Source organism: Eptesicus fuscus, chromosome 13, assembly GCF_027574615.1.
Source record: "Eptesicus fuscus isolate TK198812 chromosome 13, DD_ASM_mEF_20220401, whole genome shotgun sequence".
Classification (NCBI taxonomy): domain Eukaryota; kingdom Metazoa; phylum Chordata; class Mammalia; order Chiroptera; family Vespertilionidae; genus Eptesicus; species Eptesicus fuscus.
The window spans coordinates 69,462,712-69,605,006 of NC_072485.1; the positions used below are offsets into that span (position 1 = coordinate 69,462,712).

At 53.3% G+C, this 142,295-nt stretch overlaps 1 protein-coding gene and 1 pseudogene across 4 annotated transcripts; one reads left to right on the top strand and one right to left on the bottom strand.

The window, feature by feature from the left end:
- Positions 1-2,771: 2,771 nt before the first annotated feature.
- Positions 2,772-53,162, bottom strand: CD82 (CD82 molecule). Of its 4 annotated transcripts, XM_054725347.1 has the most exons (11): positions 53,046-53,162; positions 31,640-31,707; positions 26,472-26,588; positions 26,235-26,316; positions 22,081-22,153; positions 16,706-16,830; positions 16,510-16,584; positions 7,325-7,426; positions 4,544-4,765; positions 4,191-4,274; positions 2,772-3,652 (listed from the first exon to the last, which is right to left on the bottom strand). In XM_054725347.1, exons 4-11 carry the CDS (start codon positions 26,295-26,297, stop codon positions 3,575-3,577), a joined length of 822 nt encoding a protein of 273 aa, XP_054581322.1. In that variant the 5' UTR covers positions 26,298-26,316; positions 26,472-26,588; positions 31,640-31,707; positions 53,046-53,162; the 3' UTR covers positions 2,772-3,574. The 4 variants fall into 4 exon arrangements, with proteins under 4 accessions (XP_054581322.1, XP_054581324.1, XP_054581323.1 ...); XM_054725349.1 differs by lacking the exon at positions 31,640-31,707; XM_054725348.1 differs by lacking the exon at positions 26,472-26,588.
- Positions 53,163-66,009: 12,847 nt separating this feature from the next.
- LOC103291028 (40S ribosomal protein S13-like) lies at positions 66,010-73,854 on the top strand (annotated as a pseudogene).
- Positions 73,855-142,295: the final 68,441 nt, after the last annotated feature.

Here is a 142,295-nt window from a genome sequence, read left to right on the forward strand (position 1 = left end):
GGGGAAGCTGCGGGAGGGGGGGAACCCCACCATGATGACACGGCCCGGCCTCTCTCCTCCCCTCCATGCCCTGAGAGGGAGGTGGCCAAGGCCACCGAGGGGTCCTGCCATTGATCCCTCTCAGCTGGTCCCATTTAAGTTGGAGGTCAGCGGGGGGCCAGGACAGGGTTAGCTCGGGTCTCCCTTGCCCCCACCTTCTCAAGGTGCCCAGCCTAAGCCCCAGAGCCCTGGGCTCACTCTGATTTCATGCTCCATTCTTGGCTAGCTACCATCTGCTGCTGCTCTTTGGGGAGGGGGCTCTCAGCTTCCCAGACCATCCCGGCACCCCTTCTTCCCACCACCCAGGCCGGAAAGTGAAATCGGCATGGGGGGGAACAGGCCCTGATGGAACACTGAAAGATGGCCGGGCAGACCCCCTGTCTGGAAACCCCATGCCTGGTTCATACATGCCTGCTTCTCCCCAGTGTCATGCTGGGGGCTCCCACCCACAGGTGGCCTGAAGGGCAGTTAAGCTCCACCATCTGGCAGCCCAGGCTCTCCTGACACCTGCCCCGAGGGCCCTGTGCTCATCAGTCCCCGCCCCCTGCGGACCCTTGCCCTCTGTATGGCTCCCACTGCCCTCCACTGCCACGGTCTCAGGCAGAGACGGAAAATATGTCTGCTCAGCTGGGGGCACTATGAGGTGGGCCAAGGCAAGGGACCCTAATTAATTAGGGTCAGATCACTCTGGTTCAGGGCTCCTGGGGGCCAGGTGCCTCCATGTCACCTGAGCTTCACACAACCACGTCAACATCCCAGTACAGAGGAGAAGAGAGAGGGGTGTGCCAGGGGCCACGTGGCTACAAGACGCCAGAGCCTCCCTTGGAACTCAGGTCTGCCCAACCCAGGAGCCAGGCCTTCTCAGGGCAAAAGGGATGGACGGCTGCACCCCCTCCCAAAATCTACTGATGTGGAATTGCCGCATGCGCACAGAGGGACCCCTGAGTGCCCTCCCCACCGTACACAGTCCCAAGTCCAGCTGAAGCCCCAGAGTCCCCTGGTCTGCAACCAAATGGCTGGGGGGGGGGGGGTGTGAGGGGTGGCTCCCAGCTCCTCCTACCAAGGATGGGATGTTGAGGAAATTATCGAACCTGTCTTCATTGTCTTATCTCTAAAACGGGGATAACCATGAGCATGCGCCTCATAGGACGGCAGCGAGCAAGTCGGTTAACATGTGTCAGTGGGACTAGGATGGAGCGAAGTGCTACCTAAGCACCACGGTATGTGAAATCGTCGCCCACCTGTTTCACGTGCATCCACTGGGTCTTCCTGGTTCCTCCTTGGCAGAGGCACAACTCCTTTCCTCACCGACAATAACCGACACAAGGTCACACAGTAGGCTCTTTTTGCTTTGGTCATGAAGGGCTATTGAGGTTTGTGTGCTGGAGGGTGGTTTGAATTCTAGATTCCAGCCAGCCACATCCTTCCTAGGCGCTAGGCATGAGGAAGCCTTGGGGAAGGAGAGCCGTATAACTGACAATAGTTCCTTTTTTTTGCTTTGGCCGCTGGGAAGCTCAGAGGCAAAATTATACATGGGGTTTGCCCAACCCTGTATAGTTCAACTAAACAACTGGGGTTCAAGGGTGGCGGCTGCTTTCGTTTTGCAATTCAACCTGGTTGATGGCTCGTGCTGAGCTGAGCAGGATTCTGAGGCTGCAGCGAGTGATGGCCATAAGAATGGTTGGGAGCATCTGGGCTAAGAAGAGAATCAGTGATGTCTGTTGTGAGCTCTCCATCTCTCTTTGGGGTACATCTGTGGCTACATCGAATCAGGGCCTGAGAATCTAAAAGTACTGTGATTTAGTAACCACCTCCGAGGGCTGATAACAATGCAGATTCCTTGTCCCTGGCTCAGAACAGCTGCATCCGAATTCCCGGGCCCTGGAATCTGCATTTTGCCAGTGCTCCCACTGGAAGGAGAGACCGCAGGCCTGGGGCTGGTGAGGGACCTGCAGTAACAGGGACAACTCCAGGCTCCTAGGCTGGGGCAGCAGCGCCACCTGGTGGATTCTTCTGGAATACTTCCCATCCGTTGCCCTTCCTGCCCTATTATAGGGATGCAAGTCCCTCTCCCCCAAACCCTCTACCTCTTCCAGGGCCCCAAGAAGTTGGAGAGGAGGAGATGGTGGGGCAAGTGCCCTCCTATGTCAACCTTTCCCCTGACTTCCACGCCCATCTCAGCAGAGAGGGACCTCCCGTGACATGCCTTACAGCCGCTGTGCAGGCTCATGGAGCCAGGCCTGGGGCGTGCTGGGTCTCCCTCTGTGTACAAGTAAGACCTTCCTTCAAGGTCCACATTGCATTGTGAAAGCTCCTGAATTCTGCACATCTTGCGCCATCACATTTCTTTAATACAAAAATGCTTCCTTCCTTTGTCAAAACCAGATCCTCAGACAGAGGCCAGGCTTGTCCTGCGGCCTCCCTGGCCCCTCCCTCACCACCCCACTAACTGTACCTTCTGGGGCCACCTGGTCTCAGAGGCAGGAACCTAGAGGTACAATCTACATCTGTTTCGATATGCAAGTCAAATTCCAGCCACATGGGCAGCCAGGAGGATGGACCAAGGCACGGGGCTGAAGAGGGGGCCAGAGATGCCGAGAAAGGGCCCCTGCCCTGGGGACAGTAGTGGGTGCCACCCCACTTCCCGGCAGACCCAGCGACTCCACTCACACCCTCTCTCCCCCCTCTGGTCCTCCGGGACCCAGGACGCAGCATCCCCAAGTCAGACCAGATTCTTACAAATCCTCTTTAATAGTCAGTCTTCAGATCTGCAGCGTGCTTTACAGAGCGGCGCACGGAGCCCTCCTCACCCTGCAAAGCACAGCCTCCCCCACCCACTCCTGGACAGCTTAGGTCCCGGCGAACGCAGGGCCAGCTCTGTGCTGCACCCCGGGGACGCACCCCTCTGATTCCCTAAGCAGCCCCGGGGCCAGGCCAAGCCCCCTGCAGCCCGGCCCATCTCGGCCTTGCTCCCACGAGGTGGCCCAGGCAGATCAGAGCTGCCTGGGTGGGGCTGGGTCAGGCCTGGGGAGGGGGGCCGTCCCTAACGTCAGGTAAAGCCTACCCTTTCCCACAACCTTTAATGGAAATATGAAAGCCAAGGTATAAGCCTTAGAGTGGAAAAACAGTTGACCCACGCAGTGGGTAGTCCCCTGACAGCCCAGGGTGCCTTATCGACCCCCCCACCCCCATTTTTAATACACTTGCCCCCTTACAATATATACATCCCCCGAGGCAGGTAGAAACCCAGCCCACCTGCGCAGAAATGCTGCAGGGAGGGTTTTCGTTGAGTTTCTCAGAGAACCCTGGCGGGCAGCGAGCCGAGGAGCCACAGCGCAGCCGGGCTCAAGGCTGAAGGCAGAAAGGCAGGGAGGGGTCCAGGCCCCAGACAGCCCCCCCCCCCCCACTGCCAGCAGCACAGGGCGCACAGGTGCCTTGGCAGTGGGGTGGGAGGCGGGCCGGGAGGAGGGAGCCAGGGACACCCTGGGAGCCCTGAGGTTGGGGGACAGGCAGGGAGGTGGGGACAGCAGCTGCCTCAGTACTTGGGGACCTTGCTGTAGTCTTCGGAGTGCACGTTCCGGCACAAGCAGATGGACAGGAGCATCCCCAGGAGCTGTTGAGGGAGAGGGCGGGAGTCAGCGGGGGCGGGCTGCCCAGCCCCCAGAGGCCCTGGGGCGGCAGCACCCCACGGTCCAGGTCCACACACACAGGGAGTAAGAGGACCCTCGCCCGACGGCATGGCTCCGTGGGTGAGCATCAGCCTATGAAGCAGACCACGGTTCAATTCCCGGTCAGAGCACATGCCCAGGTTACAGGCTCCATCCCCAGGGTGGGCTGGGGGGGGGGGGGGCGTGCAGGAGGCAGCCTATCGATGATTCTCTCCCATCATTGATGTTTCTATCTCTCTCTCCCTCTCCCTTCCTCTCTGAAATCAATAAAAGATTGAGAGAGAGAGAGAGAGAGAGAGAGAGAGAGAGAGAGAGATTCCTCAGCCGTGGCCTCGTGACCAGCCTGAGATTCAGGTGACAGAGGGCCAGGGCGGGACAGTGCTCAGGCCAGCCTTGCCGCAGGGCCTCCCCCAGGACATCAGCACAGCAGGGACAACCCACGGGGGCAGAGCATGGGGAGGGCTGCAGGGAGGGGACACGGACCTCAATGACAGCGACGCCCACACACACGCCTAGGATGGTGCCCAGGTTGTCCTGCAGCCACGACTGCACCTTCTCCATGCAGCCCTGCGAGGGAAGAACACAGCCACGTGACCCCCGGCACGCGCCTCCCCCCATCACGCAGCACCGCCGGGGGCCACCCCAGCCCAGAGGGGTCTGTGTGTATCTTGAACAGACATGTTAGTGAATAGGTGATGAAGGTGCACATGACAGGCAGACAAAGGGATCAAAGGCAGGAACGACTAAGTGAAGGAAGAGGAGAGGATGGAGCGGGGGCCCAGGCGAGCCTGGGTGTCTCCGAGCCCAGCCCCTCGACCCCACAGCCCTCTACGTACCTCCTGGTACACGGGCCACTGCTCGGGGCTGTTGCCACCCTGGGTCTCGTTGCCACTCAGGGTCCCGTTGACGTCGGACGCCTCGCAGAAGCCCTTCTTCACGAGCGGGCTGTGGTCCTTCCCCTTCTCCTCGCAGGAGCAGGGGTAGGTGACGGTGGTGCGATTCATGAGCTCGGCATTTTCCGTCCAGTTGTAAAAGCTGACCCAGCCACAGCACTTGCCCTGGGCAGAGAGGGGACAGGATGCTCATGCCCATGCCCATCCGGCGGGCTGCCCTCCTGGCAGAGGTGGGGCCGCCTGGGAAGAGGCTCAGATCTGCTACTTGCAGGTCTCCCCGGTCCCAGCCACACCTCCAGGACCTGAGTTTTCGAATTTAAGTTTCGCTTTGGCTTCTGTGAGCCACGAAGAATGTAAAGGGGCTTTCGGGATACACATACCACAGACTGCTAAACAGCAGGAAGGAAAAAATCAGGACCAGCAAAAATATGAAGCGGAGCAAGAGGGACGTTCAGGTTGAAAGGCAGAACCCAGGTGTGGGGACAAGTAGGAGGGCAGATGGCATTCGGCTAAGAGGGTGGGGCCTGGAGTCAGGCTCCTGAGTTCAAATCCCAGCTCTGCCACCTACCAGCTGCTCAACTTTGGTCAAAGTACTGGCCTCAGTTTCCCCATCTGCAAAATGGGGTAATACGTTGTCTAACTCCCTGTTACTAGGACTAAACGGGACGAGGCAGGCGGAGAGCCCAGCACAGGTCTGGAGAGCACAGTAATTGCTCAGGAAAGGCCAGTTCCACTGCCAGGGGCTGGGCCCATGCCGGGAATACCCCAGGAAGGCCGAGCAGAGTGGGGGCAGGGCTCCTTTCAAATCCTGGCCCTGCCCTGTGCATGGGCAAGCCACTGCCTTTCTCTGGGCTCGACTCCTCCCCTGGAGAATGGGATGGCAATAACCATATTCTAGGATCCCTGGGAGGACTAAATGAGTTGCATGGGTGAGCTGGGTGCGCTGCGTGCCACCGTGCCCAGCACATGGTCAGTTCCTCACCTGCTTCCTTCCCGTCTCAGTGATGAGTCCCTGCCAAGCAGCCCGGTCGCCAGCAGGGGGCGTGCCAAGCATCTCGGGTGTTCTGGGGCTCCAGGTTGTACTTTTTATGTTGCAGTTGCCTGTCTGCCTTCTCTCTGGCAGAAAGGTTGGCACCTCGCAGATCCTCCCACAAAAGGGGGCGGCTTTCCTTGGCCTTCTACTGCACCAGGCGGATCCCCTCCTCTCCAGGACCTCGTGCCGAGGTCTGAACCAAGCCACCACCCACCCTGTGTCTCAGTGGTTGTGCATGGCGAATAAAACACCACATAAGTGCTAAGTGCTGCCCAAGTGCCACGGGCTTTAAAAGTTCATCCCACGAATGATATTATAACTATCCAAATGAGTATGGATCAATAGCCCCATTTTATAGATGAGGAAACTGAGGCTCAGAGAAGGTCTGGCCAGGAAGGGGCCAAGTTAGTATCCCAGTCGTCAGGAGCCTGACTCACAGTCTATGTTCTTAACCACCTTCCCAAGTGGGGTCTGACAGACATCAGAATCATCTAGAACCTTGCCAGCTGCAGGGAACCCCCAACCAGCCAACTACCTCCCCCGGGGGGATGCTCCTCAGCTCCCAAGGGACTCACTGCTCCCCCCAGGCTCCTGGAAAGGTGGCACTTGTTCAATCTGGGACAGCGACTCCCTCCAATCTGAGCAAAGCATCTCAGGAATTGTGGGTCAAACTAATGGTGTGATGACAACAGCCTCCTGTGTGCACCCAGCCCTCCAGGTGACCCAGGCCCTCCTACCTGGCCCCACCTGGTCCTCACCAGGAAATCCGAGAGGCACTCAGGCCAGAAAACACCACCCTCCCCTTTTCGCAGCTCAGAAGACTGTGCCCACGTCTCCGGGACAAAGTCCCTCCTCAGTCTCCAGACGCTCCTGCCAGTCGGTGCCAGCAGGTCCTACGTGATTGCTGTGCCCAGCGTCCTCAGGAGAGAGGAGGAGGCTGCAGCCCAGAGGAGGGGTCCTGGCCAAGGGCACACGAGAGAGGGGGACGCCGGGACCTGATCACTGAGCCGATGTGTATGTGATGATGGCTCACCACCAAGGCAGGCTGGGAGCCCAGTCAGATGGCCATTCATTCATTCAGTCAGTCAATCAGTCATTTATTCAGTCAGTCAGTTATTCCATCAGTCATTCAGTCAGCATGCCAGTCTGTCTGTCACGTAGTCCTTCATTCTGTTAGTCAGTCATTGGGTCTCCGCCTCTCCCACTTTAATTGAGGTGGAATACACATACACTAAAGTACACAAATTCAATCTGTGAGTTTTATCTGCATGCCGGCATAACCACCTGAATCAATGATTAGAACATCCCTTTTACCCCAGAAGTTCCCACGGGCTACTCCCTAGAGGTAGCCTCCATTCAGACTTGGCACCCCGTTTCTTAACCTCCAGGGTAGAGCTCCCAACACTGGCCAGCCTGTGGTGAGAGGGTTGAGAGATGACCCCCCGCTCTCTGGCCACAGGTGGGAGCACTCTGAGCCATTGGACAGCCTCCAAGACCCGGGGCCCCTGAGAAAGGAGCTGTGCTGGTGGCTGAGGTGCCAGGAGCCCCCACCCCCCAATCAGATGCACACTCACACACACTCGCTAGCATTTCTGCCAGGTGCATACAGGCACACAGACGACCAGACCCAGACACACAGATACCCACAGGCCCGGAACCTCACGCTGGCCACCCCTCCCCACCCAGCTTACCTGTGCCTGCACGTAGTCCCAGCCCTGCTGCAGGCTGTCCTCCTGCCCATCCTTGTAGTCCCGGATGAGCTTGGTCACGATGTTGCCCATCTCCTGCTTCACCTGCAGAGAGGAGAGCCAGGGTCAGGTCTGATTTCTGGAAACCCATGCCCACCTCTGGTCACATCGACTTAAACCGCCTCTCCCCCTCCCTCGCCCCCCGAGCCCGGGGACATGCTCACGGTGCCACAGCATTTCATTGTCCATTCCAACCACTTTCCTGGCACTTCCTGTCGGTCACCACGCTATGCCCAGTGCAGCCAGGACCAACCCCTCCTGCCCTGCAGTCTATTCGGCACTCAGCAGCCGCAGGACCCGTTAAATGTGAATCTTTCCATGTCACTGCTGAAAACCTCCCAGTCGCTCCCTGCAGCTCTCAGGACAAATGCCAGCATCCTCTCAATGCCCACAAGGCCCTGCCTCTTCTGTCCCCTGCTCTCCCCAGGCCTCGTTCCTTCTGTTCTTGCCTCCTCTGCTTCTATTCCACCGGTCTCCTAGCAGTCTCTGTGCTAGGCTCACTCCTGCCTCAGGGCCTTTGCACTCGCTGTCACTCTGCCTGGAATCCTCTTCCCCCAAACATCTACATGACTCCCTTCTTTACTTCCTTCAGGGCTCTGCCCAAACGTCACCTCCTCTGACAGGCCTTCCTGGACCACTCTGCAGGATAGCGTACCTCCCCTCCCCACACCCTCCCAGGCCCTCCTTGTCTTGTATTTTCTCCATAGCATCGTCATGACATGATCATTTGTTTCCAGGATTTATCATCCCCCACTTCTCCCCCCTGAGAACGTCAGCTCCATGGGAGCAGGGACTGTGTCTGTGAGCCCGGCCAGAGTAGGTGTGCAGTGTCCACAATAAGGAACATGTGCAGAACCGCTGCTATCTGCACGCACCCCAAAGTCCTCATGCATGCACCCCCAGGTCCTCATAACCACCTCTATCTGCAAGCACCCACAGTCCTCATATACGCACCCCACAGTCCTCATAACCACTTCTATCTGCACGCACCTCACAGTCCTCATGCACGCACCCACAGTCCTCATGCACGCACCCTGTCCACTCTCATGCCTGCCCTGGACCCCACAGAAGCCACATCCTGGCAGTGCTGGTCGCCATACTCAGGAATTTAGAGGCCCACAATGAAGAGGAGAAAAGCACACCCGCTTTTCACTAAATGCACAGAGAAGCACTGATTTACAAATAAGGCAGATGAGGGGTGCAGGATCAAAAGAATTCACCCCAAAGGCCTCTCACTGGGGTCCTGAACTGAGGCCCTCACTACAGCAGCTTTTCAGGAACGAGTCCGCTGAGCGAAGGGAAGCAAACCGAAGCCAGCCCAGGTGGCTGAGGACAGGGCTTTCCCCAGTGACTAGAACGGCCCCATGTGGACGGGGCCCTGGAGCCAGCCCTGGCCTGGCCCCACCTGGCCTCTCCCGTGGACCTTGCCAAGGCCCGGCTCAGCATGCACAGGCTGGTTGTGGTCACCCCAGGGCGAGGGGCCCGAGAGGCGCAGGGGCACCGAGGACAGCTGCACACCTGCCCCTCAGTCCCTGAGAAAAGGGGATTAGGGAGAGGGGACAGGTGCTTCCAGGCAGGGGCTTTCGCAGCCTGGCTCCGAATCCTGTGCGTGGGACTTCCGCCAGCGCCCCACAGGCAGCCGCGCCTGCTGTGTTTAGAGAAACCACATCCTCCGGATGGACCTGCGGCCCTGGCTCCTGGGCCTCCGTCACTAACCTGGGGAAACCAGCCCGAGGACTCGCTCTGCCCTCTCCCTCTTGGTAAAACTCTTTGCATGTCGCTTCTTGTTTACTCCCCAGAGCTCTCTAAGCTTACCACGCTTCCTGGTCAGTAACAACCAGCCCAGTGGCCAACATGGACCGAATGCTTGCTTTGCACCAGTGCTGAGCTAAGCACTTTTCATGCGGCATCTCACTTCAATCCCCAGAGCAGACCTATCATCTGGGTACTGACCTTGCTCCCTCATGTTAGAGATATAGAAAACGCGGCTCAGAGAGGTTCGTTAACTTCCTCAAAGTCACACAGCCAACAAGTACAACAGCGGAGGTGTGAACTGATTCCAAAAACCCAAGCTTTTACCCATTCAGCTCTACTGGCGTCTTAACCATATGGCTATACCTTGAAGTGGGTCATGGCACCTTTAAGAAGGGCCCAGAGAAGCCTAGTGGTTGGCCTCTGCCACAGAGCTGGGGCTGTCCACCTGCAGATCTTGTATCTTTCTGCCCCCACCATCTCTGCTCCCCACCTCTGCCCCAGTGAACGGATGATCTCTGAGGCGTGGAAAGGAGGGGGTTCCCCAGAGGCATTTGCTTGGAAAGCCACCTCTCCCACATCCTCTCTCGGCCTCCCCCCACTGACCCAGGCTCTATTTACACCCCAGTGTGGTTGCCACAGCAGCACGGACTTCCCTGTTTCAGGCCCTCCTGAAATGAGAAGGTGATGGAAACTGCGTGCTTTCCACTGACACGGGGTGGTTTCCATGGAAACACCATATCATCCTCCAGCCCAGAATGTGGCTGAAGGCCACAGCTGAGCCACAGGGACCACGGCTGCAGGGGCTGGTTCAGCTGGCAGCTGGTGTCGTGGGATCCCAATCCCAAGGCTGTGTTGGGAGCCCAGGGAGGTCACCCTGGCAACCAGGCGGCTCCTGAGACAAGGAGGAGCAGGGAGATAGAGTGAGAGGATGCTCACCATCTCGCTTCGCCTCCGCAGGCTGCCTCTGTGGTTCCTGACTGCCCTGCACCCATTCTCCCTTCTTCTTGAAATAACAGCTCCTTTCCTTAAGGGTCAGCACCCCTCAATCCATCCATGTATGTGCCTGGCAGGCCTCCCCCCACCCCACATCCCCGCTGCTATGGGCAGGCAAAGACCCAGGCTGCCACTTTAATGCCTTCCACATCGTTGGAACAGCGGGTGCTTAGGGATGAGTCCGTGTCCCATGGCCACACACATAGGCTCTCTCTTTCTACTAATCTGATGGGAGGAGGGCCGTCACCTTGGGCTCCACTGGGGACAGCCCGCCTGAGAAGGGAGCCGATGGAGGAGAGGAAGTGGAGGAGGGAGAGGGAGAGACCTGCTGGCAGCCTCGGGATGCCTGGGCCCAGCTGAGCCTGCGGCCAGCCGGCTACTCTCCGTGGGTCACTGCCACAGGCGATCGAGTCCTGCCCAGGAAGAACCGCATCTTTATGGCCAGTGCGAGATGGAAATGCAGGGCCCTCGCTCAAAAAGGACTAAGAATTTCGAAGCAGCAGAGCAGCAGGCCGAGCCCAGGACCCTTCTAAGTGCGGGACCCTGCGGGACTGCTCAGGTCACGCGCCTAAGAAGCCAGCTCTGGTCCTGCCCAATACCATCCTCCCATTTCCAGGAGAGCAGACGGAGGCCCCCAGGGTCAGAACCACTTCCCACGGTCACACAGCTGCAGGCAGCAAAGATATGACTGTAACCTGATGTGTGCAGCTCCAGAACCCCGAGATCTTAACCACAACAAGCCACTCTCTGTCTCCACCGTCCCCCGGATCGACACCTCCCCGCCTTACCCCACCAATGCTGTGCTTTTATGTCACCCTGTAGTGTGACTTTTCACAGAGAGGCTAAGTTAGAAGAGAACTTTGAGTCCAGCGTATCATCTACATGTAAGAATCCCTCTCGTACTTTTCCAGGTTCTACTTAAATGCTCCCTTTGACGGGGAACTCAATACCACACAAAACAGCACACTACAGGGTTGAGGGCCTCTTGACAGAAGCAATTCATTTTAAGTTGAGCCCAAATGATTTCCACCATTTGTGTTCATTCTCGTCCTCCTTTTTCCTCCCCAAGTCCCAACGGGGAACAGATCAAATCGCTCTCTCCCAGGACAATGATGTTTCAGATATTCAAGACCAGACCACGTCTCCCCTTACCCCCTTCTTTCCAGGGGAAGTTTCTAGGTTCCTCTGGTCACCCTTAGAGATGGTGTCCAGACTTCTCCCCACACTCTTTATACTAACTCAGAGGTGGGAGACATCCTGCCCACGGGCCATATAAGGCCCACGAAATCATTTGGTCTTGCCCTGCTAAGGCAACCGCAGGTGGGACTCGAAATTCAATAAATCTAGGAGCTTTTTGTCATAGAAACCTCTATATGTATAAAAGGCTAATATGCAAAGTGTCCCCTCGGGAGTTCAACCGGGAGACCAGGAGTTTGATCGCTTGCTATGATGTGCGCTGACCACCCGGGGGTGGCGCGGAATGACAGAAGGCCCAGATCAGCCCTGATCACTGGCCAGGCCTAGGGACCCTACCCGTGCCTGAATTTCGTGGACCGAGCCTCTAGTAAATTTATATAAAGTTAATTATATTAAGGGCCCTCGGCAGAAAAAAAGGTTCCCTGCTCTAACCTGTCAAATCCCCTTAGAATGGGTGCCCCAGACGCAATGTAACGGCTACATTCTCCTGTCTTCTCCCTGGGTTCCACGGGCCATGTTGCTGAATGCTTCCAGGCTTCAGCCCGGTGTCCTGAGAGAAACGAAAACCCTTGGCAGTGGCTAATGTGGAGGGATGGCATGATGACTCTTCATGACCACCGGGGTCTTTCCTGAAATTCCACGGCAATCCAAACAACCAGAGGCCTCGAGTTCAACAGGAGGCCACGCCATGTCCCCGGCCACCTCGGAAGGTGCTGAGGGCAGGCCCTGCGCTGGAGCCGCCCGTGCAGCCCGGCACCCGGCAGGTGCTACACGTCTTTGTCCCACTTTCCCTGTGATCCCTTCCCAGAGGGGCAGCCTGGATACTTCCTTCCCTAAAGCGGAGAAAAAGGGCGCCCTCTCCCTGCCCTGCTCCAGCTGCCTCCAAACAGTCCCCCGGGAAGTGTCATCTCCACGAGCAGGCATCTCTCAGACTCACATTGACCCCAAGGAACCCGCTTCACTGCCTGTGCTTAGGACGTGTGCCTGGTGCCTCTGTGGGCTTCTCTAGGGGAGAGAAGGAAGGAGCACAGCTCTCCTGACCACACTCTCTGAGGACCCCAGGGCAGTCGGCTCAGACAGTGTCCTGACCCCCCACCCCCAGCTCCCACCCAGACCATGCGAGCCCCTTCCCTGTCAAGCTCTCATCCCCCAGGCCTTCTCCTGAGCCCTTGGTATAACAACGTCATCTGTGCAGGCTGCTGGGCAGGTTAGAAGTGTGCACTGCGTGAGTGCAGTCAGCCCGGTGCCTAGCACGTCATAGGCGCAGTATCAGCCCACTTCCTTCCTCCTGACCTCCCACACTCCACTGCCTGCAGGGAGCACGTCAGAACCCCAGACTGTCAGGTCACCTGAGGCTCAGAGAGGCTGGGTAACCTGTCTAAACACACACAGCAATCGGTGGCAGAGCCCACCCTACAACACAGGGTCCCTGAATCCCAGACCTGCCCTTTGCCCACTAAATGGAGGCTGGATAAACAGTCAGGCGAGGAAGCCAGCCAGGGGAATCTCAACCTCACACTTCCGGTCCCACAGTCCTCGCTAATATCAATATTGATACCAACAAAAACAGGAACAGCTGCCATTTATTGAGCCCTTATTAGGCATCAACGAAGTTAATAATGGTGACAGCAGCAATAACACTTGCAATGATGTCAGCGAACATCTGCTCGGGGCCAGTACTACACTGAGCCCCTCCCACATGTCAGCGCCCTTCACCCTCGCCACGGCCTATAAGGTGGCTCTTGGGGCTCACGTGCTCAGGCATTGAGGTCCCCCAGTTTCACAAAGGAATCAGGCTGTGTCACAGCCCAAAGTCTCTCCCATTCACATTTCCCGGGGGACACCTGAATGGGGTACACAAAGGCCACAAAGAATCCCACTTCGGTTCGGGTCCATTTTGCCACCAAATGAGCTGCAAATTTTTTTTTTTTTTTTGGAGCGGGGGAGCGATTTCAAAATGGTTTGGGGTTTCAGAATTGCAGACAATTGCTTATTGCCATTTGACACACAAGGCAACTGAGGCCCAGAGAGGCTAAGTCACGTGCTGAGGGTCTCGGCGCAGAGGTTCCAACATGGGTGGTTTACTCTGGAGTCAGGCTGGGCCACCACTCGGTGTTTTATAAACGCGTTGCCGTCGGTGCGCCTGGGTGCGGGTGGGGGCCAGGCAGGTTTATTCCTGATTTATAATCGAGGAACCCAAGGCCGGAGAGCCCACATGCCTTGTCCAAGGACCCAGCTGCCCTCGGCTCTGCCCTGGAAACAGTGGCCGCTGGAAACGAGGGGCAGGAAAGACAGATGGCAGCCCAGGGGTTCCGTCCCTCCCACCTGCCCAGGGGGCCTGGAGAGGGGGGAGAAGCCCCCCGCCTTGGAACAGGCCTTTCCTTCAGGCTCCCAGCCCCCCCCCCCCTCCCCAGCTGGGCCTCATCTGCAGGAATAAACACCATCAAGGGCATGTTTAGTCTTTAGCTGGGATTTACAATGTGTCGGGAAAGAAAAAATAAATCATTCATTCCAACTTGGGCGATAGGGTGGCGCCAGAACTTCCCCAGAAAAGCCAGAAAATTTCCCTTGCCTTCCAGAGAGGAGGTGTGCCAAGGGGAGGGGGCTGGGACCAGGGGAGAGGGGTGTCGAGCCCGGGGGTGGTGAAGGAGGCAAAGAAGGGGACAGAGTCTAGCCTGGAGTCAGGAGGGGCGATCCTCCCCCCAAGCCCTGCTCTGGAGCTGGGGACACCTCGGAGGTGCAGCTCCGGGTCGTCAGCCAAGCACAGACTGTACCATCCTGTGGGCAGGCGGCGTGGTGCAGCGGGGAGGCGTGGGCCTCGAGGCAGAGGAAGCGGAGGGAAATCTCCACTCTGACACCTCCAACCTGTGGGTGCCGTGACCAAATCTCCACTCTGACACCTCCAACCTGTGGGTGCCGTGACCAAAAGTCACTTCGCTTTTCTGGGCCTCAGTTTCCTAAAGTGGAAAATGCTTGCAAAACTGAAACGTGTGTCAAGTTATGAAGTCAGCTCCTAGCATGTGGCTGGTGTCCACAGACGGGCACCACCTTTATTACTGTGAGATGGGGAAACACACAGGGGTGAGAAGGTGGACTGCCCGACACCCTGCAGAGCTGACTAGCTTCTGAGTCATAGGAACCACCTCCTGGGAGCCCAGTTCTGATCTAACCTGATGATAATGTGCAACTGACTGGGTCCCAGAAAAGCCCCAGGTACTGATCCCCGAACCCTGTCTCTGGAAAAGGATAGTCCCTGCCCTAAGCATTTGCTTCCTGTGTGATGGCCAAGCAAGCTTCCTTTCATCTACGGAAACTCTTTCCCCTTTTTCCTTGGCTGCCAGGAAGCTCAGTGTCCAAGTTAGCCCTCAGTTACATGAGAATCTCATCCCATGGCTTCAGGAGCAGTGGTCTTCCTCTCTCTCAGTGTGCATTCTGATCTCTCCAGTTTGGTTTTCTGTAGGAAATCAGGGCCAGTCCTCCTGGGAAACAAGGCTGGGTGTGGATTGTAAATAAGTAAAGCAGATTTAGGTAGGAACCACCACAGGGAAAATTTTTCACCGCGTAAACCCCAGAAGCCAGGTTGCTGGGGTTTGAATCTCGGCTCTGCCATTTACTAGCTGTGTGACCTTGGGCCAAGTTGCTTAACCTCTCTGTGCCTCAGCTTCCATATGTGAACAGGAGGGTTTTCATATCCACGATCTCATGGAATTTCTGTGAGGATCGGATATTAAGTGCAGCAAGTGCACAACATTCAGTTCCAGGCGTGTTCTAAGTGTTAGCTGTTGGTGGTGTCATGTTTTCTCAGCTTCCTTCTGAGAGGGATTGGAGGTAACTTGACCTTCAAATGGTAAGATGCAGGAGCCCACATGGCTGCCGGCTCTGCACCTGCTCAGTGGACCAGAACTGTAGCCGTGGAGAAAGGCAGGCCCCGGCCCAGCTGGGCCCCGGTGAACTCCTCCTGGAGTCCCGGAGCCTGAGCTCTCCCTGCTCTGGCCATTGACCTGCTGGGTGCCCTCACGCCCTCACCTGTAGGACGGGATTCTCACACTTGGGAGAGCGTGGTGGGATCAGTGAAAGAATGAATGTAAAGTGGCCAACACTGACCCAGCATTGGTTTTTGCTGACCCAATGGAGGGATGGTGGAGGCCACTGTGACTATTGCTGATGTTGCTACTGCTATTCATCTCTCTGAGCATCTGCTTCCCTGTCTGACAACGTAACACTTACTGTACAGAGCTGCTGTGAGGAGACACTGTGTGTGTAAAGCTTCTAGAAGTTACCACGTGCACATAGTAGGTGTTCCTTAAATAACTGTGACTACCACCATTGACTGGCTCACCCAGCAGCCACTCCCGGCTCCTTGTGTCCCTGTCTTTCGAGTCGGAAAGCCAGATACTTTCTCAGCCACCCTGAAAGCCAGGGGTGCCTTTGTAACACAATCGGGGGCACATTTTTAGGGGCCTCGCTCTTCTTCCCCTGATCTGGCCACAGCAGCACAAGATGGGGCTGTGGCAGCCCCCTTGGGACCACAAGGTGAGTGGCATGCCGTAGAAAAGCCGTCACAATGAGGATGCTGAAGAGACCGCCAGGACCACGGTCCCTGCGCTTCCACACTTGACTGCTGGCTACGTCCACCAGCGTGCTTAGATCTGAAGCCCAGTAAGTCTCAAGTTCTCTTCCTCAAAGCTGCGCACCTCCCCTCTGGTGCAGTACTGGTGTTTTTATTGACAGTCTCCTCCCTGGGCCTCCTCTGTGGAGGCGTGGCATGGATTTAACAGTTGCTAAGGAGCCTTAACATTAATGGAAACTTTTATTGAGTCCTTACCACGCCAAGCACTAACATAACTCACGGAACCCTCCCAACAACCCAAAGAGTTAGATTTCATTCTTGTCCCCAGTTTACAGAGGGTGAAATGGGCAGCGAGAGGCAAGCGGCTTGCACACAGAGGCTAGTTAAGGCCTAGATCGAGGTGGGTGTGGAGGGGGATCCTGGTCCAAGAGGGACTCTGCCCGAAGACCTCGCCTTCCAGGCTAAGGGTCCGCGGTGTAACCATAGGGAGGCTGCCTGCACCCACTGGGCTCGTCTGGGACAGCTGAGGCTTCTAGCCTACCCCCACCCCCGGGACGACCCCCCCCCCCACGGCCGTCCAATGCCGGTTGGGGACGGAGGGAGGGGTGCGTACCTTGTCCATGTTGAAATAGAAGAGGACGCCAGCAGCCACCTGGGCGATGAGGATCAGGAGGAGGAAGACGAAGTACTGGGGACACAGAGCAGGCAGGTTAGCTAGAAGCCCTCACCAGGTCCCCCCTCAGGTGCCCCCCACCCAGCCCGGGCCGGGCAGGGCTCAGGGCAGGGCAGGCAGAGGGGGCGCTACTCACCATCCCCAGCAGGCAGCGCACCTCGTTCACCGCGCCGACGCAGCCCAGGAAGCCCATGAGCATGGTGACGGACCCCACGCCGATGAAGATGTAGGCGCCCACGTTGAGCGAGGGGGAGGCGGCCTCTGGGGGATGGAAAGGAGGGTGTTCCATCCAGCCTGGCTGTCTCGCTCTCAGGAAGTATAGAATCAGGGGCAGGGCCCGAAGGTCCGGGACCTTCCTTGGAGTCGGGGTGCTGGGTCAGCCTCCCAGCAAGGAACCTGTTCCTCGCCCCCTTTGGAAGCTGCCTGGATGTGCCTCCCCCAATCTATCCTAACCCCCATCCCTGCTTTACTTGATCTCCTCAGCACTGACCAGGAGTGAGAAGATGACCTTTGACGAATCTCTCTTGCTCCTGTCTGCCGCCCCACAAGAATGGGAGCTGCAGGAGGGCAGGGACTCGGGTTTGCTCCTGCTGAACCCCCAGATCCCCAGCCGTGTCTGGCACAGCAAAAGGATGAGTGAACAGCTGCTGAATTAACGAACCACCGACTGGCTGGTCCTGTTGGGGCCACAGACACTACTGCCTGCCTTCCTCCTCATCCATATATAGTAATCCTACCTAATAAAATAGTAATATGCAAATTGACTGCACCTTCGCTACACCAAGCCACGCCCACCAGCCAAAGCCATGCCCACCAGCCAATCAGGGTGAGTATGTAAATTACCCAACAAAGATGGCAGTTAAAAAAAAAAGATGGCAGTTAATTTGCATATGCTGAGGGAGGAAGGAGTGAAGACTGAAGACAACTTAGAAGGAAGAGGGAGGAAAAGCGGAAAGCAAGGTGGCTGCCAGAGGGAAAGCCGGGCGGGGCGGGGCGGGGCAGAGTGGGGCGGGCGGCAGCGGCACGCGGGTGCAGGCGCGGTGGCCAAAACGGTGGTGGCAGCAGCCGCAAGGGCGGCGGCAGCGGCCGCTTGCAGGATTCTTCCTGCAAATGGGCTACTAGTATAGTAATAAACACCAGCCTCTCTTGCCCACTCCCTGTGCCTTTTGGGGCTTCACGCAGGCCACCTCCATCTCTGACATAACTCGGCACAGCCACTTCCAGCTGAGGAAATGGAGGCTCAGAGAGCTGCACCAGCACAGACCAGAGCTGGGATTTGGAAATGTGCGGACTTCCAAGGCCGCTCTTTCCACCAGTGCATGGGGCACATGTCCTGGCATGGGGGTGGCGCTTGTTCATTCATTCAGCCAACCAATGTTGACCAGGTGCTCACCACCTGCCAGACACTGTGCTGGCTGCTGGAGATGCAGAGTCAGACGGCAGAGGTTCCCACACCCAGGAGCTGACAGTATGTGGGGCGGGGGGTGGGGGTGGGGGACAACAAGAAAACAATACAATCTTCTGGCTGCATAAAGGGCCATGGAGGTGCTAAGCCGGCTAACGTAGAGAACTACAGAGCAGGGAGTGGGTTGCGGTGTGGGGAAGGCTGGTCTGAGCAGGTGACATTGGAGCTGAGACGAGAAAGGAGAGGTCAGTCAAGTGAAGACCTCAAGTGAAGGGAAAAGCATTCCAGGCAGAGGGAACAGCAGGTGCAAAGGCCTGAGGAAAGAGTAAGCTTGACGTATTTGAAGAATGGAAAGAAGGGGAGAAAGAACGGACCAGCGTGAGTGAGAGAGGAGTGTGACAGGCGATGGCAAGAGTCCCTCCCCAGGGCCATGGGCAGACAGAGCCCGCCCCTGTGGGTGGGGATGGGCAGTTCTGTGCAGGCATTTGACTGGCATTTCCCAAGAAGCCCAACAGATCACACAGGGCAGAGCGCATGTCCACCTCTGGCCTGTAGGCGTGGGGTACCCACTAGCCTGAGGCTGGGACACACCAGGCGGCCAGGGTAAATGTGCCCCCACAGGCAGGGGCTGAGGGCGCACTCCCAGGAGGCCGCTGGGAGCAGAGGCTGGAGACCACGCTAGCGATCGGAGGAACTTCCTAGGGATACGGATTCGGATTCCTGGGTGCAGCACGAGACTGCCTGGATCTGCATGTTCGATGTGCTTCCACAGGACTGGGGCACAGTCGGAGCTGGCCCAGGGAGAACACAGGCCTGCCCCTGGGGGGCCTGGGAGGCCACCGAGGGGGTTAGCGCTCTTAAGGAATAACCACACAGCTGGAGTGTGGGTGGGAGGAGGGCCTGATCCAGCTCCACTTCCTGGTGGCAGACAGAATGTTCTGGAACTCAGGAAGAGCCTGGCCCGCCCACCCCACTCTCAGGGTGCCAGGGCAGGGCTGCCTCTGTCTGGCTCCTCACAGGCCCCCAGGAATCCGGGCAGAACCCTGCTGGGGGAGGGTGGGGCTTCCTTTGGTTCCAGGCCCTCGCCACCCTGGCTCTGGGCAATCTCCATGGGCAGCAGGAGCCCACAAATTTCACTTTCCCTGCACTTCCTGGGCTTGGGTTCCGGACAGATCCTCCCAGCGGCGACTCCTAGAACAAAGGAACTGGCACTGCCGGGTGTGTGGCAGCCCCAGCCAGGCCCTTTATCCATCATCCTGCCTCACCCCCTTCACAGCCCTGCGGGGGTGGGCTCTCATCCTGATTGGCCTCTAAGGGCCCGGGGCCCAGAGAGCCTGAGAGGCGGCCGGCCGAGGTGGCCAGCAGGCCAGGCCCAGGGCTGAGACCCCAACTCAGGCTCCGCCCCTGGGAGGCAGCTGAGCCTCGGGGTCCTGGTTTCTCAGAACATTTCGTCAAGACCAGTCCCCGTCCTCACCCAGGGCTCAGGCCGGCCCCTATCTGAGCAACTGGCTGAGGAGGGGACCCGTGACTATTCCAGGGAGACCCATCCGCTGGGTGTGGCAGAAACACCCTGATCTTTCTGGGCCAAGCAGGTACCAGCGAGGGCGAGGGAAGTGGCCACACCGAAAGGGACTGGGGACCACGAGGAGGGAGCTCTAATCCCAGCTCTGCTGCCCACAGCCTCTGGGCACTTGACCGGCACGTCCCTGACGGTGCGAGTCCTTATGGAGCGCATCGGAAATACAGACTCCGGGCGGTCTTGTGCTGCACCCATTTCCCTGGCCTCTATTTCTTTCTCTGCAACAAGGAACCAAGTCCTGCTTCCTGAAGATGTTATAAGGATTAGGTGGTATTATTAATGCTATTCTTTACCAATTATAATTATTACAAATAATACAACCATCGTTATAAATATTAACCTTTAACAACCACTTCGTTTTCTAAGCTGTTTTTGAACATTAACTCATTTAATTTCTCGCCATAACCTCATGAGGTACATTCTATTGCTTCTATTTTACAGAGAAAGAGGCGCAGAGAGGAGAAGTAATGTCCCCAGGACCTCAGAGCTCACAGGCAGCAGAGCCGGGCTGGGAACCAGAGGAGCCTGCATCCAGAACCTGCACTCTTACCCCGGTGCTTGCTCCCGCTCACTGTGTGAACCCTGTGAACCCGCGGTGTCCGCAGAACTGCAGGGGTTCGGGAAGTGGGGGGGGTCAGGAGCCGTGCCACCTGGCTCACGCCCCGGCTCTCCACCTTCTGGCCGTGTGCCCTCAGATAAGTTACTCCCCTCCCTGTGCTCAGTTTCCTCCATGTGAAACGTGGATAGTAATGCGGGGAGGATTCCATGAGGTGAGAGAAGCGCTGTGTCACACAGCCTGCACACAGTGGGTCAGGAGCCCTGGGTGCCCAGCTCACATCCTTACTTGCGAAGTGACTTAGCAAGTCGCTTTCCCCTTGCCAGGCTTCAGTTTACCCCAGGGTAGGGTGACTGGGCTGGCAGATCAGCTGGGTGTTTCTGAACCCTGGCTGCCTGGGGAACCACCTGGGGAGCTTTGTAAAAAGCACGGTGCTCCAGGCCCCACCCACACCCTTGGGGTGGGTCCCAGGCCTGGTTTTGGTAAAACACACAGTGTGCATCCAGGAGCCTCTAAAGTCTGGCCAGCTTGAGATTCTCAGACTTGAACAGGGAGGAAGCAGGAGGAGGCGGGAGGAGCCACGGGCAGTCCCCGGAGCCCTGGGGCGGGGTGCAGAGGGCAGAAATGCGGTGGGTGGGCTGGGCCTCAAGACTTTGCCCTGTGGCACCGTGCCTACTGGGTGTGAGCCATGGCCCAGGAAGTAGTGAGCCTGGGCTTAGTTAAGGCCAAGGAGGATAGGTTCCCCCCCCCTTGGGAGGGCACGGGAGTGTGAGCACCCGGCTGAGACAGGAAACCCGGACCCTAGCCCCAGAATAGGGGAGCAATCGGCTGCCCCCCCAAGTAGGAGGAAAGACTGACAGCCCCAGGTCGAATCTGATGTGGCTGGAGGGTAGATCATCCTCGCTCCCCTCACCCTCTGAGGGGAGAAGGCCTAGCCCCCTGGGGCCACGGTGACAGGTGTGCCCCTCCATCACCCGTCCCAGCCCGGTTCTGTTTTATTCAAACCAAGCAGCTGTCGTGGGCCTGAGTCCAAACCTGCTACCTCCACAGCTGCTGGGAGGGGAAGTGAGCCAAGGACGACACACTCAGTGATGGGAGTGGCATCGCTGTGCTACTTGGGGCCACATGCCCGGCTTCTCTCCCACCATAGGCATCTAGGAGAGGTCCGTGCAGCAAGCCTGGTGGGCTTCCTGGAGGAGACTACAAGTAGACTGGGAATGCCCTTATCATCTTGGGTGTCTTTCTTCCTGCTTCTGAATAGTGAGAGAAGGGCCTTCTGTGTTGTGGCTCTCTCACCCTGTGCAGCGTTTAGGACCAAAGCTGTCCGAGCTCACGCCCCACACCTCTCTCTCATGAGCTGTGTGAACCTGAGCAAGGGACGGGAGTCCTTTGGACCTCACTTCTTCATTTGTGAGGCAGGAATAGCACAGTTCCTGCCTCGCAGAGCTGTTGTGGGGTTCAGACAACTGATGTATGCAACATGCTTAGGCCTGTTGAGCACCAACAACAGAAGTGGTATCTGGTGCCTTCCTCCTCAGTGCACGTGCCCGGCCCACCGAGGCAGTGCCAGGCACACAGCAGGCACCTCATCAACACCCGACAACCTGCCATTCCTGGCTTTCCTCCGTCTCTCTGAGCTGGGAAGGGGCGGGACGGCTGCCCACACGTTGCTGAACGGCCAACGGAGGATGTAAGAGGCTTTCTCAAGGTCAAGGCGGAGGGAAGGGGCCGGGATGGGAGAACAAGCCTCCCCAACCCCCCAGTGTTCTCCAGACAACAGCGCTTTGTTTGGGGAGGGAGAGAAATTCCGTCCGGAACCCCCGCAGCCGTCAGCGGCAGGACTGGGCAGGGCCAGAGGTCAGCCGGGAAAGTGACCAGCAGCTCTGGAGCTGAGGTCCTTGAGGGCCAGCCCTGCCTGCGCCTGGCCCTCCCCTCCAGGGCCGGCAGGGCGGGGGAAGCAGGGATCCTTACGCAGCACAGAGATGAAGCTGCTCTTGTCGGCCAGGATCCACACCCCGAAGCCCAGGATCACTCCGCCCAGGATCTGGAAGAAGAAGCGGGGAGGGTTAATGCGGGGACTGAGAGCAGGTGGGGGAGAGAACCCTGCCCAGCTGTCCCTGTAGCCCAGGCCAGGGGGATACAGGGGAGCCACCGCCATCCTTGCCCAACCCAGGATGTCAAAGTGGCCTCAGGCCCCGAACCCCAAGTCTCAGTGAACCCCAGCAATCCAGACGGCAGGACCATTGTGTCACTCAAGACCAGAGCTGGGACCCTGAGGAAGGCGAATGGGGCATTTGCTTCAGGTGTTAAAAATTAAGGAGACACCAAAAGACTCACCAAGATAAGAGTTTACAGCAATTATTTAAAAAACCAAAACAAAATTAATGCAAAAAAAATCCATGATGAATAAAATAACTTCTAAATAAAAACTGTCTCAGTATTACTGATTTTTCCCTTTAAAAAAATACTTCTATTGATTTTTAGAAAGAGAAAGGGAGAGAGACATTGATGTGAGAGAGAAATATCCATCAGCTTCCTCCTTCTGCAATGCCCTACCAGGGATTGAGCCTGCAACCCGGGCATGTGCCCTGACCTGCTGGAATCGAACCAGCAATCTTTCGGCGCATGGGACGACACCCAACAAACTGAGCCACACCAGCCAGGGCCGATTTTCCCTTTTGACAAGGAGTGGGGGTGCCTCAGACTGCACAGCTTACTGGGAGGAAGGAGGGGGGTCTTTACAGACCCTGGCAGTTAGGTTCCCAAAGACTCCTGAATCCCTGCCCTCCCCACCCCAAACCTCACAGCACAGCTGGGCAAGCACCCCAGTTAGGCCCAAGAAACCCACGAGGGCGAGGGAGTCCCTGTCTCACCCACCCCCTGTGCTCGGAGGGCAGGGCAGGGTGGGGAGAGGCACCCTTCCAAAGAGGGATGAGAGGCAGGGCAGAAAATGCAATCCCAAGCAGAGTAAATCCCGGGCTGCCTGGCTAAGCTCCTCGGCTCTCCCGGAGAAACCCGAGGGAAGTCCCTGGTGCGGCCCTGTCCGTTTCTCTGCCGGTCCCATGACTGCAGCCTGACCCGCAGGTATGGCAGGTCAGCTACCAGGTCACGCTGCAGCCAGAAAGGAGGGTGACCAGAATGGGGGAGGCACCACGGTACCCCCTTTCTCTGAGAACCAAGATTGGGGCCCTGGGACACATCCCACATTAACGGCCCCCCACCCCAGCCCTGCCAGAATCCCCCCCGCACCCCTTAGGCCTCTCCAGGAACTGGGGTCCTGACAGTCAGCGTTCTTCCCCCAGAAGCCCGCACCAGCAGCCTCAGGGTTCTCTGATGTCAGAAAAGCTGATGGGGCACTTCATGAGGAGTCTGGGGTCAGGAGGGTGTAGGCAAAAATGTACACGTGTACACGTGTGCATGTGTGAGCATACATGGCAGCCAGAGCAATATTTCCAAACCACAAGTCCAATCACGTAACTGCTTCCCGTTGCGCATAAAGCAAAGATTAGGATGGCTCTGGGAAGCCTGCGGGTGTGCCCTGGAGAGACAGCCTCTGTCCCATTCCCCGCTGGGCCTCAGTTCCCGCCGCAGCCACCCTCTCTCCCCAGCCACACGGAACTCCGGGAAGCTTTGCTGGCAGCCCAGCTGAGGTCACGCGCCTTATCCGCTCTCCTAGGGCGGCATCCTTCCTTCCCAGAACCTGCAACTTCGAGTTCCTCACCCGTTTGAGTAAGTCTTTGGAGCCCACCACCGCCCGGACATAAGCCCCATGACCGGCTCTTCTGCTGGTCAGTGTGTACCTGGCACCCCCACGGGGTGTGGATACACAGAGGTGTCAAATACACATCTGGTGGGTGAGTGGACTGCAAACACAAACACACACTGTTGCCCCCAGCTCTCTCCTTTCCTTCTCGCCCTCTGTGATAAAAGCTTCCCTCCCCACCACACCCCCACATCCTGAGGGGCCATTCTGGCCCCAGCACACAGGGAGTTAACAGCTGACTCCCGCCAGCCCCCCTGGAGGAGCTGGGAGGGAGCCAAGCCCCAAGAGCAGCCCCAGGCTCTGGCCAGAGAGAATTTTCCAGTCGCTGGCTGCACTGGGCTGCCTCGCAGAACAGGAAAGGACAGTCGGCCAAAACCATCAAGCCGAGGCCTCTCTCCACAAAGTCTCTACCCTCCCTCCCAGGGCATGGGGAGAGGGGGTCTACCATCCTGAACCCCAAGCCGCGTCACCGTCTAGGACAGTGATGGGCAACCTTTTGAGCTTGGTGTGTCACACTTCGCCAAAAAAACTGAGCATAACTCGGGTAGTGTGTCACTTTGAGGAAAAAACATTATTTCGCAAATGTTTCATCCTCGGCATGCAGCTGCCTCAGCGGCCGCGTGTCATCAGAAATGGCTACGCGTGTCAGCACTGACACGCGTGTCATAGGTTCGCCATCACTGATCTAGGAGATAGTCTAGACCCTTCTCTCCTGTGCCTAGAGTCCCCAGGAATGGAGCCACAGCACTCCCACCCTGTCCCCCACAGGCCCTAGAAACCAGGGAGCCTCCTGCCTGCCAGGGAAGGCTTGGCTCCGGCTGCTTGGGCAGCTGCTTTCCACTGACCTGGGCCAGCCAGGAGGGCCGGACTGCCAAGCTGGGGAAGCCCAGGTGCCCAGCCCTGCCCGGGTGGCTTCCCGGCCTGGCTGCCATCGGTGGAGGGCCTCAGCGTGGTCCTCAGGAGGGAGGGGGCGCTGGAGCCAGGGTGGTCCATGTGCATGTGCATGTACATGTGTGACACGTGTGAGCTTACATATGCCAGGAATGATTCTTTACTTTCTAAACTTTCCATAATCCTAGGTAACTTGTAATATAAAGCAATTCCTCCCCTCCCCCACAAGTAATTCATATCTATTGTAGAAAATTTGAAAAATGCAGAGGCACAAAGAATAAACCCCAAATTCCCAGGAATCCAACGTTAACACTCAGAGGTATTTTTTCTCCTCTTAAAAATGTTCATGCATGTGTACAATTTTTAAAAATAAAATTCGTTCAAAAGGAACATCCTATTGCAGAACCTGGTTTTAACAGCACGGGGTGAACCAGCACGGAGAGGCCGCAGCCTCCAGCACCAGTCTGGGCTGTGACGGCCCCTCTAGGTCACCCTCACCCCCACCCCATCACACACACACTCATACATACGTTCTTGTGCACACATTCTCTCTCCCTCACACACTCACTCCTACTCATACACTCTCAACACACACACCTACTCATACACTCTCACACACCTACTCATACACTCTCTCTCACACCTATTCATACACTCTCACACACACACTCATATACTCTCTCTCACACACACCTACTCATACACTCTCTCACACACACACTCATACACTCTCTCACACATACTCATACACTCTTTCACACACACACTCATACACTCTCTCTCTCACACACACACACACCATCATCCTGGCAACTCCAAGGCAGAGGATTCAGTCGGTGCCAGGCCAGTGAAGAGAACCAAGGCCCCAGAAAAACCAGGTCCAGATGTGCATGGAGCTCACATCTGGGCGTCCCCTGGCTCAGGGACCTGCTGATGCCTGCCAGGATGGGTCTGGGGGAAGGGAACTGTGCCTCCCCTGGCCCAGAGCCCAGCCTCCTCACACCCTCTGGGACTCAGGACACATCCTCCGCAATGCGGTGGGAGTGTGGTGAGGGCAGCAGAGACCCAGCACTGTAACAGGCAAGTTCTCAGAACGGCAGAGGAAGGTGGTGGTCAGGGTGGGACAAGAAGGATTCCAGAGACACCCCCTCACACACAGTTCCCTGATGACAAGAATTTAGGGGATGCCCAGAGGGCTTCCTTCCCCGAAACCAGGCTCCAGACCTGGCAGCCTGGCCTGGCCTCAGTGCTCCAGGAGAGGGGACGCTGGGCCAGGAGTCCAGGGCTCTGCATGGAGCCAGCTGGGCATGCCAGGAATCTCCTCCTCACCCTGAGCCGGTTCCATTTGGAATGGTCTGCCCTCAGCCCGCACCAACCACGCCCCACCACCGTCTCTAGGCCTGGCAGCTCTGAAGGGTCTCAGGCTGGGATGCACCAGGGACAAGAGTCAAGCAGCGCTGGCCATACTTACAAAGAAGAGCAAGTTGAAGAGGAAGAGGAAGTATTTGGTGACTTTGACACAGGCTGACCCCATCCTGCGGCCCTGGAGCTCCCTGTGGAGAGAGGAGGCAGGTAGGTCAGCGTAGGGTGGGACTGGGTGGGGCAGGAGGGAGAGAGAACCAATGCTAGTGGGCGCCGACCATCTGCTGGCCCCAAAACCTCACAACCCCAGGAGGTAGTACTAACAGGAAGTCCCGTTTTATGGCACCTTGAGGCCTGGAGAAGTTAGATGACTGGTCCAAAGCCACACAGCTGGGAGGTATGGTCCTGAGTAGTTTCAGCTGTTAGTTGCTTGGCAGGGTCTGAGTCAGCCACTCTACTGGGTCTGGAGGAAAATTATATGGAGAACCTCATGGTCTGAGACTTGCCCAGATGGGCTCATGGAAGTCCAGGGAGTGAGTGACTGCTGGACACCCAGAGGATGAGACCTGTGGCTTGTCCCACGCAATTTCAGATCCCCTCCGACACCGTTCATGCTTCTGAACAACACACACCACGCTTGAGCATGCTGTGACCCTTTACTCAGGACCCCAGGCCAGGGCAGGACTGGGGCAGAAGGGGGAAGCTGCAAGCTGGCTGCCCCTGTGCCCTCCCCCAGGCCAGACAACTCAGGAATGACGGAACCAGAGCCAGGCAGCTAGGGCTGGGACAGCTGGCCAGGGCAGCTGCACGGCGAGAGCCAGGCTGGGGGTGGGGGAAGCAGGCACCAGACCCAGCCATGTTCCCACCACCCTATGAAAGCGGGGGCGGGGGGGAGGGGAGGGCACAGAGCAGAGAGAATAGGGGCCCGGAGGCCCTTGCAGGGTGAAGGGCATCCTAAGTCATGGGAATCTCCCCTGTCCATGTGGAGGTCCCTCATGTGCTCTGGACATAATAACAATGTTCCATCATCCCTGCCAAGTGGAAGCTCGGCTTCAACTTTATACACTTCCAGCCAGGGACGGGGGAGGGGGACAGGGGGAGGGCTCACCGCGCCAAGGGGCCCAGTTCAGTTTTCTGACATCCCTGTCTTTAGCTAGCTGCCTTTCTAGGGGTCAGATTTGGGCCCATGAAGCAAAGCCCCCGAAAGAAGGGAAAAGGCTGCCTGGTTGGTGGTGAGCGCCCCATCACAAGTCTCATGGAAACACAGTCTGAGTCAAGACATGGGGGGTTCAAGTGCTCCATGGGGAAATTAGACGAAATGGCTCTTCCAAGCCACGGGGGCCCACGGTCTGGGTCTGAGAAATCAAAGAGGGCAGTGACGTAGGAACCGTGAAAGTCCAGCCTTAGCAACTCTGCCTGGGACCACCCCCCCCAGACCCCGAGGGGAGAAAACAGGCCGGCCACCCCCATGTCAGGAGACACAGAGATCTGAGAATAGGCCTGCGGGGGGCCGGGGGCGGGGGTTCGGTCTGCATACAGGAGAGCTACTGTTTTCCTCCGTCCCCTCCCAGCACAGCGCCTGACACCCCACAGGCAGGGAACAAACAGCCAGCGAGGCAAGGTCCTCCCTCCATGGTTCTTCCCTCCCGGGACCGGCTGGCCTGCCTGGGTTTTCTCCCAGTAAATGACACGTGATGCCCGCCCCACGGGCTGACACAGGCTCAGCCAAACGGCCAGTAGATAAAACAGTCGGAATTTCACCAGGAGAGCTTTTCAGTAACCACGTCCCAGGGTGGAGGGGCCCAGAGGCACGAGCGGCGGTGCCAGTCGGTTCTTGTGAAACCGGAGAAGTGTGGAAACAGCCCTTCGGCAACTGCAGCGGCCTCGGAGCCTGGGAAGGGAGTCTGTACACTTTCCGGCTCCCACATCCTCCTCTCGGGCCAGGTGTTCCCGGCAGCTTTTAAACATTTTTTTTAAATGTTTTTTCTTTTCCATTGATTTCAGAGAGCGAAAAGGGGGCGGAGCGGGGGGGGGGGGGCGGCTAGAAACATCAATGATTTGAGAGAATCATTGATCAGCGGCCTCCTGCACACCCCACACTGGGGATCAAGCCCGCAATCCAGGCATGTGCCCTGATGGGAATCAAACCGGGACCTTCTGGTTCATGGGTTGACACTCAACCACTGAGCCACACCGGCCGGGCTGGGATGGGGCAGCTTTTAGACAAGAGTGACTAGCAGGCCTGCCCAGTAAGCAGGAGGGGCTGCCCGTGAACAGCCATTGGCCTCGGTCATCCTTTTAAGCCTCACAACCTGCCCGGAGGGTGGGAAGGTGAGGAGGGTATTCCTATCCTGGGGAGGGGGTGGGACAGGCTCAGGCAGGTGCAGTCACACGTGCCCAAGTCACACAGCTGCTTAAGCAGCTCGAGATCTTTCCGCCATGAACTGCGGTCTGCAGGGAGTGGTTGCCGCTGTATCTGGGGATGCTGGGATTCCGCTGACCACGCAGGTGGTGAGGACCAAGGCGACTGACTGCTCCAAGGCGCTCTGGTTTGGAGGGCAAGAAGGAGGCAGAGGCTGCTGGGCTGGCATCCCCAATACTCCAGCCCCCGGGTCACTTCACCGGTCTCTTGGTCACTCACACAAATTGTACCACGCGTTGGGCAAAGGCTTTCAACATCCTACGATCAAGCTAAGGCACAGATCACAGCGGGTAAAGGAGCTTGTCCAGTTACCAGCATGTGAACCGGCCAAGGCAGGGCCCAGGCCGCTGAGCCCTTGGGCCGCCCCCTCCTCTCCAGGAGGCAGCTGGTTGGGTTTAGACGCTGGAGCTGGAGCCAGGCAGCCCCTTGACTGGCGGGCAGCTTGGCCAACCGGGGTAGGTGCAGAGTCTACCTGGGCATCGCCTGAGAGAGGAGAAGGTGCTGAGAACCAGAGTCTGGGGTGGGTGGCTCCTGGGCTCGTGGGCCAGGATCCAGGATGCAGAGTCTTTCTGCCGAGACACTTCCCTTTAAGCCACAGGGAGCAGGGCTCTCCACGCCCGACAGGAGATGCGTGGTTCCACGAAGGGCAGGGGGTCAGCGCAGGCTGGGAACACACCCATGTCGCCCCACGATGGCGTGTGGCATCAACTTTAGGGAGCCCACCACCACCACCAGGCCCCAAGGAGACTCCAAAGTTGGAATCAGAGGGCTTGGGGTTCCATTCTAGCTCCACCTGCTCATGCTGAGGGGTCTGAGCCTCAGTCTCCTCATTCACAGATATGAATAAGGGCTAGGGTAGGACAGGGGGTGGCCTGCCAGGCCGGCGGATCAAATCCAGCCCCCACCCCTATGTTTGTATGGCTTACAAAGTAAGAACAGATTTTTACATATTTAAATGGTTGGGAAAACATAAAAAGTAGAGTATTTGTAACACATGGAACTGAAATGTCAATGTCCATAAATAAAGTGGGTTGGCACACAGCCACACCCTCTCGTGTGTCTAGTCGGAGGCTGCTATGGCGCTGTGAGGGCAGAGCAGGGCAGCTGCGGCAGACCCTCGGCCCACAGAGCCCGACACACTTACTGCCCGGCCCCTTATGGAAAAAGTTTGCCGGTCCCTGGTGCAGGGGAGCAAATGGTGGTGACACAGGATCCCCGGACAAGGTGCAAACCCTGGCTCTGCCAGTCCATGGCCACAGGGAAGGACTCCCGGGCCCTCATTCTCTTCACCTGTAGAGTAGGGCTCTACAGGTGAAGCCCCTGTTATGAAGACAGTGAGGTCACAGCTGGCAGTCAGGACTCGGTGAGCGGAGCTGGCTAAGCATCTATACTGGGACTTCTGGAAGGAGTGAGGGTGAGCGTCTCATTTGCAGATGAAATTAAACAGAGAGCCTCTCCCGGCGTTATGCTTCCTTGTATACACTTTCTGTAAACCCTGGAGGGTCTGCCCATGCTTTCCTATGAGAATGTCTTAACAAAACAAGCACATTTTATTGGGGAAATTCCAGAACAGTCACTGACAGCTGTGGGAGCGGTAGGAGGAAGAAGGTACTGATTTTGTGTTAGGCTTTATAGCAGGTAAATTGACCATTTCTAAGCATCTATCATTTAAACCAGGGGTCCTCAAACTTTTTAAACAGGGGGCCAGTTCACTGTCCCTCAGACTGTTGGAGGGCCGGACTATAGTTTTAAAAAAAACCACTATGAACAAATTCCTATGCACACTGCACATATCTTATTTTGAAGTAAAAAAACAAAACGGCAAAAACACCCGCATGTGGCCCGCGGGCCGTAGTTTGAGGACGCCTGATTTAAATTGACCATATATATCATTTTATGCCAAACCAGTTTGTACAGTGAAATTATTATGCTAATATATTATTAATTCCTACTCATCCTGCAGTCTCACCTCAGACATCCACCTCCTCCAGGAGCCCCCCTACTCCAGCCAGTCCTATCACCACTGCCACGGCCACCCCTCCCCGGGTGCCAGCACACGTTGGTTAGGGGCGCTCCCTCTCTGCTCCCTTTCAGCAGCACTGGATGCTGGAGCGGTTCCCAGAACAGGCTCTGGCATCAGACTGCCTGGGTTTGAATGGGATCCTATCACCTCCTAGCTGTGTGACTTTGACAAAGACATTCACCTCTCTGAGCCTCACCTGACTCATCTGTGAAAAGAGGAAAATGAAATCTATTTGGCAGATTTGCTCAGACGGTGTGGGTAAAGTATCTGGTAGGCTTTCAATAAATGGAGGTTACTATTCCAACTCAGAATGCTGTCCAGTAATTTTCTACTCGCTTATCGATCTCCCCTATGGGTGGTGGTACCTTGAGGGGAAAGACTATGTATTATTTATGAGAACAAAGTAGGCTCCCAGAAAATATTGCCAACTGGAGCATGGGTGGATCGAGGGCTAGGAGGATGGAGGGAGGGAGGGAGGGATGGATGGATGGATGGATGGATGGATGGATGGAAGATGGATGGAGGGATGGATGAAGGGATGGATGAATGGAGAGGTGAAGGGGAGAGGGAAGAACTTCCACATCAAATACCAGGACTTTCAAGTACTCAGCCACCTGAAGGGGGTTGAAACCCACTGCCCCTGGGTCAGCTGAGACTCTATTGTCAGGCCTCTTTTGTCCTCACCCAAGGGATGAGTGGGGGTTGTGTAGGGTGAGCACCCAGGGCCAGGTCTGAAAGTCAGACCCATTCCCAAGGCTCCCTTGCCTTCCCCAGAGCCCCTGCACCTGTAGAGGAGGAGGTTTGGTTTGGCCCTCAGCTGAGGAGGAGGTTTGGTTTGGCCCTCAGCTGAGGAGGTCGTCTCCCATGACCACCCTGACCCTAGAACCTGGATGTCCCCACCTAGCCTTGGGGACATGGGGTGGGGCCTGCAGCATTGTACCTCAAGGCCCAGAGTCAGGAGGTGCGGGCGGAGGCCTGCTCTGATGGGTCACTCAGTAGGAAACCTAGCACAGGTGACTGTCCCCGCTCCCACCCTCCTACCCTCCCACGCCCACCCCACCCTCCTCACCTGTCAAATGACAGGACCAGAGCAGTGTTTCTGGAGTAGTTCCTCCAAATACGAGTCCTAGGAGAGCCCTGTTAAGAACAAAAAGTTTTGCTGTCACCAAGTTTGGGAAGGAACAGTTCTCTCCAAGAGTCACCATATATTAGGCTGTTAAGGACTCCACACTGGCTATAAACACCACTGATTTAAAACCATTGTTCACTTAATAGCCCTTAACACCATGTGTAACACATCCTAGTAAGCTCTTGAGATCCCTGGGGGGAGGAGGGGCAGTACTCCAGGATTCTAAGTACGGCAGGATTCAGAGGAGGGGACAAGATGGCCCTTCTATCCTCCAGCTGAACACCTGAGAGCCTCAGGCAGGTCTCTGCTTCCTCCCCTCCTCCCACAGCCCAATCCAGGGCCCCTCCTGGCCCCACGCCTCACCTCCCCGTGGACCTGTACAGTTCCCTGGCTGGTCACGGGTTCCACTCCTACCCTTCCCAATCCGTTATCCACACCCCAGGAAGGGCTTTGCAAAATGTAGGCCAGATCTTGTCGCTCCCTAAACCTGCAGCCCTGCAACGGTGATACAGCCGAGAGGTTTGCTATAACATCCATGCTCTATGTGGCCTCCGGAGCCCTGCCTGGTGTCCCCTGCCCACCTCTGTCCTCAGCACCTCCCCCTTCCCCCCCACACACGTTCATTCCTCAGGCCATAAAGACACACTTTCCTGTTGTTCCAGGAGAGCAGGCCCTTGTCCACCGCAGGCCCTTGACCGGCCTCGTCTCCCAAGACCACTCCTCCCCCAAAACCCCAGGCTGGCTCCTAACCTCTTTGTAGGCTGAGCTCCCTCCTCCCAGAGGCCTTCCCTGAACACCTGATCTACTCACTGGGCCTCACCCCCAGCTGCACATTAGAACCAAAATATGGCAATGCCTGCCCCCCATCCCTAGCCCACCAAGTCATCAAAATCTTGGGGGAACTCCCCCAGTGACTATACAGAGCGGCAGCTTTGACACGTGGCCCTGTCACACGCCCTGTTCGCTGCATTTGTCCTCTTAGTTCACTACTGTGTCTGCAGCCCCCATTAGAGTATGGCTCCTTACAGGGAGGGGCTGGGTCTGTCTTATTCACCCGATACCCCAGAGCCTAGGACAGTGCCAAGTACATAGCAAGTACTTGCTATGTATTTGCAGGAAAGGAAACGGGGGGCAGGGGCAGGCTGGAGAGGCCAGGAAAGGTTTCTTAGAGAAGATAAGACAAACCGACGTTGATCCTGCAACTGGAGGCTTCTGGTCCTTAGAAATGGCGTGGCTGGCTCGTGGGGAGGGGGTTGCTTCCCATAAGAGTGGGATTTTCATCTCCTTTGGGTCAGAAAAGCCAATGGAAGCTGTGAACTGTCCCCCAAGAAAGACGCACACAGTGGGGCAGGCAGATGCTGTCATCTGGCCAGGGGGCCATAAGCAGGGAGAGCCAGGAGGTGCTTACTTTCCCTTTGTCTCCCTTTCGTGTGGAGCAGCGCCCTCAATCATGGCTGCACACAGGAATTACCCTGGGAGCGCTGAGGCTGGCCGGTGCCCGGGACCCCTCCCAGAGATGCTGATATAACTGGTCCGGGGAACAGCCCCGGCATCAGGATTTTTTAAAGCTTTCCTGGGGACGAACGTGTGAGACCCACTGCCGTAGGCCCCATCCCCAGCACGGCCCGGTGCCTCTGCTGCGAGTGGGATGCAGGCAGGCCTGGGATCCCGGTGCAGCAGGGCCTGGCCAGGGAGAGTTCCCACAAAGCTCCCGGCACCTCTGCTCCATCCTCGACTTCCTCAGGAGGCACATCCCCCCTGAGTCACCAACTCCAGAGCAATGTCCGCTCTGCGGGCCAAGACCTTTGAGATCAGTGCATTTTTCAGAGGGGCCCGGAGGGAGCAAAAGCCTGCAGGTCACACAGGAAAATCAGGGCTGAGCACGTGATGGAGGCCTGGGCGAGTCTGGGTCCAGAGCTCTTCTCCCTCCACCTGCGGCCCTGTCCCAGCTCACCAGGCCTTCGGCACAGGAAGGTATCCGAACTGAACTCAGTCACGCAGTGACCCTTGGTTCCTTCCCGGGACCTGCCACATATCAGCCACATAGCCCTGGGAGACACTGCAGAGCTACCTCCTTATCAGTGAATGGGGACACCAAACCCGCCCACCCACACGGCTGTGACGGTGACCTGCTGTCAGGCTAGCACCCAGGAGGGCTCAGACGGTGCCGGCACCCTAACCCACTCCTTCTCTCCCTCCCTGAAATGCCAAACCGGCTGCATCTTACCAGCTGTGTGGCCGTGGGCAACCACTTCGCCATTGTGCCTCAGCTTTCCCACCTATAAAATGGACTTAATAATGGGTTATGATGAGACTTACATGAATTAGTATCTGTAAAGTGCCTGGCACCCAGGAAATGTCAAATAAATGCTACCAATTACGACGATGATGATGAGTCTCCGGAAGTTGTTAGTTTCCACCAACAGTCTGAAAGCCCGCGGAGGGGCTTGACCAGCCTCCAGATGTGTGCCCGGCCTGGAGGGCTCCGGGCCAGAGGGTGACTGCCGCTGCTCGGAGGCAAGGGGGTGGGGGTGAAGCTAAACAGGGCCTCTGCCCTCGAAGGGGAGGGGCCTCTGTCTCCGAGCCTCTGGCTGTGCCTAGGGGCCTGTCTCAGGCCTGGAGGTCCAGCCAGTCTGGTGAGTTGGACAACTGATCCCGTGGGAGCTCAGGCTGCTTCCTTGGGCAGAAAGTGCAGCGAGAGAGCCTGGCCGCTCTGCTTGGAAGCCCTATCCGCGGGCACTCCACCTGCAAGCCCGTTCCTGCCAACCCAGCTCTCCGGTGCCTGGACTTTGTCTCGATCACCCCCCTGCAGAGGCTGGCCACAGGTGGCTGTATTTGTTTTCACATGTGACAGGTGATGTGTTTCCTGAAAACACGGCTGACTCCAGGGACTGGCTTTTTGAACTCTTCACTCTCTTATTTTTCAGCCTCTGATCTTGGTTTGTTTGGGTGGTTTTTGTTCTTGTTAAAACAAAAACAAAAAAAGAAAAACAAAAGTAAAAGGCTGTTACTCTGGGAAACAGAAAAATCGTGAGGCCACCGGTGTGATTAGGATCTCAAGTTTCCTCCAAGACCTGGGTTTGAATCCCAGCTCTTGCTTCCTACTAGCTGGGTTGTGACCTTGAGCAAGGGAGTTATGAAACCTCCCAGAGCCCAACATCTCATCTCTGACACAGGGACACTAGCAGGACCCTCTCGTAGGATGGTTGGGGGACTGAGATAAGGTGTGTAAAGAGCTTTGGGGAAACTGTCAGTTGCTCAATACAAGTGAGCAAATCCCACCACCGCTGCCATCATGGCTTGGAAGAAACATATGCAGACCAGATCCTCCCAGGAATCATGGGATTTCTGAGCCCCAAGGCCTCCTTTCTTCTTCCTGATGCAGAACTCGAGGCTCCATGAGGAGCGGCTCCTGCCACATGATTCCATCCACGTGTGAAATAGGCTCCCATTCTCCTGAGGGCTTAACACCCTGGAGCTGGAACTGACCCCGGCATTTGGGGGAAGGCCAAGGGTACCAGAGGAATGTAGGCAGCAGCCACCCCTGGCCAGACTGTGGCAACGGAGGGACAGCACTTTATAGTTTTCATCATGCCATTCCCACTGTCCCCCATTTAATCTAATACCCTACCCTTGAGATATTATTGCCCCCATTTAACAGAGGAAAAAACTGAGACTCAGAGGTTCAGTGGCTTGCCTAAGGTCACACAAGTAAAAGGCCAAACACTGATTAAAAATCAGGTCTGGCCCTAGCTGGTGTGGCTCAGTTGATTGCGCATTGTCCCATGCACCGAGAGGTTGCTGGTTCAATTCCTGGTCAGAGCACATACCTGGATTGTGGGCTTGAGCCCCAGTGGGGGGCATGCAAGAGGCAGCTGATAGATGGTTCTCACTCATCGATGTTACCCTCTCTCTCCCTCTCCCTCTAAAGACGTCTCAGTGGACGTCCTCTGCTCAGAGTTTCCGACCTGCTGCCTATGGGAATGAGGTAGATGGTGGGGTCTGCCTACCCTACCCTTCCATACCTCTGTTTGCCCACCTGCCCTCCTGCCCTCCCCCAGCTCTGAGGCCTGACTCTTAGCTTCCTGTCAGGAAGGAAAAGATCAGCCCCACCAAACCTGGCCAGGGTGTTCCTTCGGTGTGCCTGATGAGGCTGACAGATGTGGCCCTTCCCAGCATGCTTTGCTCTGAAACCCAAGCAATGAGACTGGAGAGCCTTCAGCATCAAGAAGGGGTCCCCTCTGGCAGCGTGGGGAAGAGCACACACGTGGAGCCTTTCAGCCTCCCCATCTGTCCCTCATGCATTAAAGACTCAAGATGAGGCAGAGTCATCATTGCCTTTGGCCTCTCCTCCGTGGCTCCCTTTCTTGATGTTTTTGATCTTCTTAGCAGGCTGCTTGGGCCCCATGCAGACCCTGCTCCCTCCCAGCACTGGGTTCTAAGGCTCACACACTCAGATCACAGTGCCAGAAAGGCCTTTGACGTCACCTACATCGGTCCCCATTTCTCAGATGAAGAGACTGTGGCCCAGAGAGGACCACAAATCCCTACTCTGATGGGGAAAGTGTGTGTTCAGGGTGTAGGGTGGGGCAGGGAGGGCATTGGTTAGAGCCGTCAGTACTTCCCAACCAGCTTCACATCGTGATACACAGAGAGAAGTACACATATTTGTTCAGTGCACTGGGGTGGAGAGGCAGAACGATGCCTGGTCTTAGGTGACCGGCCAAGGGCTAAGGGGAATCTCAACACATCTGTAACCCATTTGGGCATATCGGTTGGGAGGCCCTAACTTGAAGGGAAATTTAGATAAGATTAAAGACTTTCCAGGAGTCCCAGATGCCAGGGGCCCTCCAACCCAGATTCCCAGGGAGGCTCTACAGGCCACAGAGGGAGGCAAAACAGTGAGCCAGGTCATACTATGGACTTGGAATTGAGAGAGACCTAATTCCACTACCATCTCATAGAGCTGTGTGACCTTTAACTAGCTGCCTACCTACTCTGAGCCTCATCTATAAAATGGGGATATCAAGGCTTGTCCAGGAAGATGGCATGATCAGCTGCTAACCCCCAGAATGTGAGTGTGACCGAGACAGAGGACTCTGGGGAGAGCTCATGTTAGACAGAGCCCCCTCCTCACACGTCAGGGGGAGAATATGCTGCCCCTTGAGATGTGTGACACACTCAGGTTCCTATAAACGGCCCCAAAAGGTTGCCATCGCCCGAGAACTTGAAACAGAGGGAGAACTGATGAGTGAAACAAAGACAGAGGACAGCACCCCCATGGGAGCCTGTGTCCCACATCTTATCTCATTTAACCCCACTCCCTGCCGCCAGGTGAAGAGCGTGGCTTCATCATCCCCGTTTTATTAGCAGGACCTCTGGGCTCCGGCAGGTGGCACTTGTCCTGGTCACGTGGAGACAGTGGCCTGGCTGAGCTTTGCAAGGGCCTCTGTTTTGTAATACTGCTTCCCACGGACGGTCTGAGGGGCTGCCCTCCCAGGGGGGGTCCCGAGTGGACGTCCTCTGCTCAGAGTTTCCATTCACTGAATCCCCACTCTGGGTGGTCCCCAAGCTGGACACAGGGAATGGATGAATGAGACCTATCTCTGTCCCCGGGAGTGCCCAGCGGAGGAGCACAGACACGAAAACAAGCAATTATACACCAACGTCATCATAAAGTAGCATGGCCATCCCACCCAGCCTCCAGCTCTCCCTTTAATGACCCTATGAGGTAAGCATTTTACAGTTGAAGATACCGAGACTCAGGGACTGAGGCCCAAGGCCAAGGTTACAGCCGGTGGCGCTGGGGGTTGAAGCCCAACATCTGACGCAGAGCCCCTGTGCTTTCCCGTCATGCTGTGCTGCCGGCAGAAAGTTATAAATGATAGGAACTAAAATAACCCGACCAAGGCCCAGCCTACGTTCACTGGCTTTCACAGCTCAGCCTCTAAGCCTAACCAACTGAAGACATCCTGTGGCTGCACTAGGCACCAGGGGCCAGCTTGCACACCCACCCACGAGCCTGGCTGGCTAACAAAGGGTTAACATCTGGGCCAGAACTGGGGTTCCTCAGAGACGGAGGCTGGGTGTTGGGTGCGGGCTCTCAGCAGGGTAGTTAGGAAGAAGGAGGAGGACACTAATCAGGGACCCCACATAGCAGCAGGCTGGTAATTCAGTCACAATTCCCCAGGCACTGGGCTCAGGAAGGAAAAGACAGGGCTGCTGAGATGCCCCCTCCTTCAAGCAGCCTTCCCAGAATATTCTCCGGCGCAGACCCTCACAGAGCTCTATCGGGCAGCCCTAACCCTCTCAGCATGAGTACTTAAGGTGGGCATCAGACGGATGTGGGTTCAAACACTGGCTCTGTCCTCCTCTAATTGTCACATAGCTTTTCTAAGCCTCGGTTCCTTTATCTACAAAATGGGCTAATACTTCCTACCTCCCAAGGCTGCAGTTCTCCACACCCCACTTTGGCTTTAGGGGTACCTGATGGAGGGAGAGAGAGGGAGGTGGAGAGGGAGAGCGTGAGTGAGACACGGTAAACATACTGTATGTGCTGCTTACCTGTGGGTCCTTGGGTAAAAACAGAAAATATGGGGACAACTCTAATTCCAAGAACCTGAAGGTGGGTGGGCATAGTCTTCCTGGCTGAGACCCAGATAAGGAGAGGGCAGGGCGGGGCTCTCCAGAGGCTCACCCATCTGTCCTTCGGTCTTCCCTCTCACCTGTCCCTTCCCTTCTGTATATGTCCCTGTCTCTGTGAGTGGCTTCCTCTGAGTCTTCCCCTCTGCCCTGACTCCCCTTGTTTCCGAGACCATCTCTCAAGTCTCTCCCTCTCACATCCCGAGAGCCTCTCTGAACATGCAGCGTCCAGGGCAACCTCACCCAGCACACAGGCGCGGCTCCAGCCTAGCCACCCTCCCATGGCGGGCAGCCACTCCAGGGAGGAGTGGCCCAGAGGAATCCACTTGCAGTCAACTGCAGGGTCCCAGGCCCTCTGAGCATAGGATGAAAGGCCACAGCATCCACACGGCACAGAAAGCCCAAACCCCAAGTCCCAGGCAGGGTGATGGCCATTTAACCAGACACCTGGCAGTTGGGGCAGGAAAGGGATAACAGACCAGCACAGCCTGCCGGGGCTCCCTGTCCCAGGAGAGACAGCCCTGGGCTCTCAGGTCCTCTGGGATTCTGGGGAGCTGGGCCTGGCCTCGGGCCTCAGCCTGCTAGACCCTCCTGAGATGCTCTAGATCCAGAGGGAAACTGAGGGGGGTGGGAGGGCATTGGTGGGAGGTAAAAAGAGAGGGGAAGATGGGAAGGAGTGAGTGAGTGAGGCAGAGACAAAGAGATAAGAGAATATGACAAAGAGACAAAGACAAACAGAGAATGACAGGAAGAAGGGCAGGGAGAGACGGATCCCAGGTGCAGGAACCTCCTGCATCCAGGCCCTTCGGTCTCCATGGAAAGCCCCCAGGGAAGCCCGAGGCAAAAACCTTCTCAGGAATGCAGCTCTGCTGACCCAGGCAAAGCCCCACCCTGGGAACCAGCCCAGCCCAGGTCCGCCTCCCAGACCACCCCAAATGCCCTCTCTCATCCTCTTCTGTAGCCAAGAGAAGTGGCCTCCTTGAGGGATCAGGACCCTCTGGTCTTACCCACAACACCCTTCCCCCACCAGCCATCAATAGTGGCCCAGCCCCTCCCCAGCCCATTCTTCTCAGCCCTGGCCTCGCCCAGATCCTGTGAGCACTGGGCAGTGCCTTGGAAGGAGACCCCCTCCCCCACGGAGATTCCAGAGAAGGCTGGGTCTTTCCCACGGGCTACTGGAGTCATTCACAGGCACCAAGGGAGCTGAAGCAGGGAGAGGGACTTGCCCTCAGCCAGCAGCAGCCACGCCAAAATGAGCACCGAGGTCCCAAGCGCCCCATGAAATCCCCCGAAATGGAGCCCTCAGGGCCCTGGGGAGGAAAGAAGAAAGGGGCCATGCCCAGCCAGGTCTACCTCGTCATCACGCCCCTTCCCTAAACCTCAGCTTCCCTATCTATGCAATGGGGGTGGTCCCTGTGCCAGCCCCAAAGCAGAGTGAGCATCTAGGACCCTCCACCCTGGAGATCTAGGTCTCTCTCACTTCCTCTCAATCCATTTCCTACTCTTCAAGGGCATTCCCCCCCTCCCCCCAGACATTTAGCCAAGAATGTGAGCACCTGCTGAGAGTTGGGGTGGGGGTGGGGGGTGGAGAGGTCATGAGGCACAGCTGTGGGCCTTGGATGCCTCCCCCACATCCCAGCTCCTTTGGTCCAAGACCCCCACTGCCACTCCGGACCAGGGGACTCTGCCTTGGAGTTTGGGGTGGAAAGCCCCTTTCAGCTGTGACCCTGGGCAAACAGGTCAGCTCCAGGACCTTCCCTCTCTGGGATAACAACAGTTCATTCTTCCCTTACAGGGAGGTGTGAGGTTTGAGGAGCAAAAATGCTCTAGCTCAAAATAGGGAAGCGAGGTGATTATTATCACCGTGAGAGGTTCTGGGCCATAGTCAGTTGGGAGGAGGGGGTGTACAGACAGACAGACAGAAATGGAGCCTGCCGGTGTGGCTCAGTGGTTGAGCGTCGACCTATGAACCAGGAGGTCACAGTTCAATTCCCAGTCAGGGCACACACCTGGGTTGCTGGCTCGATCCACAGTGGGAGGCGTGCAGGAGGCAGCCGATCAATGATTTCTCTCTCATCATTAATGTTTCTCTCTCCCCTTCTCCCTTCCTCTCTGAAGTCAATAAAAATATATATTTTTTTAAATGCAAAGAAAATGTGCTTGTCTAGGATGTGGTCTGGCATAGGGTTCCAGGGGTTAGCACAGGGACCTGTGGTGACAACACCTTGGTCTCAGAGAGTCAGGCAGGGCCTCAGGCCTGGGTCCCCAGGCTGCACAGGATAAAGATCAGACAAGCTGTTTTCCCAGGGGGAGGGCCCAGCACGCAGGGTCCAAAGCCAAGAGCACAACAGCCTGGTGAGCCTCCGGGTGTCCAGAGGGAAAGTAGACTGTTTGCTTTGCAGCAGGAAGATGGATATGCAAATGAACCACCACTGCCAGCCTCCAGGCTCCTGGGAGGGGCACTCAGAGCCCACTCTACTCCTGGATGCCCCCTCGTACTCATGCAAGTCTACCAGGGAGCCCCGTGTGATCCTGAGAACACAGGACATATATGACCCCGTCCCACAGATCTGGCAACTGGGGCTCAGGGAGGTACTGTGCCCAAGGTCACAGCTTGGAACTCGCACAGCCTGCTTGGAGCTGATTCTGTGCCTCTGCCCAATCCTTCCCCCATTATTGGACGAGAACCCTCCTAGCTAGAGCAGATAGAGTTCAGGCCTTAGACCAGGCCCAAGCAGTCGCCCCTCTCAAGGGGGTTAGGTGGGTGGCGGTGGAATGAAGCTGACTGCAGGGAAGAGGAGGGGTGGCCATTTCCTGAGCTCCTGGAATCCACCCATCTCAGCCGTAGTATTTTGCATGCTTTGTCTTACGCAAACCTTCCAAGAGGTCAGTGAGGCACATAACTTCATTTTCAGGAGAAGGAAAACAAGAGTCAGAGAAGATAAGTGACTCGCTCAGGGTCACAAAATATGGGAGTCACAGGTCTGAGGCTGACCCTGAAGTCATCAGCTGTCCACAGACCATGCAGACCCAGTGCTCCGAGTTCTGCCAGCCTGGGAGACCCCACAGGGGTCTTGAAGCCACAGCAGCCACAGCAGCCACAGCAGCCACAGCCCTTGCTCTCACAGCCTCATTGGGGAGTTACTAACCCAGTGAGCCAATTCACCCGTGGGACAGACCAGAGAGAGTTGAGTTGGCTTGGCCCGAGTACCAAGGCTCTCTCGGGGGAAGAAGATGGCTGAACCTGGGCCTGGAAGAATGAGGAAGAATCAGTCTGGTCAGGAGATGGGGAGGAGGTGAGGGCATTCAGGCAGAACCACAAGGCCTGGGCACCGATGTCTGAGTCTGGAAAATTCTGCATTTGGAGGGCAGGTACAGGTTCCAGGGGAAGCCAGGGGCTGAGGTGGGAGCGGGGAGAGGGGCTGAACCCCACTTCCCCCCACCACCAGGGGTCTCAAATGCCCAGGTCTGGGCAGGAGCTGGGAACAGGGACAGCCTGGACCACCCGATCTTGCCTCCCCAGGTTCCTGGTCCAGAGCAAGAATCTCAGGATACCCTTTCCTGGAAATCTGGGCCCCTTGCACCCAACATTTCCCCCCATTCTCCAGCTCAAATAAGAGCCCTGGGATCCCTAATCCTGTGGTTGAGAATAGAGAGGAGCCCAGATTTCTCCCTCCTCAGTTAGGGGGCAGGGTGGGGTGAGGGACCAAGCTCAGGATGGAGAGCAAAGAAAACATGGTTTAAATCCTGGCTCCAGCACCTCCTTAGCTGTAGGATCCTGGGCATCTCACTCACAGCCTCTGTCATCATCTATAAAATGGGCTCAGTAATAACACCCTCCCTGCCTATTTCACAAGGTGCTGGGAGGCTTTTAGGACTAAGAATGTGAGAAAATGTCCACTGCTAAAAGCTATAAAGCATAAGGTATCATTATGAGAAATAAGGATTTGGGTGCCTCAAGCATGGGAGTGACTGCTCACGGTCACACAGTCAGGTGGCAGCAGAGCTTGGTTTTACTGGGTCTCCTGATGGCTGGGCCAGGGCTCTCCCACTGTAAGACCCCAAATCCCAGGGAGCCCTGCCCCTGGGGCTGACCCTCTTTGCATGGGTGGTGGCCTCCCCCACATCCCAGCTCCTTCGGTCCAAGATTGGCTGCCACTCTGGACCAGGGACCCTGCCTTGGAGTTTGGGATTGAAAGCCCACTTCTGCCCCTTTTATAAGTAGTTTCAGCTCCAGGACCCTCAGTTCCCTCATCAGTAAATGGAGACTGATAATAACCTCTACTTGGGGGTCTGGTGGGAGGCTGACCTGACATCGTGGCTGCAAAGTGCCCAGTGCAGGCTCTGGCGCACATTAGATGCTCCACAGATGAGGGTTCTCTCCTCGCCCTCGGCTCTGCCTGCCAGGCGCTCCCAGGCTTGGCAGGAGCAACTTTCCGTCCTCCGGGAAAACTTGGCCAGAACTATAACTGGGAACATAAACTGGCAGGAGGACACCAGATCTTGGAAGAAGATCACATTACTGAATGGCTAGCAGCGGGGGAAGGGAGGTAAAAAGTAGAGCAAGACCCAGGCTCGGAGACAGTGTAGGGGAACCTGCCTTCCCAGCCCCCTCACTTGGGGTCCCCTGGGGAAGCACAGTGTTCAAGGAAGGTACCCCTGCTCCTCCACTGGACCCGCGCAGAGTAAGCCCAGAGTTGGGGAGAGGAGGGGAGGGCGCAGGGAGGAGACAAGGCCAGGGGTCCTGTATCAGTGCTCCTGCTGGCTTTGAGGGCACATCCTTGGACACATCAGGTCCCCTGCCAGAGCCTCAGTTTTCCTTTCTGCAAAATAGGGATAGTGATCATCATCTTATCCTCCTGCCCACAAATATATACAGAGCGCACACTGGTGGAGGGTGATGAGGTGGGGGCAGGGGAAGGTGAGTTCCGGCCTCACATGAGGCTTTACCAAATAGGGCAAGGTTCCTGCTGTCAGCAGCACCAGGAGCTGAAACTCACCCCACTGCCCCCACGCGCCCCATTCCACTACTCCATCGGTTCTCAAAGTGTGGTGCCCAGACCAGCAGCAGCTCCTGGGAGCATGTTAGCGATGCACACTCTCAGGTTGCCTGCTGGCGCGCCCCCCCCCCCGGCCCCGCCCAAGACCAACCCAATCAGAAAACCTGAGGGTACAACCTGTGCTTTAACAAATGCTCCAGGAGACTGGCATCTGTCAGTTTGAGAGGCACTGCACCCCCATGATCCATGACCCACTCCTACTCCAGAGAAACTTCCTCCCACAGCCTCATCTCCCCATTCCCTGGCTCCCGGAAGGCTGCCGGGGAAGGAGTCACCATGGAGAGAGGTCATTAAACAGTAAAGAGAGCCCATAATTAGTTAATGATACCACTGGCTCTTGAAGAGGGGGTCAAAAGTCAGATTATAGTTGAGGCGAAAAAGCTCCCCCATATCTGTCTGTCTTTCACACACACACACACACACACACACACACACACACACACACACACGGCTAGAGCGTGTCTCCTTGTTTCTGTGGGCCTGCTAACTAGCAATGAGGGGCACTGTCTGTCTGTCCCTCCCCCCAGGGGGATGGAGCTAAATTTGGGGGTACATTCTGGTGGGTGTCAGGGAAAGGGCTTTTCCCTGAGAATCTGGCCCTCAGACCTTGAGTTTAAAAAGGTCTGAGGGCCAGACCTTTTTAAGGGCAGTTTCTAGTCACCTGACTAGAAAGCCACTTGGAGGAATTCACTCCACGGTTGTTGAGCACAGAGTGTATGTTTGGACTAGGTGATCGCTGTAGCAATGTGGACAGTAATAAAAAATGCAAACTGGCCTACATGTGCAACAGCAGGGGAGCACTAAACTGGGTCACAGTAGGTCCATGTGGCACAATGCTGTGGACAGAGAACCATGCCGTGGGAGAGGATTAAATAATGTGGAAAAATCCTCCCTTACAATGTTAACTGATATGCCACAGCACAGGAAGCAGTTCATGTGGTATGCTCCCAATCGTGTGTGTGTGTGTGTGTGTGTGTGTGTGTGTGTGTGTGTGTTCACACTACTTATCTCTGAACGGTTATTTCCTTCTTTGCATCTGTTCTTCACCCAGCAAATTTTTCCACAGAAACCATTTCTTCAATAATTAGAAAGTTATTCTTTAAGTGCCCATTTGGTTCCTATGGAGATGACTTTCTTTTTTTTTTAACAGAAACATCTCTTTTGTACATCAGATTCACTGGCCTAGGTTGGCCTTGATTACAAGAGAGACTTAGTCCTCTCAGAGAGTATCCCACATCCCATATGATCCCAACAAGAATGATCAGGATCAACGAGTGGAAGCGAAGGGAGGGTGGGTTTGCTTAAATCCTATACCATATTTTTAAAGAGTTAGATCTGTCCAGAGAGAAAAGGTAGTGAACTCTCCAAGCCTTGAGGCATGTAAGCAAAAACTGGATGTTTTCCATGGGATCAGACTTGGTAGGTGGGTTCACTCAATGAACCATAGAGCTACCCACAAAACCACAATCCTGTGAGTCTAGTCACAAGCACTCAACTTGGCCTTCAACTCTAAGCCAAGAGCACCCAGGTTGAGGCTGGGGCTCGCACATTCTGATCAAGGACCAAGCCGGCAGAGACCCAAGGCCCCCCGGACCCCCAGAGCTCCCAACAGCCTGGGGAATCTCCACTCCAGATCAGGGCCTCACTCTTTGCCATTTCCCCAAAGGAGTGGCAGGAACAGCCTTTTCTCATCATTATCAATCTCATTAACTTTGGGCTTGGAGGGAGGATGCATTCAGAGCTGTGTCCCGCACTAAGCGATTTACCCACACTAATTGTCTCATTTAATCCTCATGCAAGCCCACAAGAGAGGTACCACTATCATTCTCCATGGACCAAAGCTCTGAGAGACTGCAAAACCTGCCCCAAGGTGAGCAGATAGTGGGAGGAAGAGGTGGGCCATACCGAGGCCTGGCCAATGGCAAGTCCTCAGAAGCCAGGAAGAAGCCCAAGGTATAAGTACAACCCCAGCGGTTCCCTACGTGCAGCTTGCACCCCTCTGCCCCTTGTGGGGATTTCTGATATGCACAAAGTTTGATAAACATGATACCATGTTATACAGTCTCCTGGCAAAACAAAACAAAACAAAACAAAACAAAACAAAAAAAACAAAACAAAAATCCTCTGCTGGACCCTGCCATATCTGGAGCATTTGTTAAAGCCACTCCTTCCATTCCATGACAAGGTGTGGGACAGAGAAAAAGGGAACCTGAGAAGCTTTGGGGGGGAAAAAAAAAAGTAGACGACACATCCTTCCTGCCCCAGTTACATTTCTGCTGCATATTCAGAGAGGCCAGAGGTCAGGGAGGTCAGCTGCCTATATGACCAAGTGACCTAAGGCCTACCCACTCATTCCCTTGCCACAGAACCTCCTACAGACCAAGGCGCCTCACTCCCCATGAGTTTCTATTTCCTCTATTCAGGATGTCTCATCAGGTCCCATTGCAACAACATTCTAATATTCCATCTCCTAAGACAGTGAGTGGGAGAGTGATTTTTGCAACCGCAGTAGTAGAATTACTCTTTGTTATCATTATCAGCAGCGACAAATGAACACTTACCGAGTGCCCATTGCCTACCCAGCCTCGTTCAAAGTGCCTTCTATTTATGAGGGGGAGCACGTATTTTTTCCTTGACCAGGAACCTCTATGGGGAGAACACCTCTGGCCTCGCCCCGCCCCCTTCATGCCAGGACCAACAGTGGCTCATCTGATTGGTTCGTCTGGAAGGCACACTGGGCATGCTCAGTGGGCCCGCCTCCGGCAGAGCGGAGCTGCCTGCTGGAGCGTTCCAGCACCTGAGCTCCTCTCTGCTGCTGCCACCTGCTTCTGCAGCGAGGCTGGCACCTGTCCAGCGCCGCCTGGGACCGGACGGACGGGTAACCCTGCCAGTGCCAGGGAAGACGGCTAGCAAGCCCTCTGGGTCCCGGATCTACGGCCACGTTCTCCGGCTGGCCTTCTCAGTGATGACGCTGACGTTTGGCACTCCATCTTTGTCAACTGTTTTCCTTTTGCTTGCTTCCAAATTCCGGAGGAAAAAGGGGGTTCCTTCGAAAACCGCAGCACGTTTAAGCTCCTTTAACCCTCCTAGCACCTCCCTGAATTAAGTATTATTATTGCCCCCAGTTTTGACGTGAGGAAATTAAGTCTGTTGGTGTCAAGGACGGTTGAAAAGCTTGTTGAAAAGTTGTCTAAACACCAAGCAGCACTCGGGGCGTGTCCACCACAATGGAAACTGGTGAAACTCCCGTCCATATCAGACTCTTATCTCCCAGGATCTGAGGCCCGTGGCCAAGGCCACTCCTTCCATAGACATTCCCTCTGTCTTTTGCAGATTGACAAACTGATACTCATTTTGAAAAAAAAAATATGTTTTACTAACAACAAAAAGCTCAATGTGAGCCCAAGTTCATATAAGACATTTTTGTTTAACTATGTATAATAAGATTTTTGATAGCTTTATTGTGTCTTCTTTCTTAAGCATAAAAATAATATGGGCTCACTACAGAAGATTCAGAAAATAGGGGAAAGTAAAAAAAAAAAAAAGGTCTGATCTATATAATCTCACAGTTATGTGCATATTTAAGTGGATTCATCTACTTGTGGAGTACAGTCGTGGGGGTTGGGACAGCTCTGCCATTCTGTGCCTGTGGTGTCTCCACGGTAGTGCCAGGACCTGCCCACCTACAGAATGACTGCAGAATGGGCCAAGCACCCAGAAGTCCCTTCGAGAATAAAACCCTGCAGATGGCCACTGTGACATCACATGGGCCTCGCTTACAAACACCAAGTGCAGCATAATCGTTATAATTTTGTATCCCAAGAAGGGCTGTAACTTGTCCAAGGTCACATGGCAAGTGAAGGAAGAGCTGGGATGAGAACCCAGGTCTCCTGATCTCCAGACGCAAGCTATTCACCAAGTGTTTCTGCCCCCCAGAGACTTAAATCCTGCTTCCTATTAATAATAGCCAGCCTACCAAAACCAGCTTGTACCCATATAGCACTTACTCTGTGCCAGGCACACTTCATAAATGATTCACGTACATGAATTCACACCGTTCTCAAGCAGCGCTCTGAGGCCAGTATATTACCATCTCCATTCTAGATGCCGAGACTGATGCACAGAAAGGTTAAAACATGTGCCGAAAGTCACACCCCTATTTAGCAGAGGTGGGGATCATTTATAGGCCGCTTGGTTCCAGAGTCCGTGACATTGCCATGGTTCCTTCCCCACTCTCCTGGGCCAAGGCCAGCTGGACCCCAGGCCAGATCTGAAGCCAGACTTCCTCCAGCCCGGCCTCCAGCACTCCGTCTACTTCTCTGCATTGGCTCTGTGAGCCCAGGTCTAGATCCTCAACAACTTCCACCCCGGATCACCCTTCACACAGGAGGGAAAGCCAGGGGTGGTGCCCAAAGAAGGGGCAGGAGCCCCCACTACCGGGAAAGAAGACAGGGGGAGAGTGGAGGTGCTTCCCAGAGCGTCCCACTTGGTGGTCTGGAGGGATAATATCAGGGGTGGACTTCTTGGAGGAATGGGCCTCCCATTCCCCCAACCCTGAGCCCGTGCCCTCACAGGGCAGTAGCGCCTTCCGCAAATGACTGCTGAGTTGAAGGTGCCTTCTCTGGCTGAGTCAGGGTTCACTAAGGACCAGAGTGACCCCTCAACAGGCTGAGGCTGGAGGAAGTCTGGTTGTTCCCCTCTCAGGAGGCCAAAGGCCAGGCCTCACAAGGGAAACGGAAATGCCAACTGAGCAATCCCAGGCCAGCAGACCATTCCCGCCTCCCTGGACCCAGGTTCCAGGAACGGAGAGGGCAGGCCTGAAGGGCAAGGCAGGGGCACTCAGACCCTGCTTCCAGGCTTCGCCTTTGCCAAGGACGCGCCAAGGATCTGGCACCGAGCTGGGTCCTGCTGGGCTGCCCCAAGGAGAATCACTTATTCATCCAACCATCATTTCCCGACTGCCTGCTGTGTGCCAGGCCTTGAGCCAGAAGTCAAGGATACAGAGACGGGCAGGGCAGTCCCGGCCTGGGGGCTTCACTCAGTATGCCAAAACACAGCAGCAAAGCGCAGAGTACTGGGTGTACATAGCACAGAGTACTGGGTGTACATAGCACAGAGGAAGTGGGTTGGGGAAAGTCGGCCACTGACGTTCAGACCTACTTCCCCTCAGGAAGCGTAGAGTCATGTTGGGGAGGCCCAGACACCACCAGGCAGCACCACATAGCCAGGCAGTACCACACAGCGGGACATGACTAGTGCCGTGTGGCACAGACACGTGTTGGAGAGCACAGAGGGCCCGTGCCATAGGTGGGTGCTCCAGGCGATGATCCTGGAGACTCCAGAAGCAGCCTGGCCCGAGCTTTGAAAGACGGGCCAGGGGCAGGAAAGAACAACAGCTCTCCCTGATGGAGTTCTCGCTGAGTGCTAGGTATAAAGCTGCTAAGCTTCATGGACACGTTTTTGTTTTGTTTTTTCTCGTGTTCCCCTGTGAGGGAGTTACCATTATTATCCCCAATTCTCAGACTCAGAAACTGAGGCTCAGACAGAGTCACATAGCAAGGAACGAGCAGGGTCACGATTGTGGCTCCAAGTCCAATTCTTCACCACCAGGCTACCCCATGAACCTACGCGGCAGCCAGGCGGGAGGTAGGTGAGGGTGCTTCCAGTGGAGGAATAAGCAACGGTGAGGAGCGGGGACTGATTATTGTACGTCTGAAAGGAGCCACCCACTTCCACTCTGTATTGAGAACCTGTGCTGTGCACGTGTGCGTCTGTACCCTATTTTACAAAGGACAGATCCTGGCTATAGAACCCCCTGGGAGCCAAGTAGAGAACAGGCCATTAGCAGAGCAGAAGGGAAGCCTAGAGAGGAGAAGGTACTTATAGGTCACACAGCCTGTAAACTGAGGACTTGGAATGAACTTCATGACCCAGAGCACAGGCCTCTTCCCGCCCCTCAGCTGCTTCTCCATGTCAGCACAGAGTGAATCAGCTGCGGACAGGAAAACCACGGTGCAGGGGGAACCCCAGGGGTGAGGCAGGAACCAGCCAGAAACCCAGACACCAACTGGGTCTGTGGCTGGCCTCCTCCTCACAGGCAGCATCGGGTAGAAGGGAAGAGGGAAGCGACACGTCCCATACACTTATGTTTACCTCTGGGCTTCCCTCCTGGCTCCTTGGATTGAGGCTTGGAGGAGGGGAAGTGGTGGGCAGGGCAGTTCCTACAGAGATGAAACCAGCCCTTCACCCCTGACCCCTGCCTTGTTCCAAGAAGGGGCCCAGGCTCTTCGCTCCCTCCTGCCTCCCCCAGAGTCAACTCCTGAGGGTTTGATGCACTTGATGACATCATAACCGCCCCCTCTGACCTTCCCCCCGGGGGTGGAGGGAGTGGGTAGAACCGTTTGGAGCAGGGGGTCAAGGCCAAGCCAAAACCAGGGGGTGCCAGCTGACCCCAGAAGCTCCAAATCCAAAGGAGCGCTCAAGGCTGGGGTCTGCTTGGCTCCGTGCCAGGAGGGCCTGTCCGGTCCTCAGGGAAAACGGGTTGGGCCCAGGGTTGGGGGTGGAGGGTAAATGGGGTGGAGAAGCTTCCATTCCGTGGCTTAAAAGTCTGAGGCCTCAAGAGAGAGGGGACTGCCTCACATGGCCGAAACTTCTGAGGGGCCTGGAGGAACCCAAATCCACCCCCCCACACACAGGAAACTGGTGCCCCCACTGGCTAACCTCTGGTCCGGGCCCTCCCTGGGCTAGGGCTATGAGGGGGAGAGCCTCAGGCATTTCTCCCCGTCTACCCTGACTGCTGACGGGCTGAAGCTCTGCCACTTGGCCCAGGTGCCTCCCATCATGGCACACACGGGGCCTCCTTGGGTGGCTCCTCCCTATCACTCTGTAGCACCCATCACCCTCCCAGCACCTCCCCCGCCCACCCCGTCCAGCACCTTCTGAGCCCCTGCTATGCACCGTGGTCTAGCCTGGGCGGAGAACAGAAAGAAGCACAGGGACACTCTCACTTCTCCCATGTCACCCGGGTCCCTCCCACTCCTCTGATGGTGCCTCTTCTAACCCCCAGCTGCAGATAACCCCACACCTCCCCAGACCCCTCCTTCCCCGTCACCACAGCCATCAGTTCGTTATCCCTTAACCGCTGGGTCACCCGCTCCAGCACGTCTGGCAGCCCGCCTTTCCTGAAGTGCCACTCTGACGGTGTCACTCCCGTGCTCACAAGCCTCCAGTGGCTCCCACTTTCTACAAACCCAATCCAAATGTCTCACCTTGGCATTCAAGGCTCTCCACGAGCTGACCCAACCTACCGTTCCCCCTTCACATCCCTGTACAGTCCCAACTCTTCAGCTGGACTGATCAGCCCAGAAGTTTCTTTAAATCTTCCTGAACACTCTGACCTCCGTGCCTCTGACTAGACATTTTCCGCTGCCCCAAACACTGTCTTCCTTGTGGCTGCTGAACCTCCCCTCCTCCCCCGCCCAATCCGTCAGGCCCACCCAAACTCCACCTCTTCCATGGAGCTTTCCTAACGATCCCTCTAGACCTTTTTTCATTTATCTCCTGCTGAAGCCCTGGGATCCTTGTCTAAGTTCCTCCCCAGACTGTAAGCACCTGAGGATGGGATCAGTGTGTCACCGTTGGTCATTCATCATGTGGGGAAGAGAGTGGTGCATACAACTTTCCAGGCGATGCTTACTAAGCATCTCCCCCCACAGGCACCACCTACTGACCTCTCCCTCCCCACCAACCAAACTCCAATCTTATGTCCAATGCTTGGAGAGGGGAGTCTGGAGCCCCAAGTTGATTCAAGCTCAATCTGGACTTGGGAGCCCAGGTAGAAAGTCCTGCTCAAGTCTCACCAACGCTAAGAAGTGCCCTCATTTCCTGCTTTCTCCAGTGTCTCACCTCTAAGCACCACATCTACTCCATACTTTCTCTTTCCCTCTCTCTCTCTCTCTCTCTCTCTCCTCCATGTGATGCAGCCTTCAATCAGACTCTGTCCCATTGTATTTCCCAGCTGGTTCTAAAGTGTAGGACTCATCTCCCCAGGAGATGCTGGCAGCCGGTGCCCATCTCTGATCAGACAGATAACAGGTGCCCACACTGGCCCATACCTCCGCCCAAGCCCAGTGTGCAGTAGAAGAGCTGGATTCCAGCCACCAGAGCAGTACAGACCCATGAAATCTCATCTGGCCTGGAGCCCTGGATCCGAGTTACCCTCTCCCGAAGGACCGTGGTGGGGATGGGGAGTCCTCACTGTCAGCAGCTCAAAGTGAGGGCAGAGATCAGGTGGGGCTAGTTCACCTCCGAAACAACACCTCCTAGATAGTAGGTGTTCAGAACACATTTCTGTGCTTATTTAACTGGACACCCAACCAACCTCAAGCAATATTACAGAAAACTCAGCCGCTCTTTGGTTCAGATGACAATCTGAACCTCAATCCTGAAATGGACAACGTGATGTGGTGACAGGTGGCAATTTCTGGCTCACACAGGGTCAGAAGGGGATGCAGCCAGTCTCTGACCCTCCAAATCCTAGCTCATTCCCAGGCAGGAAGCCAGTCCACCACCTGCCCATCCACATCAGAGCAGCTGATGGCATGTAGCGTGGCCTCACCGAGAGCCTGGCGCCTTGCTAAGCACTGTTTTCACATTATTCCATTAAGTCCTCGCTACTAACATTGGGTACTGTCATCACCCCCATTTTACAGATGAGGAAACCGAAGCTCACAGGGAAGAGCAATCCAGGTCAGTTTGGTCCCAAAGCCCAAGCCCCTGACCACTGACTTAGGCTGCCCAACTACCACGGCCCTGGCACAGGGGACCCGCAACCACCAAGGACAGAAACCTCCAGAACCAGGAACTAACCTAACCCTGGGCATGCAGCAAGAACCCCAGGCCCTGGGGCTTAATCTGGATCCAAAGTGTGGCCGGGTTTCCCCTTATCTTTCCCATTCACCGGATGAGAACTTGTCCCCTGCTTTTTGCCCTGGGCCCCCCCAGGCCAACTCACCTGGGAAATAAGCCCTTGGAGGTGGACAAAAACCCCCTTGAGTTTCTGGCCCAAAGTCATACTGGGCTCTCATAATGGGGCGGGGGGTGGGGGGGTGGGGGGGAGACTGAAAGCGCCCTGACTTGGGCTCCACTCCCTCTGGGCTTGTGGGTTCAAGCCCCATCTGAGTAACTAGTGTGGCCTCTGAAGCAATTCGCTTCACGCTCCCAAAGACGTTGCTTTGCTCAGTGCCGCTCGGCAGGCAGAAAACTGCGGTCTGAGCAACGCGATTTGAATGTCTGCGGCTGAACTGCACTTGGCTCTCACCTGCCAGCCCTCACCTTCCGGGGTTTTAGTGAGAAAGGGCAACGGGACCATGAAGTTCAGCTGGTTCAACCTCCTTTTCCTGGAACCCGAGAGGTCTAGAGCCCAGGGGAGGCATGTGCCGAAGGACACACAGCTGGTGCATGGCGGAGCTGGAGAACTGGGGTTCAGGACTCCGGAACTTCAGCTTCTTCTCACCCACCAGCTGCCTTCGTGGCCCGACCTGTCACTTGTTCCGAGAAAGCTGCCCAAGCGCGCTCTGGAAGGGGCGGCGAAAAACTAACTTTGCTACCGGCCAGCACCCCCGGACCCCCTTGCCCCTTCTCACCTGCTGGTTCTGCTTTCTGTTCGGCGCAGCAAGCCTGGAGTCGCGCGATCGCAACCCTGTCAGCGTCCGACTGTGCAGAGGACTCACCCACTCCCCGCGGTCCTCGGAGAAAGCAGAAGCCTCGGCCAAGCCCCGCCCCCGCCGAGGACACGCCCCGGACACGCCCCCTGCCTTCCAGACGCCAGTTCGCCGGCCCCGCCCCCGGGCGCTGCTGGGTTGTAGCCGGGCTGCGAGCCAGATCAGGCTCCGCCCACCATGTCCTCCCCGACTCCGAACCGGCCAGCTCCGCCCTGGACCCTGCTGGGGGCGGGGCCCCGCCCCTTGCCCCGCCCCTTGCCCCGCCCCTCTGCGGCCGCCCAACCTATACCGCCAAGCCCCGCCCCCAGCACGCAGAGGCTGAGGTCCGCCCCCGGGCCCGCCCCCGCAGCTCCGTCCTCCGTGCCCCTCCAGCTTCCAGGCCCGCCGGGATGAAGCCTGACTCCCCGCCTGGCGGGGCTCCGCGCTCGAGCCCTGCAGGGTGGGAAGCCCCACTCACAGAGCTACCTAAGGGCCTGTCCCTCCTCGGCCTTCCCAGTCTCACCCTGGCCCCCGCCCGCTAGGACGAGGCCCCGCCCCTCCCTTCCGCAGCGCCTACCAAATTCTGTCCTGCCCTGCCAACCCAAACCCGGCGGGCGGGCGAGCCTCCGGCCCCCACGCTGGCCTCCCAGGGCGGGTGTATCCGGGTGTGACCGGTGAACGGTGTGGGAGCGGTTTGCGTTCCAAGTCCGAACCTCTATCTGGAGGCGGCTTGGGGCCCAAGCACTTTTTGAAAATACTAACAGCTACCACTGACAACTCCCGCCAGGGGCCGGGCTCTATGCCAAGCGCTGTAAAAACTACTGGCTCTTGAATTTGCACAACTCTATGCCGATATTGCGCCCATTTTACCCAAGAGCAACCTGAAGCCGAGGGAAGAGAAGTCGTGGAGGTGTGAGAGGGATCCGGCCCCAAGCCCTGAATCATAAGCTTGATGCTGCCCCAGCTTGCCTGGACTGGCTGGCCCCTGGGGAAGTGGCCTGGCCCAGCCAGATGTTGGGGCAATGCCCAACAGGCTGACTGAGGTGAGGGAGGAGGCGTGGGTTGATGAGGGGGGCGGGGGGATGGCAGGAGGGGTTGTCCACCAGAGCCCTCAGAAGGTGACTTTCTCCCTTGAGAAGAAATGGCCCAGAATTAAGATGGGCTGCAAAAGATCTCCAGATGGCTGTGGTGCCCCCACCTGCAATCCAGCCCTCTGCATTCTCAGACCCCAGGGACCAGCCTCAGGAAGGTTCCCCCCCCCCCCCCCCGCCCCCGGCAGGTTACTGACCAGGGCCATTTACTTGCGCAGTTGACAAAGCTCTTTCATTCCCATTATCTCATTGGAATCTCCTGTGGACGTCATTCTGCATGGGTGGAGGAGGAAACTGGATCTCAGCCAGCATGGTCCTTCCCAAAGAATGGTCCTTGCCTTGCACCGCAGCAGCACCTGGGAACTTGCTAGGTATGTGTGTTTTGGGGCCCCATCCCAGCCCTACTGAATGAGAAATTCTGGCGGAGGAGCCTCGCAATTTGTTTTAACAAGGTCTCGAGGAGATTTTGAATCCCGCTCAAGTTTGAGAAGAAGTTAGGGTGGTCGGACAATACAGACCAGAAAGCCTCCTGGGAACCTTGTAGCCAAGGCAGGTCCAAACCTGTAGAGAATTTTTCTGAGTTGATATGAGCCAAAACTGACGACAATTTGGGGAAGCAAGTTCTTAAATGCTTCAGAGGACAGGTTAGCAGTTTCCATTATGCACTTGAAATTACGTGGGAAGTAAGAAAGGTTACAGGAAGGTGAGATGAGAGCAAGGTGGGGATTGGATTACAGGGTAGTTAACAAGATTATGTGCCCTCTTGAAGATGGTTGTGATTATTTCAAAGATGTGTATATTTAGAAGCACAAGAACATTGGACAGAGCTTGCTTAAGGCAAAAATAAACCTTTTACTAAAAAAAGTTATATGCCTGGCAGGTGACTACCCACCATGACCTGCCAGTTAGGAATTTATGATCAGATCACCCTGTGAGGTTACTTTCTGTAGAGTCCCTTTTCATCCACAGTACTTCACTTTTCTGTGATAAGCCCTTAAAGGGGTAATCATACCAATGTTGAGAGTGTCTGTTGAGGATCAACTCCGATAGTGTTCATGAAGCGTTAGCCCACACTTGGACACTGTACATGCCCAACAAATGTTCTTTTCCCAGTAAAAAGTCTTCTTCATAGAATCTCCATACCAAATTGTTCTTCCCACGGAGGGACACCATCTACCCTGCCAGAGGCCAAGAGCCTGACCCGCTCCCAGATGATGTCGATGCTCCTGGTTCAGGGACAGACTGCGAGAACCACTGTGCTGTTCTGTCTTGGGCTGGGTTCACAGCCAACCCATGCAAAATGGGCATAAAATGCCCTCCTCTTTTACTGTGCTCATGTCCCCGCCCCTCAAACTGGGTGTGTCGGTGATGGTGATTGGCCGTTGGCAAAACAGCTGGATCCCATTGGCCCCTCCCTCCTCCATACAGACATCTGATCACATTAGTCCCAGCTGCTACCCATTCCTGCTTCTGTCACTCCAGATTAGAGATGGGAGCAGCTGTGGCAACATGAAGGGCAGTCTACAGGCAGCTTCTGGAATTTCTGCCATACTCCTGCCACCCGCCCCCACTGGGGCACTGGTCCCATTCCCTACCATGAACTACCCTAACATGTTAATAGTGCAAATTAAGGCCCACATACCTTACATATAAACCTTTAACAGACTGGAAAATAAAACATGTTTATTATCCTGTCTTGAGAAATATTCTTTACTAGAGGCCTGGTGCATGGATTCATGCACCGGTGGGGTCCCTCTGCCTGGCCTGTGGGGATCAGGCTGAAACCAGCTCTCCAACATCCCCTGAAGGGTCCCAGATTTTGAGAGGGTGCAGGCCAGGCTGAGGGACCCCACCAATGCACGATCAGGGCCGGGGAGGGATGGCAGGAGGGCCCATCTCACCCAGTCCCAATCAGCCGGACCCCAGCAGCAAGCTAACTTACCCATTGGAGCATCTGCCCCCTGGTGGTCAGTGTGCATCATAGTGACTGGCCGAATGAATGGTCAGACACTTAGCATATTAGGCTTTTATTATATAGGATAATGACCAAGAAGGCCATGTTCAAATTTAGAATTCTTGGACTCTTGGAATTCTCTGCAGGAACTGACAGTGTGAGATGGGTTGGTCAGTCCTAAACCCAGCTCTCAACCCACCCACCTTGATTCTCCTCCATGTCTGTCCTATGTTACAAGTAGCCTAGGACCCAAGCATATAAACATCCCAGCCCATGTGGCCAAACTGTCCACCTGTCTTGCCTATAGTTTGTACTTGGTCAACTTTCTCGGGGTGCACACAGGGCCACATTGTACCCTCAGAAGGATGATCCTGGGGAAAGTGCTTGTGTAAGCCCTAAGACTGGTGTTGGGTCCTCTAGGCAGAGATTTCCAGGGTTTTATATACCTAAAGCATGATTGAGGAGAGGGATGGGGTGGGGTGCAGACTCTGAGTGGACACAGGTCTATGGGTGGCACTGCCATTTGTCCTTGTCTCCCCAGCACCTAGCACAATGCTCTCACACATTGGAAGCTTAAGGGACAGTCACTGAGTAGATGTGTGAGTTCTTTACTGACATCCAATCGGGCTGGTTGTCCCAGCATTTCCTCTTTCCAGCAGCAGTCATGCTTTGTCATGGCTCACCTGGGCATTTTTTGCCGGCAGAGAGCAGAGCCCCCTCTAGTGAGAGACTACTGGCATCGCTTGTGAAATTCTCCAGTCCATCCAGGAGTGAAGCTGGGAGTCCTGGAGGTGGGGAAAGGGGCAAGAAGAACCACACTAAAAGCCTTGAGAGAAGATATCAAATGGCCAACTTGGAGGCAGAGGAGATGGTAGGATGGCAAGACCTCAGAAGGATATGTCCATGGAGTTCCCAGCTTCTCAGAGAATTCCCCACACCAAGTGTGGCGCAGGAGCTGCGGAGCAGGGGACCTGAGGTTCTTGTGGGCAAGAACATGGCTGTCAGGGTCTCATGGCGTCCGCAGGGAGGGAGGAAGGAAGGCAGGAAGAGTGCTGCATCTGTTTCCTATTGCTCGGTAACAAACTACCCAATCGTTTAGCCCATAAATCTGCAATTTAGGGTGATTCGGTGGGAAGGGCTTATCTCTGCTCTGTGCAATGTCAGCTGGTGCAGCCGGAGCTTGAGAATCCATTTCTAAGATGGCTAGCAAGTTGGTGCCGAGCCAGAGCTGGGGACCAAGGCCTCAGTTCCTCTCCGTGAGGCCTCTCTGCATGCGACGTGGGCTTCCTCATTGCAAGACAGCTGGGTTTCAAGAGCAAGCAGAGAACAAGGTAGAAGCTCATAGCCTTTTCTGACCTAGACTTTAATCATGTAGCATTGCTTCTTTCACATTCTGTTCGTGGAGGCAGTCACCGAGGCCCACCCAGTTCAAGGGGAGAGGACATACTCCCTCTCTGGATGGGGGGGTGATGTGGCAAAGTTTAAGAGGACCTTGTAGGATGGACGCTATTGTTGCACCTTTTCTTGCTGGCCGGGGCCTCAGTCAAGAAAATACACCCTCTCCCAAGTAGGTTGTTAGCAGGACTGGAGTAGAAATTCCTCTGATGGGAACCGAGAGTCCAAAGTAAGCTGATTCCACTTCTGGGGATTTATCCGAAGGAACTCAAAACACTAATTCAAAAGAATGGTATGCACCACTCTGTTCATTGCAGCATTATTTACAATAGCCAAGATGTGGAAGGAGCCCCAGGGTCCACTGATGGGTGAGTGGATAGAAAAGGCTGTGGTACATATGAATGAAGCTGATTTAAAGAAGGGAAGTAGGCAATATTTCTCACATAACCATTCGTGCATGAATGCCTGAGTCCCACGGCAGACAACGAGTCTTCAGTACTTGGGTTACTTAGGATCTTCCTTCTTCAGAGTCCTTCCTCGGAGTAGAGTTAGCACCTTCTTCCCCTCATCCTGCACTGTTTCCTTAAAAGTTATAAGTTTATTTATTTATTTAAAGTTATCAATTTAAATAGCACTCATTTGGTCCTTATAACAAGGACCCTATGAGGTGGTGAATTTCCCAGATGTGGAAATAGAGGCACCGAGATGGTACGCAACTTGCCCAAGGTCACAAATAGTAAGTGATGGAGGGAAGAGAAATGAAAGTTGATGGCCAACCCAGTTTTGTTGCAGAAACCGAGCCCCAGGAGAAAGGCCCGAGCTGGGCAGGACACGGGTACCCAGATTCTGAGCACCCCACAGTGAGCCACATGGTCCATCCCCAAAGGCTCTCATTGATCAACGAGCCCCCTACGCCACCCCCTCCCTTAGGGCCTAGAAGGGACCCTGCTCCTTCAGGGGAGGAAAAAAGAATGTTGGCCCCCAGGGCAAAAGTCTGCCCCACATTTTGTCCTCTTGCTGAGTCTCTGGCCAGGAAGTGGTTAATAGCAGTTCCTCAAGCTTGAGTCTGTTTCTAAGGAGTCTTTTTCTGCATTGGAACGGGCTCAGCAGGACCATGACTTTTACTGTCTTCTCCCAAGGACTGAAGGAGGATCTGAACTCTGAACCCATTATAGCTGGGTTGCAGCTGGGATGTGACCCAAGTTCACACCAGAGAGACTGAGCCATTGATTCCTTCAGTCTCAGTCACTGAAGGAAGATCATCATTCCCACCTGGCCCTGCTACATCTGAAGGTCCAGGGGTTAATCCCACCCACCCTGGCCTCAGGGGGCTTTTGGTGCAGTGGGGACGCTGACCCATAAGCCTGTGCAGTGTTGCCCTGCCATGTCACAATAGCAGTAGTGATGACAACAATAACAATAGGAGTTACCATTTTTTAAAAAATATATTTTATTGATTTTTTTACAGAGAGGAAGGGAGAGGGATAGAGAGTCAGAAACACCGATGAGAGAGTAACATCGATCAGCTTTCTCCTGCACATCCCTGGAACCAAGGTACATGCCCTTGACCGGAATCGAACCTGGGACCTTTCAGTCTGCAGGCCGACGCTCTATCCACTGAGCCAAACTGGCCAGGGCAGGAGTTATCATTTTTAAAATAAGCTGTTCCCATGCACCAGATGTTTTAAAAATGTCTTTGTGTATTTTTAACTATCTGGATAATTAGCATTTTGTTGCGCTTTACATATTAAGAAGCTTTTAAAAACAACAACTGTGGCACTAGGGTAATATTTGAAACTATTAAATGATGTCTCCCCATCCATAATTTCTGGTAATACCTGTTGTTTTCCACTTTTGGATATCAGCTTAACTCTAGCAGGGGTTGGACACCCCGAACAGTGATGATCCCACACCCCAATATATGTTAGTTTATTTACTTATAATTGAGATGTGCTAGAATGTTCCAACTTGCTAGCCATTTTGCATATTCTGAACCATACATAAAAACAAAATGGAAAGAGACAAATTTTTAAAAATTACTTAAAATATTCAATATATTTTAAAAATAAAGAAATTCTATTATTTTCTCATTGACCTACCATGACTCTCATTCCCACAGGGAAGAATTGTTGGGACAGAAAGCAGAGATGCCTCCTCTGGACCCACCTTTCTCATGTCTCAAAATACTCCTCAGTCCCTGAGATGGACGGGGAGATGCAGCAGGAAGGGGATTAGGCGCCCTAGCCAGTTTGGCTCAGTGGATAGAGGGTCGGCCTGCGGACTCCCAAGTTCAATTCCGGTCAGTTCAATCCCAAGGTACAGGCTTCTTCCCAGCCCGGGTCCTGGTCAGGGCTCGTGCAGGAGGCAACCAATCGATGTGTTTCTCTCACATCGATGTTTCTCTCTGTCTTTCCCTCTCCCTTCCACTTTCCCTAAAATCAATGTAAAAATAGATTTGGGTGAGGATTAACAACAACAAAAATAAAAGAAGAAAACAACAAAAAAGAAAAAGAAAGAAGGGGGACCAGGCATGGGAGCCCTCGCACCTGCCACTGGGTGTAGCTGCACAAAACCAGGCTGAAATCCTTCCCTAATTAGGCCAGGGCTATCGAGTGCACGCCTGTGGCCCAACACACGTGGTGTGGGCATTCTCCCCACTGGACAGGTGAGAACTCAGAGAACTGAGTTGAAAAGTTTTGAATTTGTCACCAGCGTTTCAAAATTGGGAAATTTCAAATGAACATTGAGATGTAGAACTTATTTTGAAAAACAGACAAATCCAGACAGCCTGATGTGTATTCTCACGGAGCAGCAGCTGGCTGGAGCTGGGTGTGGGTGCCCCCTTCAGTCGTAATATACACCCTCCAGCTGGCCACAGTCCCCAACACTCCCTGGTGCCCACCCAACCTGCTTTTCTCATTTTGGTGACCTGCCTGGTCCCTGCAGGCAATGAGTTTGCAGTCCTGGTGTCAGCAGATGCTGGTTGAATTGGCGAGCTTTCTAAGTAGGGGCAATGCCAAACAGACCTTTGCAGGAAAACAGGGACCCCACATTCTTTTGGTTCCTACTCTCCACCACGCTCCCCTGGAAAGCTGCAGTGTTAGCACAGCCTTCTTCTGAGAGATGGTTTAGGCTCAAGTCCTTGCTGGGCTAACTTCCTGGTCATGTGACCTTAGTCACCTCTATGGGTCTGTTTCCCCACCTGTAAGCTGCAGGCAATGCACACACAACATTTGCTACGTTAGGGCTCTAAGACAGACCAGTTTGTTGTCTCCAAGTCATTACTTTCACCAACAGAAATAAAGTGGAAAAAAGAAATGTAACTTGCCATACTCTTCTCTTCAAAGTGGGTATTTATCGCCCTCTGGTGTCCACAGCACTCAGTGCAGCCAATCAAGAGAAGCCTAGAGAGACTAGGAGAGAAGGAAGGCTGGAGGGAGGGGGAAGGTCCCCACCCGGTTCTGGTAGCAGGAGGGCCAGGCGAAGATAGACATGAAATTAGGTCTCCTTAGCAGGTTCCAACTGCAGATTCCCCACCCAAGGAAACTCAGGGTATGGGATTTACAAGCCAATGCTAGCCAGCCGACAGTCCCCCTGGGTGTCTGGAGGCCTCAAGGACCCAATGACTCTTATTTAACAACTAGAAGCCCGGTGCACGAAATTCGTGCACGGAGGGGGGTTGTCCCTCAGTCCAGCCTGTACCCTCTCCAATCTGGGACCCCTGGAGGGATGTCCGACTGCCCGTTTAGGCCCGGTCAGGCCTAAACGGACAGTCGGACATCCCTCTCACAATCCAGGACTGCTGGCTCCCAACTGCTTGCCTGCCTGCCTTCCTGATTGCCCCTAACCACTTCTGCCTGCCAGCCTGATCACCCCCTAACCACTCCGCTGACAGCCTGGTTGATGCTTAACAGCTCCCCTGGCAGCCAGTTTGCCCCCAACTTCCCTCCTCTGCCGGCCTGGTCACCCCTAACTGCCCTCTCCTGCAGGGTTGATCACCTCCAACTGCCCTCCCTTGCAAGCCTGATCCCTCTCAACTGCCCTCCCTTGCAGGCCGGGTGCCTCCCAACTGCCCTCTCCTGCTGGCCATCTTGTAGTGGCCATCTTGTGTCCACATGGGGGCAGGATCTTTGACCACATGGGGGCAGACATATTGTGTGTTGGAGTGATGGTCAATCTGCATATTACTCTTTTATTAGATAGGATAGAGGCCTGGTGCAGGAGTGGGGGCCAGCTGGTTTGCCCTGAAGGGTGTCCCGATCAGGGTGGGGGTTCCCTTGGGGCATGGGGCGGCCTGAGCGAGGGGCCTGTGGTGGTTTGCAGGCCAGCCACGCCACCTGGCAACCCAAGCGGAGGCCCTGGTATCTGGAATTTATTTTCCTTCTACAACTGAAACTTTGTAGCCTGGCGCAGAGCCAAGCCTGCTGCTCCCTCCGAGTCCGGCAGCCATTTCTGTGGCAGTTAATTCACCTTCTATAATTGAAACTTTGTAGCCTTAAGTGGAGGCTGGGCCCAGACAGGGTGTGCGGAAAGCTTTGCTTCCCCTGTTGCCGCCGGCAACCCTGGCTTACTCTCTCAAGCTCCATTCTGCCGCCATTTCTGTTTGAATTTGTTTACCTTCTATAATTGAAACTTTGTAGCTTGAGTGGAGGCTTAGGCCTGCAACAGCTCGAGGAAAGCTTGGCTTGCTCTGTTATCTGGGAAACCTTGCTCTCTGTGGCTGTAGCCATCTTGGTTGGGTTAATTTGCATACTTGCTCTGATTGGCTTGTGGGCATGGCTTGTGGGCTTGGCTTGTGGGTGTGTCGAGGGTACGGTCAATTTGCATATTACCTTTTTATTAGGTAGGATGGTGATGAGATAATATTAAGTCTAGTTGGCATTATAAGCATAGGAAGTGCAATCTGGTGGCTAATGCAGAAAAATGAACTAAAAGGCATTTGCAAAGCCCCCTGAGCTATTGGGAGGTGGAGGCAGGGAGGAAGGTTGGGAGTGGGTGGAGAGTCAGGATGAAGCTCAGTTTCCAAGAATAAGGTCTCAAATTACTGCAGAACTGGCCTAATGAGACAACTGTCTTCACCCTCCTCCATCTGACACCCATTTTCCCCAGGAACCCCTGGCAGGCCACACCACAAAACACGGAGCTCCTGGCAGGGCTGTTCCCTCCGATACAAGCCTTGCACAGAGGGTCTGACTGGAGGAGCCTAGGCCACTTGCCTGAAGGGCTGGCTGCCGGGAGGCTGGGATTTGGAGTTCCCATGTGCACTTTGGGTGGTAGAACTTGTAACGTAGGAATTTCGTCAAATCTGGAAAGACTATTACTATTTAAAAGACGCAAGGCAGCTTGAATATGACAGGTGTCTACAATAGCTCCTACTGCTGGAGGGTGTGCTACATGCGTGCTGGGCACTGTCTCATCTGATCCTCACACTGACCCCTTGCCATGGGAACAATTACCCTCCCCATTTTATGGAGTGGGAAACTAAGGCTCAGTGAGTTTAAAAATAATTTGAATAAGATCTCATGGCTGGTAAGTGGCTAAGGTTGGAGCAAGCCAGGACTGTCTGACTCAAAACCCAATAAATAGGCTCTACTGTCTCCCCAAAATGCCTCCTTTTTCAGGACTCGTGTCCCATTTACTGAGGATGAGCCATAGAGTCTAGGATAAGGGCCTAGAAGGGACTTCAGAGGTCACCTATTTTAACTACTTCTCCAGTGCTTCCATTTATCCCTGTATTAGTCAGTTTTTGTGAGGTTATGCTGTAGTAACAAAGAACCCTGACAATCTCATTGACTTAGAACAAAGTTATTTCTCATTTATGTTAAATGACCACTAAAGATTGCTATGAGTCAGATGAGAGTCTTCTCCTTCCTTATGTCTTTCTTATTCCTAGATTCAAGATGAAAAATTGGCCCCCATTTGGGATATGCTTTTCTTATGGGAGAAGGAAAAAGAATGGCCAAGCCCCATGATGGCTCTCAAAGCTTCTGCTCAGCTGTGGAATCTGTCCCTTTTGCCCACATTCTATTGGTTAAGGCAAGTTACAGAGCTGAGCTCCACATCAGTGGACAGAGAAGTGTCCTCTCTCATGTTAATCAATCACATGACAATGGGCAGGACTATCTAATCTTCTTACAGGGAGCGGGAGGGGATCATTGGGAACAAAAGGACATTCTACCACCAGCCGCTCCAGCACTGCTAGCTACATTCCAGGTAGCAGAATTACCACCTACGCCAGTTACAAAACAACATAATGCAAGAAATCATGCTTAATACTCTCATCTGACTAGAATTCATTCCTTCATCCCACAATTATTTGTTGAGTGCCTTCTGTGTACTGGGCAATATTCTCACACTGAGGAGACAGCTGTAAGCAAAACAGTCAAGGGCCCTGCCCTCTTGAAGCTTCTTACCTTCCAGTGAAGGACAGACAATCCTATATAATAAAAGGCTAATATGCAAATTGACTGAATGACCACAACAACCAGTTGTTATGATGTGCACTGACCACCAGGGGGAAGACACTCAATGCAGGGGGAGCACTGCTTAGCCAGAAGCTGGACTCAGGGCTGGTGAGTACAGCGGTGGTGGTGGGAGCCTCTCCTACTTCTGTGGCAGCGCTAAGGACCCCTCAGGGGATGTCTGACTGCCGGCTTGTGGGGAGCGGGCCTAAGCCAGCAGTTGGACATCCCCCAAGGGGTCCCGAACTGTGAGAGGGTGCAGGCTGGGCTGAGAGAGCCCCTTCTCCCCCATGCATGAATGTTGTACACTGGGTCTCTAGTAATAATATATAAATGGTGGGTGGCAGTAAGTGGATTGGAAGAGTGAAGCGGAGTAAAGGGTAGGGAGTTTCTGGGAGAGGAAAGCTGTTTCATGTAACAGGTCAGGGAAGCCTGAGATGACATGTGAGCAGAGACCTGAATGAGGTGAGGGCGAGCCCTCGAGGATACCTGGGCACAGGGCATCCCAGGCAGAGGGGTTGCATGTGCAAAGGCCCTGAGGCTGAGCTAGGTCGGAACAGGTTGCCTGCAGGGAAAGTAATAGGAAAGGAGGCCAGAGAGGTGTCACAGGCCCCATGAGGGAGGGCCTGACGGGCTTGGGCTTTAGTCAGAGGGAAGGATTTGAGCAGGGAAACGGGATGATCTGACTGTGTTTTAACAGGTTCCTCGGGCTGCTGCTGAGAACAGGCCTGAGAGAGGCAAGCCTAGAGGACGGGAGGCCAGGGAGGAGGCCACTGCACGCATCCCAGGTGGTGCAGTGAGCATCCAGGGCACCTCTGTCGATGGCGACCCTTGTCAGCAGTCACAGTGAGAGGAAACGTGGGGGCCGTGAGGTAAAGGGAAAGGGAAGCCGTGCCCATAAAAGGCCCAGCTGAGGAAAGCTCCGACACGTGAGCATAAAACGGAGTCCGGGGCCTTTGGCCGCCGGTGCGATGCTGGAAACATGGAAACAACCCGGCTCGGCGCACTTCCCAGGAAGCGTGATGGCCATGGACACCTTGACACCGCGGGGGACGTGCCCGGAGTCCAGCGTGGGGGTCCCATGGGGAGGGCCTGCGGGCTCCGGCCCTCTTCCTGCAGCTCGGCTCCCAGCTGTTCTGTTTACATGGGAACGAGATTTCTTCTGAAGAAAGGGTACACACCGTGACTTTAGCCATCTTTACCCCAAACTCACTCTAAGGGACACAAAGCCTGCTCGGTGAGTCAGCAGAAGAATGGCAGGAGCGCGGCCGAGCTGTGGGTGGACCTGGCGTCGCTGCGCCTCAGTGGGTCTTCCCGGGGATCCATGCCCATCATCTGTGCTGCGTGATGGGCCCTGTGCCGCCTCTCCCGCCTCCCTCACATTATTCATTGGGAACGTTTTCCACAAAAGAGGAAAAGCCTGTGGAGAAAGAGGGTGAGCCAAGAGACCCAGAAAACCGAATCCTATCTAATAAAAGAGTAATATGCAGATTGATCATCACTGCAACACACAATATAGCTGCCCCCATGTGGTCAAAGATCCTGCCCCCATGTGCACACAAGATGGCCACCACAAGATGGCCAGCAGGGGAGGGCAGTTGGGAGGCACCCGGCCTGCAAGGGAGGGCAGTTGAGAAGGACCAGGCCTGCAAGGGAGGGCAGTTGGAGGTGATCAACCCTGCAGGAGAGGGCAGTTAGGGGTGACCAGGCCGGCAGAGGAGGGAAGTTGGGGGCAAACAGGCTGGCAGCAGAGTGGTTAGGGGGTGATCAGGCTGGCAGGCAGAAGTGGTTAGGGGCTATCAGGAAGGCAGGCAGGCAAGCAGTTGGGAGCCAGCAGTCCTGGATTGTGAGAGGGATCCCAGATTGGAGATGGTACAGGCTGGGCTGAGGGACAACCCCCTCTCCATGCATGAATTTCGTGCACCGGGCCTCTAGTCTATGAATAGAAACGTTTGGTGATGAAAGACATGAATGGAGCTCATTTCTGGAGCCTGCCTGCTGCCACCATGGGGCGCGGGTGTGCTCCCAGGAAGGGCCTGTCCCGGGGGGCCCTGCCTCCCCGCTGCAGCGCCCCCACCTGGCTGAAGTGGACATCTGATGAGGAGAAGGAGCAGGCCTACAAACTGGCCAAGAAGGGTCCGACTCGCTCACAAAATTACTGTGATCCCGGGAGACTCACAGGGCATCGAACAAGGACGTTTTGTAACACGCAGTAAGATCTTGAGAATTCTTAAGTCCAAAGGACTTGCGCGTGATCTTCCTGAGGATCTCTGCCATTTATTTAAGAAGGCGGCCCTAGCTGGTTAGGCTCAGTGAATAGAGCGTCGGCTTGCAGATTGAAGGGTCCCAGGTTCGATTCTGGTCAAGGGCACATGCCCGGGGTTGCAGGCTCAATCCCCAGTGTGGGGCGTGCAGGAGGCAGCCTATCAATGACTCTCTCATCATTGATGTTTCTATCTGTCTCTCTCCCTTCCTCTCTGAAATCAGTAAAAAATATATTTTAAAAAAAAAAGTGGTTGCTGTTCGAAAGCATCTTGAGATGACCAGAAAGGATAGGAATGCTAATTCCATCTGATTCTGATTGAGGGCTATATTACTAACTAGTTGTATTTACCAGTTGGCTCAATATTATAAGACCAAACGAGTCCTCCCCGCTCATTGGAAACACAAGTCCATCCACAACCTCTGTCTTGGTTGCATAAAATGTCTACGCACTCAAGCAATAAAGTCGTTGTTTAACTAGAAAAAAAGAAAAGAAAAAAAAAAGTATGGATAAAGCTGTTCACTGCGCCACGCATGTGCCTCCATCTCTGGCACACACACACACACACACACACACACACACACACACACACACACACATATCTTTTTATGAATAAAAAAGTAAAGGACACTTATAAATGTGCTGTTGGTTCTTGAGTGCATTACCACATTTCCTGAGCATGACATGTTTTTTTAAAAACCTAGAGAAATGGTGAGTGGTGGATTGACAACCTTCACCCGCCAAGGAGCCCCTGATCCATCGTGTCCACACAGTGTGGGCCCAGCGGACAAGCAGGCACACCAATGAGTCCACTCGGGGTTGAGTAATTGGGCAATTGGTGTTTTAGCCACTTTATGTTTAAATAATAATTGGGGACTTGGTTGGGAATTTGGGGTGGGTTAGGAACGCGTTATTTTTGCCATGTAGACACAGAAGAATGTAGTCTCTCATTATGCAAAATTCACTGTGTAACACTTCAGGCATAGATTCGATTTTTAGGCTGAGACATACTTCTATATATAAAATGAAAGACCTGGTCATAGTGATACCTGATATTAACGGGTTCTTCCCATGCCCTGAGACTGTGCTAAACCTTTAACATGCTGTAATTTATTTGATATTTGAAATAGGCCTGAGGTTCAATATGCTTGTGATGATTAATGCTAGTTTAAAAATGAGGAAAAAGAAGAAAGAGGCTGAGTAACTATCCCAAGGTCACAATTCCTGGCTTGGGTAGACAGACATTTGTTTTTAATATTGTCCTTATGGTGGACATACACGTTTTCATATACATGTGTATGTGTGTTCTAAATTTCATCATAAATAAAAGTAAAAGGGGGTAGAAGTAGAGGGAATCATTCCTAACTCATTTTAGGAGGCCAGCATTACTGTGACACCAAAACCAAAGACATTACAAAAAAAAGAAAAGGAAGCTACAGACCAATAGCCTCCATGAACCTAGATGTAAAAATCCTTAATAAAATATTTGCAAATCAAATCCAGCAATGTATAAAAAGAATTATACAGTGTGACCAAGTGGGATTTATCCTAGGTCTGTAAGTCTGGTTCAACTTTCAAAAGTCAATTAATGTAATCCATCACATTAATAAGCTGAAGAAGGAAAAATCACATGATCATATCGACAGATGCAGAAAAGCAATTGACAGAAAAAGTAAGCACCAGCCTGGATTTCTGGGGAAGAAGAACCAACACTCATGCATGACAAAAACTCTCCGTAAACTAGGTATAGAGAGGAACTTCCCCAACCTCATAAAGAATACCTACCCAACACACACTCACACACGCACGCACACGCACACACACACATGCACACGCATGCACACGCACACACACACGCATGCACATGCACACAAACTACAGCTAGCATTGTACTCAATGGTAAGAAAGTTGAAACGTTCTTACTAAGGTCAGGTACAAGGCAAGGATGTCCCCTCTCACCACTCCTTTTCAACACCATCTTGGAATTCCTAGCTAATGCAATAAGACAAGAAAAGGAAATAAAATGTATGCAAATTGATAAGGAAGACATAAAACTGTCCTTGTTCATAGATGACGCGATCATTTATGTAGAAAATGAGGGGTAATAATGAAAATACCTCCTAGAACTGTTAGGTAATTATAGGTTGTAGGATACAAGATTACTATACAAAAGTCAGTTTGCTTTTCTATATACCAGCAATGAACAAGTGGAATTTGAAATTAAAAACACAATACCATTTCCATTAGCATCCCCCCAAAATGAAATATGTAGGTATAAATCTAAAAAACACGTATAAAATCTATATTGAGGAAAACGACAAACCCCTGATTAATGACGTTAAAGAAGAACTACATAAATGGATGTTGTTAATAGTGACACTGATGGTGGTGGCAGTAATAAAGATGATGATGATAAGGCAATGGGTATGGTAGTGGTCGTATGAGGAGGGTGATAGCAGATGGTAACAGTAATGGTGAGAATGGTGATGAGTTGTGGTGACATGGATGACATCACTGGTGACATTGATGATAGTGGCTGATAATGGTGATTGCAATGATTGTTACATAATATAACAATATTGTATGCTGCAAGGTTCTTGAGGGAAATGCCTCTCCTATGCTGAAAGTTTCTTTAGGGAAAGGATCACATTTAGTTCTGTGTTTATAACGCCTTAGACTGTGCCTGGCACATGGTAGGCCTTCAATAAATATTCACTGAGAGGAAGGAAGCGAGGGAGTGAATGTGTCCAGGCACCTTCCAGGAAAACGCCCATAACATTTAACAGGATGCCATGCTCATACGTTTCCACAAGGTGTCGCACTTGTCCCTAAAAGTGGGTACGTCCAGGCCTGCACACTGCGCCAAGCCGCCAAGCCTATGGAGGGGCAGGTGATACCTGAGGATGCTGCTGACCCAGCAGATGGGGGGGGGGGTGGGGGGGTAGGGGTAGGGTTGGGGCTGTATTCTTCAGGAGGCACTGGGAGAGGTGTGCAAAGCCTCACCATAGCAGACCACATGGGCAGTGGAGTCTTAGGTGTGGGAACACCGAAGAGTCCATTCCCCCCTCTGGGCCTCAGTTTCCTCATCTGCCAAGTGGGGGCCATAATGCTATGACAGGACCCTATCTGATCGTTGAAAAGCGTTTGACTTGCTTTCTTGTTTCTCTGTTTGTGTTTAAGTTGGCCTTTCCCCTGCCTTTGCTGGAGAAGGCCAGGGCATTCGCAGACCTCCCCACCTCACCGATTCTGCCTCTCTGAGTGGAACTGAAACGAAAAATTCCCCAGCCTGGGATTCATCCCTAACAGAGGCAATAATAGTTGTTGATAACAACAGGTTCGTTTGGAATATTAAATGAGAGACTATGTACAACATATGCAATTGTTAAATCATTTTATTATTTTTTTCCCAGGGGCTCTGAGTGAGAGAGATCACAGCTTCTCTTCTCAGCATTCAAGGCTCTTCAGTCTGCCCAGCCTCTCCCCTCCCACACCACCTCACCACACCCTCACTTCCGGGCGCCAGCTCCTTCCATCCGCCCACAAACACCCACCTTTGCCGCCGCTGCTGCTCCTCCCTGACCCTGCCTCCATGCAAATCAAGAGTCCACTCCTTCCCTCTCCTCTGCCTGTCCGGTGTCTGCTCAGCCATCACCATCTGCTCCAGGCCTCCCGGGTCATGGGGACCTTCTCGACCCACTCGCTGAACCCTTTCTCAGCTCACTTGCCAAAGAAAGGAGTTCTCACTACACGGAAAAGCTCGCATGCGGTGAGAGCTAACAATGACCTAGGCCCTATCCCAAGCACTTTTGGCATATTAGCTGATGTAATCTGCCCAGCAACACTATGAGGGGGGTGGGGGGGTGGGGGTGGGGCTATTACCGGCCCCATTTGACAGGTGAAGAAGCTGAAGCACAGAGAGAGTAAGCAGCATGTCCAGGTCGCACAGTTGGTATGTAGCAGAGACAGGCTTCAGCCCCGGCCAGGCCAGCTTGAGTCTGGGCTTTTCAGAGGTGCTGGTTGCTGTGGACAGGGGGCCACGTTAGGCCTGCCTCAGTCCCACTTACTGGTTAGCACCACCAGGCAAAGCAGAATTCAGACTCCAGGCCAGACCGTGCACTGTGCACCCCCAGTAGGCGCCGTTCACGTGGAATGCAGCATGAGGGGTGCCCCCTGGAACTGTACCGCCCATTGGTCCCACAGGCCGCCCTGCCTGACCCGGTGTCTGGCTTCCCCTGTACTCGCTGGAACTCTGCCATCTTGTGGACACAGCAGGAATTACCTGTGCTCTGCATAGCTAGCAGGCAGAGTGGTATTTAGTTACCTCCAGCTCAGCCACCAGACCGTCTCAGTTGAACATCTGGGGCTGCCTCCCTGATTCTACTGTGCCTTCCAGTTTGTTCTCAGCCAGTAGCAGAGTCACCTGTTGAAGAAGATCCCATCCTGCTACAACGTGCTGAACACTGTGTCCAGGTTCACCCTGCACGCCCTGCCTCCTGTTCTTCTCTATCCCTGTCACCTCCTCCTCTTCCCTACTCACCCTGTTCCTGCTGCACCGGCCTTCTATCTATTGCTCACATGCACCAGGTTTGCTCCTGCCCCAGGACCCTTGCACTGGCTGTTCGCACTGCCTGGAGCACCTTTTCCTTGAGGATGTCATCCAGGTGCCAGCTCAAATGTCTCTTCTCAAGGGGGCATCCTTATAGGACCCTAAGGTAGCCCTGCCCCTCCTCCAGTCTCATTCCCCAGTGTCTTTTCCTCACAGCTCTTGTCATGTAAACCATCCTGCCCTGTTTCCTATGTCTCACTCCCCCCCTCCCCCCACCACCAGTGTGTGCGCTTTGTGAGTACAGGATTGTGAACCTAGAATACGTCCTGGCCCTCCGTCACCGCTCAAGAAATATGCGTTGCTTGCTTGGAAGGATACATGAATGAATGAACCCACCAATGGCATTTTTCTCCAAATTGGGCTATATAAACCCAAAGACAGTCAGAGCTGGAAGGCTCTAAGTAGCTCACAGAGCAAATGGTCCATGAACTTGAAATAGATTTCTGGGCCCCTCCCCCTGAGATTCTGATTTGTAGGTTTGGAGTGGAGACCTGAAATAAGTAGGGCTCCCCCCACCCGATCCCTGCATGAGTCCCAAGTGATCCTGATGCTGTGGCAGTTTAATGTAGTTTCACTTTCACAGATGGGGAAACTGAGGCTCCGAGAGGGGAGGAGCTGGCCTCAGATCACACAGAGGGTAGGAGGCAGCACACTGTTCATGAGCCGTGTCAGCTCTGCCAGCCTGAGGCATTGAGCTTCGGGGAAGGGTGAGGGGTGGGTAGGTTCCTCCTGCCTTAGGTGAAGCTAGACGGTGGGATACCAGATCAGGGCCAGGACTGGGGGGGGAGGCAAGCCAGACACCCGGAAGCAAAATGTAAGGAGGTGCTTCTCTCCCAGGAGTGCCTCCTCCATTCAGTTCTGTGCCCTGGACACCAACTTGCCTCACCCTGGTCCCAGCTCTGAGCCTCTCCCTCAATCTCTCCCCCAGCCTGGATTCTTCTGGAAAGAGGAGTTTGGGGTCTGCCTCCTTACTTTGAGGGCAGCCCCAGGGGGTGAGCTCAAAGCTTTGATTTCTTTAGCCCTGGAGGCCCCGCTGAGCAACAATCCCCCAGTTCACTGCACCTTGGGCTCCTCGAGATTTCTCAGACACATGAACACACTCCTCCTGCCCCAGGGCCTTTGCACGTGCTTTTTTCCTCTGACCCAATGCTCTTTTCTTAGCTATTCACGTAGCTCATGCCTTTGCTTCCTTCAGAATTTTGCTCAAACTCACATCAACACCTTCCCTGGCCATTTTGGGTCAGGTCATGGCCCCTTCTCCATTTGCTTTTCTTTTCCTCCATAGCATGTGCCTCTCCCATACTGTGCTTATTTTACTTCTTTTCTGTCCCTCTCCACCAGGGCATGAGCTCCAACAGGTAGGAACGTTGTCTGTTTCTTTTCAGTTTCCTTATCTCCAGAACCAGAACCATGCCTGGCCCAGGGAAGGAGCTCGGGGAACGTTGAGTAGATGAATGAGTGGAAGGAGAGCAGGGCGCTGGGACGGCAGCCTTTGGCAGGGAACAGTTTCCAACTGAAGCTATTACATGATTTTGTCTTCCTTGTATTTATTTTTCTGGTTACCTTTTATTTCTGATGGCAAGTGATACTGGGTTTTTCATTTGTGGAAGCGATTTAAAATTTCCTTTTAAAACAAATTTATTTAACTGGGGGAAGTACATTTATTTAAAGAATAATATTCAGTTAATAAAGTTAGGGGAGTAGGTGAACAGGACAAAAATTAGGAAGGAGGGGCCCGAGTGACCGAGGCTGCCTGCTGGCTGGAGTCCGGGCCCCCCAGGTGACAGCTGGGCAAGCTGACCCCCAGAAGTCCAGTGACTCGTTCAAGGTCACACAAGTTAATGGCAAGGTGAGCGCCTACACCTTGGTCTTCTGATTCCAGGCGCGGTTTTTTCCATCTTTGTTCTACATTTCTATTTCACCCAGGAGTGGACACTGAAGCGGGGTGGGCAGGGGCAACCTGGGCTGGAGAGGATACGCCTGAGGCATTTTTAAAGTGACTTCATCTCCCTCATCAGAACAGTGCCTGGCGTGAGGCGCTTGTTAGAGGGATGAGTAGAAGAGAGAAGACCTGGAACCCCATGTCCCGCCCGGCCGAGCACCGGGTGCTGCTGGGGAGAGACCGGCCTATGGCACACAGCCAGGCTATGGAGGAGTCACCTGTTGGTAGATCTCTACGGTGAGTAGTAGATACCTCCGGACAGAGGACAGAGGAGGCGGTGGGTGTGAAAATTGGGAGTGGGCACGCCCTTTGGGATGGGGAGAGGTCAGGCCACACGTGGACTGAGCTGCAGGAGCCCCTAAAGCAGAAAGCGAGAGGATTCCTTCCTTCCTGGGATGCCCAGGGCCGTGGGCTCTCCAGCGTGGCGTGGAGGCTCAGGCCCCGAATCCGACAGCTCTGGCTGGAGCACAGCCTCTACTGCTCACCGACCGTCTTCAGCATCTTCATCGTCTTCCTCCCTCTCCGAAGGGCTAGGTCAGGGTGCTCACTGAGCGGCCGGTCCTTACACGGAGGGAGCTCAGAACAGCGAATGGCTGGCATGTCAGCGTAGAGATCAGGTTCAAGGACGGCTTAAGGGCACCAGGACGTCTGCTGTGCATGTTTCTTGGTAGCAGCGTTCTAAGGCTGTCCATTTGCATTGCATTGAAGAGAGTCAGGGACAGTGAAGGCTGCCTCTGTGGGGCTGGGGCAGGGAAGGCGGAGGCTGGGGGCTGAATCAGGAGGCTGGAGAGGGCCCAGGAGCGAGGGGGGATGGAACCTGTGTCAGAGGGTCAAGCCCAGGACCGTGGCCACACCACTGGATGGGCAGAGCTGGGATTGGAGGCCATGTGTGGGCTCCGCACGCTATGACCCGCCCATAGTTTCCAGCTGCTTCCAGACTCGAGGGCTAGCACTGCACTTGCCTTGGCCAGGCCTTCGAGACCCGGCAGCCTCGCCTGGCTTTGCCGCTGAGTGGGCCCTGAATGACGGGGGGCTGACCTGAGCCTCAGGTGACCCCTCTGCACGACGGGGAGAAAGGTGCTGCCCAGGTCACCTCACGGAGCGTCCTGCAGGTCAAAGGAAATTGTTCTTATTCCCTTGTATTTCTCCCCCGATTATTTTATTACTCTGACTTCTAAGCTGTCTGGCTCAGCCCCTGGAAGCCGGGGGACACCTGAGGACAGAGCCGACACCCCTGCCCGCCGGGAGGCTTGGGGAGCGGGCTCTCAGAAGCCAGGCCTCGGGGTGCTGCAGGGCGTGGGGAGCTCTTTCCCGGCCCCCGGAGGAGGAGGAGGAGGATTTATGGTTTGGCCTGCAATGTGGTGAACTGCTAAATATGCAGATTATGGGTACAAATCCGGGGGTGGCAGGGAAGGCAGCCAGCGGGGTGGGGGCGTGCTGGAGGTCTGGCTGCAGGACCATGTGTGCGGGTGGGGCCCGGCTCTTCCAGATGGGGCTGCACACGTGCCTGCAGGGGGCGGGGCTGCCCCATGGCCTCCTCCCCACCTCCTCACCCTTCTCGGGCCTCCAAGCCAGGCCGGCTGACTATTCTCCTCCCCACCCCCTCAGCTCACCCCCCACCCCCCCCCCCCTGCCCAGGCAACAGCCATTGAAACCCTCTCCTGCAGGCTCCTTGGAGTGTCTGGGCAATGAGAGGGATGGGTGGGGTGGAGGGGAGGGACACTGTCATTGCTCAGCTGGGGAAATCAAGTCACAAAGAGGTAGAGTTGTGTCCCCCGGGGCCACCCAGAGACTCAGCGACTGGGTCTGAAACCAAAGGCTGGTCTTTTGGCGCTTGCTCAGCCCTGGGCATGGCTGGGCATGAGGAGGGGTGGCTCGGGCCATGGCAGCTCAGGTTATGTCCCCAGCAGCCCCATGGACCAGGCTGGTCATCGCTGCGCGCACCAGGACATGTGCCCGAGGCTGCTGGCTGGTGCAGTGGAGGCGGTTTGTCCCCAGGGCTGGCCGTTGCCCAGAGGCCCAGGCCGCCTCCTTAATGGAGCTGGGAGGATGGCTCAGGAGGAAGGGAGCGCACGCAGCACGCAGGACCTGCCCTCCTTGGGGTAGCTGGCGTCTCACTGCAGAGGAGCGGGGCTGCCTGAGGGGAGAGCATCAGGAGGTAGTCCTATTTCAGCGGAAAGATTTGGACGATGAAACTAGAGAAAGGGTGGGGAGGGAAGGAGGCTCACATAGGAAGAACAAGGCGCAGGGAGGGGCAGCCATTCATTCAGAGAGCACAGCAGTGGGAGGGACTCGTAGCAAAGGGATTTGATACCTTGGCTTCTTCCCAGGCTGCCTGCGGTGAGAGAAGGTGCTGCAGAGCCTGAGATCTGAGCCTCCCTTGTCCTCCCGAGGGTCTCCTCCCTGCGCCCAGACCCTGTGACCAGACAGGGGTGACTGCGGCTTTCCTCCCCATCCAGCCAACCCCCTCCTTGCTCCCTCCCTCCCGGGAGTCCCAAATCATGGAAGTCCCTCCCAGTGTCCCTGATGACAGTGCAGGGGAAGTGGGCCAGGGAACTCGGCTGTCCCCAGCTTCCTGTTCTGGGGTCCTCGTGGGGGCCGAGGCGGCAGAGAGAAATGGAACACAGAAGCTCAGAGTGGCAGCGGGTTGGGATGTACAGTCAAATCCACGCATAGGAGGTAAGAAATGGAGTCAGAAACACCGGGACCCTGGGAGGCGGATCTCCACCCTCACCTCGGCCTCAGAACCGTCTGGTTTCAGCTCTGCCTGAAACCAGGACACTTGGGGCGTCCCTCGGGGAAAGCAGGACCGCCCAGAACATGACTGACAGGGGCGCAGATCCCCCATCACACACGCAGCAGCTGCCGGAGGGAGGGCCGCTGCTGTGGGAGTCTCTGCCTCGATCCCACCCTCCCTCCCTCCTGCACCCACTCTTGGAGCCCCCACCAGTGCAGACTCACTCTGTGACAGCTCTGGGGGAGGAATTCTCAAGGGTGGAGTCAACTCAGCGTGAGCTGGGAACCTGAGGGGCCCAGGTATGGATCTGAATCTCTTTTGTTAGCTGTGTGACCTGGGGCAAGTAATTTGACCTCTCTGAGTCTGTAAAACTGTATGCTTGACACATAGTAGGTGTCACCATCCCCTTCGTTTGTTTCCTTCTGCTGCCAATATCCCATAGGCTTCTCCCCGCAACTTGCTTCTTCCCCCGTGATAACAAGACCAGGGAAGTGACTCAGTAGCAGCAGAAGCTACCAGGCCCTGTGTCGGTGTTTCTGTCGCCGCTGAGGGAACTCACTGAAGCTCAGAGAGGTAAAGTCGCTTACTCAAGGTCACACAGCAGCCACGAGACTACAGCGACTCAAGTCCAGACGTTTCCAGTCCACCCTGCCATCTGCCTCTTCCAATGAATCATAGACGGACTTCAGACTCAAAAAGATCAACAAGATGGGGGTGGGGTGGGGGGTACTGGGACCATGAAGCTGAGGGTACAGGCTGGCAGGGCCTGGAGAAGGGAAGTGGCACTCTGAGGGGGGGTGGGGGGGGGTAGGGCGGGGGAGAAGGGCTGAGTTTGTCTCCTCCCAGTTCACAGAACAGGGCAGGGTGGAGTAGGCAAGGGCCAGAGGTGGGCACACCGTGGGCATCCAGGGGCCTAGCTTTTTGCTTCCCGGAGGGCAGGGATTTCTCTTTTCCCTTCAGGAAGCTGGGCTCCTGAGTGTTCAGAGGAATCTTCTGAGCTTCAGAACGTTTGGCCCCACCCCCTCCCAGCGAGCCACCAAAGCAGGGCTTTTATCCCGGGAAAGGAACCGTCCCGCCCCATGTCACTGTATTGACTTCAGCAGAGCCTTTTATTTCTAATTCAGGAAGTGTCCTGACAATAAAGACATCATCGATCTGTTAACTCACTTCTTCAAAATTTCAGGCACCTCGTGGAGAGAGAGCTTTTCCAAATGGAAAACAACCCTGCCATGAAGTGAACAGGGTTGGGCTTTGAGCAGGGCGGGAGTGCTGGGGAGAACCAGCCAACCAGGAAGGGCAGACTCCCACCGGCAAGGTCCGCCTTGACCTTCTGGCTCATTCCCCAGCTCCCCAAGGTCATTGCCTGCGGGGCCTCCTTCAGCCACTGTGGAGGGGGCTGGTCTCCCGTACCACAGGTGGGAAAGCGAGGCTTGCCGGTGTCACCCAGCCAGAAGGTACAGAGTCGGGATGCTGTCCCAAACCCCATTGCTGAGAGAGAGAGTGGGAGGGAGTGGACAGAGGAAAGAGGCGGCCTGGGCTCTGGTTCTTGTCGGGAGTCCCCTCCAGCCCTATCCCCCGCTTTTACCTTCAGTGTCAAAGTTAGGCCAGCTTCTCCTTGGTGGGAATTCACTTCTCATTTATTCAACAGATGCTTTGGAGAATCTTCTAGAAGCCGAGGCTTGTGCTAGTGCAGGGACAGAGTGATAAAAAGACCCTCAGCCCCTTTGACTTTGAGGGGTCAGGCCCCTTTCCCTGCCACCCCCAGGACCCCTCCTCACTGGAGAAGGGACAGCTGTGGCCCTGATCTGACCCAGATTCCTCCTCCACCCCCAGGAGCAGTCCCCGGAGAGGCACGGGACCCAGTGAACATTGGCTGGTACCTCTCCCTCCCTCCCTCTCCACAGCCATCCCCTACCCCTACCCCTCCACCCTCACCTCGGCCTCAGAACCGTCTGGTTTCAGCTCTGCCTGGGACAGGCCAGGGCAGCGGAGCCCCCAGGGAGCCTGGAGCAGAGGCCACGAGGGGGTGGGAGGGAAGCAGCGAGCAGAGGTGTGTTTTGAAATCTGCTTCCTTTTGGCCACGCTTGAACTTCCAAGCGCTGGGTTTGATTGACAGGCAGGGAAAGGCCGCAGGGCTCCCCGTGGAGCTGGGGCTGAGATGCTGAGATGCGGGAGGGGCGGGGTCCACAGGGGCTCCGACTCCAGGGCCAGCACCCCTTGCCCTTCCTCTCTGCCCAGGAGAGCCTGGGGCGTGGGTCCCGGGAGGCCAGGGCCCGGGTGGAGGTCCTGGAGTGTTCACAGGAAAATTCCAGAATCTCAGCAAGTCTGACAACAGCAGCACCATCAACAAGGATGGGCAGCATTTATTGAGTGCCTGCTGTTTATTCTTTAAACACATGCTTATTCACTAAGTTTGTCTCAGTGAAAATCTTAGAACAGTGCCCAGTGCCTAGTGAATACTAGGTGTATATGCACTTGTGAATGGATAATAAATTGAGGCTTGGGCCTCCCATGTGTCTGTTCAACTCAGATCTGTCCCCTGTTCTTCCTTTGTCCTACTCTGCGTCCTAGGGCTGACACCTGCCAAACTGCATCTCCCAGGACCCTTTGCCAACCAGCCTCCTGTCAGCCTTGGCCAATGGGAGGGGCCAGGGTAGTTATCCACCCCCTCTTTTGGTGGGATCTGGGCAATGACTAGGCCACCGCCTTGGGTCCAGGTCCTGGGGACAGGCCCTCAGCCCAGGTCCCCGCCTGACTCTGGTTCCAGGGTCCCCACTGACCTTGGCCCCTGGGCTCTGATGTCATCACGCCCTCCCTGTTCCCTCTGGTCCTGGAGATGTGGAAGCTTCCTGCTGCTGCTGGTCTCTGAGTTGGCCCCATACCATTCAGGCCAGTCAGCAATTCCAACCCCCACAGAAAGAGTTCCCTGCACTAAGTCCCCTCTGTTGAAATACCTGCCTGAGTTCTGGTTTCCTGACTGGATTAAATAGAAGCCCCTACTATGTGCCACATCTAGGTCCCTGCCTTCAAAAGGTTTCTAATCTTAGCGGGGAAGAAGGGCACTCACCGAACCATCACATAAATACATAGGCAAGAACAGGGGCTCAGTGCTATGAGGGACAGATCCGTGAGCAATGGCCCTACCGAGGGGCCTGGCTCCCTGGGAAGGGGTGTGTTTCCCAGGCACTGCGGCACATGCCCTCCATACACGTTTCTCTGCCTCGTGGCAGTTCTGCAAGGTAAGGTCATCATCCCCATTTCCAGGATGAGGAGATGAAGGCCCAGCAAGGTGTAGCTTCAGTCCCAAGGGGACTGCTCTGTGCATGGCTCCACGCTACCTGCCACCGGGAACCACCGTTTCGCAGAGGCGGGAATAGGCCGAGAGAAGGGCAGTGACTTCCCCAGAGCCCCCAAAGTAGGAGACCCAGGTCACCTCGCCCTGGTGTAGGTCCCAGGACCGCCTCTGCCCTGGGAAATGTTTCTTCATGGCTCAGCTGCAGACTCAGCGCTTCCTCTTCTCCCTCCTCCCTCCCCAGCTTCCCTCCAGCCCCAAGGCTGAGGCAGCATCTGAAACCACAGTTCTGGGCCCACTGCCAGAGCCTGCCCCCTCAGTGACCCCCTTCCCACTGTCCTGGGTTTCTGAAACTCCTCCCTGTCTCCAGGGAAAGCTTCACAGTGTGTGTGTGTGTGTGTGTGTGTGTGTGTGTGTGTGTGTGTGTGTATGTGCGCGCACGCCCTTACCTGGGGCATGTCTCCCCTGCAGTAGGAGGTGGGGGCATTCTCTTAGGAATAGAGTCCTTTCTAAGATTAGAGAAGCCCCCCTCAGATTAATTACTGAAAGTTTGGGGGTGACCTCCTGCTGCCAAGGGCATGGATGGGTGAGAGCTGGGAATGTGGGGGCTTTTTAGGGCCGACCAGTCCCTGCAACAGGTGCTGGGGGCATGGAAAGGGGTCCTCAGTTTCTGGCTAGGAGCCGGTGGGGACAGAGAGCAGGCCCAGAGAGAGCCAGAGAGGCAAGACTCCAGGACATCTGGGCTGGGGGAAGGTGCAAAGTATTTGTGCAGGAGGTGAAGGCCTGGCTGTGCGTGGCCCTGAGGTCTCTGATGGGGAGTGAAGGCCTCGGAGAGCCGGGAGCTTGGCTTGGGATGGGCTGGGGGAGGGACCCTCAGCTGTTGAGAGAAGCTGGCGGACGCCTCCTTGAACAGATGGGGACACTGAGGCTGGGAGGCGGATGATTTGTTTGAGGCAGAGGCTGAGAATGAACTAGTTCTTTCCACTTTGTACCCCATCATTCCCAGATCAAAGCTAACGAGGAACCACTTCTTTAAAATCCTAAACGCCTTAGCCTAATTTTCCATGGCTAATTTCCCAATAGCCAGCATGTATTAAGCCTCCACCACCTAAAGAACTCACAGCTGGCATTCCTTGTGTCCTCAAAGTAACCCCACGAGGTAGATGCTCTACTCATGTCCACTTTACCGATGAAGAAACTGCAGGTAAGTGAGGTTAAGTCTTTGTCCAAGATCACTCAGATAGGAGGTGGCAGATCCAGGATTTAACTCAGAGGTCCAGAGCCCTCTGTGGTGCCACCCAAGACTCCCTGGAAAATGGTCACCTTCATGTGCCCTTGAGGCAGCCACGGGGGCCTTATCAGTTCTCATTGGCATCCTGCGCTCTGCACGTGCTATTATCCCTCTTCCTTCCTTCCTTCCTTCCTTCCTTCCTTCCTTCCTTCCTTCCTTCCTTCCTTCCTTCCTCATTCTACAGGTATTTACTAAGCATTTACTGCCTGCCAGGGGCTGGAGATTGAGCACAAAACAGTCATCATCTCCACTTTCATGGTGCTTACATTCTGGTGGGAGGGATAGAAAATAAACCGAGAAATGCACAATTCAATACCAAATACTCATACTGCTATCCAGTATCAAGAAAGGGGATGGAGCCTGGCTGGCGTGGCTCCGTGGTTGAGCATTGCCAGGAGGTCACCATTTGATTCCTGGTCAGGGCACATGCCCAGGTGGGGGGCGTGCAGGAGGCAGCTAATCAATGATTCTCTCATCATTGATATTTCTATCTCTCTCTCCCTGACCCTTCCTCTCTGAAATCAATGAAGTATTAAAAAAAAAAAGAAAAGAAAAGAAAGGGGTGGAAATGAAATGGGTGGCATTTTAGATTTGGGGGGCCAAGGAAAGTCTCTGAGAAGGTGACACTTGAGCAGAGCTGTGAGGGAAGTAATTCATCCCAGCATGCATTCATTATTCTCTTGTGATCTCTTTGATGTCTGTCTTTCCCACTGGACTGTTGCGCCATGAAAACAAAACATTTGCCTGTCTTGTTCGCGAGGGTGTCTCCGTGCTTAGAACAGTGCCTCGCATGTAGTATGTGCTCAACAAACAGTGCCTTGCACTCAGTAGGTGAATGGGTGAATGAATGAATGAATGAATGAATGAATGAATGAATGACAGAGGCAGAAAATCTTTGCAGGATCAAGTTCTAATCTCACTCCAGGCCTGAAGAGGTTGCAGAAATATCGGTTTCCTCCTCAAAGCCTCCCCCCCCCCCACCTTCCAAATGGTGAGTGAAGGGGGGGGGGGCGGGGGGGCTTGACTGATCTTTTGAGTCAGGTGTTGAGAATCCCAACTCATTAAATGTCTGGACCCGAAATAGGCAGTTAAGAGAGCCAGCAAGCAGCAAGCCTGGGGAGCTGGAGGAGAGGGGACCAGCTGGCCTTGCTCCAGCTTCTCCCAGACTGCCTCGATGGGCCGTCATCCACACCCCCGCTTGCAGCGCTCGGAGCCCCCACAGGGACGCCGAGGTGGTGGGAGAAGGCTGCTTCCTAACAGCTGTGCTGACTCTGGAGCTGCAGGCCTGGACAGGATGGGGAATGTGGTGGGTACCTCCAACCCCAGCACAGAGGGCTGTAGGTGGGCAGGAGGTCAGGGTCCCTTGGGACCATCCTGGGCTCGGGAGAGGCTGGCTGGCTGCCAGGGGCTTTATTCTACCAAAGGGACAGACGCCTCCCAGAGTGGGGGTTGTGAGTGAGGGCCTGGGCTTTGGGGAGCTCCTCTGGTCCCCCAGTGGAAAGGCCAAGATTCCACCTGCAGAGACTTGGCATCCGCCAGGTGTGGCCCTCCTGAGCTGGGACTGGCCTGAGAGGGAGGAGGTGTGGGACTCGCCGAGGGGTGGTGGGGAGAGGGCAGAACGCGTATATCCCTGGCTCAGCCGCCCACTGGCTGGGACCCTGCGAGGCATGTCCCCTCTCCGGACCTCACTTTTTTTCAGCGTGTGAAATGAGATGATCACAGTACCACTGACCTCACAGGATTGCTATGTGGGTCAAATGGGAGAATATGTGTGAAGCCACATTACGGTTCAAACGCAGAGGGTGGGCATTGGGTGGCAGACTCAGAGCAAAAAGAGGAAACTTGCCTCGCGTTTGCTGATTCTTTCCCCCTGGGCGCCGCTTAGCTGAACAGCCGAGCACTTGTGTTCTGGAACCAGGTGATTCCATTTGCCTCCTGACTAACGAGGCTCTGAGCCGCGTTCCCATGCCTGTAACACAGATGAAAACAGTAAATAGTGAAACACATCGCTCAGCTGCTGGCATGCAGGAAAACCCAACCAATGGCAGTTTGGTTAACATCGTGGAGTAAATTCTGGGAGTTGTCAAGATGGAGAAAAATGGGCTGCCTGCCCTCAAGCGCATGGTGATGGGGACAGACCAAATGACTGTGGAACGAGGTTGGTAAGGCTAGGAGTGGGGCAGGATCCTGAGGAGAAAGCCCCATACAGCGGGTGGCACAGATGCCAAGGCTGCAAAGATGGGTGGCACTTTTACAGGCTCCCGCACTCCAGGCAGAGGAACCTGCGTGGGTAAAGGCAAGGAGGCTGGAAGAAGCCCGGGACGTGCGTTGGCTGAGGATGGGCAACTGAGGGAGTCGCCTGGAGGCACTCTACCCAGAAGTCTTCAGGGGCCAGACAACAGAGGAAGGAGGCCAGGCCTGACGCCCCCTCTGTGCGTGACCCTGAGCCACCGCAGCCCCGTGGGGCCTGGCCCGGCTTCCCCTCTATTGCGCAGGGCGGAAATCCAGCGGGGCAGCCAGCTGACATCAAACTCTCCCACCGCAGGCCTGGCCTCAGCCCCTCTCCGGGCCTTAACGAAGCCATAAATCCTCGGGCAGGGTGGCGGGAGGGGCAGGCCCCCGCATATGTCCTGGCGGCCGGACAGAGGCCGGCATCTCTGGCTGGCGGTGACTGAGCGCCCCGGCACCCCATCACTCATCCCCCACGCCCAGCTGCCCCCGCCTCGGCAGCAGCCCATCCATCTCGGCCACGGGCTTTCAAGTCCAGCCCCAGGCCTCTCTGCTTAGTGTTAAGATGAGCCCCGGCTCACGCGGACTGTTCTTATTTATCTTCAGGTTTGTCCCCCTGTGGCCATCACTCTGCGGGGCGGCCCCAGTTCTCAGGACAGGCCCCCAGAATGCGATCCTCCTCCGGCTTCCTCTCCCGTCCCCACCTGGCAGCGCAGAGAAGGCCTGCAGCTGAGGGCGATGCATCTTAGTCACAGGCCACGCCCGCCGGGCGCCTGGGCCTCTCCCATCCCTTGGCAGCCTGACAGCAGCCCTTTGAAACATTAGTGCCTGCGTTCTGCAGCGGGGGAAACTGAGGCAACGGAGAGGGGAGCCCTTCAGCTCAGGGCTTCCCTGGCTGCCTGGCTCTGCGGCGGGTACCAGTGGCCAGCCTTTGGCCAAGCACACGAGGCCTGGGGGAGCCTTTGCGTTGCTGCCCTGCGGGTCTGGGCGGATGAGGTCATGTCCATGCCCACTGCGGGACTGGGAAGTCCTGCAGGCAGGCACACGCTGCCTCAGGCCCCCTGCCCAATCTCTCAGGCCTGGGAAGGGGACTTACTAGTCGTACTGGGTTCAGAGGGGTCATTTTGGAATCACACAGGGCTTCAGCCCAGTCTCTCCACATCCCAGCTCGTGACCTTGGGGAGCTGTTGATGTCTCCAGTCTCAGCTCCTCCCGTGCAGAGTGAGGACAAGCAAAGAGCCTGGGGAGTAGCCCATGGAAACTTCCTGGGATTGTGCGGGCCCAGAAGGCGTGTGACTGCGTTTATTCTCACAGTCAACCTCACAGAGGCTCTCTACCCGGGTTCCAGAGAGAGGTGATAGTGGTGGGTGTCATCCCACAGTCCCCACAGTTCTGAGGCCCGTACAGCCCCTCTCAGGGAATCCCGGCCGGACAGACAGAGCCGGTCTGAAGGCGACTGGAATTCCCACAGCCCAGTGCGGACATGACTGCCACCTCAGAGGACGCCACAGGCACACTCGAGGCAGAAGAACAGGGAGGCAGGTTCATTATTACTTTCAAAACAGAGTTTGTTCAAGAGACAAGATCTGTCAAAGCACAGGATAGTAAAAGCCACCTTCCTTGGGGAAAAGGCTAGGAAGCCCTCATTCAGTACAGCGCCGAGCCCTGTGCACTGGCCCAGCTCTGTGTCCGCGCTGCCCTGACGCCCCTCCTGTCGGCCTCTGAGTGTGGTCACATCCAGCTGAGGAAGGCGAGAGTTATGGAAGTGACGTGACTTGCCCGCGGTCACAATGGCGGAGTCGAGGCCAGGCCTCTACTGAGCAGAGGTAGAGGCCTTACGGAGGGGGACCCGCGCGTGGGCTTTGGAGCCAGGCAGACCTGGATCTCGGCCCAGCTCTGTCACCTGCTGCTGGGAGAGTTTGAGCAAACCACATCTCCTCGTCTGGAAAGAGGGTGTGAAACCACTTCAGTGAGTCCAGGAGCAAGTCTCCAGGTGATCTGGCTCCTGGGCACATTTTCAGAGAGGGGGCCTGGCATTTCTGACACCCGAGGGTTCTGCGGTCCAGCTCCCACACCCTCCATCGCAGTCGCGATGCCTGCTCCTGGAGCCGAGAGCCACGGCCTGGCTGCCGGGGGAGGTGAAGCTTCCCAGGACAGGGGCCTTGTCTGCTGCTGCTGCCCAGATGTGGGGATTTTGTCTGTCGCAGACGATGGGCTGAAGATATTCACGTCTTTGACTCTCTGGTTAGAATCCCCTTTGACCTTGGGGCGAGGAGGAGGAAGGAAAGGACGTGAAGGAGACCTGGCGAGTTCATCGTTAGGCAGCACAGACCCCCAGGCCTCGATTTCCACACCTGTAAAATGGGTGAGAAGGAAGGTGATTAGATGACCTCTTAGGCCCTGTCCAGCTGAGGGCTGGGTGCAGACCTTCCTGAGGCTGGGGCAGGAGATAGGCGTCTCTGGGCCCCTTATCACCCTGAGACTAGCAGCCCCCACAAAATCAGAGCGAGGAGAGACTTGAGTGAACACTTCTTTTTGCAAATGAGACACAGAGAAGGAAAGGGACTCACCCAAGGCCACACAGGATGCGCATGGCCAAGACTAGGGAGCAACCCGGGTGTCCTGACCCTAGCCTGGGGCTTACCTGCTACACCATGCTTTGTGCCAAAGAGATGCCAGTTGTTGAATGAATGAATGAGCATTGAGAACCTTCAGGCTCCTCCTCCCCTCCCTCACTCCCTTCCTCCTTCCTTCCCTTAATTTTTCCTTTCTTTCTCCTTCCTCCTGTCCCCACTTGGTCCGCCTAACCTTTACCCACACCCCCATCAAATGGAGCTGACCACAACCCTATCCTCTGGTGGTGCTCAGACAAGTGGGCAAGATCCTCTTGAGGATGCCCAGGCCCTGACGGGTCTCCGGGCGTCCCTCTCTCCCTGCCTGACCCACCCAGGATGGGAAGGGGTTAAATAGCAGGGGGCAAAGCAGGCCTACTCCCAGGTCCACTTTCCTGCCCAGCCAGCAGGCAGCTTCTGGGGGCTTGCTGTGCTTCTTTTTCTCCTCCTCCTCCTCCTCTCTCTTATTTTAAGGAACATATGTCACTCGCCATAACTCATGCGCTTATTATAATCATGACCATATGCTTAATGGGATGTAATAAAACCACTGCTAACCTGGCCCTGCTCACAAATCTCTCCCCCTTGCTCCACTCTGTGGCCAGTCCGCCTGCCCCTGAACAACGTCAACATTTCTCCATGGCAGGACTGACCTGAGGAAAAGGGGGAGTAAACTCAGTCATTCACTTTTTGTTCATTCATCACTCATCATTCATCACGCACCCATTCACTAATTACTGAGTGCCTACTATGCACCAAGCATTGAAGATGCAACAGTGAATGAGGCCAGTCATGGTTTCTGTCCTCACGACCTCTGTCCTCACAGCCTGTGTCTTCTGGTAGGAAAGGCAGATGTCTTGTAAACAGGTAATTAAACACTTAATTAATTACAGCGAATTACAGAGGAAAGTACATTACAGGAAGGCCTGCCAAGACTGGATTGTTGCCTTCATGAACAGAACCATGTCTACTTATACTTGGTCCCTGGTAGGTCCTTTATGAATATTTGTTCAGTAAATGCATGAATGAATGAATGAATGAATGAGTTGTAGATCAGAGGAGGCCTTCCTGAAGAACAGAGATTGAGTTCTAAAACAATGTCTCCAAAGTAGAGTGGGCAAGAAGAGCCCGTGTGGAACACAGAGAAAATGTGGCTAAACAACAGACATGTATTTCTCACACTTCTAGAGGCTCAGAAGTCCAAGATCAAGGTGTTGGCCACTTGGTTCCTGGTGAGAGCTCTCTTCCTGGCTTGCAGACAGCCACCTTCTCCCTGTGACCTCACATGGCTTATGTGCACATGAGTGGGGAGACAGAGTTTTCTCCTTTCCTAAAAGGCCACTTATCCTACCAGATTAGGAAACCATCCTTATGGCTTCATTTAACCTTAATTACTTCCTAAAAACCCTATCAATACATATAAAAGCCTAAGTGTCCGTCCGACCATCCAACCGGTAGCTATGATGGTCAATGCGGGAGCTGCCATAATGCGCACTGGCCATTTAAAAAGAAACAGCACCATGGACCTGGCACCAACAAACCAATATTTGACTTCCCCCAAATGGGACACAGGCCCCACCACCAGCCCACCAAATCTCAGCCAACACTGCCAAGACCCCATGGTGCAAAATGTGGTCCACAGCCCAGCCCAGCAGGGAAACGGTCACTGTGGGCACCAGGTAATGATGTCATGTAGCAATGCCCGGCTTCCTCTGCCTATTGGCTAGCCTTGGATTTTCTTCAGCCCAGGAACACAACTTGCTTTATAGCCAGGTGCAAACATTTTACACTTCAACCAAATGTTTGTGAAGCGTTTTCCCATGCCTCATCTCATTTGACCCTCACAGAAGTCCTGGAGTAGGTACATAGGAGACTCAGTAGAATCCTATTTTCTTTTCATTAACAAGACAACAGAGATTTAGAAAGTTTAGAAACTTGACCCGACTGAAAACAAGTAAGAAATGGTGGACCTTGAAAATGACTTCAGGTTTTCTCACTGCACAGAATATAGTCAAACACTGCTACAGTTAAATATTTTACCCTTTGTTCTCCCTGCATGATCTACAATAATAATCTCCTTCATGTTGATATTTACTGCTATGTTGCTGACAATTACTTGAAAGAGAAGTTGGGGTGCTTCACTGGGCTGGAAAACGTTTAGCTAAATCAGAAAGCAGGTCTAATTAAGCAAGTTTATTATATATAATGTGCTAAGTTGACTTGCACATGCGTAATACATATAAAGCTCTCGCTGGCGCCAATTGCATGTGTGTGTTTTGATCTGTCATTATTGATCGTGAATTTGGTTGACCCTTCTATTATAGCGAAAGGGAGATTAGCGATATTAAAATATTTCTTCTAATTAATTTCCTTTCAATGTGCATGAATCTGTGCACTGGGACACTAGTCTTCAAATAAATGACATTGGGGGTTAGGGCTTCAACATATGAATTTGGGGAGGGAGCACACCCCTACTCTAAAGGAGGATGGGGCTGAGGCTCTGGGTGAAGGTGCTAGGGCAGTGGTCGGCAAACTCATTAGTCAACAAAGCCAAATATCAACAGTACAACAATTGAAATTTCTTTTGAGAGCCAAATTTTTTAAACTTAAATTTCTTCTAATGCCACTTCTTCAAAATAGACTCGCCCAGGCCGTGGTATTTTGTGGAAGAGCCACACTCAAGAGGCCAAAGAGCCACATGTGGCTCGCGAGCCGCAGTTTGCCGACCACTGTGCTAGGGGGAGGGAGGCCCACGTTCTAAAGCAGTAGCTGCTTCAAAAGCCCTGACATGGGAATGAATTTGGGACTATAAGGAACAAAAGTTCTTCTCTTTCATCCTCTATTCTTAGAAAGGCATTTCTTCCATCTAGTCCAGTGATGGGCAACCTTTTGAGCTCGGTATTTCAAACTTGGCCAAATAACTGAGCATAACTCGGGTAGTGTGTCCCCTTGAGGAAAAAACATTATTTCACGATATTTATAGTTTAAATAACATAAATGTTTCATCCTCGGCATGCGGCTGCCTCAGCGGCCGCATGTCATCAGAAATGGCACTGACACGCATGTCAGAGGTTCACCATCACTGATTCTAGTCCAACTTCATGCTGGTGTGGACCGAATACCCTTTCAGATGCACAAAACTATGCGGGAGGTAGAGACAGAGTGTGAGATGAGGTTCCAGGCCCATGGGGGTTTCTGGAGAGTGGAATGGCTCAATGGAGGTGACAATACTATAAAAATGTAGCAGAGGTGTGATGTGAGTGCCCCAAACAAACACCCAAGGCATGAAGCTGGAGTCTTCAGTCTCCTGCTGCCGCAAACCTCCACCCACACCTCCCTCTCCAGCCTCCCCTGCCCCAGCTCAGGCTCCACCTGCATAGCTCCAGGACCCACTCGGGCACTGTCATGGTCTATCCCACGGGAGAATAGCACAGAGAGTGATCCTTTGAAAACATACAGATGAGCATGTCACTTCCCCATGAAATACCCAGAGCTTCTCCCACACACAGATATATCCAGAGTCCCTGTCATGGCCCAGGGGCCCTGAATGAGTTGGCTTCTGGCCACCTCTTCCAACTTCACTCGAATCCCAGCCTTTGCCTGACACAGGAGCCTTCTTGCCCTTGCTTGAACACACCTTGCACGCTCCCACCACAGAGCCTTGGCACTCGCTGTTATCTCTCCCTCCCTTTACCCCAGTGATTCACTCCCTCATTTCACTCTGGTCTCTCCCCAAAAGACAAGGCTTCAAAGAGATCTCCTTGGGCCACCCCATCTGAAACAGCTCCCTTTCCCTCTCTAGCCCTTATCTCTGCTTTCTTTTCATATACTTGTCACAACTTGACATGTATGTTTATTTGTAATATTGCCTTTCCTGCACTAAAATGTAAGCTCTGTAAAGGCAGGAAATTTCTCTGTTTTCTACTGCACATTTAGGGCTTCTCAAAGTAGCTGGCACCAGCAAGTGCTCATTAAACATTTGGCTAACGAATGAATGAATAAGTGAACGAGAGAAAAGCATTTTTGCAATGTATACAGCAAAGATTGTGTAAGGTGAGGTGAGAGAGAAGGAAGGGACCAGACCACAGGGGGTCTGCAAGACCCTGGTAGGGAGTTTGGATTTCGAAATTATTGCAGTGGGGAGCTACTGACGGTTTAATGTGATAGTTCTGTTAAATTTTAAAGATAACTCTCCTTAGTCACGCTAGGGCAGAATAAAAGGGGATAGTTTTCAGATATTTTAAAATTCAATATAAGAAAATCAAGTGTATACTCATCTTGTCCAAATTGTCTGTCAGCAGCTGAGAAATTTAATCTTTACTAAATCAATCTTCAAGCACACCCTAAAAGGAAAGAATTTTTGAATATGGCATTGGGGGAAAATAGGGGCAATCTGGTAGGATTATGGGGAAAGCAACAATTTCAGCCTCAGTTTCCCCATTCATCCTCCCCTCCTCCACCCCGACCCTCTAAAGGATCTCCCTGAGATATATTTTTGGTTATAAAACAAAGGAATTAATATAGGGGGGTAAAGTCACCGTGTGCCGCATCGAGCCCTCTGTGCGTTTTCTATCTGTTCCTGGTGTCTTCCCATCCGCGCGTGTGTGAGAAGAGGGTCCAGCCCTGATTTATGCTGCTGACAGAAAATCTAATGAACTGAAGACATAAAAGCATAACAAGGTCCCCCTGGGATAAATCCGTTCTGGATCCAGGCCTTTGAGGGGGGCGCGTGGCCGTGCTGACAGCCCAGTGTCCGTGATGGATGCGGCTCTGGACGCCCAGCTCAGGGGCACCGGGGGCCTTGTTGGGGGTGGTAATGGGAAGAGCCCGTGTAGACTTAGGAGGCTCTAAAACATCCCAACCTTGTAGCAAAAGGAGCTTAAGGCAAATCCAAAACGGAGATTCCAAGCATGTGTGGGGTGTGCGCAGGGCCGATTCCATGTACCGGGAAGGATGCGTGGAGAACGTGAGGCAGATGGTGGAGCCAAGCGAGCACCCAGGGGCCGTGGCTCCTGCCGCAGCTTTGCCACTAAATGCAGCGGCGCACCCGCCCCTCGCAGGGCATCTATGTCCACCAGTGAAATAAGGTCTCAAACTGATCGGGGGCTGAAAATGTTGGTGCCTACAGGGGCCCAGGACAGATTTTGCATAAATGAAGGGAGTGGGCTTGGTAGGAGTTGTAAAAAAAAAAAAGAAAAGAAAAAGAAAAGAAAAAGAAAATAGAGAGCATTCAGTGTTTGTAAGAAGTGGCCACCACTCAGCTCCAGCCAACCGGATGATGGTCAGAATTGGTCCCGGGAAGGGGGCGAGGGCTGCTCTTCTGCTGGTTAAAGAGAAGTCAGAAAGTGGGATTCATTTCTACATGGAATTCCCCCTTTTAAAAATGCTGGCAGCTAGTTCACTAAAATGTTAAACCATGCTGATTGCATCCAGCCCATGGCCACCTGCTTGAGACCTCTGAATGAGATGACACTCCAGGGCCCATCTAATTTTAGTTCAGTCCCTTCAATATCCATTTGCAGGGAGCTTGATATCTACCAGACACTGTGGATGCTGTAAGACCAGCACCGGGCTCAGCATTCAACAACTGCTTGCTGGGTAGGACAGTGTGAATACAGGCTCTGAGGCTGGGGGTCGATGGTACAGTCCAGAGGTGGCCAAGAGAAGGCAGGGACTGGGGCTGAGGCCACAGGCAAGTCGTGGCGGATCCGAGGGGCCTGGAAGGCCTGGTGGAGGAGGGGTCCTTTGTCCTTAGTGGCCACATGTCCACTTTGAGGGCGAGGGTGGGTCAGTGTCCATGTTAGATTGCACCTTCTGGTGGCTGTGTGCAGGATGTGAGGAGCCGCCAAGGAGACCACGTGGGTGGCCGTCTTAATAATCCCGGGGGAGATGGTGCGGCTTTGGACCCAGGCAGAGGCAGAGGGGAAAGAAAAGATGGCACCTTTGAAGACTGTTGGATTCCTCCCCATATGTGCTGGGGCATTTCCCTGCTGGTTGACACCAACTACACAGAGCTCCTGGTGGCAAGCAACAGAAACCACATGTGGCTCATTCAAGCAGATAAGTGCTGGAACCAGGCTTGGAGGTGATGCCACGAGGAACAATGCCTCAGTCACATGGGAGGACTGGTTCATGCCACCACCATCCCTGAGCACTCCTTACAGTGCCCCAGTGCCTGGCACACAACCACTCAGGAAATGGCAGCTACCGCTGTGGTCTCCACATCTCATCCTCGTTACGGTTACTTTCTTGTTATGAGTCTCAGCGAGCCAGTTAGCTTTGTTCCCGAAGAAAAGTCCTCTCTACTGTGCTCCTATGCCCTCAGTGGTACTTGGCATATTTTAGGGACACTACCCTCCAAAGTGTCATCCAGTGTCTGGTGTGAAATGGCTCTTGAGTAACTGACTGGATGGGTGGATGGGCTGTGTGGTGGAAGAATGAATGACAGGCATAGCAAGTTAAATATTTCAAATGTTTCTCTCCAGTTGAACAACCACTCTCCTTTTTCACTCACTTGGACCATGCTCCAGACAAAGGGAGAACAGATGTCCCCTTAGTCATACCAAGGATGCCCCAGAATTGGCGAGGCACCATCTGTGGCCAGCTCCAGGTCTCCCACTGGGATTCCAGATGTTTCTGAGGAGCTGGATGCTCAGTTGAGGAGTGGCAGGTATGGATGAGAGGTCAGGGTCTCTGAGTGTCAGCTGGCATGAGAATGGGGGCAAAGCACAGTGCAGGGGATGAAGCCCAGCTTCGGGGAGCGTTGGGAAGGTGCTCAATGCCTACGTGTTGTAACAAAGGCTCATCATCCCACCATGACGTCATGGAATGTCAGAGGCAGTTGGGCCCACCAAATATTCCAAGTGCTCCTCCCATCTCCCAGACTCCCTTGCAGCTGGGGTGGGGCCATAGGGCTCCTTCAGCCAGTGGACTATGAATGGAAATTTTGGGTGTCCCTTCCAGGCAGAGGAAGTGAGAGCCAGCAGCGCCCCTTCCTAGACTTTTTCTCCCTTGCCCCAGGTCCTTGCTGGCCACGTGTTACAGATGATGCAGCTAACACACAGCAGACTCTATGTGCTAGGCTGCTGAGGCGTCAGGGTTTATCAGTCATCACAGCACAGCCTAGCCTAACCTGACTAATAGATTTCACACCTAAATATATCTTGTACGGTTTTTTCAGAGATAGTCAAGAGCTCATAGTTTTGTCAACATGAGAGCTAATTGCAAGGATAGTCATTCAATCACCCCCTTTTCACAGATGGAGAAACGGAGGCAGGCCCAGAGAGTGGAAGCAACATGCCCACTGTTGCAATCAGGTGGTGCATGGGTGAGTCCACAGCTGGGCCCCTGATCTGAAGCCCATCTTCACCACGCTGATCACATATACATTTCAGTGAAAAATACTCTAAGAGCTCAAGAGACTTGCTCCTTAAAAGAGGCCTAAAAAGACATCTTGTTTGCGGTCGGGCTTCTGGTCTCCCAGATGCTGCCTGCCTCTGGGAGCTCACTGTAGACCACCCTGGCTTCCCACAAACCCTGCTGAGACCCCTGCTCCCCCTCCCAGGCCCTTGACCACCCCTCCTTCCCTTGCCTTCTGAAATTCTCTGTTGGAGGTCTCAAGTGAGGTCTAATCCTGTGGCTGACCCAGCACTTCATGAAACTATTAAGGCCCCTTTAAGGAGACATAAGGTTTATTACGCAGTGAGCAGCCCATACAAACGGAGCCCCACCATTAACACATAGTTTCTCAACTCCCAGATGTTGGCGTGTGTCCCTTTTCAGGATTGAGCAGCATCCGCTGGTGCAGGGCTGGGCTCAGGGATTGACAGAGAAGTTGAATGCACTCATTGAACCAATGTTTATTGGAATCCCCCCCCCCCCACCACACACACACACACTGTAAATGTGCTACATTCCCTGCCCCAGGAGTGGATGTTCTGGCAGGAGAGCAGACATGAAACAACTGATTAATTGTGATAAATATGTTATGTGTGAGACATACAGGTGCATGGGAGAAAATAATGACATTGAGGGTAGGGTGGTAAGAGGGCCCTCTTACGCAGGATTTAACCATGAGAGAAGCACTCCTGCAGAGGAGACTGCATGTGCAAAGGCCCTGCGACAGGAAGGAACTTGGAGTGTTTGGTGACTTTGAAAGTAGTCCAATGTGGCAGGAGAAGAGAGAGAGAGAGAGAGAGAGAGAGAGAGAGAGAGAGAGAGAGAATAGTGCCAGTTCCTGAGATGGGGAAGACTAGGTTTATGGGGAGAGGGATTCAGGATTCGTTTATCACTGGATGTGGGTATGAGTTATGGAACCAGCAGGGGGGATCTGGATGAGATCGCCCTACCTTGTAGGCAGGTGGTAGAATTGTCACTTGTTTACCTCAATACCTATTCTCTTCTTCCTCCTGAGTAATATAAACTCCGGCTCTTAGGGAGGCATGTAACCACCTGAAATACAGAACACACTTCCCAGCATTCCTGCTAACAAGACGTAAGCAGAAGTGCTGTGTTCGACTAGTGCCCAGTGCCCAGAACAGGAAATGGTCTGCTCTCTTTTGTTTTTCTCCCTCTTTCTGTGTAACTGGAAGGTGGACTTGATGTCTGGAGCTCAAGCAGCCACATGGACAATGAGGAGTGCGTCACACGCTGAGAATGTAGAGTAGCAGCAACGTGGACGAGCTGGGGACGTGACAGTGTAGAGCCACACCAGCCCCGAACTACATACCTCTAGATTTCTCTGCCACGGACCTGGCCAGGCCCTAATCACTATTAGGAACTTGGACCCCTGACTATGGGACTGTCCTCACCTCCTGCCCTCTCCCTCTCACTCCATGCCGGCAGCACTGTCTTTTCTGTTCTGAGGCTCCAAACTTGTTCCCACTCGGAGACTTGGCATTCCCTGTCTCTTCTGCCTGGAATGCTCTTCCTCTACATCTTCCCACCGGGCTCCACTCAAGCATCCCCTCTTCAGAGACGGTGTCCTGACCACCTTTCCCACCAAGACCCTTCCCCGAGGTGTCCGTCCTCTGCCATATCGTCCTACTTCCTTTCTTGCACAGCCTTTCTCAAAGTCTGGGTTTGTTGCTCCTTTATGTCTTTATCTGGGATTTACTGCTGCTTCCCCCCAGGATGGGTATGTTACAAGAGTAGAGAGCCCGGCTCTTTGTCCATCTGTATCTCCAAGACTAGACAGGAGTCAGCTGCACTGTGGGCTTACTGCGTGGGCACTAAGGAACAAAGGAACTGGAGCAAGCTTCATTTTACCAAGACTATTGAGGCCCAACAAGGAAACTGCCTATCCCAAGGTCACGGTTCAGATCAAGGACAGCCCTGGGGTCCAGGCCTCCCAGTCCAGGGTGTGTCTGCACCCACATCTCAGTGGGGACAGACAGACTCTTGAGGCACCAGCAGCTCACGGGGCAGGAATCTCTGCATCAGGACATTCCACCACTGGCCAGGCTCCTGGGACCCCAGGACACAGTCCCTCAAGGCCTTTTGTCCCTCTCCTTCACCCGGCCCAGCATCGCCCTGAGCTGGGGATGGGCCTCGGGCCACATCTGGAATTAAGAGCTGAAAACCCAGCTCAGCGCTGATAACACTTTATTGACGGGAGATGAAAGTGCCGGGGGCAGTCCCTCTCTGCACTCGGTGCCATGGTTTTACGAGGTGTGACACACTCTGCTCCCTTCAGGAGGCCCCTGCCCGGCCCCTTTCCTGCCCAGCCCACATCTGAGCCATTACAGTCAGGGCGCTCCCACTCTGGCCCAGGGCTCGGGCAACTGGTCCTGCCTCAGAGAACACGAAGAAGGCCCTGCCCGGTGGGGACTGGAATTTGGGAGGTGCCCATTGCCAGACGAGCCTTAATTCTCCCATCTTGCCACATATCACAGGTCCTGGAAATTAGGACAGGGGCCTATTTGGGGAGCCATGTCCTGCCTACCACACAGAGTCAGGGAGACACTCCTGAGAGGGCACGTGCATGTGAGCACAGGGAACTGGACATTCTAGCAGGAACCAACTCACCGTGTGAGGGGAACAATAGCACAGGTATACATGTTACAGGTGATAGACTCAGGTGTGCACATACGTGTAAACTCTCTATTTTTCTGCCATGAACCTTCACTTGTGTCCAGAAGCCTCATTCTGCTGATGCAATAAAACGTCGTCACATCCAGGCAGACACTCACAGCAACGCGATTCCCAGGCTTTTGCTGAGGCAGGATGACCCCGCTGGGGGCCACTGCCCCGTCCTTCCATCCCTTCAATGTGGCCCTCAGAGGTCAGTTCCTGAGGCTGGTGCCTGAGGAGGCAGCTGGGCCTCCGAGGGCCTCTCCTTGCAGCTCTTTATACTTGGAGTTCACAACACTTCCCAACGGGACCCACTTGGGGCCACCGTCTGTCTGTGTTCTGTCATTTAGCCAACTTGAGTCCCACAGAGGCAGTGGGGTGGTGTCTCTAGACACCCACCTAGAGGCTGTCCACCCCACTCTGGGGCCATGGGAGACCCCGCACATCTAGCTCAGGGGATGTTGGCACAGGTCCTCATGGGGCCATTGTCATACCTGGGGACAAAGGGCTGCGCTCCAGGCCTGCCTCCGTTTCCCTGGGCAGGTTTCCCTGCTCCTTCTGCCCGTCCATCTCCCAATGTATAGGGGACTGTTATTCTCACCTCCAGATTCCGCCCAATGCTGGCAGAGCCCCGATTCTGAGTCAAAGCCTCCTGCTACCTCCCCCAAACTCTGCCTTTCCCGAAACAAACCCTCTTCCCAAATTGCTTAACTAATCACCTAAATCTCAGCGAATTATGAAATCTCAGAATTTCTGTTCTTTCGAGGTTGATTGTGCCACATCCCTGGGGACAATAGCTAGCGACTATTTAAAGGCACAAGTGAGAGGTGGGGAGTGTCAAAGGGTTGAGAAAGTTGTAGAAAAATCTATTAACTAAGGTGTCACTTATCAGCCTGCCATGGTCCTGGCGTGATGGACAGTGTGGGCTCCCTGATCCGGGTGCCGCAGCTCAGTTTCCCTTCCTGTAGAATGAGTACAGGAATGTTGCGTCTACCTCAGAAGGTTGTCTGAGGGTCAACCAGAAGCAGGTGTGTGAGTGTCAGCCCAGAGCCTGGCACCCTACACAGGCTGGCCAGGGCGTCACAGCTGCCATTCTCAGGTGACAGGTCAGCTGTATCAGGGGACTCCCACTTATAATATGCAGTGCTGGCAAGCAGTTGATGTACAGAAGACTAAAACTTTGCTCCAAGCACTTGGATTGTGTGATCTTGCTTAGACTAATTTTTTAAAAACACAGAGCTGCTATAAAGTTGAAAACATGAAGTCCTCATGGGATCAGTGCTGTCTCCCTCTCCTCTAAAGCAGTGGCCACTGGCTTTGGGGAGAGCCCACAGGGCGTGGCTTGTGTAGCTTTGGGGTTTCTTCCTGCTTGAGCTGCACAGCAGAGGGTGCATGGTATGTTTAACGTGCACGTTACCTGTGGTGTGTGCGCTTGGTGGGTGCTCTCCCACCTCGCACTAAATCTAGATGGACTTCACCTTTTGGAAAGGCTCATGGAATTACACCAGATGGATGCATTGGACCCCTCAGAACAGTGCGTGCACCGACACCTGCCCATTTTACAGATGTGGATACTCAGGGCCCAGCTCTTAGAGGCACTGTGGCACCAAGACCAAAGATGTGCATTCTGGAGCCGGGGAGACTCCGGTTTAAATCCCCCAGCTCTGCCATTCCTCGTGGTGGGTGATCTTGGGCAAGTTGTTTCATCGGCTTCAGCCTCAGTTTCCCCCTCTATCAAATGAGGATACCAATAGCGCCTATTGTCAAGATAACACGTCCCTTACACTGCTGTCAGGATCATTAAATGAGGTCATGTACAGATCCATTTCACAGATGGGTAAACTGAGGCCCACAACATGATACCAGAGACCCATTGAAGGCTACACAAGTCCCTAGAGAAAAATCAGGATGAGAGTCTGGGTCTTCACATCAAAACTTGAACATCCCTGGAGAACAAACCAAATCCCTGGAGAACTAACCTCCACTCCCAGAGCTGGGCTCAGACCCCTGAGCCTTCCATCAGTTTCCTTGCCTGCCCCTCCCCTTTCTCTATGGGTGTCTTCCTTCCCATCATAGTGATGTCATTGGTGTCTATGTCTCCATAGCTCTTTGGACAAGGTGACCATGCAAAGGCTTGGGGGAGGGGTGAGAAGCATAGCATGTGCAAAGGCCCTCAGCTGGAAGGACTCGGCATGACTGACACCAAGGCTGGTGTGAGTGACGTGTAGTGGTCTGGGGAGAGAGCAGAGGAGAGGAAGTCAGAGAACTCAACAGGGCCGGGTCTTCCAGGGCCTTGCAGGGCATGGCAAGCTATTGCGTAGTTCAACGCAGGAAAATTACACGGTCCAGACTTGACTTCTAAAATGCCCTTTTTCTGTGGAGTGTAATGTGCATGGGAGGGGAGAGAGGCAAGAGAGAAAGCAGAGAATCAGGGTCAGAGGTATATTCATTTGCTGGAGCTGCAGCAGCAATGAACCACAGGCTGGGTGGATTGGACAATAGAAATTCATAATCTCACAGTTCTGGAGGCTGGGGAATGCAGATCCTGTGAGGGACGATCTACTTGGTGCCTTTTCCCGAGCTTCCGGTGCTTTGCAGGCATCTTTGGCATTCCTGGCTTATGGACGCTTCACCCTGACCTTCACATGGCCTTCTCCCCGTGTGCATGTCTGTGTCCGAATTTTCCCTTTCTATAGGGACACCAGCCCTCTTGGATTGGGGCTCACCCTACTCCACAATGGCCTCATCATAATGAATTACATCTGCAATGGCCCTATTTCCAAATAAGATCCCACTTCGAACTCCAACGTATAAATTCAAAATTTATGAAAATTTCAAAGCAAAACAGGAGGCTACTGCAATTGTCCAGGAGCGATAGCCTGTCCCTGGGGATGTCAGCGCAGATGGAGAGAGTGGTTAGACAGAAGACATATCTTGAAAGCAGAGCTGATGGGCTTTGCTGATGGATTGGATGTGTGATGGAAAGTGGTTGTAGCAGGGAGAGGAGACCCATCCAGACTTCAGACTCTCACTTGAAGAACCAAGGGAAGGTTGGGTGAGATGGGGGCACGGGGCAGGGGGGGGGGGGCAGGGAAGTAGGTCTGGGGGCGAGAAGTCAAGAGCAAGGTTTTGCAGCCAGCTGTGGCGGACACATCTGGCGTTTGCCCCGGCTTACCTCGCGGGTCCACCTTGTCCTGGGCTGGAGGAAGCAGGCTCTAATGAGAGGCAGCTGTGGCCGGGCGGCCGGCTCACATTTGTTCTGCTTTCAGCATCAAAGGCCTGAGAAGAGGTTGTTCAGCCCTGAAGGCCACGGCCATCCATCTTGGAGTCTACACTGCCAGGAAGCCGGGTCCCTGTAGCCAGCGTCTGCTCACTGCGCGTGCAGAAACACCCTACCCCGCCCGCCCTCTCAGCACAATTTCGGGGGCTGCAGCTTTGGAGACTCCCCCTCCGCCCAGGCCCTCACCCCTTCCCCAGGCAGATCAACCACCTGAGATGAAGAGGGGCGCTGCAAAAGCGGAGAGGGAGAGGCTCCGGGGGCCAAGGCTCACTGTCCCCAAAGTGAGCCCCAAGCACGTTCAATTCTACTTAATAACAGAGGAAGGGAGCCATTCAGCAAGATGGTTAGAAGCGTAAGTTCTGACATCACTCACTTGTGTTGGAGCCCGGATCTGCCTCTCCTCGCTGCTCTGTAAAAAGTAGGGAGAAATAATACCTGTATATAAGGTAATTGTGGGGCCTAAATGAGGTGTAATATATGGAAAGTTCTTAGTGCAGTGTTTGTCACGTAATACGTTCTTGCTAAGTTATTTATTACTGTTACTGTTATTCTTGTTATTGGAGGGTAATCATCTCATATTGAAATTTTATATTTGCACTAACAAACCAACAAAGGCTCCAACTCCTACACTGATGCTCTGCTTAAGTTAGAAATTTAAGCAGTTGTGGTCTGATCATCCTAAAAAAATAGTATTAAAGTATTTACACTGAGTGGCCAGATTATTATGATCTCTGAACACATAATAATCTGGCCACTCAGTGTGTGTGTGTGTGTGTGTGTGTGTGTGTGTGTGTGTGTGTGTGTATTAGAGGCCCGGTGCATGAATTCGTGCATGGGTGGGGTCCGGCCAGCCTGGCCAGGGGGAGGGGACATGGGCGGTTGGCCGGCCTGCCTGCTGGTCGAACTCCTGGTCAAGGGGACAATTTGCATATTAGCCTTTTATTATATAGGATATACACTGAGTGGCCAGATTATTATGTGTTCAGAGATTATAATAATCTGGCCACTCAGTGTATATCCAAACCATGGGCTGGTGTGGACAGATCACTTACCGCTGTCCGCAGGCCTGGAATTCTAATCTCATCTCTGCAGTTTACTAGCTGTGGGACTCTGGGCAAGTTGCCGCACCTCTCTGAGGCCTTAAATCAGGGTCAGGATGATAGGACTACAGAGCCTGGCCCAAGATGAGGCTCGTGGTGAACGCACAGTAGTGATAGGTGTTGTGGTAGATGGGTGGCAGTGATGCTTCCTCTTCCTCCCCCCACTTCCTCCCCCCACTTTCTCCCCCCACTGCCAAATTCTTGACCCTCCCTACATGCTCGCCCTCTACCTTTTGTGCCCTTCCTCTCTGACTGTGACTTGCTTTGACCAATGTCATATCTGTTAGCAGACATGACGCCAGCACCTGCTTCCAAAAGCACTTGCATGTTCCCACTTCCTGTCTCTTGCTCCTCTGCACCTGCCAGAAGACGAGGACCCCCTGTGAGAGGATGCAACCTGTGCCACAGAGCTGAGTCAGCCCGGGCAGCTCAGACGAAGCCATCCCGAATCAGTGGAGAGCCAGCCAGCTCCAGACATGTATGCAGATCCACCGGCATGGAGCTGCCCAGACACCCCATGACTGGCTGCAGATGCAGGAGCGGGTCCAGCCCAGGACAGCCAAGCCCCGCCCAGGTCAGCAGAACCCTACAGACCCTTGAGCCAAACACACATTTCTCATTGTATGCATCCAAGCCTCTGTGGCTATAACCCAGCATTATTGTGACAATAGATAATGGATACAGATAGGAATATGCCACATTATTGACACTTGCTTATGAAACACAGACTCTTTTAGATGGATCTTGGGGCCTCTGGGACCCAAAGATATTGACATTTGTAATGAGAGTTCACTCTTGTCCTAATCTCCGTAAGATTTTTTGACAGTGAACCCATAAATCTCTAAATCTGAAATATAGTAAATAAGCCTCCTTGTTTTGTTTGAGATAAAGAGCCAAGAATAAAAAATGCCAGAAACATGATGATGTTGGCCAGACAGAAGAAGTGAGAGGGGGAAACAGGCCAGGCCACTGCTCTTTCTGTCTCCTAACCCAATTTTTTGAAGACTTCTTGGCCCCGGAATAATAAATTAGAGCCCTCTCCTGAGGACCTTCCTTGCTGATATAAAAATCTGATTATAAGCATCTTAATATGATGGCTTTATCCACCTCCTGGGCAATTGTTCATCATTGAAACTAAGAATCTCCTGAGTCTGCAATCCACTTAGCTCCCACCAGCCTATCGTGGAGGGAGGCTGGCACAGGGCTGAGAGCATGGTTTGGCATCAGGTACCCTGGACTCGAATCCCAGCCCTCCTGCTCTCCGGCTGTGCAAGTGTAAGCAAACCACAGAACATCTCTGTGAGGATTTTACAGAGGCTCCTCTGTAAAAATGGATGGAAACTTCGTGCCTGTCTCCTAGGAATCAGTGATAAAAACCAAGGGAAGTGAATGATTTGGAGCTGCCGTGTTGAATGAGTCCATTTGTCCCAGGTACAGCACCCAGCCTACATGCCCCCAAACTGTGCCCCCAGGGTCAGTCCTGGCACCTGAGGGTTATTATAAATGCACGGTCCCATCCTTCTATTTTCAGATTTGTTGATTTTCTTCTCTGAACTTCATGACAGTTTTGTTCCTTGGGTTGCATTTTCAGCATAACCAGAGTAACCATTGACAACTGGATCAGGGAAGGTCAGGTTGGTTGATTTTACAGACAGATTTAAGTCCTGAGATCTTAGTGGTTGGTTTAACAAGTAGATGTTCATTTTTCATCTATGTAAAGTCTACATGGCAGCAGGCCCCAGGGAGATGCTCACTGTATATTATTATGGACCCAAGGCGGATGGAGTCTCTGCCAGCTTCACCCTCTATAATCAAAGGTCATTAACATTTCAGTCAGCAGACTAAGAGACAAGGAAGAGAGAGTGTAGAGGCCCGCGGGGAGGGATTGTATGGGCCCAGTGTGGGAGGAACAATCACTTTTGCCCATATTCCATCTACTAAACCAAGTAACATGACCACACTCAGATGCAAGGGGGTCTGGGAAATGTAGTCCCTGGATTGACTGCTGTTTGCCAGAAATGACTGCATTCTGGAAGTGGACAGATGGCTGCCACTGCCTCAGTGGCTAGCATTCCCTGAGCACCTACTATGTGCCTGCACCAGGTGATGATGCCCTTTATGCCCATCATTCATGGATGCTCCTGAGGGAGAATTCATATTATCACCTCATCTTCCAGCTATGGAATGAGGCCCTGAGAGATGACCTAGGCCAGTGGTCGGCAAACTCATTAGTCAACAGAGCCAAATATCAACAGTATAAAGATTGAGATTTCTTTTGAGAGCCAAATTTTTTAAACTTAAACTTCTTCTAATGTCACTTCTTCAAAATAGACTCGCCCAGGCCGTGGTATTTTGTGGAAGAGTCACACTCAAGGAGCCAAAGAGCTGCATGTGGCTCGCGAGCCGCAGTTTGCCGACCACGGAGCTAGGCTCTGCAGTTCTGACTCTCAGAAGCAGCAGTTTCTCCTGCATTCTCACTGTGCTGGCAAGGTGGCTGGGTCCACTATGGACCCCGCTTGAAGGCTGACCATTGGTGCTGTCTTACCAACACAACAGTGCTATCCTGTCAGCTTCTGCATTGCACCCTCTCCACCACCCACCTGTGCAGCGACCCAGGGCTAATATCCCTGCCCAGCGTGACCACCATTGTCAAACCTCAGCTCTCACCAAACTATTAGCCTTTTGATGGCTCTAAATTAACATGGCTTTGCTCTGCTCTCTGTCCTAGCCAAGACTGGCAGACAAGCATACCAGGTTTCAAAGCATAGTGTGTGAAAGAACTATAAGACCCTACAGTTCATGAGTTGCTGTCTTGATCACTGTGGCTGCCAGAGTTACCACTGTGGAAGACAGAATGATGCTCTCCCCCTCAAAGTTGTCGTCCACATTTCAGTCCCCCAGAGCCTGTGAATAGGTTACCTTACTTGGCAAAGGGGAAATTGAAGAAGTGGTTAACTTAAGGATTTTAAGATGGGGAGATGTCCCTGGATTGTTGGGGTGGGCTCTTATAAGAAGAAGGCAGGAGGGATCAAAGTCAGAGGGAGTTTCTTGGAATGCTCTAGATCAGTGGTTCTCAACCTTCCTAATGCCGCGACCCTTTAATACAGCTCCTCATGTTGTGGTGACCCCCCAACCATAAAATTATTTTTGTTGCTACTTCATAACTGTAATTTTGCTACTGTTAGGAATTGTAATGTAAATATCTGTGTTTTCCGATGGTCTTAGGCGACCCTGCTAGCGGTTCTCAACCTGTGGGTCATGAGCCACAGGTTGAAAACCGCTGCTGTAGAGCCTAAGACCATCGGACCCCCAAAATTTATTAATGTGGTTCGTGAACCTTCGACAACTACCTCCCACCTCTTGAGCACATGTTGCCCCAAGGCTTCCAGTATATTTGCTACTTCTTGTTCATCTAGTCTGATTACAATGATGTCATCAGCACAGTAGACTAATGCAATGTTCTGTAGAATGTCTGCATGGTCCGTTACCTTCAGATGATGTTGTGACAGAGGGTGGAAGAATGAACATAGCCCTGGGGCATGACAGCAAATGTGCACTGTTGTTCCTTCCAAGTGAATGCAAACTGTTTCTGACCCTCCTGTCTGCTAGATGTGGGGAAAAACACATTCAGTGTTCAGTTACCCAAGTAAATGGCTGCAGGTCTCTCTGGTGAAAGGGCTGGTCTTATATACTATACCTGGAGACCATATTAATCTGCTCCAACAAAGAAACCACATCAGACACAGTAGCTACAAGAGAGGCGACTACTTAAGTGTGAAGGGGTCTCTTGTCCTCCTCCAGATTCTGCCTGGCTTTTATAGGGGCCAGACTGATGAATTAAATGGAAACATGACGGCGACCACCTTTTATGCATCCTTTGGAACTTGAAGAGTGGCACTGATTGCTGCCATTCTCCATCCCTCACCCCAACTCTGGGATACAATACTGTTTTTTATTTACTGCTTTTGCTGGGGCAAGGGAAGCAGTTTCCAAAGTTTACACTTGGATCGCACTCCACATGCTAAGCAACCAATGCGTTTTGCCAACTTCTAAGTAAAGACATTCCAGTGATAAATTTGGGGTTTTGGGCAAATGATCTGAATAAGTCCATAGACCAAATAGACCCACTGGGCTGGCCTGGCTCCCACATGTCTCCATTCTAACAGAAAGCCCATGATAATGCTTTCGGTATCGATGTGAACGCACGCCCTGGGTCTAATGGCCCTCAAAATGTTTAGGACTATCCTTTCCCCAGTGTCCAGTTATCCAAGTAGACCAGGCTGGAGAAATCCTTATTAAGTTCACCTGCCACAGTGCTGCAGGCTCCTTCCTCCTAGAGACCCAGCCTCTTCTCCAGCCAGGGGGGTCTAGGTCTAAAAACTGACTCAGGATCAGAAACTGGTCAAAGAATTGCGGCTTTTTATTAGGGTGGCGACTCTCAGACTCCTGATCATTCATTCCTAATTTAAGAAATACCCTGGTTGGTTGGATGTCATTTTCTCTTAACCAACTCTGGTTGGCTATAACTTCCGAGTAGAGTACCTTTCCTCCATTACCTGCCATGTACCTCTCCGCCTAAGTTATGCTGTGAATGAATCCGTTATTGGTCTGACAGGCAGGAGAGAAGGTAGGGGCACATCCTAAGGGAGATATACAGTATATTGCCTTGTAAGTCAGACGCCTCTGCATTGCCTTCAAGCAGCGCCCAAAGATCCAAGGTCATCTGGGGACAGACGATTTTCAAGTGTATCGATCCAGATAGCCCCTTGTCATAGCCCCTACTCCTTTACAAAACTCTGCCCTTTCATAGAAGCTGCTTTCCTGGAGCTAGTCAGTCCTGCACCTGATCTTCAGTTGTTCTTGCCTCCTGGCCTCCAGAGATTAGAGTCTCTTTTCAAACTAGAAAAGAGACCTTCTGGCTTTCACAATTAGCCTTTCATTGATGGTTAAACACCCTTAGCCTTTCCTTGTCTATCTCCAAAGCATCTATTGCAACAGTCTTTTGATTCCATTGTTCCTAGAATGACTACTTTCCCCATACTTACCAAACTCTTGTTACATGGTCCAAACCATCTGTTCTCTTCTACGCACAAGCCCTCCCAGTTCACCACCAGTCAAAGACTAGTAACTTCACGGCTACAGTGTTCTCATGATGATCAGTGCTCCACATACCAACAGTGAGGGGGCCCTCAGTGTCAGTCTGGCAGCAGATAATCCAGCTCCAAAACCCCACTTTGAAGTCGGTCTTCTTGGATCACTCATAGCACCAAATATCACAGGTCCGATTCCCTGGGAACCAGACTCTGAAACAGACACTTGCTTGTGGAAGGTTTACTGGAAGATGTTCTCAGCATCAACATCTGCCAGGGAGAGAAGGGAGCATGTTTGGGCACAGATAGAAGTTGGGCTGCACTGCAGACACAACAAGAGCCTCGGCCAATCCCACAGGGAGTTCTGGAACCTGTGGTTACCCCAAAGTGGGGCAAGAGGCTTAGGTGTTTATAGACCTCCATTAACCATTCATTGGATTCAGGCTGCCCTTTGGGCAAGATGTTTCTTTTCTGCCAAGAAACAGTCCCGGGGGTGCAATCCTTGACATGGCGTGGTACTCAGCTCTGAGCTCTCAGCTGTCAACCCTCTTAGTAGCTGAAGGAGGATCTGGGTCATACAGCACAGCATCCATTACACCACAATTTTGTTCACATGAAGAGATGTATAAAAGACCCCCGAAAGAATAGAAATGTATTCTACACATTTTGCACATTTAAAATGTTGATTGATGTTGTCAAATTTCTTTCCAAAAAGCTTGAACCATTTATACTTCTATCAGCAGTGTATGAAAATGCCTATTTTCCGACCTCTTCGCCAGCTTTGAGTATCTGATCTTTGAAAACTGTCAATATGATGGGGGGGGGGGGGACGGGGCGCGGCGCGGGGGGGAGGAATACATTTCATTGTAGTTTTCAATTCTTTTATTACTAGAGAAGTTCACCATCTTTTTGAATGCTGTTCATATTCCTTGCTTCCCCCCCCCCACTGATGTGTAGCAGCTATTTCTATCTCATGAATAGTAAATGTATCTCTGTCATATTTTCCCCCAGTGAAGCTTGTCTTTCAACTTTATCTGCAATGTATTTTACTATAAAATCTGTAAAACCTCAAACTGCCTATCTTTTCCATTATGGCTTCTGGGTCTCATTTGCCACTTAGAAAGGCTTTATCCTTATAAAATATTCTTCCATAGTTTTTCTCTAATATTTTTATGGTTTGGGTTTTTACATTTGGATTTTATTCCATCTGGAGTTTATTCTGGTGAGAGAAACTTGAATCCATCTCTTCACCCTCCCCCCGCCCCCAAATGGCCAGCCAGTTGCCCACATCATCTATTAAATAATACATGACTAGAAGTGTGTCTTCTAGTTACTAGGTTGCCGTATTAAGTTGAACTTTCTTCTCTATTATATTGATCTGCCTATTTTTGATCCCATATCAAAGCACCTATATTATTCTATCTTTAGGTTTCAATAATCTGTTAGTAGAACTTCTCCCTCTTTTCTCATTTTTTTTCCCCCAGATTTTTATTCTCTCCTATACATTCTTCCAGATAAAACTTAGAAAACTCTGGCAATCTTCAAAAATAATCACACTGGAATTTTGATTGAGATTGGGTTGAAATTTTCAATGCATTTTAGGAGAATTGACAATTGAATAATTTTGAATCCTTCTAGATAAGAACAAGATACATATCTATTTATTCGAGTCTTCCTCTCTATGCTATATGTAGAAATACATTTTTTCATGTGAACCTGCACATTTCTTGTCAAATTTACTCCCAATATTTTATTCGTTGTCATTGTTATTATTGTTGCCATGGTAAACAGGCTCTTTGTCTCCATTGTACTGGTTATTGTTGCTATATAAGAAAGCTACTGATTTTTGTATACTTTTTGTAACTAGGCACTATAGCAAGCTGTCTTATTGTTTATAACAGTTTTTTCATTAGTTATCTTCTCTTTCCAGCCTCCCAGATCTATGCTTCAGAAAGGTGATTCTCTAAAAACAAAAATGGGGTGAGAGAGGTTGGAGGCACAGCATGGCTTAGCCCTGGCTGGCCTATCATATCAAGTACTAGAGGCCCAGCGCCCAAAATTCGTGCTTGGGTACGGTCCCTAGGCCTAGCCTGCGATCAGGGCCATCTTTCCCGGCTGCCCGCAGCCAGCCACGCCCCACCCCCTGCCACCACCCACCCCAGTTACCCGTTCCCCATCGGGTGATCAGAGCCTACTGGCGGGGGGGGGGGGGGAGAGCAGGGGTGTAGGAACCAAGAGGTTGGCCATTCTGCCTGCTCACTGGCCCCGCCTCCGCCACAGGTTGCCCTCTGTGTGTGGGGTGACTGGTGGGGCAGGGGCCTTGGACTGGAGCCACCCGCATCTCCCACCCACCCCCGGTTTTCCATTCACCATTGGGCGATCAGAGCCTGCCGGCCGGGGAAAGAGACCAAGAGGTGGTCAGTGTGCCTCATAGTAACTGGTCGAGCGGTTGTTCTGGTCATTCCACCTTTAAGGTCAATTTGCATATTACCCTTTTATTATATAGGATGTTTTCTTTCTCACAATCTACATTAGGACAGAAAACTTTCAGGTTAGTTGACAAGAATCCAACAGTACTGACTTTTGAATTGACAATGAGGTAAAATGAATCTTCAATTCCTTGAAGTGCAACTTGGTTATGATGAACTCTGATGTTGTACTGCAGAAAATCAATCAGTGTGGATAAAGTATAATAATAAAAGCAGACACTGACAGAGTACTGTGTGCTAGACACTGTCCTAAACACACACACACACACACACACACACACACACACACGCACACACATGCACACACATTCTCTCATTTAATCTTCAAGGCATTCCTTTGAGGTGGGTATTATTAGCCCCATTTTACATGTAGAGAAACCGAGGCCCAGAAAAGTTAAGTGAGTTGCCCATGGTCATACAGCTTATAGTTGATAGAATCCGAATTTGAATCCAATGACTCCAGAGTCCATTGCCCATAGTGAATAGAGCATTATGGGTTAACTCAGTACAAATCTGCTCTTTAGACTAAGCTGCAGAATAACCTCTGATTCCCAAGTTCAGATTCACCACAGGGTTTGCCTTCTCTTTTTTGCTTTTCCTTCGACCCGGCCCCCAGCCCAGGAGGTCATGGACTCCCAGCTTTCTAGGCAGCCTGAGGACACTGGACCGGCCGAGCAGAGCCATGTGGGCAGCTTCCAAGGACAGGGTGCGGAGATGAGTAACGGGGCAGCAAGCTGACACTGACATGTTATGACCAAGCCCTGGAAGATCTCATTTTTCCAAATGAAAATAGTCTCTGGGTGGCTTTCTCATCTCATTACATTGTGGTTGATGGTCCAAGTTTTCTTCCTCTTTTGAAAATTGTCGCTGGTTTTTGATCCTGACCTCTTGCTCCCTGACCCAGGGACCAGCCTGTTCCTGGGCGGGGTTTCCATTTCTCTAAGGCAACAGGGCTGAGCTATTCTCTCAGAAAAACCCTACAGCTCCTCTCAGCAGCTCTGGGCCAACTCACCTAAAACCAGTTCAACCACCGGTCAGCTGGCCAGTGTCTGTATGTCTATCTGTCACCAGGCACAAAGTGCCCTGGGAAATCAGAGACGGCTTCAGAGAGGAGGTGACATTTGAGGCATTTCCAAATTAATTTTGTACGAACAGTATTGATATTAATTCCTTCACTGGACAAATAAATATTTATCAAGCCCTTACTAGGTGCTGAGGATATAGTGATAAATGAGATAGAAGGGTCCTTACCCTAAAAAAAAATCTTACATTCTAGACACTAACAAGTAAACAAACGAATGAATAAAATAATTTCAAATAGTGAGAAATGCTATATAAAGGAATAGAAAGTGAGAGGTGGGGAGGAGTGACTTAGGACAGTCAGGATTCTTTTCTGAGGAGCTGAAATTAAATTATACCTGAATGTTAAGAGCCAGAGCTGTGAGGATCTGGGGGTCACTAGGCCATTGTGTGGAGAATGAACTGGGGGGTTGGGGGACAGGGGCAAGTGGGAGACCACTTAGGAAGCAGTGCAGTGAGCCAAGGGTGTGATGATGGAGAATCGGAAGGAGAGGAAGTGGGGGAAATGCAGAGACACGGCCCTTAAGGGACAGATTTAGGATGTGGTATCATCTGGACATGGGTCAGCCCTTGGGAGAAAAGAAAGTGAAGTGTCAAAGGCGACTCCTGGGGTTTTAGCTTGAACAATACTAGACAAATGGCGAGGCTGTGGTCTAAGAGGAGAAACACAGAGGACAGAGCAGGTTTTTGGTGAGAGGAAATGAAAAGTTCATGAATATAATGACAACAAGGATTACTATCGTTAATGGGACATTTGCTCATATCATTAGCTTCATTAATTCATCAGTGACACTGTGAAATAGATACTTTCCCATTTTCCAGACGAGAAAAGAGTTTCGGAGAGGAAAGTGACACTCAGATTATGAAGGACAGACCTGAGATTCGAACCCGAGTCTGCCTGCTCTTATCTGTTAGACCCAATGGTAGCTTTGTAAGTAAACTTTTATAAATTACTAGCGTTCCCGTTGCAGGAAAAATCCTGCAATAGGATTTCCTGCTGCACTCTGCCCCGCCTCCGCTCCGCCCTTGTCACCCGCCCCGCCTGCGTTTCCCTTCGCCCCCGGCCCTGACTTCGCTCCTCCCTTGTCCTTCCCTCCCCCCCCCCCCCGCCCCCCGGCTTGCTTGCTTCTTCGAAGCTTTATTCCCTTCTGCAGCTCTTGGCTTCTTTAAACGCTGTCTTGATATGCAAATTAGCTGCCATCTTTGTTGGGGTAATTTGCATACTTGTCCTGATTGGTTGGTGGGCGTGGCTTGTCTGGTGGGCGTGGCTTAGGTGTAGCGAAGGTGCGGTCAATTTGCATATTTGTCTATTATTAGATTAGATAGGATTTTAAAACCTGTTGTGGAAACATTTTACTCTTTTTCAGCAAATTTTGTTACCCGGTAAGTTAACATTACTTTAAAAAAAATACCAAAAGAATAGACAAAGAGGAGTAAAAGAAATACTGTATTTTCGGGTGTATAAGATTTTCCTGGGTTAAAAAGTCGTTTTATACGCCAGAAAATACGGTAGTCCAATATATCTAATCCATTATATCTAATCCCATCAATATAGTCCAATATACCATCTTTTCCGGCATATAAAACGACTTTTTAACCCAGGAAAATCTTATACACCCAGTCGTCTTATACGCCGGAAAGTACGGTAATAAAAAGTCTATATGCATGCCAACGACTCCAGTGAGGGACGGGCATTAGACACTCTGGCCATTAGGCAAGTGGCCCATAGGCACACGGAAGACACGGGTTGACCCTCAGTGGCCAGGACCCAGACCTTTAACATGCTTTTCAGACCCGGCCTGATCTGCCTGTCCTCCAGGATTTCCAGCCCATCCCCCATGACCTGCCCCCTCATCTCTGTCCTCCCACTGACTGGGACTTCGTTCCTTTCCTCCCAAACTCCCTGCTCATCCAAACCTGGGATCTTTACTCCTCTGCCCCCTCCCTTGGTGAACTCCTACTCGTATGACAGAACACAGTCGAGCATCACCTCCTCCAGGGAATCCTCCCAGGACTCCCATCTGATTTTTCGTTTCAAGCCTCATAGAATCCAGCTCTTCTTCTCAACACTTCCCTTAGTTTTTAATTCCTAGCCATCAGTGTGATTTCCCTCCATTTTCCCACTAGGGAGGGAGGCCCTAGGAGGAGGAATTGAGGGACCCCAGGTCTTAGCTCAGAGCTGGCACTGAGTTGGAACTCAGTAATTGGCAAGTGAATGAATCATGTCTCTTGGCAACGTCGAACTGCTCTGCCTCGTCTGTGGGTCCTCAGAGGAGACTTCTTGTCTGGGATTCCTGCCCTCGCAATACCTGGCACTTCCCCCTGGAAGAACCATCCTGGTCTCCGTACAGCCAGAGCCTTGTTCCCAGGTCACTTGCTTTCCAGGCCACAGCGCTCCAGAAAGACTAGCACGGCTGCCAGGACTGGAGGGCGCGGGGGGGTAGGGGGGGTGGGGAGAGGGGAGTACAGGGGAAACCTAGGAGGGGAGTTATAGGAAAGAGGAGTCAAAGGTTACTGTTGAGGTGTCACAGGCAGGGCCCGAGGTCTCAGCATGGCGTGCTGTCACTTTAGCCCTGTTATCTGGACACACTGCCCGCCTCAGGGCTCCAGGCCACTGGCAGCCCTGCTCCGGGGGAGCTTGGGAGTGCAGTGTCCGTGAAGGAAAATGATGACTTAAACAGAGGCCTCCCCTTTCCCGGCTTGGAGCCTCCTCTCAATCAGGTCCCTTACAGGAAGGCTTCATCTTGAGGCCCAAGTGAGGCTGAGTGGGGAGAGACGCTCCACAGTCCAAACATTTGTAAACGGAGCTGTTTTCCCAGGCAAAGCAGAACCAGATGCCACCGCCCTCCAGGGAGGCCAGGCCTTGGCACTGGGCAGCAGCCTGGAGGCTGGGAGGCCAGACTACGGAGTGGGAAGGTGAAGGCCGGCCAGGGATTGCAACGTGGGGTCCGGAGAGCGGGGTGCTTGTCAGGAAAGATATTTTTTTGCTGCCTGGACAGACAGTGAGCCAGAGGAGGGCAGGGCCTGCATCTCACCCGTATCTGGGTTCCCAGCACGTGCTGAGGCCAGGTTCCTCGTGGGACCTCAGTCGATGTCTCCTAAAATACTGACCGGCTAGCTCCCGGACCAGCTCCAGCTGTCAAGCCAGCCAGACCTGAAGTGGGCCACACTTGGTAGATGCACAGCCTTGACCACATCACCTGATGGCTCTGTGCCTCAGTCGCCTCATCTGTGTAATGGGAATGATACGGTGCCTGCCTCACAGCACTGCTGGGGCTCCAGAAGTCCATGCACGTAAACCTAACCCCATACTTGGCCCAGCTTTGGCTCTCAAAACATGGTTACTCTTAGTCACCTTTAATTGTCTGGGGGAAATGGGCAGAGTGGGAGACACTGTTCCATGAGGGGGCAGCAATGTAGACTCTGAGGACAGGGAACCGACGGGGGACAACAGGCAGATCCCCACGGAGCTGGTGCCGCAGTGACCAACATGCACACGTTTCAGAGACTCGGGCTCAGAGTTCAGGGGGATGCAGAGAGCTGGAGCTTAATCATTTCTGGATTCTTCTTTTCCATGAAATTTCTTTCCACAATGCAATGTACAGATCATGTACCATAGACATGTACACTTGAAATCTATGATCTTATTAGCCCATGTTGCCCCAATAAATTTAATAAAAAATGATATTCACCAATTATATATATTTTTAATTCTTTGTTTAAAATATATTTTTATTGATTTCAGAGAGGAAGGGAGAGGGAGAGAGAGAGAGATAGAGACATCAAGGGTGAGAGAGAATCATTGATTGGCTGCCTCCTGCACACCCCCTAATGGAGATCGAGCCCGCAACCCAGGCATGTGCCCTTGACTGGAAAAAATACCCGTGACTCTTCAGTCCACAGGCCAACACTTTATCTACTGAGCCAAACCAGCTAGGGCTAAAAAGTTCTTTAGGAAGAAAAAGTCTATGTGGGATGGAGGACAGAGGGGTACCACAGAGAGGCAGGATGAGGCAGGCAGAGGTCAGCTGTGGGCCCTGGGGTCAGACTGCCGGGATCAGACCTCAGCACTCTGCAGTGCCTGCTGCCCCACCTCACTGTGCTCCATTTTTCTCCTTTGATAAATGGGGTGCTAGAGGTACTGATGTCATAGGGCTACTGTAGGAATTTAGTGAGTTAATACCTATTAATGCCCAGAGCAGTGCCATGCCTTGTTGGAAATGATTTTTGTGTTTGCTTGAAGAGAGACAGGTTGGCATAATGGAAAGTACATGGATTTAAGTTTCATATCTGAGTTCAAATCCAGCTTCCTCTCGTTCCCAGCTATGTAATCGTGCATGAGTCTCTAAGCTTCTCTAAACTTTGGGCACTTGCTCTGTAAAGTGGGGAGGATGGTGATGATGGTGGTGGTGGTGGCAATGATTATGCGGATGCTGTGAGGATTAAATTGTAGTGCTCAGCAGGTGGCTGCTTCATATGGTTACCATGGCCTGAGCTCTCCTGGGGTATGAGGGCTTATTGTCAAGAAAAACTAACCTAAAGGCTGGGCTTTCAAGGATCTTGTGATAGTTACTAGTATGTGTCAACTTGATTGGCCATGGTGCCCAGATATTTGGTCAAATATTATTCCTGATGTTTCTGTAAAGGTGCTTTTGGATGACATTAACACTTAAATCAGTGGACTTTGGGTAAAGCAGATAGCCCTCTAAATATGGGTGGGCCTCATCCAATCAGTTAAAGGCCTGAATAAACAAAAGACTAACCCCACCCAAACGAGAGGAAATTCTGCTAGCAGATGGCCTTCGGACTTGGCTAGTCCCTAGGTCTCGCTTGCTGACCAACCCTGCAGATTTTGAATTTCTCAACCCCCATAATCTTGAGTCAATTTCCTCTCTCTCTCTCTCTCTCTCCTCTCTCTCTCTCTCTCTCTCCCTTCCCCCTCTCCACACACACACTTTACTGGTTCTGTTTCTCTGGAGAACCTTAACTAATACAGATCCTGTGTTTGTTGATAATAAAAAGTATATCTAGGACAAGCCACCTCATAGATGAAAAATGGGAAACAGGGGTCCTTAGCAAGGTGTCTTTAGAAGTGACCTGAAAATGTATCCCCAGGAAATAGACCTTCAGGGGCCCAGGCCCTGGAGAAGTCCTGCTTGGTTGTAGGGGTGGAGGGTGGGAACTGGCCCCAGACATGGGTCTGGCTACTCTTTGAAACCACAGCAGATTCAGCAGAAGACAAGGAAGCACCCTCATGGTGAAAATGTCAAGGCAACGAGGTTGGTGAGAAGGCCAATGGAGCTCAGACTGTTGTCTACACCCAAGGACTCACCTTGGGTGAAACACTGTGGAAGAAGAGAAACCTGGGTCCTAGCCTAGTTCCCTTCTGGATCCCTGGGCCTCAGTCTAACCACATACAATGTATGATGGAGGCTAAGGCTTTATAATCTCTAAGGCACCTGCCAGCGGTGTTGCTGGGCAGGACAGTGACCCGAGCAGAGAACACTGGGTAGGAGTAGAAGTAGCTTTAGGGAATGCCACTCAAGTAGCAGGCTGGGAACAGATCCCTTGGAGGAGCATGTCCTTAACCCTGGCAAGGATCAATGAGAAAAGCTACTTCAAGGCTTGCTGGTGGGTCTTTGGGAGAAGGAGGAACCCTTTGGATTTCAGGGATCCAGAAGAACAAAGATTTTTCCTGTGCTATCAAATGTTTCTATTAAAATTTTCTTCAAAAGAATTTTTAAATTATTCAGGCACCCTCCTCTCTAACCATCTAATTTAATTTTTTTGTATGTTGTCATTAAAAAGAATAACTTTGATGTTTGCTTTCTTTTTATAAAAATAATAAGTATTTATTATAGAATGTTAAGAAAATTAACATAAGGGGGGAAAGAAAATTGCCAATGCACTCATTAGGACAGACCACCTGTTGTTAATAAACAACCTCCAAATTTCAGTGGCTTTAATATACTAGATTATTTCTGCTCATGCAATAGTTATTTCTGCTCATTGCTCTAGTGACAATATTTGTTGCATAGCCTTTCTTTTGATGATTCAGGGACTCAGAATCCTTGTATCTTGTGGCTCCATCATCCTCTAGGGCTCTGGGGGCTTTGTCTCTAACCAGTGGTTGGGGAAACAAGAGAGTCAAGATTGTGAAGTGGGTTTTATGGGTTAGGGCTTGGAAATGGCAAGCATTATTTCTGCTCACATTTCATTGGCCAGAATTTTGTCACACGGCCACATCGGACTGCAAGGGAGGCTGGGAAATGTAGTCTAACTGTGTCAGGAAAAGAGAGGTGGGTTCTGGTGAACCTGTCACATGATGTCTGCCACAACCTGAACTTCAGCATTCTGAGAGAACCCCTATTCAAATTTTGAGGGCTTTCCTTCCATTCCTTTTTCTATGTCATATACATTTTGTGTAAGAAAGCATGAGGCCGGCCTAAGTCACCAGTTCCTGGGAGGCAATCTCTAAGTCCTTGGAATTTTCGGAATAATAAAAGTTCCCTTAATATTCCTGGTGTCTCCTGGGACCACACCTGATAGGTTATGCTAACAGGATGGCTCAGGATGGCGGCTGGCCACATCTGAAAAACCAGTCATGGGATTAGAAGGTTGGGGCTTTGAGCCCCATGATATTAGTCCCACCTCTGGGAAGGGGAGGTGCATGAAGACTGAGTTCAATCATGTCTATGTAATGAAGCCTCATTAAAAACGTTGGACACCGAGGCTCTGTTGAAATTCCTGGTTGGTAGTACTCTTTGCCACATGTCAAAGGGGAATGTAGTCCTGGGAACTGGGTGCTTTGTGTCTGGAACTCTCCCAGGCTTAGCCCCATGTCTCTCCTAATTTGTGTCCTTTTGCCGTAATAAAACAGTAATTATCATTACAGAGCTTTCCTATGTTCTGTTACTGTTTCTAGTGAATTATCAAACCTGAGGGAATCCACTGGGGCCTCTGAGTTTGTAACTGGCTGGTCTGAAGTGAAGGGAGCCCTGAAGACTCCCGGTGTCTGAAGTTAGGAAAGGCTTGTGGAAGACCATGCCCGTACGGCCAATTTGGGCCCAACTCTGGGTCCATATGAATATCTAGATTCAGGCATATACTGCTGATTGAAATGCACATATATAAAATATGGGATCACTCTATAAATCCTCTTTTATGAAGTGTGGGGTGTTTTTTTTTTCCTCACTTCACTTGTTGCTGATGTCTTTCCAAGAATTTGATTTGAATTCTAGGTTACTCCAGTAATCCAGCCAGAACTCTAGATTTCACTTGTTTTCCCAGGTTTAAGACAGATGGATTGGCCCAGCCTTAGCCTCTCACCCTTATCTGGCTCCTAGTCCCATACCTGGCCCTTGTCCCCAACATCATTCAGAAGCACCTCTGAAGGAGGACACGGGGTTGGCTTAGCAGCGCTAAGTGTGGGCAAGAGAGACCCAGGCCTATGGCAAGCTCTGCAGAGCAGGGATGGCAGGCGCCCCTGGTCAGAGCTGTGGTGCAGGGAAGGGTGTGGAGCAGACCAGGAGGACAATGTGGGCTGAAGCAATGGCTCCACCCAGGCTGCAGCCCACATGGCCTTCTGGACTTGGGGCCGGGCCCAGCCAGCCCTGGAGCAGAGATCCAGCCTGGAGGCCCAGCACAGAGCTCCTGCTCCACCCAGGCGCCTGCTGTCACCCACCACTGTCCTGCTGCTAAAGTGGGGTAGAGGTCGGGAGGCAGACAGAGAGACACAATGCTTACCCACCTTAGGGTCACATGCAGAGCCTGAAACTGACCTCGGACATCCTCTATGTCAGTGATTGTCAAACCCCAGTGGCTGTTAGAATCCCTTGAGGAACCTGTTTTGTTCTAAAGGCAGATTTCCAGCGGCCACCCTCCAGACAGGCTCGTCCATTAGGGCTGGGTGGGGCACAGGCACCTGCAATTGTCACATCCCTCGTGGGTGATTCTGGAACAGATGAACTCTGGGCCACTTTCTCGTACACCTTCCTTGGTTTCCGGACGCTCAGAGATGGTAGGTGATATCCAATGTCTCACTGCTAGTGGGAGTCAGATCTCAGGGAAGAATCCAGGTTTCCCGATCCAGCTCAAGGCAGGCCAGTGTGGGGAGGGCTGGATAGACACATGGTAGAGGACAATCTGAAGAACCCCAGGAAGGACCCCACAATTACAGGCCTGCCACCGTGTCCGAAATTCCACTCTTAGGCAGTTATTCCTTCGGGCCTTGAAGATTTGGGGTTCCCCAGAGTCCACTCTGAAAATGCTAATCTTTCTGGGATGGAAACTTCCTAAATTATTACAATGGGCACATTGACGACTGGCTTCCCGGCACCTGACAACAGGGCTGGAGGCTAGGAAGAAGCACCGGCTACATGCCAGGTGTTAGAGCCCCTGGATGGGCCCAGGGTGTCTGGATGGGGATGTGGGTGCAAACCAGAATGAGACTTACCGGCTTGACTGTCTTCAGACACACAGCATCCTGTCTGAGAGAGGGACATCTCCGAGTCAGCCTGGCCTACCACTCCCCAGCTCTGTGGCCTTGGGCAATCCAACCACTGCCTTGCTCTGAGCCTCAGGTTCCTCACCTGCAAAAAACAGAGTTGGTGCGAACTCTGAAAGAGTCTTAATTCTCAGATCTGTGCTCTGTCTGTCATGATGTGCCCGACCTTGAGGAGGCCCCAAGAGGCCAGCAGTCACTCAAGGTCACCCTGCCCTCCGTTCTGAGGCCAGAATGAGTGGCAACTTTGTTTGCCGAGGTCCCCCTGGCCCTCAGGCATCCTTGGGGCCTGGGTACTAAGGGAAGCGAAGGCCTTGTCATCCAAGCAGCGGTTTACATTCTTCCGGATCCTTGGCGTCTGGAAACTCATCGCTGCCCTTTCTTCTCTTTAGGAAACAACAACAACAAAGCCACATTCCTGTCTTAGGGGACGGCACTGCCTATACCCGGCAGGAGTGGTGGGGAGAGAGCTTTTCCCACCCTCCTCACCCACCCCCCCCCCCTCCACGCTAACCACAACTGTGCTGCCCCTGCCTTCCTTCCCTCCTCCAGGGCTGGCAGCCAGCAGGGTGGAGGTCCCTGGGAAAACTCCCCGGAGGAGCCGGAGCTGAGGAGCCGGCAGACGGTGCCTGGGGCCTTGGCAGGGGCCTGAATTCAGGATGCCTCCTCCACGGCTCAGCCTCCGGTGGGGATGCGCTGACGTGATGTCTGGTGTGTTGGCGCTGGCCTGGCAGCGGGGTGCTGTGCAGGTGATGCACACGCATGCTGCTCTGTGTTTCCCAGCGTGAGGCCTGCCTGGCCAGGGAAAGGATGGCCAGAGAGTTCAGTGCCCAGAGAAGGAGGAGTGTTGGGGACAATAGGGATGGGGGCCGGGGACGATGCTCTAGACTCCGAAGACAACCAAAGCCTTCTGCCTCTGCCGGCTCTGCCTCCTGCAGAAAACTGCTGACCCACCGGTGTCTCCTCCTACACAGGCAGCCGCCATGGCCATCTGCTCCCAGCTTCCCACCCGGCGCCAGAACAGCCTGTACAACCTCCTTATGCACTGCTCATCCAGCCCCACCTCGGACACTTGCAGCTCTATCTTATTGCTCAAGAATGCAGTCATCGTATTGCATGCGATGCTGAAGTACAGATAAGGAAAAAAAAATGAATTATTACCCCTAACTCAGTATTTAGAGAACAACACTCTTGACCTAGTGTTGCATTTCTCCCCAGGCTTTTGTATAAGATACAAAGCAAGGCAATTCCAAGTGTGGTCTGGGTACTGTGTGCTCCTGGGGCAGGAAGAGATAAGTATGGAAAAGGAGAGTAAGCCTTTAGAGACATGTACAGCAATCTGACCTGGCCACCACATTTTTATTCACTGTGTTTCACAAAAGCACCGACTTAGAACCGATTGGAAACCAACCGAAAAGTGGTCCTTCAGCGTAGCTAGTTGAAGAAGCACTAATACAGATATTCTAATAAAAGTGGGTTCATATTCTGTTTTGTAGCCTGCTCCCCACCATGTCTTCCTATGTGTTTTCCTTACCATGTCACGCGTTCAGTGGCTGGTAGGGGATGTGCTGCAATTTTGTTGACCAGTCCTGAATCCTGGCAATTCAGATAGTTTTCCGTTTCGAGATAACAAGCAACAGCTGATGAATGTCTGTGTTCTCTCTTTGTGCGTTTGTGCCATTATTTCCTTCAGATAAAATTTCGGAAGTGGAATTGCTGGAGCAAAGGATGCACACCTTTTTAAGATTTGAGGCACCTGTTGCTAAAATGGTGGAAAGAAATAAGCTGACCCAACTCATAGTTTCACCAGTAAGTTAGAAGGGCTCGGGGTTTAAGGCAGGCATTGTTGGGGACAGGCGGGCATCGTATAAAACAGCCTCCTCCGCCAGTGACAGCTGTTCAGAGATATGGAGACCATGACCATGGGTCCTCTTTTACAGGCTCCCTGCCCCCAGGTCCTTCAGCGACTTCCCAAGAATGAGAGGGCCAAAAGCAGCTTTAAAGATCCCAGCCCAGGAGTCCCTAATGTGGGTTTCATGGGACACTGGTTCTTCAGGGTATTTACTAGACTAAAGAATTTTGTGATGAATTTTTCTTGGGAATCAGTGAGTTAAACAAATCCAAGATGCTCTCTGCTGCAGGACTTCTTAGAGCATTTAATATACTCATGTACATTATTTATCTTTAAGAGGGGGCCACCAGTGCAACAGAGAAGTAAGGAGATGCTGATTTGGGATCAGGAGGACATATTGAGTTAGGCCACACTGAGGTTGAGGCCTGCTATGTATTGAATTGTGTCTCCCAGCCCCTAAATTCATATGTGGGAGCCCCCAAATCCCAGTGTGGCTGTATTTAGAGTAAGGAAGCAATTGAGGTTAAATAAGGTCATAAGGGTGGAGCCCTGGTTCGATAGGATCAGTGTTTTTGTAAGAGGAGACACCAGAGAGCCCTGTGAGGACAAAGCGAGGTCTGCAAGCCAGGGAGAGCGCTCTCACCAGGAACAGAATTGATCAGCACCTGATCTTGGACTTCCAGTCTCCAGAACTATAAGAAAAAATGTCTACTGTTTCAGTCACCCAGCCTATGGTATTCTGTTATGGCAGCTCGAGCTGACTCAGACAAGACCCTTCTAGGTGGAAGTGAACTTGGGTGAGACTCCACCTGGGAACACTCTTAGGGATACAGACCTGCCTGCACTTGGGGCCAAGTACCCAGAGGATCAGGTGTAACCATCACCACTGTCCACATTCAAACGTTTATCATCCCAAACAAAATGTCTAGACCCATTAAATAACTCCCCTTCTCCTTCCCCCAGTCCCTGATAACATCAATTCTCCTGTCTGTCTTTATGAGTTTGCCTATTTTAGGAACCTCATATAAACGGAATCATACTATTTCTCCTTCTGGGGACAGATAGTTGGCTGGTTTCATTTAGCTTCATGGTCCATCTGTGTTGTAGCGTAGAATTTCACTCCTCTTTGTGGGGGACTGGTACTTCCTTTCGTTTACCCATTCATCTGTTGGTGGGCATCTCGGTTGTTTCCCCCTTTGGCTACTGTGAATCACGTTGCTATGAGCATGGGTGTCAGCGGCTACAGCCTTAACCACCAGGCTAAACTGTTGTTCTGTTTTTCCGATTCAGTGAAAAACATTTTTGTCTACAAAGCAGTAGGTAAAAAAGGAGTCGTTGTGTTTGAATTGAGATCTGATTCCTCCCACAATCTCCCCACCACCTTGCAGCAGCTCCGTGACCCCGGGACACCTTCCTGAACTCTGTGAGAACGTGAGTCCAGCCCAACCCCCTGACATCCGCTTCCTGTTGAAGGTGGCACTCTCTGACCCCAACCCCTGCAGCAAGTGGACATCATCATTCGTCCAGCTGCTCAGGCCTCAGATCTTCATCCTCTACTTTCCATCACATCGTACATCAGCAGCTCCCGGCAGCACAACTTTCCAGAATACAGCCTGATTCTGCACACTGCGCTCCCTCCTGTCCAAGCCACCATCCTCTCTGGCTGGAACTGAAACACACCTGCCAGATCTCCCTGCTTCTTCCCACTGCCACCCTGCAACCCACTTGCTTCCCACTGCTCGAGTGGGCGCTTGAAAACAAAAGCCAGGCTCTAGCTGGCTTGGCTCAGTGGATAGAGCGTCGGCCTGTGGACTGAAGGGTTCCAGGTTCAATTCTGGTCAAGAGCACATGCCTGGGTTGCGGGCTCAATCCCCAGTAGGGAGCGTGCGGGAGGCAGACAATCTTTTGAACATCAATTATGAGAGAGGCAGATTCTCTCTCATAATTGATGTTTCTATCTCTCTCTCTCTCTCTCCTTCCTCTCTGAAATCAATAAAAATAAAAATATTTTTTAAAAAAAACCCAGATCACATCATGCCTCTTTACAGCTTGCTAGTGGCTTCCTAGTCCATTTAGAATCTACTCCAGGTCCCCCTACCCCACCTGACTTATAATGCTCCACATCTAGGCAACCCAGCCATTGCTATCCCACCAAGTCCATCTGGTGCCTTTCCCCTGCTCACACTCCGTTCCGGCCACTCTGCCCTTCCCTGCTTGCTCAGTTTGATGAGTTTTGTGCTCGAAACACTGTTCACCCAGATGTTTGCATGGCTGCCTGTTTATCACCTCTGAGGACTCCACGCCACTGTCACCTCCTCCAAGCAGCTTCCCAGACCACCAGACTGAAGCACCTGCCCCATGCGCCCAGACCCAGGTATCTCCACCCCATAACCACGTTTATGGACTTTGTAAACACGTTTACGGTCTTTGTACCACTTACCAGTACCCGAAAGCATCTGCTATCTTCCTTCATTTCCTGGTTCATTTTCTCTTCTCCCGCCTAGATGTAAACCCCGTGAGAGCAAGGGCCTGTCCTGTCTGTCATCCCACGCCCTCCAGACACAAAGGCGCTCGCTTGGTGTTTAACACGGAACAATGAAACGCACGAGGATGTGGGACAGAGCTGTGTCTGTGTCTGTGTCTGTGGTTCACAGTGGGATCCAGGCTCTGTCAACACTTACTTGTGGCCCAGGGTCTCACATACAAGAAAAGTGTGGACTTTGTTCGGATGGGTGGTCACATGAATGGCACTTTCTTGTCACCTACATCAGCTGCAGGGGAGGGTGTCTCTAACGGAACCGGAGCAAGCACAGACCTGGGCCCCTTCATGGATGCGCCCACCTGTGAACAGGGCATCGGGACTCTGCAAGGGAAACTGGTCTACCTGGGGTACGGCCTCTGCTCCTAGCAGTTCCAGGAAACCTCGGGGCCTCCCAACATGTGGTCTTTTCTGCTCCTGGGAGGAGGGCCGTGCTTCAGAGACAGCGCCTCCCTGTCTTGTGGTCGGGCTATTCTTGTGCCTCGGAATGCTCTGCTCCTCGCGCTGACAGCCGCCACCTCTGGCGGTGGGGCCGGGACTCCTGGGGCCTTGCTCACTGGGTGGCGAGGGCTTCCAAGTCCCCCACGCCCGCCCGTCTGGGCTCTGGCGGGCGCAGTGGGGGAAACGGCATTGGGGGGCTCCTCTCTGGAGTCGCCTGGCTCTTCCTCCTCCTGTCACACAAAAGCTCCCTGCTCAGGCAGGGACAAGAGCCCGTTTCTAATTGTGGAACAAAAAACAGACCAAGCCCTTCTAGCAGGAGGAGAGGCAGGGTTGCCCAGGGCCGCTGCCTGATTTGCTCGGTTTTTCCCAGGCTCAGAGCAGCGCCAGAGGCCGCAGGTGGGAACGTCCACCTTCTGGAAGAAGAGGAAGGGTCTCTGTCTGTGTCTGTGTCTGGTCTCTGCATGGGGTCATTTTCTCTACCCCACTCTCCGCTGGCCCTTGCAACTGGGCTCCTCTCTCCCATTTTCCTCTCTGGCCTCTGGACTGATGGTCCCTTGCCTGATGCTGCCATTTACTCTTCCTCTAACACCCAGGTTATCATGTCTGGATTCTTCCAGAAACTGGTAATAGTTCCCTTTTCCTCCTGCATTGTTCACCCAGGCAGCACGCACTAAATCATCATCACCATCATCATCATCATCATTCTCATCATATGTATCATCACATAGTTACCATTCACCGCCTTTATCATCGTCCCCAGGGTTACCATTGACCATCATCACCATGGTTGCTGTGTGTACGGCACCGTGTTAAGTGCTTTACATGTCTCATTTACTCCTTGGGAAGTAGTTTCTATTCTCTTCATTTCACAAATGAGGGAAGTGAGCTCAGAGAGGGTGAGTAACCTGCCCAGGGTCACACAGCTGGCATGTGCCAGAGCTGGGATGCTAACCTGATGCCAAAGATATGCCCAGCCCTCAGGGCATATGCCAGAGGGTTTCAGACGTAAATTCTGAAGCCAGACTGCTGGAACTCTTCAGGGTTGCTGTGAAGATGAAAGGAGTTACTATATGGAAAGCATATAAAGTGTTTAACACAGTGACTGGTGCATTGTACATGCTCTGTGATGAGTACAGAATTCAATAAGGCCCATGAGCTTCTAGTCCAAAGGGAAAGGTTACGGTAGTGGGGGAAAAGAACGCAGCACTTTCACAGTAGGGACACCTACTCACTTCGGGGGCTTCCACTCATGATAATTGTCTTATTTTAAATAAACTTAATTTTGAAATAGTTTTACAATTATAGAAAAACTAGTAGCCCTGCGCACAAATCCGTGCACCAGTAGCTCGCCAGTAGCTCGCTACCGCCCTCCAGTAGCTCTCTGCCCACTGCCCTGCCCTCCTGTAGCTCCCCCTCCCCCCACCATAGCTTGCTGCCCTGCCCCCTCCTGTAGCTCTCTGCTGCCCACTTGTAGCTCGCTGCCCCACCCTCCTGCTGATCCGAGATCCTGTAGTTATATGGTCGGTCGTTACACTTCACAGTGTAACGATAATTTGCATATTCCATCTTTATTAGATAGGATTGCAAAGGTAGTACAGAGAGTTTCTATATACCATACTCTTCTTCCAGCTTCTCCTGTTAACCTTACATAACCATGCTCCACTTGCTACCACTGAGAAATTAACATTGGTACAATCCCATGAACTAAACTATAGTCTTTGTGTGGATTGCATCTGTTTTCTCAACCCAGCATGCAGTTCTGGATACCATGCTGCAGTTAGCCAGCTTTGTTTTGAAGGATGAAGAAGAGTTGGCCAGGCCTTGGTGCTTCTGTGCATGGCAGAGCAGATGGGAGTGCCACCTGACAAATAGGCTATTTTCACAGATGTGAGAACAAGGCAATGGGATCACAGAAGATGTCCATCATGTTAAGTATTCCTCGGCACACCTCCTCCAACCATGATCCCATGGAAGGTTGTAGGAAGAGATAAGTATCATGGATTCAAGCCAAGGCCACTTCCTAGAGCCCATCTCTGGCATAGAGAGCCTGAGCTGTTAGTTAATGCTGTTACTCTCCTCTGGTGCCTAATTTATAAATTAAACTTTATCATAGGTATGTATGTATAAGAAAAAAACAGTATATATAGGGTTCGCTATTATCTTCGGTTTCAGGCATTCTCTGGGATTCTTGGAAATTATCTCCCCTCGAAGAAGAGCAGGGGCGGGGGAGGAGGGGAGGCTACTATAAATCTTTTTGTGGCTCCATAGGGTTTCCTACTGCTGCCATAACAAATGCCCACAAACTTGGTGCCTTAAAACAACATAAATCTACTTATTTTCTTACATTTCTGGAGATCAGAAGTCCAAAGTCAGCCTCACTGGGCTAACAAGGTGTCGGAGGGCTGCTGCCTTTTGGGGAGAATCTGTTTCCTTGCCTTCACCAGCTTCCAGCGGCTCCCTCCTTCCTCCATCCTCTAAGCCAGGGGTGTAGCACCTTCTCCTCTGTCTGACCTCTGCCTCTGTCCGAACATCCTTCTCTCTTAGACTCTTGTAACAAGGCCCACCCCGATAATCCAGAATAACCTCCCCATCTCCAGATCCTTATTTAATGATTCTGCAAGCTCCCCTTTGCCATGGAAGGCAGCATATTCACAGGTTCTGGGGATTAGGCCATGGACAACTTCAGGGGGTCCTCAGTCAGCCTACCACAAGCTCTTTTTAAAAAAATAATATATTTTTATTGATTTCAGAGAGGAAGGGAGAGGTAGAGAGAGAGAGAAAAATCAATGTTAAGAGAGAATCATTGATCAGATGCCTCCTGCACACCTCCTACTGGGGATGGAGCCTGCAACCCAGGCATGTGTCCTGACTGAGAATCGAACTGTGACCTCCTGGTTCATAGGTTGATGCTCAGCCACTGAGCCACACTGGCCAGGCCACAATCTCTTTCTTGAAGTGGTTGAGAGCCCAGGCTCTGATGTCCACAGACCTGGGTTTGAATCCACACACTCTGCCATTTCTTAGTGTATGACCTCCTGTTACCGAATCACTCTGTGCCTCAGTTTCCTCATCCATAGCATGGGACTAATATGAAGCACACTCAGGGGTTCTTATGAGACTTAAACAAGCTTTTGTATGAGTTCTAGCCAGAGAGCCTGAGTTATAAACAACACAAGTTGTCCTGGTGCCGCTTTAAGCAGAAAAGTAGCAGCTCATAAAGTCTTCAGAAAGGCTGGAAATGTAGGGTCAGAAACTGCCAGAACACGGGAGGACTGGCAGCTGGAACCACAGTCCCGGCCATGCTACGTAACCTGCCCAGTGAGGCTTTCCATGTACCACGCACAGCCCTGTGCACCCAATGCCTGCTGCTGCCACCTGGGGCTCCTCCACCCCAGGACTCTGGCAGCTGTGGGGCCAGACCCTCCGTTGCTCCTGGGCTGAATCAACACTAGGTGGGAGCTTCAGATTGGCTGGCTCTGGTCACATGACCACTTCCTGATTGCAAGGGTCCCTGGGAAAGCTGGGATCTGGCCTTCTCAGCTTCTTGGGAGACGGCTGGCTCTCCTTTCCCTCTGGACTCATGGGATGGGGAATTAGCACTCTTCAATGCCAGCCATGAGTATTACTAGTCCAGGCTTTCGACTGAAGGACGCGGAAAACTGTACCCATTCCCCAGAATCGGAGCGGGAGGGGGAGCTCCTGGTCCCTATTAAACTTGCCATGGACGTGGCCCAGTGTCACAGGCGCTCACGCCCAGATGCCAGCCAAACGACGAGGATGTCAGCCATTCCTGGGTGGCCAACCAGGCAGCGGGACCCTGCTCGGGCTGGAGAGCATGCACGCCTGGCTAAGTTCGTCAGCTTTTGTTGGATGGAGAAAAAGAGAAACCGGCGGAGTGAGAATGAGCGTGCAGCCAGGCAAAGGCGTCCGAAAGATGTTTTTAATGTGCATCAGATTATGCAGCCAAGCCAGGGGCCTCTGCCCGGCTTCTCGGCACGTTCCTGCCTGAAGACAGCTTGATGATTTGAAGGGAGCCGCGGTCAGATTGTATACCTGTCAACTGCCTCTCCGCGCTCGCTGGGGTGCGGGCTCTAATGAGGCCTGACACCTTAGGAATCCAGCAGGATGTGAAACAGCCGCAGAGGGCAGGAGGGGAGGCAGGAGGGGAGCCAGGCGGGGAAGCCAGGCGGGGAGCCCGGGGGGGGGGGGGGGGGGGGGGGCCCTGCTCCGGCCACTGGGCCTGCCTGGAATGTGCCAGAGGAGCAGGGGAGGAAGCCCAGTGGGCCTGACTCCAAGTTCTGCCTTGGCCGCTTGCTGGTAGGTTAATGAGAAAGTCACGTCACCTCTCTCAACCTCAGTCTCCTCATCTGTAAAATGGGTTTTAATATTCCCTCAAAGGCTTTTTGGAAGAATTCAAGATAGTGCATACAAAGTGCCTAGCATGCAGCAAGACCTAATAAATGACCAGGATAAATCTTAACGGCATTGTCAACACCCTCATCAACCTGATTTACTCTCGTCTGCTTCAATTGGCTGTCGAGGTGCTTAGAATACACCATTCAAGTGTTTGTCCACCATTATTTCTTTTCTAGTTATCTTGAGATAAAATTGACATATAACATTGTGTAAGCTTAAGGTGTACAACGTGTTGATACACTTACACGTTGCAAAATGATTATCACCATAGGGTTAGCTAACGCCATCACATAATTATTGTTTCTTTTTTGTGGTGAGGACACTTAGGATACAGTATTATTAACTACAGATCCACCATTTCTATCGGTTCACCTCCATGAGAGCCTGCTAGGGGAATTTTTAGGCTGAAGGAGATTGTGGAGATGATCTTGGCCAACTTCCTCATCTGACTGTTGAGGAAATCAAGTTTTCAAGAAGGGAGGTAATTACCCAAGGTTAACTGCTTGGTGGCAGAGGCATTTAAGACAGCCAGGAGGGAGACAGACATGAAGGGCCCTGGCTGCCTGGGGCAGAGTGGGGGGGGGGGGAACGACTCGATCCTATTCTTGTGGCTCTACCCCAGGCACATTAGGTCAATGTAGAGAAGAGGACTAGCAGGTGTTCGGGGCCATCCACCATCATCCTGGAAAACATGGGCTGAGCCTGTCCGAGTGCCCTCTGCACAGAGATGTGTAGGTAAGGTCCAGGTGTCTCAGTCCTCGTGCCCTGGGAGAGAAAGTGGGCACCTAACTCATCCTGGGCACACCCCGAGAACAGCACATTGCAGGCCTCAAGTGGGAGATGAATTCTTCCTGGAGGAAGGTGTTTTCACAGGAGGTGGTGATGAAGCTGGGCTTCAACAAGGTGAGATTCGGGGGAAAGAGTCACATCGGTGAAGGAATAAAGGGGACTTCATGAAGGAGATGGGACTCGCCCTAGGCTCTGCAGGAGGAATAGGATTTGCACAGACACAGAGGGCAAAGCTGGCAGTGGGCACAGCCTGTGAGCAGAGGCATGGAGGTGGCAAAGCACAGGGTGTGCTTGGAAAAGAATAGTTCGATGTGGCTAGAGAATTAGGAGCAAGAAGCAGGGTAGGAGGAAATAAGGCTAGAAAGTGGCTGGGATCAGATGGTGGGTAGCATGAAATGCCATGTTAAAGCAACCGTCCTTAATTCCAAGTGAACAGGGAGCCATTGAAGGCTGCAGAGCAGGGGCGTGGCATGCCTGGGGCTGAGGTCTGTGAGAGGAAATGGAGCAGGAGAAACAGGGCAAGATGGGCAAGGAGTGTAGGCTCTCACCGCCTCCAAGATTTACCAGTGCACAGCCTGCCGATGCTAGAAATAATGGACATCTGTTAGCCCAAACTCAGCGAGCCCATCTTACTTTCTTCAAAGTGCCAAGTCTTATGCCCTTTCGGCACGTCTGGCTTTCCCAAGAGGAAGTCTGCCTGGAATGCTGGTGGGAAGGTGTGGGAGCCTCTTGCTTAGCCAGCTCCGGCTGAATACTGAGGATGGACGGTGCCTTGCCCTAACAACACCGGAAATGGTTCTTATTACTCAAGGGCTTAGCATGAGCAATGTTATATGTCTTAGGCCTCAGCCAGTAAGGGGAGAGGAGAGTTTTGGGGAGTGCCTACACTGTGCCAGGCAAATGTCCTTTACTTAATTGCTTTATTTAATTCACACGACATCTGTGATCTCATTTAATCCTACAGCAACCTCACGGGGCAGATGTTATTGTTTCCATTTCATTGATGAGAAAACCAAGGCTCAGAGGGATTCGGTAACTTGCTCAGGGTCTATGAGCTACAAAGGGGCAGATCCAGGACCCAAATTCAAACCTGTGCCTCTCTAAACTCTGATCCTCCCCCCATATTCTCATGCTCCCTCAGCAGAACCGAACCTGCCCTGCATGACCTGGAGGAGACGCCTCAGCCTCCTTCTAAAGAGCTGCACCGCGGAGGTCAGTCCCACTCCGTCCTCTCCGGGGGTTTGAGAACCACGGGCCATGGCAGCCAGAAACCAGTGTGGTCCTGGTCAGACCCTGCCGGTCCTGGTCGGATCCTGCCGGTCCTGGTCAGACCCTGCCGGTCCTGGTCGGATCCTGCCGGCCCATGTCTTCTATCCACACTGTTCATTATCCCTGAGAACTGGAGCCCCACCTGCCAGGAGGTCTCCGCCTACAGTTCCTTAGCATGCAGGTCCTCAAGGTTCTGCCCCAGGACACGGTCTCCATCAGGGGAGTTCCCACACTCAGGCTGCTTCCGGTTTGCTCCCGCTTGATCCTGGGTCAGGCGGCAGTGATGTTGGTGCTGTTCTCTGCAATGTTCTCAACCCCTCCCATCCTCCCCAGCAGCATCCCCGTGGCCACTCTCAGCTGCGTATTGCCTGGCAGCTCTCCTCCTCTCCTCGCTCCACCGCCCCCCCCCCCCCCGTCCCGGCAACATCCCACTGATGCCCTTCCCTCCTGGGGTTTCTCTCTTACAGTTAAGCATCCCCTCAGTGGCTGCAGCTGGACAAAAAAGGTCCATTTCCTTCTGTATTGAGGTTTTGCTGTTTAATTCCTTTTTGCCTGCTTACTCGTTGGCAAATACCTCCCATGCCATCCCACCCCTGCCAAGCCCCTCCCAGCCAGGAGGTGACCACCATCCTCTCTGGCACTGGTCCTCCCTTGGTCCTGCCAACTTAGCCATCAGCACCACCTCCCAGGACACCCAAGCTCCAGATCCTTGGCAGCTGCCGTAATCAGGTCTCTTTTATTGCAAGTGACAGAAACCCAGCTGAATGCACCAAAAGCAAAATGGAATGGAATAGGATAGAGTAGAATAGAATAGAATAGAATAGAATAGAATAGAATAGAATAGAATAGAATCATTGCCTAAATAACAGGAGCTGTGGGTATGGGGACAGGACTAAAAGCAGAGTTCAAAAATGCTAACGATAATTGTGTTCTTTTCTCACTGCCTCCCCAACGCTCTCCACGTGCCTCATTCTTGCCTCCTGTGCATGGGCTTCTCCACATTTAAAGAGAGGGCCTCTAGGATCCCGAGCCTGCAGCTTCCCAGCCTATTGAGTCCAGTGGGAACAGAGCCAGCTTCCTGCTCCCGGTGTCCTCACCAAAGAACAACTCACATGTTCACTCAACCGCTGGCGCCAAGAGGATGTGGGGTGATGGGTCCAGCCTGGGCCAGCCTGAGCTCACCTGAGGCGCGGGCAGGGCTCCTGCCTCAGAAGAATGGAGGTGGGGCGTAAACTCTGTGCCCAGAGGAAAGCAGAGCGTCCATACTCCAGGGGAGGGGCAAGCAACGGGGGGGGGGGGGGGGGGGGGGGAGCAGTGGGCATCAGGCTGCCCTTGAGTTAGCCCAGGAGGGTGTGAACAAGGAGGGGCTGCCCCACGCTCTGGGCCAGCCCAGAGCTGAAGGGACAGACATGAGAAGGGGCCCAATGTGGAGTGACAGAGAAGAGGTCTCCACAGCAAAGGAGGGGCTCGAGGCCCCCCACCCCCCACAGGGAGCTTCCCAGCTTCCCTCGCAGGTTGGTGCCAAGGGGCAGAAACCAAAGTGAGAAGATGAGAGAGAGGAATCTGAGGAATGCAGGGGCTGCCGTCAGAGGGGCTGGGCAGAGGGCAAGGGCACCCTGCTGCTCACCAGGTCAGCCCCTTGCCTGCCCCCTCATCCTCGCCCCCCCCCCCCTTTCCTCTAGGGCGGGAAGAGCCCTAGCTGGTCAGGAGGTAGAGGGTGGCATCCTGCCTAAACCATTAACTCACTTGTGACCTTGGTGGCGTCAACAGCCTTGGTTTCCCTGCCATGAAATGAGGAAGTTGGAATGGAAGCGGCCTCAGCCTCCCTTCTCTTCCCTCAGAGCCAGCCCCAGCTCATCCCAGCCCATCACCCTGGGAGTGAGGACACCCCAGAAAGCCCTCAGAACCCAGGAATGTGCCCCAGGCCTCAGCCTGCCCTCAGCTCCTCCCCGAGGAAGCCGGGGGAGCAGTTGGCAGGGTAGCTAAAGGTCCCCTCACCTCCCCCTCAATTCCCTGAGCCATCGCTGCTTCCCCTTTCTTTCCTCTTCTGGCTGCAAAGCACATGCAGATGTGGGGCTGTCGGCCACAATCAGGGGGCTCAGGTGAGGAATGGGGCCTGGCAGCCCTTGGCTTGTACTCGTTTGCCGGAGTGCAATTTCCCCGTAATTACACTTCCTAACTTTTCAGCATCTGTGAAAGATCATCTCCTGACACAGTGGAGTCAGGCTCGCGCGGCCAGGAGGCGCGGCCCTTCGCTCGGAATCATTTTCAACAGGCAGAGAAAACACATTCGCTCCTTCCTTTCCGGCATGTGCAGGGTCCCCGAGAGACAAGCCCAGGGCCCCGCAGTGGCTCCCACCAGCCCGGAGCCGGAGCCGGAGCCGGAGCCGCGGCGCCCGCCACCCCATCGCGCTCTCACACACTCCGACGCTCCCCGCCCGCTACCGGCCTCAAGTCCACGCTTCTCCCTTGAGATCGTGGTGTCAGGGACATTCTCACCCCCACTCACAAGGTCATCCACTTAAATTCTCACCAGTCGGGTCTGTCCGTCACTCACGGGACATTTCCAGGGTCACCTCCACTGCCACCTGTCCTGCCTCACAACCACTGCAGTTCCACCTCCTCAAACCGTTACCCCCTCGCGTGCTGCACTGGTCACCTCGTCACCCACCCCCACCCACAGCCACGCCAGCATCCACCGTGGCACGCACTCACAGACGCCTTTTTAACTGCTCTTTCCTGCCACCCCGAGCAGAGCTGAGGCCCGGCTGAGCCCTCCCACACTGGGCCCATGCCACATGCATCCCCATCACCCCACAGCGGGCAGGACCCTCTCCTCTTCCGCTCTGTGGCCCCAGGGTCAGCAGAGGTTGGGTTCAGGGCCTCTAAGCTGAGGGCTCACGACAGCTCTCCCAGGATCTCACAGGAAGACTTGCTTTGACAAAGTGGGGCTCCAGCGGGAGAGGCAAGAGAACCGAGGGCCTCGGAAACTCTGGGGAGGAAGGAGCCATGAAGGACCTTGTCAACACATCAGAGATGTGGCCAGGCCCTGGGCAATGAGCGACTGCTCAAGGCCCGGTCGTGGATGCAGGGTGTGCAGAGGACCGAGGGGGGCAGGCTCCCAACCCCCTGCTGGGTAAGTAGACCGTGAGCCAGGGAAGGAGCTCCCACTCTGGTGGAAACCAAGTCCCCCTGGAGCCAGTCGTGCCCCGTCCTCGGGGGCTGCTCCGGCAGTTCTGTAGGAAACATCAGTGCTTCCAAGACCAAGGAGCTGGAAGAAGCCTGGGTGTGGGGAGTGGTTTCAGGCAAGCTTTTCCTTTTGTCCAGGGAAGCAGATCTGAGGCACTTGTACCCTTTCCCACGGCAGACATCACTAATCAATCATGGCACAGAGAAGTTAAGTAAATTGGCAAAGGTCACATAGCTGATAAATGAGAGGAACCAACTTTTTAAAAAATATATTTTTATTGATTTCAGAGAGGAAGGGAGAGGGAGAGGTAGAAACATCAATGATGAGAGAAAACCTAAGATTGGCTGCCTCCTGCATGCCCCCTACTGGGGATTGAACCAGTAACCCGGGTATGTACCTTTGACCGGAATTGAACCCAGGATCCTTCAGTCCGCAGGCCGACACTCTATCCACTGAGCCAAACCAGCTATGGCAGGAACCAACTTTTTTTTAATATATATTTTATTGATTTTTTACAGAGAAGAAGGGAGAGGGATAGAGAGTTAGAAACATGGATGAGAGAGAAACATCAATCAGCTGCCTCCTGCACACACACCCACTGGGGACATGCCCGTAACCAAGGCACATGCCCCTGACTGGAATCGAACCTGGGACCCCTCAATCCACAGGCCGACGCTCTATCCACTGAGCCAAACCGGCTATGGCAGGAACCAACTTTTTTAAAAATTAGTTTTTTAGAGAAAGGAAGGGAGAGGGAGAAAGAGAAACATCAATGTGAGAGATAAAGATCAATCTGATGCATCCCGGCTGGAAATCGACCCTGAAACCTTTCAGAGTGGGGGCGATGCTCCAACCGAGGCACGCCAGGCAGGGCAAAAGGAGCTAATCTTTCAACTTGGGCAGTCTGCCGGGCCTGTGTGGCTCAGTGGTTGAGTGTCAACCCATGAACCAGGAGGTCATGAGTCGATTTCTGGTCAGGGATCAATCCCCAGTAGGGGGCGTGCAGGAGCCAGCTGATCAATGATTCTCTCTCATTCTTTTTTTTTTTTCCATTTTTTTATTAAGGTATTATACGTGTACATATCTTACCATTGCCCCCCCCCCCCACCTCACTCCCATACATGCCCTCACCCCCTCAGTGTTTTGCGTCCATTGGTTATGCTTATATGCATGCATACAAGTCCTCCGGTTGATCTCTCATTCTTGATGCCTCTATCCCTCTCTCCCTCTCCCTTCCTCTCTCTGAAATCAATGAGGTTGGCAGTCTGGACTCAGTTCTTTATCTTAATGACTATGCTAATACTGTCCCGTGCAAGCAGCGGCCCCTAGCCTGAAAGGCCGGTCAAACTCCCCAGGAGACATAACCTTTTGGAGCCCTTGTTTCCTCCATGGAAACATGGAGACAATAGTAGTGTTTTATAAAAGAGTGTAAGACACCTGATTATAAATGAATGCATGGCGCAGTCCCTTTTATCTAAAAAGCAACGTTCTAGCAGCATTGTTCACAAAAGTCAAAAGGTGGAAGTGTCCGTCAGTGGGTGAATGGATAATCACAATGTGGTATATCCACACAATGGAATATTATTCAGCTTTAAAAAGGGAAGGGAATTCTGACTTGAACTGCCACATGGGTAAACCTTGAAAACATTATGCTAAGTGAAATGTCAGTCACAAAAAGACAAATACTGTGTGATTCCACTTATATGAGGTACCGAGAGTAGTCAAGTTCATAGGATGGTGGTTGCCAGGGGCTGGGGGAGGGGGAAACGGAGAGTTGTTGTTTAATGGGTATAGAGGTTCAGATTTGCAAGATGAGAAAGTTCTGGAGGTCTTTTCACAACAGTATGAATGTACGTGGCACTACTAAACTATACATTAAAAAATGGTATAAAACGTCAGTTCTATGTTCCGCCACAATTAAAACAAACAAACACACAAAACACAAGGACTCTGTGGCCCAGTAAAGTGTGTGTTGGGTGATGTGGTGTTGAACCGAGGAGGTGGCGGCCTCTGCTGGGAGGGGTGGGGAAGGCATCTGAAAGGAGCTGGTGTTGGAGCTGAGGTTTTGCTAAGGGCACCTGGGTTGGGGAAGCTCTGAGGCTGGGATGAGTCCATCGCCAACTGCCCAAGAAACAGTTCCTCAGATGGATCCCCATTCCTGCCCTACCTAGCCCTGAACCCCCCGGGCTCAAAGGAGAGAACGTGCTGTTGGGCATCTCAGTGGGGGATGGAAGAGCCATGCTGGAGGGAGGAGTGGACAGCACTTCTTGCCCTGGAGAACCTGTTCTGAGAGCAGGTACCAGTCCTGAGGGCAGGTGCCAGTCCCACCATGGGGCATCGATATCCTGTGAGCACCTACTGTGTGTCAAGCTAGGCAGAACAGTATGGGGAGAGGGATAGAGGCCAGAGATGGAAGGCCACGCTCAGCCTCCAACACGACAAGGCTTAGTGACTCAGAGACTCTCAGAGGCCCCCGTGAACACTGTGCCCAGCATGCAGCAGCTGAGCGTGAGGAGATGGACCCAGAGCTCGCTCATTCCTGCTGGGCAGTAGAATTCAGTCCTGGAAGATCCTGCCAGTCTGATTAAATCTTCTTTCTTCAGGGGCCAGGGCAAGGCCTGCCCTCTCCCATTCAGTTAGCAAAATTCCCTGAGGGCCTCTCTGTGCCCAACCACAGGGAGGAGTGTCCCTGGCCCCACCTCTCCTGCCCAGCTACTCCTGCTCCTCGGCGCTTGTCCTGGATGCCCATCCTGGCTCTGCCACCAGCTAGTTCAGTATGCCCCGGCTTCCTTATCTGTAAGATGGCTATTAATAGCACCTGATTCGTGGGATTAGAGAGCACTCAGAGGCACCAGGCTGGCACATATAAGCCCTCCCTAAACCTGAGCTGTTTTTATTTTTGCCCTTATTTCATCCTCTTCTGCACTCTTTTTCCTCTTCTTGCCCATACTGTTTATCTGACTGAGTACAAATACACTATTTACTTTTTTTCAAGCATAAATGATGCTCCTTCAGAGCAGGAAGCTGAGCTGGGAGCTGTTCATTCAGTGGGGTCACTGCATAGGTGACCCTTGGGTGGGCATCACATTTCACTTCTCAAGGCACCTAGCTCGCCGGGGACTTTGGGGACAGGCTCTCTCAGCTAAGGGGTGATGCTCTTCCACCAAAGACTGAGGGGGGCAGTGGGGACGTCTGGAAGGAGTTCCTGGCACCAGCAGCTGTGAAGCCCAGGGTTGCCATGACATCCTTTCCCTCCCAGCGCTGGGCATCTCCCAGCCTGGCTGTGGTGCTTGCTGGGAACACAGACATCTGGGCATCCCTGCAGTCATCCTGCACCAGGACAGTGGGGGGTTGCGGGGGGGGGGGGGGTGGGAGGTGCTGTATTCTACCTTCGGAGAAGAGTTCCAGTCGCTTGTTGGAGCTGGGGCAGAGCTGCTTGGCCCACTCGCCAAAACATAAGCATCACGGTTTTAGGAGTTGGCATCAGAATTTGGGACATGCCCCACCCTGTCACATACCACCTGGGTAACCTTGGACAAATCCCTCCTCCTCTCTGGGCCTCAGTGTAGCCATCTGTAAAATGGGTCATTTGAAATGAAGACTTTTTAAGGCTCATTCCTGCTGCGACAGTCTCACCCCCCCCCCGCCCCCACCCCTTGCCAAGGAGGTGGAGGGATCCCTGTGGAGAAGCGGCCATGCAACCCAAGGCCCTGGCTCCTTCCGAATCTGTAGTTCAGTTTGGGGGTGTCAGAAAAACGAGGTGACAAATTTCAGATAGTGAAAAAACACTGGGAATAAAGAAAACAAAGTAATATGACGAAAAGCCAGGAACAGCCCTGGTATTTGTGGGGCCCAGCACAAGCCCAAATGGAGGTCCCAGTCCACAGCCCTCTCTCCCTCAGCCCTACACCCTGAGAGGCCTCCCATTAAGTGTGTGGCCACCTAAAAGGTTTGGCCATCTCCTCCCCCACCCACATCACACACAGCACCCAGCGCCCTGGGGCCACCCCTCAGGTTGGAGGTGCTCACACAAGCACACGAGTTGGCCCTTGGTGGACAAACCAGGGAAGAGGTCCCCATGCCTCTGGAAGGGAATTCCAGATTCTCAGACCCCTGAGTGCGGTCTAGACGGGGATGTGTTCTCCAGGTGGGCACCGCACCTCGGCCCGTGGACTCCTCCCCCGAGGAGTAGGCTGCAGCCAGATGTTCGGCCTCTCGATCAGGTTCTGAGGCCGGCCCTATGGGAAGCCACAGGGCAGGGGAGGAGGGGGCCTTTGAGCTGGGACCTGGCTAAGAAACGGGCAGCCCCAAGCACCCCCCGCTGTGGGAGCCACTCAGCCCGCTCTCCAGGCCACTGCCCACACCTCCGGGCCCACCCTTGGCCCCGGCCGCGCTGGGAGGGGCCCTGCGGAGGCCACCTGGAAGCAATCTTCCCCAGCCCGCTGCCTGAAAGTGAAAGCCATTCGCTTTGATAGTCTCCAAATTGCCTTTCTTCCCAGGGCGGGAGGCTGCAGGAGTCTGGGAGGGGAGTGAGGGAGGAAAATAAGCCAGAGCCACTGGCCTTGGTCCTTCAGCACCGAGTGAGCAGCCCTGGAGGTCCCTGGGACCGCTCGGCCCACCGCCCAGTTTTCTGTATTACTGAGCACAGAGCCTCGAGACCAAGGAGAGGGCCCTGCTCCTATAAGGGTGGCCCTGCCTGAACTCTGACCTGTCACTTTCCCTCTGTGGGCCTCTCTGTCCCGACGAGGAGAAAGGCAGATCCGACTTCCTACCAACGCCGCCAGCTTCCATCCTGCCCGTCTCCTCCGAGCACCATTTCACACAGCTGTGGCCAACATCCAAGTAATATTCACTGACAACCCAGAGGCCCCCTATTCTCTAGCCTTTTAAACATGTCTTCAGGCTCTTCCACATTCCTCCCATCAAGAGGTGGGGACCAAGGTCCCGCCCCTGGAACCTGGGCCAGACTTAGTGACTGATTGGCCACTAGACTGCAGGGGAGGGACGACCTGTAAGTGTCACCCATCAAGCTCCGCAGCTATCTGTCCTTTACTGTGAGAAGCTGCCAGCAGAACGGCCCTGCACAGCCCTTCCTGGATTCCTGACCCAGGAATCTATGAAAGGCATTGTATCATTGCAGGTGTGTCTGGCCAGTTTGGGGCTGTTTGTTATGCGGCAATAGTGACGGGAACAGTCCCGGTCTCCTCCCTGGCCTGGCTGGACTTCTCCGTTTGCCCCTCTCCACCCTCCCTCTGTCTGTCCCAGCCCCACCAGGCCAGCTCCCCTTTCCCCATCTCCTGTGTGAACAGCATCATTAGGATCCCTGGCCTCTGGTTCTGGTTGTGCCTCGGCCAATAGAGGGCACTGAAAGGAGAGGGGGGATGAAGAAGGAGAGGGGGTGGGGTGGGCATGTATTTCCTGACTCCCTCCCTGCCAGGTCAGCCAAGCGCCTCTACCAAAGGCCACGGCTCCTGTTGGGGTACCCTCACCTGACAGCTTACTTTCTAGGTACCAATAGCTGCCCTCACCCCTTGCACCTCCAGGCCTGGGGCAATGCCCTCTGCCTCCCCTGCCAGTCTTTCTCTGTCCTTTTACCTTCCCTTAACCCTGATCTTTATAAACAGCCCTTTGTTAAACTCCCCTCTAGTAATTAATCTGCCTGAGTGTGTCCCCTGTTTCCCACTGGGGCCTTGATGGACGGTGGATGCCAGCCCTGGTAACAGCTCTGCTTCGTCACATTCCCACCCACTGCTCTGCTGTGGAGGCAGCAGGTCCATGTCAGCACATTCATTCATTCATTCATTCATTCAACAGCATCTCTTTACCACCAGGTGTCTGGCCTTGTTCAGGGTCAGGGATACAGTAAACAGGACAGACTACGTGCTAATGTCGGGGGAGGCACAGGGGACACAGGTGGTAAGCAGTTATAAAATGTGTGAGAGAATTCCAGACAGTGATGGGCCAATGAAGAAGACAAAGCAGGGCCACGGGATGGAGGGAGACACACAGCCTCGGAGGGTATCTTCCAGGGTTGTGAGAGCCGCCCTCAACAGAGGCACGGGGGCACACAACCGCCGTTCACAGCCGCTTGCGGATTGATCAGCTGAAAGAAAAAAAGCAAGAAGTAAAGCTCACCATTGTTTACTCTGGTGAACTGTCTGGGAGGTTTCACAGGTTGGCTCCACGCCGGTGTAACTAGACCTGGGGCTGATTGAACTCCAACCTGGGCGAAACCGAAAGGCAGAAGCCATCCTTACACTTCTCTGGAATCCACACCTGACCCTCTCCCTGGGAGACCGAAGCTGCACACTCAGCTCTGACTCGGGGTTCTGACTTGTGGGAAGACGATGGGGACAGCTGGGGGAAGTGGCCCAAAGTCTGCCTGCAAAGAACAGAGGCGCCAGGCGGGGCCACTGAGGCCAGATCTCCCATCCCTCCTCTGAAGCGAGGGGCAGTTCCCATGACACTCGCCCTGGCCTGCACCCCAGCTGGGCACACACAATACAGCCGCTTGTTTGAGGCCCCAGTGAGGCCACAGGCCTTCCTTGCCCTGAGATGGACTGGAATGAGTGAAGGTTGGGCCACTTTCCCCAGCTTTGGAGAGCTGTTCCCGGCATCTCCGGCCATGATTCCTCCACTGACAGACAGCTGTCTTCATCCTATCAGAAATGCTACAATGCTTCTTTCCACCTGCAACTCTCCCCTGTCCCTCCCTGGTGCTTCAAATCCTAGACCGGTCAGTAAAGACGCCAACCCTGTCACCACTCTCACTTTACCGACGAGGCCCCTAGAGGAGGGTGAGTTGCCCAAACTCACAGAGTTGGTGTAAGAACCCAGGAGGATGAAGACCTCCTGGGCCCCTGTCCTCTTTCCATCGGCCTCGCCCTCCATGCGTGAAGCCCGCCCAAGCCCGCCTTCAGGAATGCCCGCCCCAACACCAGGTTCCCCCCCTTCCCCCCCGCCTTCCTCCTCCCCTGCTTCTCCTTTCTGCGCCCTGGCTGTGCTCTGCTCAGCTCATGGAGTGCGCCCACCTGCTTCTCTAGCTGTGCTTGCACGTGAGCTCAGCCTCTCAGTGAGAGCAGGGCCTCTTTCTCCTCATTTCCATCAAAATCCCCAGCAGAGGCCCAGTCCCACACCGACTCTTGAGTGAATGCTTCTAGTTTGGTTAATTCATTGGTCAGCAGCATCTTTGGCTTCCCCTTTCTGAACTACCTTCCTCCACCTAAGAGGAATTAGAGAACTTTATACAGAAACCAGTAGCCCTGCACACGAACCCGTGTACCAGTGGCTCTCTGCAGGGCCTGGCCGCTCCGCGCCCGCTGCCCAGAGGCTCTCCATGACGCAAGCGTTCTGCACGCCGGCCTGACCAGAGGTCCATCCACGGCTGGGCGCAGAACGCTAGCCTCGTCACCAGGGCGACGAAGCAAGCATTCCGCCAGGCCGCTCACACTGCCCGCTCTCAGCAGCCGCCCCCCTCCCCCAGGACTAGGGGACTCTGGTGGGGCTGAGAGGACTGGGCGCCGCCATCTTGTGGCTATGGGCGCCACCATCTTTGTGATGGAGTGATGGTTAATTTGCATATTACCCTTTTCTTAGATAGGATGCTGAAGCAAACAGAAAATCTCAGCTATGCCAGGCCTGTCCAGGTCATCTCCGAATTCCCAACATGCTGAGGGAGGGAGGGAGAGAGGGAGGGGATAAGTGGTGTCACAAGGTCCAGAGGTCCTAGCTCTTGAAGAAGTGTGTTTGTGGGGAGCCCTTGGCAGTTCGGTATCTGGTGTCCATGGTTACAGGATCCATGTCAGCCAGGTCAGACTCTCCCATTTTGCTTGGAGCAGTGGCTCTAACCTCGGCCTCTCTTCCCTACCTGCTGCCACTGCCCAGAAGGGACAGGGGAAGGGACAAGAGGCCAGCATGCCGATCCTCAATGAGCTCTCTGAGCCCCAGTCCCCCACCCTCATTTCCAAAAGGCTTTTCTCCTGATTTCCAGAATTCTCTCATTTTTTTATCTTCAATTTTTTACTTTTTTTCTGATGTGTTTGCAAATGATGAATAGAGGATGTCAGTCCGGCTTGTCCCAGCAGAGCCCCTTTCTGCCTTGATCTTGGCTCCTCTGCCCACACCCCCGGTGCCCTGCTGCCAGCTGGCCACTGCCCCGGGGGTGGAGACACAAAGGCCCCTCTTTGGATTGGCCCATGACCTGCGCTCGCTGGAGTGCTTAGGCGTCTCCGCTATCCCTGCCTTTATCAGCTTCACTTTAATTAGACAACTGAAAATCCCGTGCAACAGCGGGAGGAGGCCCTGAGCCTTCAGGGATGCCTTTCAACAAAAGGACGGGGGCAGGGCGGCCTCAGGAGAGGAGAGGGACCCTTGGTGGAGGTCTCCATGCATGTACCTGTGAGCACATATATGTGCGAGTACATGAGCTCCTTCCACAAAGGGAGGTCCAGGCAGCTGCCCAGAGAAACACTGAGCATCATCCTTCACATGGAAGGAATCTTGGGATCTTCTATCAAGGGAGGCGTTTTGTGAGCCTCAAACCAGATTCCTCCCAGCATCTGCTGAAGATTCGAGAGCAGCCGTTTTCAACCTTTTTCATCTCATGACACATAAATTAATTACTAAAATTCTGCAGCACACCATCAAAAAAATTTTTTTTGTCGATCTGACCCAAAAAACAGGTATAATTTTGATTCATTCACACTGGCGGCTATTTTTTTTTATCTGACAATCTAAGGGAAAGAGGTCAGTGGCCCTGACTAGCGAGGTACCGCGTGCTTTAAAAATTCTGCGGCACACCAGTTGAAAATCACTCTTCGAGGGCATTGCTGTCCAGTAGAAATATAAAGTGAGCCGCAGCTGGGAGCCACATATAGCATTTAAAATTTTTAAATAGCCACATTTAAAAAATGGAAGGGAAGCTAATTTATTTTAAGAATAATTTAAATGTTAACATTTTCTTTAACCAAATATATCCAAATATTATCATTTCAACACATAATCAAAAGAAATTATTGAGACATTTTACATTCTTTTTTTTTTTTTTTCAAACTAAGTTTTCAACATCTGCTGTGTATTTTACACTTACAGCCCATCTAATTTGAACTAGCCACATTTCAAGTGCTCAGTAGCCGCATGTGGCACGCTGGCTGCCGTATTTAGGGTGACCAGCTGTCCGGTTTGCCCGGGACCTGCTGGTTTTAGTCCTGACAGTCCTGTGTCCCAGGAAACCCCTCAATCCAGGCAAACCTGGATGGCCGGCTGCCCTAAATTAGAGAGCAGAGTTCTAGACTTGCCCCCACCAGAAAAATGCACCGGCACTAGTTGCCCTAGAATTTAAAGAGGTGTGGTGCCCCCTCGCGATTCTTAGTTGAGGGAACCCCGATCCCATTTTACAGATAAAGTAACCCAGAAAGATGGGACTTGCCCAAAGCCACGTGGTAACTTTGCGGTTAGAGCTGCGACGAGGACCGAGGAACCCTGATTTCAGGATGCTCCGTGCTAGCCCATCTGGGAGGTGCCTGGCGAGAGCATGGCCCGTGGCCCTGGGTTCCTGCGTGTGAACAGCACTGCCTGGGGCAGGGCTGATGCCACAGCCTGTGGTGCTCCAGGGTGAGCAGCCACTCTCTGGGCCACAGAGCAGGTCTGCAATCTGTCTGTCCCACACAGGACAGCGAGGCCTTTGAGGTAAGTCCTATTATTATTATTCCACTTTACTGACAAGGAAAGTAAGACATGTTTTAAAAGCTTAGAAGCATTGATTTAGACTTTTTACACACACACACACACACACACACACACACACACACATCGTTTGCAAACACATGGACACATTACACAGATGATTTAGCAACCTGTTAAAACCCAGATCTGATGAAACAAAACCTGAAGTAGGGCCCCACCAACAATACTGCCGCTTAGAGGGCCTCAAGAGTATGGTAGAGTCTGGCCTCCAGGCGAGGCCTTATAGAACCCCCTTGCTTGCCCTCCCGCTCTTGGCAATTGAAAGGGGGAGGTGAAAGGCCGTTGGCCTGGAGCCCTGGGTCCAAGGTCTCCCCAGGATCTTCTCAACCCCTAACAGCCAGAATGCTAAGTGATACAAGGTATCCTGGTTAATTATCTACACCCTAACTGAGTCATAAGGTGGTTGACCTGGCCGGGGCTGCAGACACTTCTCCCATTTGGCAGAGAGGGGACGGGAAGGGTCCAAGGTCACTGTACAGGTGAAGGTAGACAGGCCCTACCTACCCACATGGAGGCCCCTGTCTGAGATCCAGGCCAGATGTTTGTTGAGTAAGTAAATGACCAGCCTAAGAATCTTACCCACCCACCTCCCACTTCCCTGCCGCTGTCCTCGGCCTCTTCCTAATCAGTGGGTATGAAATGTTAGCGGCATCAAGGCTCTTAGAAAATGCTCGCTCCTTGGGCCACCTTCAGAGATTCGGAATCAGGAGGTTTGGAGAGGGACCTGGACATCTGAATCTGAGACACACTTCCCCTCTCCCCAGCTCACACGAGCTCCTGAGTGGACACAAATGCGATTCCAATGCTGGTGTCCAGAGAGGGGTTTTGATCCATTGTCTTCCTCTGTGGCTTCCTTTCCTGCCCTGTTTGCACAGCGCCCCCTGGCTGAGAGTCCTGGCATTGTTCAGAAATCTGTGGCTCTGCCCCTCCCTTGGGACTATTTACTCAGCCAGGGGGCTGGAGGGTGGGCCGATGAGGGCCTGGCTCCCCTTAGCCTCTCGCTCCCAGGGCCCACCAGACTTAGCCTGGGAGAGCTGACGAATGTCCATTACCACAGCGGGCCCCATAAAAGGATTATGGGGTGTTGCTGAATTTATAAGCCTGTTCTTGTAAAGCTGCCAGACTTGGGGTGGCCACAACCCCTATGGAAGAAGAACAAAAATGAATTTTCCTTCTGCCCAGTGCCACACACCCAGTCACTCTCATGGGAACCGTGGTGGCCTGGCTGCAAGAGCACTAGACCATGCATCTGAAGACCCAAGCAAGTGGACAGGCTGCAGCTCACAGCTGAGCCACTGGATCTGGCCAGGCCTCTATGTTCCAATCTGTGAAGTGGGCCTTTCTCTCACCTCTCGAAGATGGTTGTGAGGATGACTCGAGCTAAGCCTTTGACGCTGCAAAACTGTCCGAGGGCCCACACCAGAGAATGTGACTGAGTGAGGCAGGTGACTCAGCAAAGTTGGGGAA

What these genes read in the sequence shown, in the direction of transcription:
- CD82 (XM_054725350.1), bottom strand. Translation starts at nt 26,297, where the DNA reads ATGGGGTCAGCCTGTGTCAAAGTCACCAAATACTTCCTCTTCCTCTTC. An exon ending in CAGCTTCATCTCTGTGCTGC is followed by an intron (nt 16,831 to 22,080) that starts GTAAGGATCCCT and finishes TCCATCCCCCAG; the next exon opens with AGGCCGCCTCCCCCTCGCTC. An exon ending in GGGACTACGTGCAGGCACAG is followed by an intron (nt 4,766 to 7,324) that starts GTAAGCTGGGTG and finishes CTCTCTGCCCAG; the next exon opens with GGCAAGTGCTGTGGCTGGGT.